Source organism: Pithys albifrons, chromosome 3, assembly GCF_047495875.1.
Source record: "Pithys albifrons albifrons isolate INPA30051 chromosome 3, PitAlb_v1, whole genome shotgun sequence".
Lineage (NCBI taxonomy): Eukaryota > Metazoa > Chordata > Aves > Passeriformes > Thamnophilidae > Pithys > Pithys albifrons.
The window spans coordinates 30,143,622-30,287,800 of record NC_092460.1 but is presented as its reverse complement, the minus strand read 5'-3'; the positions used below and the strand labels follow the sequence as shown (position 1 = coordinate 30,287,800).

General features: G+C 42.8%; 2 protein-coding genes across 7 annotated transcripts in view; both read right to left on the bottom strand.

The window, feature by feature from the left end:
• Positions 1–8,575, bottom strand: part of SINHCAF (SIN3-HDAC complex associated factor) — a 17,985-nt gene extending 9,410 nt beyond the window's left edge. Inside the window, exon 1 of one of the 3 annotated variants that reach the window (XM_071549763.1) lies at positions 8,517–8,575. Coding sequence is in view for 1 of the 3 variants with exons in the window: in XM_071549762.1 (XP_071405863.1) it covers positions 5,381–5,405 (25 nt within the window). In the remaining 2 variants the exon portion in view is untranslated. Of the gene's footprint in view, positions 1–2,297; positions 2,339–5,380; positions 5,932–8,516 lie in introns of those variants that run through there. The other 2 variants (XM_071549762.1, XM_071549764.1) reach the window with 2 other exon arrangements.
• Positions 8,576–26,746: 18,171 nt separating this feature from the next.
• DENND5B (DENN domain containing 5B) lies at positions 26,747–139,644 on the bottom strand. Of its 4 annotated transcripts, XM_071551202.1 has the most exons (23): positions 139,408–139,644; positions 94,248–94,313; positions 87,622–87,731; positions 81,850–82,516; positions 69,637–69,824; positions 65,568–66,104; positions 63,970–64,201; positions 61,758–61,908; positions 51,355–51,448; positions 47,922–48,053; positions 46,702–46,854; positions 46,366–46,395; positions 46,091–46,169; positions 44,817–44,898; positions 39,764–39,892; positions 38,303–38,424; positions 36,433–36,578; positions 34,634–34,752; positions 33,367–33,554; positions 32,609–32,691; positions 32,337–32,463; positions 31,381–31,555; positions 26,747–30,694 (listed from the first exon to the last, which is right to left on the bottom strand). In XM_071551202.1, exons 1-23 carry the CDS (start codon positions 139,517–139,519, stop codon positions 30,511–30,513), a joined length of 3,906 nt encoding a protein of 1,301 aa, XP_071407303.1. In that variant the 5' UTR covers positions 139,520–139,644; the 3' UTR covers positions 26,747–30,510. The 4 variants fall into 4 exon arrangements, with proteins under 4 accessions (XP_071407303.1, XP_071407304.1, XP_071407305.1 ...); XM_071551203.1 differs by lacking the exon at positions 46,366–46,395; XM_071551204.1 differs by lacking the exon at positions 94,248–94,313.
• Between the last annotated feature and the right edge of the window lie 4,535 nt (positions 139,645–144,179).

Here is a 144,179-nt window from a genome sequence, read left to right as displayed (position 1 = left end):
CAGCAACCAAGCTTGGGTTACTGGTTAATGTATGTGGCATAGGCATCTGTCCCCAAATCTCCCACCTGCAGGAAGGTAAGGGTTGTAATTCTAATATCCTGCAGTGGGACAGAGAAAGTTAATCTCAGATCTTCAGTCTACACTGCCAAGACTTGCCACATCATTATGGCAATAATTTGAAAAGCAGGTTCAGGTGAGGTCAAAAACATGCTTCCACAAAACAACTGTATGTAGCATTGTGCTTACCTTACTGACAGAGAGATTTTGTGCAAAGGAAAGAGATCCTGTGCATTTTTGTGGGACCACAGCAAAAGTTAGTGAACCACCCAGACCTACCACAGTCTTCCACACACAAAGGTGGAAATACAGCCCCCTACCCCAGAAGGGAAGATCAAGAGCACTCCAAAATAAATGCAGTTTCCCAGTCTGCTGAGAGCAAGAGAAAAGCAAAACTTGTATCCAGTACTGTTGGTTAGAACTCTTAGACAAAAACCATTCAGGAACTCAAGTCCAGCTGAGAATGTGTATGTTAACATTTCAGTATAGCACATACAAGATCACTTTCAGACCACTGAGACTGTGTCTCCTTGCAATTACTACTGCAAACACATTTGGAAAGATACCAGTCAACTCTCCATAAATCTTGACTTCGCAAAGCCTGTTGATGGTAAGGGACTCATGCAAACAGAACAGCAAAGTGGTTGTCCATGCTTAGGAGGGAGATGGAGGGGACAGATCTCTCCTTCCCCGTGTCCCAGCTCATGCTGTCTACCACAGACTTGAAGTGCTGTAATCCTTTCTTCACATTTGCAGCACACTCACCTAGAGCTACATTCTCACAAGGATAACTTGAGCAAATACCCAGCAGTGTCACCCCAAATGCTCCCTGGATTTTTAGGAGATACACCTCTCCCTGTACTAGCACAGCATTGGCCTGGAGGCCACGAGCAGATACGGTCTCCAGCACAGGCAGCAGAAGGTATGCAGTGCATGACCTGCTGAATGAGCTCACTGAGGGATGGTTAGACCTAGAACTACTCCCAGCTTCTGCTGAATGTGTTTTCAGGGACATGAGCAAACTAAAGCACAACCAAATCAGATCAGCATCTCTGTCCTGTCAAGACAAACAGACAATAGAGTATCTAGGCGAACACTTTGAGTATAGATTTTGTTTCTTAGCATCTGATCTGCTTCTCCAAGAGGTGCTCTACTGTTTACAAGCCCCTGGAGATCCAACAGCATGCTCATCTGGGAATTTTCAACTTCCAAACAGCAATTTTAGATGTTGTTTGACTACCTCAATATTAAATCCATGGTCTAGTACTTTTATTTAGAAAGTCAAAGGTTAAGTGCAGTCACAAGGTTCATCAATGCTGCTAAACTTCAGCAGGAAGTACATCTCGATTGCTACATGGCAAGAACAAAACTCGTATCACCAAAGTGATTTACTTTCTAACCCAGTTTCTTACAGAAATCCAGATGCTGATAAGAGGATCTCTGTCACCAGCTAGTATTTACACCACAGTAGAACAAGATGCATTAATATTCTGGTAAAGACTGGCATCAAACACACATATTCTGAAAATATTTTGTTTTGCACTGTTGCTGCCATTCTCACAGAAGCGGCCTTTCAACACCATCCTTCAATAGGAGGGAAACTAGTGCCATCTGTTTCCCACTTGATGAATGGTCAGCAACAGTATTACCATACATCATGCCTGAATGGGGAAGAGCTAGTAACAAAACCACAAGTTAAACAGATTTCTCTGACAACTGCATCGAAGTGCAGTTATAAATGGAAGGCATCAGTCCAGTTACACATTTAAACCTAAACAGTTGCCATTTGACCATTATACACTAAATATTCTGTCATCTGGAAAGCTTAATAGCTAATATGTACTTAGAAATACATAACTCTGCCCTTTAAAATGTTTAACTTGAAACCTTCACAATTTAGATCTCAAATTAGAAGCAGGGAGTTAAGACTGCCAGATACCCTAACACCTGGATCTTCACTTTAACCGTGTGAAATTTGGGACAGATAAAAAGATGGGCAAGGAGGAACTAAGTAAATTGAGTAGAAATTAAAAAGCAGGACATAACATAATTTTGCCAATTCTAAGCCCATTATTGATGTTATTTAAGCTTGTTAGTATTTGCCACATTTAAGCATGTCACTAAAATATATGACAACCTTTCAATCAGCAGTTGCACAGAAGGAAAGTAACAGCTCACCAGTAAAGAAGCAGAAATCCTAGCAGAGTGTATCTGTCATTCTGCAAAAAATGGAGATTTACCTGCATTAGTGGCGAATCAGTATTCCCCAAAGTCAGGGGGAAAGTGGTCCTCCTCCCTGGTCTCCTTCTCTACAGCTTCTCCTTGCAGAAGTTGCTAATCCCCCAAGTTCTGCTTTACACAACAACTGCTTTAGCAGCTTAAATGGGCTTGGAAAAGACTCCAGGTAAAACCTCCCTCCATTCTTCTGCTCTCTCACTTTTGGAAAAGCAGCATCAAAAATAGAAGCTTGTCTTGCAAAAAAATTTGGAGTCAGGAAGAGAACAATAAAGTAGGTGGGAAATAAAAAAATCCCCACACCCTGCTTATTACCTTTGTGAAAGGCTGGTACAAAGCAGCATGCATCATACATGTGTGAAAACAGTTTCATGCTTTTGTTACCTGTCAGGACTAGAATTTGGTGCTTTGTTTTCTTTGCAAAATTTAATTTGATGATCTAAATTAAAAGGAGGCATTGCTTCAGATGCTCATTAAGTTTTCACGTTAGGGAAGAACTTCTGAACTCTCACATTTTAAAGTAAGCTGAGCCACTTCCATTTGCTTTTCCAGATTCCTTCTGCATTCTTTCTGATCACCCAAGAAGAATGAAAACCTTTTATAACAGAAAGGATGGAATTCCTGGAAGTCAGGCATGTCTCCCCTTGTAACACAATTATCAGGCCAGTCGGAATGAATACGCTCACCTGCTTCTTGCAAAGATGAAAGAGAAAAATTCCCTGGAGTTATGTGAGAGCAGAGGGATGCCAGTCCAACTACTCTCTTCCTATCCCCTCATTCTGACCCCAGATCATTCACCTTTGTTGCAATCCAAAACTGCCAGTACCTCGTCAGAGGAGAACAACAATTTGATTTCCCCTTATGTGTAAAAAAAGCCTCAGCACAGCCTCCCTCAAGTTGATCTACAAAAAAATACGATCTACATATGTTGATGCAGCCGGTTCCTGTCAGTAAAAATCTCACAATTGTTGTCTTTATAGCATTTCAATGGAACTAAGAAACAGCCAAAATGATACAACTTTTTTTCTTTTAAAGGGAAAGAAACAGATGCCTTAATACAGAAAGAATATACATGCTGCTCTGGCTTTTGCATCTGCAAGTGCATACACCCAGGCACATGCACACACACGAAAAATGCTTCTAGAGCTGTCTAAGGCACCAGAAGCAGAGTTGTTTGTCTTGCAATAAATTCTTGGGCCTGTCCCTCTACTGAAATAAACTGCAATACCTCTCCTGAAAATCAACTGTAGGACAGAAAATTGTACATCAACAGAGGAGCTGATCTGTATCAGAGACTCAATGTAAACATACCTCCACCATGAGTTTACATGCTGCAAACTACCCCCCTTGGAACAGAAGTTAAAAGTGGACCCCCCCAAAAAACCATTTTAATGTGCACAACACCAGAAAGCTCCAAGGACATAGAAGACCAAACTAATTGAGGTAATTTGAAAATGCAACTTCAGTATCTGCAAAAATATTTATTTTACTCTGTCATCTGTCCTTATAGCTCAAAGCAGAGTGACTAGTTTCCAACAACCATAACCCTGGAACTGTGACTATTGCACACGCTTCCGATTCCCTGTATTCTCAAGATTTTCCTTCCACTTCCCTTCCTCTCCCCACTCAAAACAACTTTACTTGGAGGAAGGCTGTATTTGGCCATTACAGCCCAGAAACATCTGAATGTCACAGCATGCTGTGGAGTTTTCACTTGATGTGCTGAGCAAAACCAGTAAAACATCAAAACTTCAGGAATCTTTTCTCTATCAAAATAAGTAATTCGCTCTTTTGCTGCTACTTGTACACAGCTACTGTTGTGCACTCAGAGCTGCAGTAAAATCTTAGCACACCAGATGCAACTGGCAGCAAACACTAAGCACATATCAAAAATCAAACTGGACAACTCTTTCCCATGTTTGAGCATTCACAGCATCCTGGCTAAGTCACAAGCCGTTCCTATTAAAGTTTTCAGTAGTCAAGTCACAGAGGAGCCTACTCACCTACTGATGTTCACTGGAAAGTAAATTCCCAGCCCACTCAAACTACAGAATTGAAGGGCTAAGCCACTTGGGTGTTCCTCTAAACTGCCATGTGGTTAGTGCTGCAGAAGGGATGGGCCAAAGCATGAAAATAGTAATCAGTAAGATTTGCATAGGAAAGAAAAGGAAAAAAACCCTCTAACCTGTCCCACCTGCAAACATTCCATCTCTCAAGACGACACCCCCTGCCCGAAACTCCTATTGCATAACGAACAGCCTGAGCACGAGCCCAGCAAGGAAAACCTGGAATGTTCTCAAACAAGTGCTGGAGCTCACTCTGGGATGCTTATCGGAAAACAATCAGCACAGCTGTTATGATGTTGTTTGCAGTCACCTGCTACTGAAAAAGCATCACAGACACTTGAGATCATGAGACACCAAACAGTTTTGGTTTGTGTTTTTTGCTGGGTTTTTTTTGGTTTGTTTTTAAAGTGGTTAACATACCTAGGTAGGGACTTGAACAGACGGAGTAGTAATTATTTGGCAGAGTAGCTGAAGTGACTTCGTAAAAAAAGGATGCATTTCCATGACCTTAAGTAATATTAGTGGTAATTTCACTTGGACTTTGGACCAAACACATTCTACAATGGCAAAGGCTTGAGTTGTGAAATGGAGTCCTACCCATGCATTCTGCATAACCACTCCATTTTTAAGCTCCAACTCACTGGCTTCTTTGCGTTAAAATGCAAGTGCTACAAGGAGTGTGCAAGCGTGAAGCTGATTGTAAAGTAGGACCATGTGTATGTCGTTCATCTCATTAAGAAAGAGGTACCAAGCATCATGTGTTAAGAATCAAAATCAGGTGTTCAGAATGCAAAAGAGAGTTTGGTAACAAAGAAAGAACCACTCAGCTTGAGTAAGACAACAAATGGTCACAAGTTTAACTTTATTTTTAACCTCTGTATTTATCAGGTCTTTCAACATCATCTACTAAAAAAATCAGTGATATTCTTAAAGGAAGACTGAACACGTAGGCAATTAGCTCCTTGTAGAGAATGAAGGAGGAGGAATTTTTCCCAGAGGCGCTGGCACTCAATCCTACCTACTTTCAGTGGGAGCTGGATGCTGCATGCTTGTGGGTGTTTGAAAATTCCGACTTGTTACTTGCTGGTTCTCTAGCACGGACCACAGATCTCAAGAAACCTGGAATTATACCTGTGTGCCAAAGGAGGTCAGTGTCCACTGGTGTCAGCAGAAAGGTTTCTAGTTCACTATCCATCCATATGGAAGAGAGTTCCCGCGATCTTGCTCTCACTGTTTAAAAAAACTGCAAACTACACAGCGAATCTGGGTGTGGACTGGAGAAGGGGGTGCACAAACCTGCACACGGCTGACTGAAACTGTCCCACCACCCTTGTGAGCACACACACAGTAGCAAAGGAGTTGCTGAGTAACCATTACCCTCCTGGTCTGCTTTATCAAAGAGGTAAAGAGCTGTCTCCATGGCTGTCAAACTGCCACCTTCCTAAGTGCTGAATTAAAAAACTCGAAGTGAAAAGGAGAGCACCACTGCTGGTGCTCAGGCACGTTACTCGGTCTCCACCACAAATGCAAAGCTATTGCAGTTCTGGGCTCAATTCAGGACGCTGGGCCTTCTCCTCCCCACTGCCCAGCCACGAGGGGCCGGTGGCAGCGCTGCCCCAGCCCAGGGACAAACGCGTTGCAGGCGCACCGCGCCAGTCTGGGGGCAGCGCCCTCCCTGTGCCAGCTCCTACACAGCTACAGCACCGGGGCGCAGCTGCAAACTTCTTCGCAATTGTAATGATTATTAAATAATTTGTGCCCGAAGGACGGGCCGTCGGCAGCCTGACGCGGACCAGGCTCTTTGTAGGACTAACTGGGGCCGTTCCCGCCAGGAAAGAGCCACTGGGGAGCCCCGTGGCAGGCGGGATTCAGCCCCGCTTGCTGCGTTAAGGGCCAGCCCGAGTAAACAACAGGTTTGGCAGGTCCCTTTAAATCCCTTCAGCTACACCATCTGGAGATGGATGTATGAGAAGAGCCGGCAACTTTTATCTCATGAAAGGGAGAGCGCGACTGGGAGCACTTTCCTGGCGCAAAACTGCAAGTTTAAAACAAAAACAAAACAATAGCGGTCAGAGATGCCCGAAAGGCAGAGCCCGGTCGCGCCGCTCCCGCCGGTTTCCGCCGGGCACCGCGTGGCAGCGCCGGCGGCGGACACGGCCCCGCTCCCCCGTTCGGGCCGGGGCCGGAGCGCGAACAAAGACCCCCCCCCCCGGGGCGAACGACCTACTTTCGCAGGGGACTCGGCGGTCAGGTGGAGCCGCGGGAGCACACACGGGTGGCCGCGGTCAGCCTGCCCCTTCCCTCCCTCTGCGGGGCTGCCAAGGGTTCAACTCGCCGAAAGACGACTAAAAATTAAAAATAAATTAGAAGAGCTCAGGAAGGGGAAGGCGGCGCGCCAGCGAGGAAAGCCCCGAGCGCGGAGGTGGGCGCTCCGAGGCGGCCCCCGCGCTGCAAACACCGCCCCACCACGCGGTCCCGGTGCAGCCGCCCCATCCGGCACCGGAGGGAGCGGCGGGAAGCGCTGATGGAGCCAGACGGCACCGCCGAGCGCCGGGACCCCCATCCCTGCGGCGTGACTGACGGCCGCCCCCCCCTCCCGTCCCGTCCTCCCTCCCCGCCCGCTCCTCATGGCTCGGGCCTGACGTAATTCAAACATGGCAACAGTTTCACTTCAAAGGGCTGTCGCAGACCTCCCAGCAACGCCGTCACGCCGCAGCGGGGCCGACACGGACCCCTCCGAACCTTGGACCCCGCGGCAGCCCCGGCACGGCCGGCGTGGCTCGCCCGCCCTCCCGCCCCAGGGCCGTCCGCGCAGCGCGGCGGTGCCGCGGGCACCGCGTGTGCACCCAAAGTTTCACCAGCCCTCCAAACTCCTCCAAAAGCGGCAGTCGGCCCCTAAAAAACACCGTCCCGCGCAGAACAAGTGTCACCCGTCCGGCACCCCCCCCCGCTCCGGGGCCGAGGCCCCCCCCGCGACGCGGACGAGCGCTGTCCCCCGGCGCGCCGCCCGCAGCACATGCGAGCCCTTTGTTTTCCCTCAGCCGGGCGCTGCCTACGTGCCGCGCCGGGGGCACGCCGCCCGCCCCGCAAACGCCGCCGGAGCCGGCACTTAAAACTTGTTGGCGCCGGGCACGGGCACACACCGGCGGGGACCGGAGCGACTTGCACCGTCGCTGAGCTGCGGGAGCGCAGGACGCCATCGCCGCCCGCCACACCGTCTCCCCACGCCGGAACGCCGCGCACCGGGCCGGCGGCAGAACGGGGAAGGCCCCACGCCGCGACCTGTGCGACCGACAGCACGTGTCACGCCAACCCACAGCCACGCGGTTTGCCTCGGCTCGGGCACGCACAGACTCCGACCCCTCCGCATTGAGTAATGAGAACTGAAAAGAAAAGCAGCTGCCCGCTCTCCCCTCCATGAAACACGGGCAAGGAGGCATGGCGGGCACCGACGGGTCCCCCTCCCCTTCACCACGCCGCTGGCACGAACTCGTGCACGCCGGCGCTACAGGTGTGCGCTGCGGGACGCGCCGTGGGCCGCACCTGCGGCACCCGCTCCGCACCGGGAAGGCACGGCCGGCGCGGCCACGTTGGCCGCGTGGCGAGCCTGGGCAGCCACGGCCAGGGAAAAGGCGTCGTGCAGCCCGTCATCGCCAGGCAGCCCCGCTTTCCTAACCCGCTCTGCATCTTGGCACTGCTTTTGCAGTTAAATCGTTAGGAACCGGCTGCTCTTCCCTCCTAAAGGCTTGAGGCTTTAACCGTACTTTGGGGCGGGGAGGACAAGTCAGGGTTATGGGGATGGGTCTGCAACAATGCAGGGGGAGTTCCTCCCCGCCCGCACCTCATTTAAAACTCTGTTAATCGGAAAAAAAAAAGAAGGGAAACGCCGCTCGCGTAAGCCACGTGTGTCAAACTATTTCAAGGCGGCAAAGTCTTTTTGCCGCTACAGGACTAGAGACACGCTCCGGAGGAGTAATTTGAGCTGAACAGAAACCACCGGCTGGTGGAGAAAAAAAAATCCCCCTTCCAAAAAAGAAAAAAACCCACCAAACCTCCGAAGACTCAAATTCAGTTCAAACGCGCCGTTCCCTCTCGCCTGTACTTTTCCCCCCTCCTTCCCTGCCCCGCGGAGCCGAGCGACAGGACTCACTCACTCACCAACACCCGTGCGGTGCGCGGCGCTCCCGCCGCTGCGCGCGCTCCCGGACAACCCGCGCTCTGCCGCCGGCGCGGGAGGGCGCGCGAGCACGCACCTCCCCCAGCCCCGCCCCCTCGCCGCTCTGCGCAGGCGCCATTCCCACGGCCCCATTCTGCTCAATCGAGCCCCGGCGGCAGCGCGCGCCCCTTTGTCCTTATAAGGGAGGAAAGGGCCGCGCGGGAAGCGCGGGAGGGGGTGGGGCCGCCGCCACGGGCGGAGGTGACTTCATCCGCGCCCCGCCCGGGGACCCGCACCTGCCCCCGGAGCCCGCCCCGCTCCTGGACCCCACTCCTGCCCCCGCTGTTCCGCACCTCCCACCTGCTGCCGGACCCCGCACCTGCCCCCGAACCCCGGCACCTGTCCCCGCTGTCCCGGGCTGGCCCCGCCCTTGGCCCCCCGCACCAACTCCCGCTGTCCTGGCCCTGCTGTCCTGGCCCCCGCACCTGCCCCAGCTGTCCCGGCCCCGCCCGCGCCCCATCCCGCGAAACACCGCGGCAAAACAGCAACAGGGTAGCGCAACACGCCGCTCCTCGGAGCGCGGCGCGTCCCGTCCCCGCCGCCTCTCCGCAGTGGCGGTGAACGCAGCCCGCGAAGTGTTACAGCCTCCCGGAATAAGAGGGAAAGGTTTTTTTTTTTTTTGTTTGCTCATCTTTGGAGGTTTGGGGGGTTTGGTGTTTTTTTCGTTTGTTTCTTCTACCTTGGATTCGCTTTTAAAGGGTTTTAGAAGTTGTTCAGTGGCTTATGTAATTTTTCCTGCGGCGTCAGAATGAGCGAATTGAAAATTCGCGTCATCTTAACCCCTCGGGTTCACGCTCTTCGTGCAGTTTTGAAAGAGCTCCTGCATGAAGCGACCGGCGGGATGTGTTGAAATAGATTTCCTTTAAAAACTCTGTCAGACGGATTAGCATGTGATATGCAAGGTAACACCTGAGGAGTTATGACTTAACACCATTACAGCCGGTAACTGCAATAAAGTTACAAGCTACTCCCTCCTGGGCTGGCACTGCAACCAAGCCCGAAGATGGAATGCCTTCTCTCAAACTATTTAAAAATTTCAAAGTTTCCCACAGCTCAGGCACAGTGTGCAATTGCTGCTGAATACTATAAAATACTAAAATAATGCCAATGAGTATTTCTATTACAATATTTTCTTTTATCTTGATAGTGACCTTTTCAGTCTAATCCTGATTTAGGCACAGAATTTAGCAGGTTACAGAGAACTCTTGCCAAAATGATCCTTCTGCTTCCAGCAGCAGCTCTGACTAACCTGCAGCAATTTTCAGGAGTGCAGGAGGGGCTACTTTTCCTTACCTTAGCCTGAGCACATCCTGTCTTCTCTACTTTTGTGTAAATTCTTGGTAATTCTATACCATCTCCTTCCTCCGTGCTGAAAAACTAGATAGTTTGGGCATGAAGTGCAGGAGGATGTCCCCAAGGAAGTTTCCAGGTTACTATGTGAATTTTTGGGGTTTTCTTTTGAATGATCTTAGTGTGCTGCCTTTGTTACCAGTGCTTCCTTCCAGACACAGCAAAACCAAATCACATTCAACTTTTGAGACACAGGTGTAGCAAATACTGAAGATTTTCTCATAATACATCTCCAATTTTCCTGGTCCCAACTTGTCTAGGGAACTCTTCCAGTGTTTTTGTCAACTTTTGTTTGCACGTAACATGTCTGGTTTTATCTACTTCTTTCTTTTTGGTTTATGGGGGTGATTCTCCAAGATTTTCTTCCATTATTTCTCCTTTTTTTTTTAAATCCTCCATACTTCTCATCCTCTCTACTTTTATCCTTCCATACCCTCAGAGACATTCCTTTTAGTCCAGTGCCATCTAGTATGGCATGTAAATCCCCAAAAGAGAATGAAACAGCATTTTAAAGGAGAATTCTCACAGGTATCAAGCAATGCCTTTCAGCACCCAATGAAACAAAACAGATCTCTTGGTGCAAATCAGTTGCTGCCCTCGTCATCACCGTGCTGAATGTTCATGGAGTGGCTCAGGGTGGGCTCTGGTGGCAAACAAACCAGGACAACTGCTCCGGTGTTTATCTCACAGCTTTATGCCCTTGCACCCTTGAGTTTCATGAACACAGTTGCTGCTGTGACCTGGGCAGGATTTGTGTTTCTGAACACTGGGCTACTTCAGCCTGTGAACAGCCTGGTAATTCCTGGCGTCTTAGAGGAAAACAGCTTCTGTCCACAGAAGGCCAAATGGCAACACATAAATGAAAAACATGGTCAAAACCTTCATTCCTGAAACATCTCCAGTTTCCTCAAAGTGTTTGCTGGTGACATTTCAGGGCTACCCTGTAACTCGACAGTGGTTTGAGTTCTCATTTTTGGCTGATAGCCAGCTTACAAATAAATAAAAGGCACTTAAACAGCTAATGAGCTTTCATCAAGGTCCCTCTAGCTCCTTCCCCTTGAGGAAGCCACTTGTGGTCCCCACACCATCAGGGGGACACCTTGTCTGACCTCAGTGTGTGAAAAGAGGGTGATGAGAAATACCCTTAAACTTGAGACAAACCTAGGGAGTTTAATTTGGAAAATGCAGACATCTGAAACAACACATGCACCTTTACACTACAGGTAAACCTTTATTTGACAAGGTTCTGTTTTTAAAAATTAAGCATCCTCCTTTGCACTCAGAGCTTGGTATAAAGGAGGAACGTGGGATTTCACAGAGTTCCCAGATGACCTGGAATATGAGCTTTAGTCCAGAGGATTTATTCTCATCCAGGTCAGTTCTAAAAAACAACATTTACTTTAAGAATGTGTGTGGTCGCTGGAAAACTAATGGGACTATTGCTGTGTTTCAGTTAAACCGGTACCTTTCCTGCACGGGCTCTTAATTATTTTATCTGGGAAGCTCAATTATGTCAATGGTGTAATAATAAAGCAAACCCTGAGGGGTTTTAAAGTATAAAGCATACATGTATCTTGATGCTGAGGCAGAGGTGCTAACACAGAGGAAAAGTAGGGCATTTGCCAGCTGAGACATCTGATCCTATTGTGTTAATTTCAATATTAATGAATAAGTAAATACAAATAGGCTGCTTGTTGTTAGGTGAAGAGCAGCTGTCAAGACCAAACCTAGGCAGCTGTTCCTGCTTTGAGATTTCACTCTAAAATGTTTTTTATAGCTTTAGTAATTTGAAAATTTGCTTTATTGGCTATATGCCTGGCCAAAGGATATTGAAAAAAATTACCAGAAGTTCTTTCAGGAAAAAAAAGTTTTGATTGACTTAGGGTTGTAAACAAGATTTTGCCAAGAAGCACAATTTTAGAGGGAGATATTATCATCAGATCCATTATTTAGCTCCTACTTGCACCAGTTGCCCATATGAGTAACAGGATGTTCATTCTTTTGAAGGTGCGAATATTCCCATAACTGCTAGTTTGAACTGAACAAGCCAATAAAGAAATGTCATTTCCCCCTCTGTTTTATGTTTTAGGCCAAATAACAGATGGTTACAAATGATGACAGCAAAGTTTGATGATAATAAAAATTGATATTATGATATTCATTCTGCTGGAATGAAATACTCAAGTTATGTGGCTCAAAGAGACAGGACCCTGAACTGGTTTACTCATAGGAACAAAGCAGATCTTTTATAGCCTAGCCTAAGAAAACCATCAGGGCTTAACAGAGATAATAACCGTTCTGAAGCATTTTTAATTCACATTTCAAATTCCTTAAGAGGAAGACAATTGTCTTAAATTCTTAAGAATTGCTCAAATTCTACAGCAAAACGACAATTTTCAGCTTAAACACCTTTAATGCAATTTCTCAAGTGCTGTTCATTTCTTGGCTTTCATACCTATTAAAACTAGTAAGACTATTCTATGGGGATTTGTATTAGGGTGATTTGAAGACACCAGTAAGAAGATCAGTCCTCTCTGCCTGCCAGGCTGTTTCCTGTCAAAAAAGTTATCCACCCTCATCTTGTCATTTGGGGTAGTTCTGAAAATGCAAACCAAGTGTTTAGAAATTGAAAAGAGATTTCTCCTCTGAACAAATATCCATCCTTCCCAACAGCAGAGAGGGAAGTTCCAGATTTTACACTGATGATTTCAGCATAACATTCAAGGAAGAGAAATTTAGTAAATCCTTTGGAGAGTGTTGTGTAGGCCTGGTCTTGGGTGGGATCATTTAGGGACAGAATTTGCTCTTTGAAGTTTCTTACTGAACCTATGACTCCTGATCAAGTGCGTCCATCTCCTTAACCCCATTTACCACTGCATGGCCCTGCACACAGACTTAGCCAGCAGGGAGAAAACGAAAAACAAGGGTAGGTAGTTGGAGGAGCACCTGTGGTGACTAGAAAGCAATCCTTCAGTGTGGTGTGCTTTTTCTCTTGACCTCTTAAAAGGAATCAAGCAGGTAAATAAGGATGCCTGGGAACGGAAACAACCAGGGAAGAAAATCTGATGTTTCAGGAAAGAGTTCATGTCCTGATGTCTCATATCCTCTCCTGGGAGAAGCCAGCATGAGCAGCATGGGGGCAGCAGGACTCCCAGTGGGAGCTGTCAGAAAGGATTTTCTTACTGTTGTAGGTGCTCTAAGCTCATAGCCAGAACTCTGCTAAATAAAAGCAAGCAATCCGAGGCAATATCTTTCCAGGTTAAAGCATCATCCAGTCTTTCTTTGGAAAGGTCTTTCCTCAATGACACTACATCTTAATCTACAGTGCCAGCAGAAAAAAGAAAGTTCCCTTTTCACTAAGGAGAAAAGCCCCCTCCTCTCCTCCCCCCCCCCCCAAACAAACAAACAAACAAAAAAAGGGCAGAGGATGGTGATACCTCTCCGAGCTCAAGTACAAATGATGGGTTTCTTGAGGGAATATCCTATTGCTGACCTTATTGCCAAGCTGCCATAGACAGACACAGCACTTGCAAGTCTTCTGGGGAGGAAGAAGAGCTGTGGGCAGACCTAGCTAACCAGGGAAATGAGGCAGTAGGAGGAGATGGTCCTGGAAGGAAACATGCAGAACGTGAAGTCTCAATCACAAGCTTTGATCAAGCAGCCAAGAACCAAGTGGAAATCTACTGCCAAAATCTGGAGGAAGGAGCTGGAGGCAAAAATTTGTGCAAGGGTAGGAGGGAATGGAGCTGACTAACAAAGCCACCACATTACAGAGGTAACTTCAGATAGCTTAATTGGATTGAATCAGCTAATTGGACTGCAACAAATCAACCAAATCTGACACTTAACATCCTCTAAAAAACAAGCCAAGGGCAGGTAGAGGAAAATGCCAGTAAGGGAGAGTGCAGCACACCAAGGGAGGAGATAGCAGGATATATCCTCTTTCCTCAGGGCAGAGGCATCCCATTCTGAAAACAAAAAGAAGATAAGCCAAGGTGAAAGAGTTTTCAAGAGGAAGTATTCACTCACTTCCCATGTAGATAAGGGGAGGGCAGAAGCAGGAGGGGGAAGCCTCAGGCAAAATTTGAGCACATGTTGATCACGGGGATCCCCAAAAGGGGATCTCCAAAAGCAAATCGGGTCCCATGATGGATGTTCATAGTCAGGAATTAACTCTACAGGGTGATGAAAGAGACTTAAATAAACCTGAACTAGGACACACATCTGACCTTAGTGACTTCCCTCAGGTCTGACTGCTTGTTCATATTGCAAATTACAGCATGCAGGGAAGTCCAGGGACCCAGATGCTGCCTGCAGGGCAGATGTGGCAGAGCCTGAGCCACATCTAGTGTGCAGCATGAGCCCTGTGCTACACAGGCACTGAGTGGTCTGACAGACATCTCAGGGCCAGCGGAAAAGCTCCTCTGCCTTCACTGACTCCGTGATGCAGAGACCACCAAGGACACTCGAACCAGTGCCATGTGGGTATAGGAAGGAAGGGATGCAAGAGGACACTGCTCTGCAGGGCCAGAGAAGGTATTTTATAACTTGCTTCCATCTCCAGGAAAAATGTTGTGAAGCCTCTCAGAAGGGAGGGAGCAACTTTTGAACCAGGAAAGTTCAAGACTTCTATACTTCATGCCTTTTTAGGTTCTGAAGAAGTGTCTTTGATTAGAGCCACAGCTGGGGGTTTCTCTTTTTCAGTCACTGGGATGTAACTGTTTATCTGTGAGAGGTTATGGCTGATTAGGAGGTGTGGGAGGGGAGATACTCCAGCAGGGACTGAGCTCACCTGAGCAGGCTTGGGGGCTCAGCAGGGCCCTAAAGCACATGAGAAGTGCAGGGAGCCCAGTCTCCCTACAGCATGGCAGGGGAGCATGTGTAGGGTGGCTCCTTCAGCAACACCATCCCCAGGTTAGGCTCCTGGGGAAGATGAGTAAGAGCATCTGCAGGAATGATGAGGCTGTGAGGTGGTGTCCTAGGATGATACTGTCCTTCTGGCATGGGCACCTTTTGAAAAATAGCTACACAAGTGATTACTATTCGCAAAGTAACAAGCTGGTCAGAAACACTTCAAAAACTGGCCCTTCTAAAACCAGCTAGCAGTGTGGTTTCTGAGATGCTATTTTCAGCACGCTGTCAAAACAAATCTCTATCCATAGCTAAACTGACTGACTCTTCTTGTCAGGATGACTACCCTTAGCAGTGGCTGAACCAGTCCTAACACAAGGCTTCAAAAGCAAGAGCAGTATTAACTGGTTGATTTGCATTATCTGTAGGAGAGAAGTGGAAAATTGAATAGCTCTGGAAGTGACCTCTTGTGCTGATCCTTCTTTGGCCTGCAAATGCCAGGGCCCAGTACTTGCATTTAGAGTCGACTGGGGAATCATGAACATCTAATTCTCACCATGTGATAAAAAAATAGTTTCAACAAGGGCTAAATCCCTCCTGCTTGGGCCAACTGCTGGACGGTGAGCAAAACAGTTCAAGGTTTCAGGCACTTCCCTCTTTGGGACCATGGCAGGTACTAAATGGCAGACAGATCCAAACTGCAGGTCTGACTGTGCTGGTTTTCCCTCCACTTCTAGATTCTTGAGCTGTTTCAGAACAGAGAGACCCAACACACTGAGCCACACAAAGAAGGCAGGAGGAGTGGCTCAGCTGAAACCCTCAGGGGCAAGGATGTTGATGCCCATCAAGCAGACATGTGTGAGCTGTGAAGGCCCAGGTCTTTTCCAGTTGTGTGTGTGTGTAAGTGTTCAAATGCTTCTCACTTAAATAGTCAGGCCAAGTTTACCCTCTTATAAAACACGTTCTGCTGCAAATTAGAATAAGTAGCAATTCATAGGAGGCCTGCAAAGCAGGAGGGGTTTTGTTTGTGCCATTCTTTAAGGCAGCAGCAACCCTTTAAAATGTCTTTTATTGTGGTAAATCAGCTCCCAGCATGCTCCTTACACTGAGTCAGCATGTAGATGCTGAGTTGGGGCACAGGAAACAACATTTTGAGGGTGTGCTGGGAGGTTTGAGGGACAGATTCCAATGGCTAAACTCAAGAGGCCCCTTCAAATCCACTTTTTTTTCTGCCCATAGACAGACTAGAATGTCAGGTGTGAACCTTGTTCAGGCACAGCATGCCAGAGACTCAGCTTCTTGGGGATTTACTTTGAAACAGGCCAGTGCCATAGTACACTTTCCTTCAAGCCTTTTGCATGGTTCCCCTTATACCCAACAACAGACTCTTTAGCTCTGGTAAATACTGCATTAGTTTGTTATCTCTGTGCTGTTACACTCCCCTCCCATGTTCTTGGTCCCAGACTCTCAAAGCTCTTTGCCCTAAGGCTGTGATACTCCAGTGCTGGCTTTTACACCCATCTCAGCTTCTGGGGGACAGCAGGGCTCAGCCATGCCCTCCATGACTTTTTGTCTCCCAAATATTTTGGTGCATCTCCATGCTGGCCAGCTTCTGCCCTGCAACAGCACACCTCCCTGCTAGGTTTAGATAATTTGCTATCATCACTGCTTCCTGCTCCACATGTTTTTAGTGCTTTAAATGCACAGAGGAAGACTCAGACACCCCTCCAACAGGTACATGCAGTCAAGCTTCAGGCAAGTCATACTCTAAATGATACAGAACCCTTTCTAGGCAACTCTTATGGTGGCAGTTATTAATTTTCCAAATCTGTCACAGTAAGTAGACAAGAGCAAAAAATGTCATCTGCCTGTGTGAAATTCACATACAGTCTTTGCAAAAACACTGAGAGTAGCTGGCGGTAGCATCTTAACTACATTCCTCATAGAAATTTAGGCTGAGTTGCTGAAGTGCAATATGTTACCATCAATGTGTAAGCCTTACTAAGTGGTTGGTCTGATGGGGTGGGGTGGCAGCTACTTTCAACTTGAAAACATCCATAAACCTCTTGAAGAAACATGACATATTCCCTTCACTCTGTTGGCACTGAGGCTTCTAAAACTCACCTATATTCTCTGTATGGTCCTGGTATTTCCCTTTCCAAGAATAGGAAATGGGAGTACCCAACTTCTCTGAGGTCAGTCAATAACCTGTTAGAAAACTCCTGTTTCTCTCTCAAGTATCACCAATAATGCCCATAATATCATGAGTCACAGGAATTTAAAAGTAATACTCAGCTATGAACAGTTGCAAAGTTCATGTAACATAAAATGATCTTACAACAAAACATCTTACAAAGAAGTCATGAAGTAGGTGACAGCATCTGTTCCACACAGTTGTCAAAAGAGCCACACACAGTGTCTGGAGCAGAGTGGAGTGTCCTGTCATGGGAAAGTAAACTGCATCTTTGTGTTCAGCTTAAAAACAAACAAACAAAAAACTGGTCTTCTATCAGAAAGTTGTGGCTGGCACAGAGACCATCCCTTGTTCCCAGGCTGTGAGGGGTGTCTGACCAGCACGACCACATCTAGGGTGGCAAAAGTCAACAGAGATTAGATTTTTGAAGACAGAAGGAAGCAGTACCTGTATGTGCAGATTGGTTCCAGTGCAGAGCAAGCTAAGCATATTCCAGTTATTGTCTGTTAAGGAACTGGAGACTGCTCTGACTGGATGAAGATCACCTGGTCTAGACTGTATCAGATGTACCTTAATAAGAAGGTCATAAAACACTTGTCAGCTTTTATGTCTCATATTGTTCACCAATTCAGGATATCCAGCATGTGACAAAAAGTGAGAATAACTGAAAGAGTAAAACAAACTGATAACTACTACCTGATAATTTCTTCCTTACTGTGTAGCTTGTAGGCCCAGGGCAGCTTACTCAGGATGGACGCAGTTTTAGTACAAATTCTGAGGACAAGACTGGATTCTGACAAAAAGTAACATCTTGGACCAAAGTTTTTTGCTTGACACAGAGGTAAAATTTTCTCCCGAACCTAAAACAACCTTGAAACTGTGATTCTTGATTTCACAAAAGAGTACAATGTCTTTGACCCTAGTCTTCTTGCAAGATGGCAAACATATTGACTCAGCAGGATATTTGTGTCTGTGGATCTGATTCTTTGGGACAAGTAACTTAAACTGACATTGTCACATAAGATTAACTCCTAGACAACGCAAAGAAAATATGTTTTAAAACATTTGTTTTCATGTTGAGTTTTTCCAAACTGTTTATGAATTGTTTCTCAAACCTTGCCAACCATAGTAGTATATAGATTCACATTTACCTGCATGCACAAATCCTGCAAGACTGTTCAAAACACGGTGAGCAGAAATTGCTCTTAAATAAGCACTTAGGCTTAATATTTTTTACTGCCACAGAGGCTGATTCTAGCTGTCTGCCACCAGCTTGGAGACTTCAGTGCTTTGGGCGGATAAATGCTTCCTATTCAGAATAAACTGTATGAAGATCAATCAATCTATGAGGACAGTATCCGAAGTCCAACTCAAAAAATCCCACAACTAGAGGGCTGCCAGTCTCCTCTCACCTTCCAGCTGGTAGCAGGTGTCAGAGCATCAATGCCCTTACTAATATATCACCACCATCTAAGAGCAAGACCCTGCATGAGCTGTTTCTACTAACGGGTTTTGACATAGGCCTTTCAGCAAAGGACAGATCTGGACAGATCTCTTTCTACGATCAGGTGACCCACCTGGTGGATGAGGGGAAGGCTGTGGATGTGGACTTCAGCAAGGCCTTTGATACTGTCTCCCATAATATACTCCTGAAAAAGCTGGTAGCCCATGGCCTGGACAAGTGTACCCTCTCCTGGATTAGGAGCTGGCTGGAGGGTCGGGCCCAGAGAGTGCTGGTGAACGGAGCTGCATCCAGCTGGTGGCCAGTCACCAGTGGTGTTCCCCAGGGGTCTGTATTGGGTCCAGTCCTGTTTAACATGTTTATTGATGATTTAGATGTGGGGATTGAGTCCATCATCAGCAAATTTGCTGATGACACCAAGTTGGGAGGGAGTGTCGACCTGCTGGAAGGCAGGAGGGCTCTGCAGAGGGATCTGGATAGACTTGAGAGATGGGCTGATTCCAATGGGATGAAGTTCAACAAGGCCAAGTGCCGGGTCCTGCACTTTGGCCACAACAACCCCCTGCAGCGCTACAGGCTGGGCACAGAGTGGCTGGAGAGCAGCCAGACAGAAAGGGACCTTGGAGTACTAATTGACAGGAAGCTCAACATGAGTCAACAGTGTGCCCAGGTGGCCAAGAAGGCCAATGGGATCCTGTCCTGTATCAAAAATAGCGTGACCAGCAGGACCAGGGAAGTGATCCTTCCCCTGTACTCTGCATTGGTGAGGCCACACCTTGAGTGTTGTGTTCAGTTCTGGGCCCCTCAGTTCAGAAAGGATATTGAGATGCTGGAGCGGGTCCAGAGAAGAGCAACAAGGCTGGTGAAGGGACTGGAGCACAAGTCCTGTGGGGAGAGGCTGAGGGAGCTGGGGTTGTTTAGCCTGGAGAAGAGGAGGTTCAGAGGTGACCTCATCACTGTCTAGAACTACCTGAAGGGAAGTTATAGCCAGGTGGGGGCTGGTCTCTTCTCCCAGGCACTCAGCAATAGGACAAGGGGGCACGGGCTCAAGCTCTGCCAGGGGAAATTGAAGTTGGATATCAGAAAAAAATTCTTTCCAGAGAGAGTAATCAGGCATTGGAATGGGCTGCCCGGAGAGGTGGTGGATTCACCATCCCTAGAGATTTTTAAACACAGATTGGACGTGGCGCTGGGTGCCATGATCTAGTAAATGAACTAGAGTTGGACCAAGGGTTGGACTCGATGATCTTGGAGGTCTTTTCCAACCCAATCGATTCTATGATTCTATGATTCTATGTTATTAAGTCAAACCCCACCAGATTCCTGCTTAGTCACCTATTGTCTTGGTGGACTTTTAAGTCTGGTTTTATCTCTGCATTTCATTTACATGTCATTCCCCTGCTCATCTCTTGGGAAAAAACTTGTAAGGGTACATCATCCCTCCAGGTCTCTCCTCCTTTCTCCTCCTCAGAGGGGCCACCACCACCACTGCTGACTTGCTGGTGTGGTCTCTGCTGCTCTGCTGCCCCTGCCTTCACCCAGGTCTCTGACCTGTGCTCCAGCACAGCAGCAGGGAGTGAGCACAATTGTTTTGCTCACTCTTCTGGTATTCCTTGTCCCTTGCCTTTCTCACTTCAAAAACTTTATGGGAGAGCACTGGCTGCCTGTGAACCTCAGCTCTCCACCAGTCCTGGCCTCAGCCATGCTGCTACACAAGCTGCCTCAGGGCTGGCAACCCTGTTGATCTCAGTCATGGTTTTGTTTCTGCATAAAAGCAGAAGCACTTCTCTAAACATCTCCACAATTTCCTTTTAAGAAACAGGGGTTTAGGATTGCTGTTACTGTCCAGTTCAGCCAGGATAGAACATGCACTAGGCTTTACATTCTCTTGTACTCCCAGAGTTCTTCATTTACTTATCTTTAAATTCCCTTTTAAAGGTTTGATAGGCCCAGATTAGAGTGCTCAGAAGTTGGATCAAATCCTTTCAAGCTTGTCTGGCATTGCCACAACAGAAGAAGAATTACATCAGGCCTGTTCTAGAACATCTTTATCAGGTGCAAATGACAACAAAGGAGTTTCACCCACTTGCTTTTGCACCAAGGGCTCATTTTGTGCTTGTATGAAACATGCTTGGGTTTGGATATGAATGTGCATACACAGGAGCTGGAGTGTCCTTATACTGGACTCAGCTTTGTTCCTGGCTTCACATTCACATTTTGTACCTTTCTTTTACATAACAGCAGATCTGCTATTGAACATGCATTGTGCATTTAGCCAGACATTCAAGAACACTCTCCTGTCTCATCAAAACTTTTTTCTCCTGCTTTAACACATTTTATCTTCCTACTTCCTTGCTGCTTGTGCTAAGAACAGAATGCCCTTGGAAAAATCTTGTTTCGCAGCATACACCACAACCTGTATATCTGTGCTAACTCCAGAGATGGGCAAAGCACAATCCAAAGGTGGTCAGACAGCTTTGACCCCTGCCAGTTGTCTTCATGCTTTTCATACATATTTAATTGTACACACTTCTGCTTGTCCCCAGCTTAATGCTTTCATGAAGAAAGCCTGGAATACACTTGATTTGCAGCCATTTACTTCTTTGCAAGCAAAATCCTGTTTCATAACAGCCTGTCTGTAACTTGGGTGCTGGCTATACCACAGAACAATGTTTTAATAAATGTTATTTACATTTTTCAGGGTAGCTAGAGGGCTTTTGGTTTTAATTAGCTGAGTAAGAGAGTCATGAGTGGTTATAAAGACACAAACAGAGCTGCTACCATGATCTACCAGCTCCTTACCCATGGCTCCTGTGCCAACACAGGAAAAAATAGTACAGGCCCTTGCAGGCAAATATTTTTTGAAAGAGGGGGAAGGAGAAATCGATTAAGATATTACAGTGTGTATTCTGCCTGGAGTCCTCAAAAGTTTTTTGTTACCCAATTAATTGCTTAAGCCAGAGGTAGAAAGTCTCTTACATTTGAGAGAAGTGAGTACAAGTCATCCTGCCATCTTCCCCCAAGCAGTACTTTGGTGAGGCAGTTTTTGCATGGAAAAACTGCCTACTAAGACCCATTTCAATGAACTATGCACTCCTTCTTTCCCCATCTTGCTGCTGCTTCCTTCTCCTTCCCTTCCTAGCCCTTCCTCTCACCACAAAAGTCACTCAGAATCCCCCTGCTTATGAAACCTGGAAGAAATAAGGTCTAGGGGAGAGAGGGGCATACCAAGGAAGATTTTTGAGGAGTGACCTTGCTCAGTAGCTCAGCTTAAGGCATCACCAAGAACGTGGACAGCTTGGATGGCAAAAGAACCAGATAAGGCATTAGGCTTGCCGTGCTTGGAAAAACTTGTAAGTAGCCCTGCATCATTTTTTGCATGAAAACTTCCCAACACTTTGGACTCTTGCAGGAGCTGGTACTATTGCAAAGACATTTAACTTCCAATGCCAAAGGAAAACTTAATTTGGCTACAGGCAGAGTGTGAGAGGAAAATGGGTGTGTGCATCTAGCTGCAAAATGCTTCTGATAACTAGAGCCTGGAGAGACTGTGCAGAGAAGAAAAGGGACATGCCTGTGCTGTTGCCTTCTACTGCTACTTCCTGCTCTACCAAAGCAAGTGGGGTCTCAGATTTGGCCACAAACATAATCTGTGATACTGGGCTGGGAAGGAACTATCCAGAACATACTGCACTCTGTGATAAGACAAGCCATGCTTTTCACAACTCTATCCAGACTCAACGTTGGCAGTCTTCATGGTCAATTACTTGCTTGTCAGACGCTGTGTACTGCCACGTTTGTCTTCCAGGCTATCTAAACCAAGAGATGAACACAAGACTTTTGAATATCTTCATTAGCACAAGCCTGGCCCTTCAGAGAGATAAGTATTTCTAGTGAAAATGCTGAGATCACCTAGGAGCAAACTCTTAAATCTAAGAGTGGGACTGTCTTAATAAATGCTGTGTGTTGAAAGTAGTAACAGTAGTCACTTTATTATTCTCCCAGAAGCGAGTTGCTTTTCTTCTGTGCACAAATAGGTTTTGCAGACCACAGAGTTCATGAATGCCAGTCTAAACTCATCAGTTTTAGGAACTTTCACTAACCTCATCAAGCCATGGTGGATCAACTTGTATTTGCACTTCCCAGAACACACATTTGAAGATCAGCTAGTTCAATCCTCACTTTTTAGCATTGTGCCAGTTAAACACAAATGACTGCGCCCAGAGCAGCTATCCTATTTCTCACTGAACACAGCTACCCACACTACCCCTGTCTAGCACAAATTCCTGCTGACATCTGAAATTCTCTTCTGAGTCCATGCTGAGGATGAACTAAACAGCTTCTCTGGTCTGCAAGTTTTTCCTAGTTTTCCCGTGTTCGTGTTACCATGAATGGAAACCTTTTCCACAGCTTTTAGAACATGAAAGTCGGGCAGAGCCATGGGGTGATGTTTCCACTTATGCTCCCTGAATGCAGTTTTTCTGAGAGTCATTTTATGGGTTGGGGGAGGATGTCCTGTGCACTACACCCACTTTCAGCCAGCTTTATGCTATTTATACAGTCAGGAACCACAAACCATCTGAGAAAAGTTTAGATCTCAGACAAGCCAGTAGCCACACTAGTTCCAAGCTGGTAAGTTCATATTCATGGTCCAATTAAAAACACATCCTATTTATCTCATAAGGAGAAAGACAGTTCAAAAGCTGCATGGGTGCAAGCAGGTCAACTTAACTCAGGTGAGAGCACTGAGCAGAAGAAACAGGTTAAGGAGACTTCATGGAAGAGTTCACAGCTATCTCAAGTACAGAAGCACTCTTTGGGCTGACTTCCCAGTCTGTTTGAAATTAAATCCATGCCTTTAAAAAAACCCACCAAAACAAACAAACCCCAAACCAAACACCACCACCACCAAGATTATTCTCAGTTGTACTGACAATTTCTGACTCCTACTGGAAATCTCTTGTGAGCACTTTGCTTGTCTTCCACCATACCATTTTATGGTATGGGCAATTATATCTTTGGGCTTGCAATGAGCCAGGACAGTTTGTGGGGCAGAGCAGAGACAAGATGAACTTCATGTTAATGAATGTCTATGCCTCCTAGAGGAGCTACAGAACTCAAGATCAAAAGCCAGGGAAAGCTGCTTTTGCAAAGTATCTGTTTTCTCTTCCCCCCTTTTAGTAGGGAATCAGCTGCTATCCTCACACAAAAGCCAAGAAAGTATTCCTATGCATTTCTGCAGTGCTTAATCACATTGTAGATAGTAACTATAATTACGGTATTGTAGTTAAGTAGGAAGAAACCCTGTTCTTCTGTACTAATGATTACAAAACTCTCTAACAATATACTGCTTGACAGACTAGCACATGCCCACACCACCTCAAATCAACAGGTTTTACCAATGTCTTTAAACTGGATTTAACCACAGATGAGACCTCAGGGCACTTCTGTCACAGTAGCACTGAAAAGCGGCTCTCAGTCACACACCAGTGGCCAGGCAGAGACTGGCTGCAGGCAAGTCCCAACACTCCCTGCCTGCCAGATCGGATACACCATAAGCAAATTGCTTAAAGCTCTTGGTGGAAGTCAGGGAGACCTAAAAACTGAAGCCATGTTGTCCAATCTCTATCCTGTGCCTCTGTAAGACAAATATGGACTTTGTCTTCATATCTAAATTAGCAGTATATTGTAAAAAAACCCCAACTACCTGAGTCCATCACCTTTAGATTTCATGCTTGTAAACTCTTCATTTTTATAATGTTTAAAAAACATGCTGATGTATCACTTTGGATGCCTTTGAGGAATGAACTTGGTATGGGAGGACAGAGCTGAGGGGAATATTCATGAAGATTAATGCTAGCTTAGCCTTCAGGGACAAGCTGCCTGTCTTGGACTTCTCTAGGCATAATTAAAAGCAACCAAATGAGGTTTCTCCTCACAAGGCCTACTGAAGGAGCCCATCTCTTCCCACTGGCTGCAGAGGCAGGGCAAGGAAAACAGCTTCCTTAGCCTTTGTGAACACCTCTCCTTGAAAACAGGAAAATGCAAGAGCACCAAACCCACCATCTGGCTGCTACTGAGTTGAATTTTTTTTCAGTTTAGGCTTGTATCAGCTGGGCATGGGAGCAGGAGAAAATCTATGACTGAATGTACTGCGTGAAGGCTGCGACATGTCTTGCATCCTCCTTGCCTGCCTCTTGCCCAGAAAAAAGGTGCCCTGTGATAAACATCTGAGCTTCTTGGGGATTACATCTACTGCACAGGCCTGCCAAATGCACTTTGCAAATAACACTCAATTGTCCATTCACCATCTTCAGTCTACACAGGGCTTGAGCACCTGCAACAGGGGGAACAGACCACTCAACTCACCCATTTTAACTGGCTGCTTGGCAGGGTCTAAAAGTCAGTGGATTCAGGGAAAGGGTCATATAAAACTAAGAGGTCCATATCGGGCAAAGGACAGTTATATTTCACAGACAGATTATAAGCATTATCTTCTATGGTTACTCGTCATGCAAGACAAGTGATTTGCACAAGTCTTGGATAACCACGACAAACAGGAGGAACAATCTCTTACAGATTACTGTATTACTTAGAGTAACTGGTATAAACACTTGAGTCTCTCTGATATAAACTACAACTATTTTACATTTACGGATCCTGCTGAATTCATTATTGAATGATAACAAGGTTGTCACTAGATGACATAGCAATGAAGTCCTTTATAGCACTATCTTTTGAAAAATATGATGTGGGTAAGGATCAGGGTGGGTTTGGCTCCCCATGGCTTCTTCCCTGCTCTTCCCAAACCAATTCAAGGAGATAACAATTTGCCTGGGAACATTCTGAGTGAAGTTCTTTCAGAGGATCTGAGATGCCCAATGAGGTCTGCAGGGAATATGATGTGCCCACTGAAGTGACAAGGTCTCCTGCAGAACTACAGCTTCCCACTAACAAATCAGCTCTGCAGTGCTCCAGGAGAGTTTACCAGAACCAGCCACCAGATAGCAGACCCGTACAGAAATTCTTCCATTCCCTTCACATCCTGTGGTAAGCGCCAACCAGCTTACAGTGATACACATCTGAGGGAATAGCAGGAGAGAAAATAGGAACGCCAGCAATGGAATGCTCCCTGATTGCAATGACATGAGCCTCAGCCTCTGAGCATGTGGGGGGACAGCCAGGGAAGCAGCTTCAGTCCTAACTTGAGCACAACTTTTGTAATCAAACAAGATTACCTGAAATGCTGGAAAGGAACAAAGTAGATTGGTGAGCTCTTTCAACTCCTACCCATGCAAGTTTTCTCAGTTTTCTTTTACTAACCCTTTGCAGAAAACATCGCAGTGTTGCCAGCCTGCATCAATGACAGAGCAGTGGAGACAAAGTTATTTGCACTTCCTCATTCTGGACAAGCTTAGTCCTGCCATACTTCGTCCTGCCATACTTCAAGTACTTGCTGCCTTTAAGATATCAGATCTCACTATCTCTAATTTACATACATAAGCCCAACACATTTAGCAAGGAGGTGCAGTATTAAGTATGGCCCCTCCTCCCATTCACATTTAACAACAAGCAGCTGCCCTATGGATTTTATTCACATTTATGGGATCCTACAATTTTGCTGCAACACTGTTGATAAACATCAGTATCATCAGGCAATGTATTTCATGATTTCCACAAATACAGTCATAAGCTCTGAGACTTTCAGTCCTCTCCTGACGTTCTCTGTCTTTTCAAAACTGAGAGTTAACATGAGTGACCAGACATGCCCCATCTCACACAGACCACGCATGCACACATGCACACACGCAGGGATCCGCATTTCAACTATCAAGTCTTCAAAAATTCTATTTTTGCCAATTTCAGCAGATCTAAGGGAGCAGGGGAAACGCAGGAGAGATTTCTGAAAATCCAGTCCAACTTGGAAAAGCAGGGCATTTCACTACCTTTTTGTTGCAGGCATCCACCTCTCTCTTGGCTATCAACCCTCCTTCTTACACAAATCTGGTAAGAGCTCAGCTTCACTGTGATCCCATTCCTTCCCTTCGCTCAGCCACACTTTCCACCTAAGCCTCAAAACGAAGAGCTGCTCAGGCTCAGCACAGCCTCTGCCTCCCCTTTGTGTCAGGGGAGGCAGAAGGACAGGTTTTGTTTCCCTTGCTCCAGCAAGTTCCCACTATCAGCAGTCACTATGAGCTGAATCACTTTGTTGGACTCATTCCCTTTATGAAACATGCCCTCCAGGCTCAGATCAGCTCATCTGCTCGAGGCCTGAATCTCCAGGTTCCTCTGCAAGGAGAAAGTGACACCAACCATTATTCTCACAGTTTTATTTGTAAAGGACATAGCATGAAAAGCTGTATTTCAATGTACTTCAAAACCTGAAAAACCCATGTCAGTTTGTGGTATGTATGTTAAAGTGCTTGATATAACAATACTTTTACTAATGTTGTCTTGAAAATAATCCAGTTCTTATTCAGTTAGTAGTAATGTAAAGACAAAATATACTTAATGGAGACATTTAAGGATCATTTTAAGCTATACAGGGCACATTTGTACATTTCAAGTGTAACACACAATATTTCCCCTTACAATGTGCACCTTCATTTGATTGAAAGAAGGAATTTTCTCAAATATGCTGTCACGCAACTATCCTAAAACACGTTTTTGAACAATGATATCTAATTACACAAACCAACTTGGAATAAACATGAGCAGATTTTTCACTAAACAGTACAATTTTATTTATTTCAGAGAATTATAAATACACATTTTGTACATAGTGAGGCATTTGATTCTCTGACTCCCTCAAGTTACCATGCTGGGTGTTAGTATAACAGGACTATGAAAACTTAGACATCTGCAGACAGGCATTGGATAGGATTTTTTTTTTCTTAAAAACAGATACCAGAGAGCTTTGGTCTTTTCCAGGATTCCCTTTCTCAACCAAAGAAGGTGCTTTAACACTGAAGTAAAAACTGTGTTAGCTTAGAAGAATCCCAATGGGTTTTCTCACCGTGGGTAGAATGATTTCTGTAAACCTTACAGAAAAAACTCATAGTTTCCAATAAACAAAGGTAGTCCACTAAAAAAATAAATCATACATGGTAGAATAATAACTCACTATGAAGAACTGTACTCCCAAGGTTGTCAAAGACTAGTCTTCTAGGAATCTAAGGCACTCAGCTGTGCCCCTTTCAACATATCTTAGGGAGGTTTATTGCCCACAAGGAAATATGAGACATACATAATTTTTATTGTATTATTATTAATTTTATGTGAAACCTGACAAAACCAAACAAGCCAACACTTGCTGAAAAAGCTGACATGAAGTTGTGTTAAGTGCTAAAGGTTTCTTAATGTAGCCTGAAATGGGGAAAGGCCCTGATTTGAATGTTTTAAATTCTCAGGTTTTGACTTAAGAAAGACTTTATGTAGTTATTGCCTTTTTCTCTTTGTGTGATTTATTCATTTAAATGAATGACCTTTAGAGGTGCTCACATTTCTACTTTATCCTGCCTGTGCTTAACCCTTGACATGTTAGATAAATGTTATGACTGCTTAAGTCATATATAGCCTTTGGAGAAGTTTGCAGCAGTACACTTTGGGAAGCACCCAGCTAGTAAATGCAAATGATGCCGTGAAGAAATCCAAGGACTAAAGTGGTGGTTATTTCAGTAAAAATGAAAGTCTCTTAGGCTGGGTTGGGCATGAAAAAATCCTGTATAGCAGTCATTAGACATAAAAGGCCTGAGTTGTTATAGAAATCAAAATATCCTAAGCAGTCATTACCAAATAATGCTGCCACATGGTTTCTGGTGGTAAATGTATAATTCATTGATAGAGTTAAGTACTAGGGATGCATTTTCAATTGCTGCTGAAGGGCTGTCATGCATCATCAGCTGACTTTAAGCAGACTTGCCTGCCCACACAGAAAACCCTAACACCCCAAAATTCAACTTTCTGGAAATGAAAGAGGGGTGTCACACAGCCATGGGCTCTGGCTACTAACTCATGACAGTCTTTATGTTGGTTACTCACACACGCAGCAGTGACATGGCAGCACTGCCTACAGAATGTGGGATGAACTTAGTTTGAGGAAGCACAAGCCCAGGAGGAAAGAATGGTTATGAAATGCTGGAACCCTCATGAAAGTTGGACTCTGTGACAGTGTTATTTTACTTCTTTCTTAGAAACAAAAAAACCTTCTTTACAATAAAATCCTCCCTTCCAACAAAACAAAATCATATGAAGAGTTTTCTTCTGGCTGGGAATATGATGTGAAGTTTAGACACTAAAGTGAATACTGTTTTAAGAACTGGACAGCAGGAGGACCACAGGAAAGTAGAGAAGCTTGACAAAAGGTAGGTAAGAAAGCAAACCCTCATTTTCATCCTCTTGCCTTTTCCTTATCTCTCATCCCTCTTTCCACAACGTGCACACTATGCCAAGACCTGCTACTGTCCACCATTCCCAAGTCCTTCCTAATGCCACTTAAGGGCACAGTGCAAGGCAACACACTTACAGTAACAATCAGGGGTCTTTCCCAAGCCACAGCTGACAGTGAGACTGTCTTTCCAAAGAAATCCACTGTCAAAATGCCCAAGATCATAAGGAATAAACAAATGGAAACACCTATATTTAAACTAACCTCCAAAAGCTAAAACCAGGTGACGCTAACTATGTCCTCAGATCCTTCCAACGCCCACCCACAAGAACGGGAAATACACTCTGTATTTGCTGCATGGTATTCACAGGACAATTTTTACATAGTCTCTTGTTAAATTTGTGGTGTACTGGATTTCAGTTGCTTCCAGTTTCTCATCAAGAGCTGTTATCTACATATATACTCCATATTAGTACCACATTAATTGGAAAAAGTGTAGGAGAGAAGCCTCAAAATACCAAAGTGAGATTCTTTTATCCTCCTTTTGCTTAAATCCCTTTCTTTTTGTAGCTGGATATTTTAAATTAAAAAAAAAGTAATCATAGAACCTGTACTCCCCTAGGAACACTCATTCTACAGGATAAAGGAAGACTCAATCTGTCAGCGTTTCAAAGCCAGCTGATAGAGTTCAGTAGCACAGCAACACTGGTGTTTGTGGCTCTACAGCAATGATTCTTCTCAAGTACAGCAAGAATTTGGTTTGAACCAAATTCCTCCAATGTGGGAAAAAAATAAATCATCTACAACACAAACTGACCAAGGGTGAGGAGGAATCAGCAGAATGTCTAGACAGAGAAGGGACTCACTGAAGGAGTCAAGCAAGCCATCATTTCCCATCTCGGGCTGCAGCAGCACTGCTTAAACAGGTGTCTCATACTCTTGGGCTCTGAGACTGACAGCAGTCCTCCTCTCCAGTGTTTAAGCATTTCAACACGTGTTTCCCCTTTTAGAGATCAACAGAAGTGACACAAAAGGACTTAGAGAAAAAAACCAAAACCAAAAACAGACTGCTCACATCTTCCATGCATGGAAAGTTGAGTCTTCAAACAAACAAAAACTAAGAGAGACCATGTACAGTAGGGTAAACCAGCATATGCTTACAACAGTTCCAAGAGTGACACAATCACAATGGCTACATAAGGATATTTGCTGTACTAATTTGCAATACCTGAAAAAAGCCCTGCTGAGTTTGCACTTTATTTACACATTGATTGGCTTCTTCCTTGTAAGCAAGTAGTGGCATCCCTTCCCACCTTGGTCCTTCCCTCCCCCAAGTCCTTCCCCTGGGTTTAACCTACTCATAAGTCAGAACAAGAACATTCAGTCTAAGAAAAATTTCTTAGAGTAATATAATTTCTTAAAGAAGATAGCATATTTACACACATCTACCACATGAAAATACTCTATTTTTGTACTAAATTTCTGTTTCAAATAAACTACAATACTGCATCTTAGCTTTCTGCAGCTTTAGAGGACAGTCCCCATCGGGCACAAACCGGACTTCCCAATTCCGCTTCAGCCGGCAGCTCTGCCTTACAGTGGTGCACTACCATCGAGTTCAAGTCCTGACAGCTCTCCAATTGTGGTTTGCTTGCTTGGGAAAGGAATAATGAAGTTCTCAGCAAAGCCATGCTAAACGTCCACTCCTTTGATGAGTGATCCTTCTAGGATGATGTTGAAATCTTGCAATGTCTGTAGGACTCGGATAAGGGAGTTGACAGTCATGCGGTCCCGTAGGAGAGCATTCTCCTCGTACATCCTGGTAATGGGTGGGCACTCTGCCAGTAACGGGATCCACTGAGAGAGCAAGTGGTCCCTGAATAGGGGATGAAAGGAAATATTTTAGCACCAAGTGCAATGGATCTCAAACTGAAATTCTTCTCCTAGAACACAGCCCAAAACATGCAGTCCCTCTTTGTGAGTGGTGTGTGTTGTTTGTACATAAATGTTTCCTGAGTAATTACAACTCTTGATTTTGTTGGTCAAATATTACATACTGCAGAAGTGAAAATGGAAAGGTATCAGCTGAACTGGACATTGGTAAGAACTCAGCAACATTTCCAGATCAGAAACCAGTGAAGTAAAACTCAGAGAAAACCCAACAGACTGTTTTCCAGCTGGCTTTCCAAGTATCCAGATAGACAAGACAAAAATGGTACCCATTTCTAAACATATCAACTTCCACTCTCCAAAATACAACTAAACCCCCCTCCCAAGTGCAAGACAGAAAACATCTTACTAGGAAAGAAAGGTTAATCTAGAGTAGCTTTGACAAAATTATAACAGACATCCCAATTTCATAGACAATTCAATGAGGATTTAGAGATCCACCAGCTCCTGAAAAGAACTCTGCATTCCCAATGTCAGTACTTCATCAAAAACAGCATTTCATGGCAGTTTTCATTGAGATGTCTTAAAATGGAAAACTAAAGGTAATAACATCAATACAAAAATATTCTAGTTAATGTGAGAGGACACATATAATGAAGAGCAGTTAGGCACCTTGTCCCCAGGCAAACCAGGATTTGGAATTTGCCATCCTTTCCGATGTTCCTTGGAGCTGTATTGATGGCATTCACATAATGACAGAAGGTTTTGCATGAAGATCTCTGAAGCAAAAGGGCCTCCTCATTGTCTCCAATCTGATCGCTGGTTTCAAAATAAGCAACAGCTTTCTCTGTGGAAGGGGGAAAATGAGAACTCAGTGAGCAGAAGTACTTCATTATGACACAGATTTACAGAAGGGAATCCTTAAAGAAACAACCAGCTGAGAGCTACTGCACAGCTTATATGTGGATTCCTCACTCTGAAGACCATAGATAGGAGGTCGTCTCCACCTCTGTTATGACACAGCAGTGGTCAGACTGGTTGATGTCTAATACAGTCAGGTAACATCAAGGAGTCGCTCCAGAGCACCTGTCAAGGGTTTCACTGTAAGTGATAGTATCAGCTTTGATTTTTCACTTTTTCTGAGTAAGCACTCACTCTTGGGCTAAACATCTCAGCCTGTGAGCCTGATTTAAAGGAGTAAGTACACCTTAATTACTGCAACATAGACCTACAGGTCACCAGAAGAGTTCTCATGAGCAACTAGAAATCTAAACCTTTCATTCCCTGCCCTTTCCCAGCTCTTCCCCTAACATCAATAGCTACTCCACTCCCACCTCCAGCCTACCTTTTTTTCTGGTTAGAAAAGCAACCGTTTGAACATTGATCTATGAATAAATGGCAAGAAGTCTAAGTACTCTTGAATTTCTGCACAGGCTCACACTCTTCCCTTACACAGTTTAGTACTTCTCATCTTCCATCTGGTTTCTTATTGACTTCAAGCAACCTACAGCAGGTGCTTGGCAGGAGAAATGGCACTTTAGCTGCTAAGAATCCAAGTTGTGTGTATGAGTAGTCATTTTGCCCTAATCTTTCTTCTCCTTCTGCCTCCAAATCACATAGCAGCTTACCTATGAAATCCCAGATGAAGACATTCTTATGAAAAATGCGAGCAGACTTGAATCCATGGTGGAAGAGTTGCTCTAATGCTGCAACCAGACCGTTTTCTCCACACAACAGAATGGTAAGGCTCCCTCTCTGTGGGAAAGAGAGAGTTGGTAAATGCAACTTGCCGTGTTTGTATGCCAGAAACTTCAAATCTAAGGGCAGTACATCCACTGGTACTTCAGTTCCATTTCTGTTTATAAAAATAAGCAGGCAAGTAATGAAAAGTAGGAATTACCTCTTTCTCTGGCTTATGAAAGTGCTTCACAATATTGTTCACGGCTTCCCCAATTCCCTCTTGGATCTGTCCTGCATTAGGCTCTGTGAAATGAGAGAGAGCATACTAGCTGAAGTGGTGGGTTTTAAATGTTATGTTACTCTTGAAGGATAACTTTTCCTTGCTTGACATTTCAACAGTCACCTCCTTTAAATGTTATAGGAGCTGGACAGATGTGTGAACAGGATCTACACTGTGCTCATCTCTAAGCTTTAGCAGAGAACGCCTCGTGTGACCCTTTCAGTCCCATGTCCTGTTGTCATCAGGTGCAGTTACTCATAAAAGATGATTTTAGGGATGTGAAATTGATGCCCACTAAAGTGCCCCTGGAGATCTACTCCTCCAGAAGGCAGTTCACAGCATCCACATCGAGCCCTGAACTCCCCTTCAGAGAGAACTTCCTACCGACTGCAAGGTGAGCCGGGAAGCTGAGCAGCACCAGCTACTGCAAATTCTGCTCTCTCCTCCTCCCTCATCTCACATCTCCGTGCTCCAAAGAAAGAGATTATTATCCCTGAACTGTCAAACGGGGACATTCAAAGAGGCAACATGTGCATCAGAGAGCAAACACAAAACGGGGCAGGAAAAAGCCATCAGCTTGCAGCTATTCCTCCGCACCAAGCCTTGCTTCAGGACAACCTCTCCTGTTCACAGGAATTTTTTTCTCAGCAATTGCTGCCCCCTTCTCTAGGGCCCTGGGGAGCAAGGAAAGGACTTACTGGTGTTCTTCCCTGTGAGGGAAGTGATGCTCAATCGCCGAGTCACAGTGGGAGATTTCTGCTGGGGTGGGGTGCGGCACTGCTTTCCCAGCTCCTCATCAGACGTGGAGGACACCAGCTCTCCAATGAGTATCCGTTCCAAACTGCCATCGTCAACACCTTTTCCCAGCCATCGCCCACAGGGAAACCTGCCACACACCCAGGACAAGCACAGGTTAGACACACACATAGTAGCTTTATTCCAAAGCTAGAGGGGCAGCTAGCATCCAATAAACACTGATAACAGGCAGGGTGTGCTCTGCACCCAGGAGCTTCTCAGACCAGAACTCTATAGGCAGCATCCTCTGCATCATAACCAATCATCCTTAGGAACAGGGAAATATGCAAAGCTCGGGTTATACACATATTTTCATGGTCCACATTTTGCTTTCTGCCGAGTTATTTTTCACTCGCAACCACAACTGATATTCAGCCTTTAAAAACATTGTGATGATTAACAACTGAATCTCCACACAGAGTTCCCACCCAGATGAGGCTGTGACATCTTCTTATACTCAAAACTCACCTCACATTTTTTTGCTCTTTGATTCCTTACGCAGTTATAATGAAATCCATGCACATGTCCATACCCCCCAGTCCTTGTACCCCATTTTCTCCTACTTCCATCGATACGCTATGGCCAACTCTGAGCTGGGGAGCTCATCTCTCTGAATTCAAATTTTCCAAGTTCACATTGAAAAAATTAAGCTTGCTTAGCCAGATTTTTTGTAAAACCAATGATGAATTAGGAGATTGTTTTGACACAGGTATGTATACAATGGAAGATTAAGAAATCACCAAAACTTTTTATTTTCTTGTAATCAGAGTTTCTTAAAAGAAAAAGAAACCAAACTGTGACTCAAGCTCTTGGGGTTTAAAGAGTTAATTTGTGCAAAATTTTACCACACTATTTTAAATCAAGAGATTAAATTATTAGACACAAATATATGAATCACTTCAAAAGTATCTATACTGTTTGTCCTGTCTCAGAAAGATGCAAAGAAAATCCTACATTCGAATTTCATTTAATATTTATCAGATTTTCTGACTTCAACTAGGCCTTCTGAAATGAGAGAACCGGGGGTGGGGGAGACCAAACCAACCCTATCAGGGGCCCAAATCAGCCCACAGTGTTCCACCAACTAAGGAGAAGGTGAATGCCTTCTTGATATCTTTAAATTTAACAAGTAAGATTTTCAGACAAAGCAAATTAGAACTTGTTGCTTACTTGTACGTGTGTCCTGTTATTTCATTTCTGACCATGACACAATCAACCAGCCACTTGGCCAGTAGCCCTGAGTTGTCATGGCCAATCTGAACAGTCGTCAGCTTCCCTAAGTTCTGGCACTGAAACGAGTAACAGTTTTTACTTAATTTAAAAAAACAAGAGACAACACACACCCCCACCACATGCACACATATGGTCTCAAATGTATGCCTTTATTCAGTTTCCTTTGATTTATAGAGCAAGTATTATCAACCAAACATGCAGAGCATTTTGAAAAGCGGCATAAGTATTTTAACACAGGAGCAAAGAAATAAAACCATTAAAAGCTTGTGAAGAGATTACATTCTTTGTTGTGAGCACTCATGCTGAATATTTCTGAGAAGTATTAATTACAAATTTCTGAGCTAAGGTGATAAAAATGTGTGCTTTTGTAGAAGAAATACATCTTCAATGAAAACAGCTTTTCAAAAATGCATTTTGAGCAGACTGACCTTCAGCTGACTCACTCTACACTATGAACCAGTCCCTAGACCCTTTATTATTTTCAGAGATTGATTTGCTTATTGTTGGGCCAAACAAAATCACTAACATGACTTAGCATCATAAAGACACTGAAAAAGGAAAACAAGGGACAGTGAATTCCAGTGCTCTATGTAATTGTAGGTGGGGCTGGCAGCAACATCTGTTAACGTCACCTAAACACTTCCCTTGCAAGACCTTGGTCGTCTTTGCCTCTAATACTGCCAAACAAGCAGCTTGGGCTGACAGTTTTCCGCAGTGAGTGGCAACCCAAGTCAATATTTTAGAAAAATTTCAGCTGAAGGAATAATCCAGAACAGCATTAATATGGTCCTTAGAAATATCTAAATATGTCTTTTTGCTTGTTAGAAACCTGGAGATCTTTTCTGAAAAATAGTAATATCTGAATGAGAAGTGGGCATTTATCACAAAAATATCCTGTCTGTCAAAATCTACTTACATTTGGCAGTAGGCTTTCTTTGCTATTGTTGTTGAAGGTCAGTCTGCACACACTCAATGGATGCAACCTTAATTTTAGCAGCAAATTTCCATACAAAATCACTCCTTAATGGATATGGTACACCCAGGAGGGAGCTACGGGGGAGTTTGATGGGACTTTCCCTGCAATTCCCAGTAGCAGCTGGTTTGGTGTGGCACCAAGCCAACCTGTAATTGAGGGGTGGGAAGGCAGAGGGGAACGCTGGGTACTCAAATGCAAAGAGAAAACCTCAGCAAGCTCAGAGAACAGAGCCTGGGGGGGATGGCAGCTCTCTGGGGACAGCACCTGAGGCCAGGGTGGTGAAGAGCTCAGGGGTTACACTGGGTGGTTGGAAGGAAAGCAGTAATGCTGGACAAGGAGCTGGAGCAGGAGGAAAGAACACTGGAACTGGCCAGACGTAGAAAGGGACCTGGATGGTGGTATGTGGAAAGACAGACTGAAAGAAGACAAAAGAAACTTGGAAAGGAGATGAGAAGTTGGAAAAGAGGGCTGAAAAGGAAAAATAGGCAAAGAGGAAATAGACTGGCTAGGTGAGGAGTCCTGGGCTGGGACAAGGGCAGCAGTGAAGCCTGTGGTTAAAAGTGGTATGTGCTCACAAGAAACCATCTCACACAGGAGGGGCAGGCAGCACTACTTTCCTGTACATATTCGAATGAACAGTGACCTTAAAAGCTGGGACAGAATCTGAAATGCTCTGCTCTTAATAATCCCTGACCAAATGAATGTTTATTTGGAAGCGTGGTTCAAATTGAGAAGCAAAACATAAAGAGCATGTACTCACCTCAAATGTCATTTCTAGGTGATTTTTAGGAATCTGCATTACACCAGTATCTCCTAGTTCTCCTGACACACATATCCATGGGTTTGATGTGGTTATTGCATTGCTCAGTTTTTTGATGGGAATTATCACTGACCTGTAAGGTATCACTGAGAACACAGTGGGGATAGGAGGTGGGAGAAGTACATTAGTCTAGAATTTTCCCCCCCCCCTCTTGCAGTAAACTCAATTTCTGGAGCAAAGCACGCCTTTCCCTTGAAGGTAAGTTCTTGTTCCCTGTCTCAGCAGCGGAACAAGGAGAACCCCTCCCCTGCGCTCCGAGGGGCGGCGGTGCCGCACGGTGGAGCTGCAGCCCCGCGGCACAGCCGGGACGGCTCCGGAGCCTGTCGGGGGAAAGGGATGTGCCCGTCCGCGGCAGGATGCAGGGAGGCGCGGGAACACAGCAGGATACGAGCGAAGGAATGTCAGAACCCAGCACTGAACAGTCCGGAATGGACCTTTAGAGGCCATCCAGTCCAACGCCCCTGCAGTGGGTAGGGGCATCTTCCGACAGATGAGGTTGCTCAGAGCCCCACCCAACCTGATCTTGAACCTTTCCAGGAATGGGGTATCCACAACATCTCTGGGCAACCAGTGCCATGGTCTCACACACTCAATGTAAAAAACTTCTTTCTTATATCTAATGTAAATTGACCCTCTTTCACTTTCAAACCATTATCCCTCGTTCTGTTAAAACAGATAATGTGAAAATGTTAAAACAGATAATGTTAAAATGTTCGTGCTCATCTTTCAAGTACTCCCTTCAAGTACTAAAAGGCTGCAATAAGCAATGCTGGCATGGTCAAAAGTCTCAAGTATGATGTGCCTCTTGCCAGATCCCTTCTTATTCTTTTAAATTTGCAGCACCTATACATGATTAAGACAAGGACTGCCACCCACCCCAGTTTGGATTTGACTCGAGTACTGCACCTCTAGCACCGCAAGATTCTCTCTCTCCTTATGTTTCACAAGCTGCTTTTTTGACTGAGGAACCTAAGCCAACCTTTTTTATTTTTGTGTGCCATCCAATGATACTGCACTCAAAAAAACCCCTTCAAATTCCAAGCACTTGTCCTACAGGGGAAAGCTGTCAAGCCAGATGCCCCACAGAAACAAGGTAATCAAGGATGAATAAATCTTTTTGTGCTGTTCTAGTTCTGAGGGGATTTCTTGCTTTAGGAGGAGAAAAAAGTAGAATGAGTGCCTGCTTTGACAGCCATATAAAACTTGATTCACTTTCCTCTGAACAGGCAGGATAAGGACTGCCCAGGTGAATCCAAATAATTAGGTCATCTCATGGGATCCTGCCTTTTTCACACTGACTAGTGCTGGAGAGACAAAGATTCATTTTCAGATATCGCTCCAATCTCTGCTCTCTTCTTTACAAGAGAGGATGAGAGAGGGAACCTTTCTGGCATTTAAGAAGAGACAAAAAGAAATCTAAAGTATACAGTGGAGCACAAAGTGCCTTGCATTTCATCTTCCTTCTCAGTCTGAGGAGATCAGGCTGTTAGGGTGCACACTTAATGAAGGCCAGAAAGAAGCATTTGGATGTAGAGGACTTGTCTGGGACGGAAGATGAAAGAAGCTACACAGAGGCACTCTGCTTCTGCTGATTACTCTCCTTCATGCAATGCTCTTATCTGGAGCACTCCCATACCGTGCCCTCCAGCTGGTTTCCCAGAGCAACACCCAGCACCCTTGAGCCCTGCAGCACCCACCAAGGTTTCGAGATAAGGGCTCAGCTACTCAGTCACCAGAAACTTTGTCTCTTACAAAGCATGACAGCAACTAATTTTTATTCAGGGGGAAAAAAATTGATTCTCCAACTCACTGATTGTGGTGAAGACGCTTGTGAAGCAGAAGTAATCCACGGCATTGAGCGAGAGCAGGTGATACAGAAACTGCTCCCGTTCTTCCTCACAGCGCAGGAAAGCGTAACGCTTGTAAAGTTTCCTGGGAGAAACAAATGCATTGCACTTTTTTGACATTGTTGTTGAAAAGAAGCACCATGTATGTTAAAAGATGTTTGAATCTCAAAATACCAAATGAAGAGTAGATCTTAATGGGAGGTACGACTCTCCAATAGACACTGCTAGAAGCCCACTGGGGGCATGTAAATGCAATACACATCTGTTTTACAGACCACTCTTGACTCCACAGTCCCACAGCAAGGGTACAGAGTTCATCTCAGTTTTGGGTTTGCTGCAAAGCACAGATATAAACCAACAAGACTCACAGCAGTAGGCCTGGACCAACATACAGCAACCTAATTTCTTCCCCATTCCTTCTCACTGTGGAATGGTCTTGTCTAACAACCTCATCTTCCTTCTGCTCCATACTGTAACAGAGAAAACTAAGCAGAAGGCACCAAGCAGCAGCTGGGGTCCTCCCACCACCCTCTCAGTTCAGGGACCCAAGTGTACATCACCAATTGCCCAAAGCAGAGCAAAGGCACATCAGGAGTTAACTTGGCCGTGCCCTGGAGGCAGCACAGAGCTTGTGACACAGCCTGCAGTCTGAAGGCAACAGTCTCCCAAGGAGCTGCTGAGGTAGATGTAGATGCAACTTCAGGAAAAGACAAGCCTGCCACCATGGCTTTAGCTGACCTCCCAAGAAGTGACTGCCTCCAGTTACTCCCCTTTCTTCCTGTTAGCAGAGTATTTGGTAGCTTTTCGCATAAATCATGCATGTAACTCCTGACAGAGCCAGAACTACCTGCAATAGCTAGGATGTTTTCTTTTCCTAAGGTCTGGGGTTTTCTTCGGTCTGGGGTTTTCTTCTAAATGCATTGTTTTGAGAAAATGAAGTGAGGGGACACCTACACATGCAAATCCTTAAGTGCTTGTGCTTGCAAAAGGAGGCAAAGCTGGGGGAGCTGGCTCGGAGGGCTGACCTCTGACCCAGCTCATCAGCAGTCAGCATGGGGGCCTGTGTTTGGCTTGAGTCCACCTAAGGCAGGGCTGCTGTGAGACAAAGGGCATTCCTGCCCCTGCTGCTTCATCTGCACAAGACACAGTGGCTGCGATTGGCTTGGATCAGTGCAGCGATCTGACCACAACCTAAGTACCTTCTTCCTGCAAATTGTGATGCACTTTCCATGCAGATGAGCAGACTTTTCCCCTGCTGGGTGGGCAATACCTCTTCTCCCAGTTACCCTCTGCCACTCAAGTCACTTCTAGCTGGGAACCACAGTACCCAAACAGGGTGTGTGGCTTCAGCCCAAGCAGCAGCACCTTGAGACATCATTAAGGCAGACCTGAAAGTGAAGCACTGAGAAAAAGAGCCAACCTACTTTGCAAGTGCCTGGTTGGAAAGCAGCTGCTTCAGGTGCTGAGATAAAAGCTTCTTCTCCAGAGAAAGCCTTATCCAGGCTCGGGCTCGCCCCACATCAGTCTTTATCTCACTCATGTTCTGAACATGCCTGAAATGTGTGGGAAAGAAAATAAAGAGATGACTCATACAAATTGTACATACTTCAAACAGCAACATCCAGTGTGATGCTGCAGCTGAACCACAAAATGTCTTCTAACATCATTTCTAGAGAGACCCCCAGAGTCCCACACTGTGGCATTGAGACCCAGCTGACAGCCCCAGGCTGGCAGGAGGACATGGGGCAGCTTTTCCTGAGCATGGCAGGTTGCAACCTGGATGCACTACAGCCCAAATCAGCTGCTCTGTGCTTGCTTGGCCAAGGTAAGGAGGAGTAAATCTGCTTGTCTTCACGTTGCCAGAAGTAGATGCCCTCATGGACACTGCTAACACCTAAAAAAAAGCAGCCACCTTGTGAGACAGTTATGCCACAGCTGCCCCCTCAAGCTGCTGACTCAAAGGCTGTGTTTGGGAGTACAGAGGACAAACATGTATCCCAGGAGTTTCTCCAAACCACAGTCTACTTTGAACTCTAACAAACCCCTTGAGGGCAGCAGCAATGGGAAATCTAAGAAAAGGAGGATTGTTGGAGCAAAAACAGCAACAGGAAGCCGCAAGCAGAATCACATTTTCAGAGATACAAGAGGCCCTCGTGTGATAATTTGAACAGCCTTCCACATGCTACCTCTGTAGGCAAGCAGAACTGTTTCACGGGGCTTTCTTCTGTGGTTTTTCTTTTTTTTTCCAACTTCACACATTTCAGTTTGGAGAATGCCAGAAACTCCAGTTTTAAAGCACAGGGAGTTTTAGAAGAGGAAGAGAACTGCCACAGCAAGGCATTTGCTTCCAAAAACCCCCGACTTGGTTAACTAAACAACAAGAAAAATGAGTAACAGTTTCAAGCATGGGAAAGAAAAGGCTGCAATTTCATAATTTTCATGCAGTTTTTATGTTAAGTGCTCACGTGACTCAGCCCTCCAAATCTCTGTGGAAGGCACCAAGTACCATCAGCTGAGGTCTGAACTGATCTCTGTTGTGATTTACTGTCCAACTCCTGCATTTTCCTTGACAGCCCTTCACGCACTGCTGTGTTAAGCAATACTTGCTCCAAAGGAAAGCCAACAAAGTCATGCTGTGACTGATGCTTTTTACATTGACTACTATAGTCTCACTGTCTCGTGCTTTCCCCCATCTGTTACACCCAAGTGTGTGCTTTGTGTTATATTTAGACCCTGCATTATTTGACAAAAGTACTCTCTTGTTTATAGAGCCTCTAACATAACAGGCCCAGGATCTTTAGGATACATTTGCAAAGTACACCTTAGTGCTGCCCAGAAATGAGTTCTCTCTGCACAAATGCATGGGATGCCAGACGCTGCCCAGCAGCACTGCTCTCTGCCAGGTTGGCCTACCCCAATTCTCAAAACGCAGGTCTACCTTCCCAATCCAAGCTGAGGTGTCTGTCTCACGTGGCTCAGTGCTGTATGTATGTATCTGAAGCACCATCAATAGGAATGATGGTGGCTTGCCAGAGGCAAAACCTAGCTTACTTAAAACCTCTTAAAAAATAAAAGAAGAAAAAAAAGAGACATTTTTTTAAAGAAACTTTCCTCTCGTTTCCTAATACACACATGCATACTTTTCTGATGGACCAGGTGAGAAGTTCTAATTCTTGGTGAGCTGTAGAACAAATGCAGGAGGGTACATTACACTCACATACAGGTACTCGCCCTTTATAATCAAGCTCAGCAGTCTCCCTCTGACAGCACCGATGCCTACCAGCTGAATTGCTGCCCAGAGCCTTGCTCCTGGCACTGGAAATCCCTTCCTGGCTCAGGATGTGGCAGGCAGTGTTAGACCTTCTAGTCCAGACAGCTGGACACGTGCCCCAGAGTCCTTGAGAAACCAGATGCATGTTACACTCAACTACATCGTGTTGAGACACTCTCCTCAGGCATTTCAAGTCTTTTGAGATGGGAAGATCAAAGCACAGACTATCATCTCCCTCCCTTCCCTTCCCCCAGAGTGCTCAGTTTGAATTACATCTAATATGAAACACCGAGCAGAATATGTTATTTCACTGTGAGAAGATTCAAGTACAGATGGACTCAACTTTATTCCATGCATGCTCTGTGCCTCTTCATTACCTGTTTCTGCTTCAAACTAGATTAGCAGTAATTCTGCACTTGGGAAAAATAAGGATTTGCAACCATGCAGCTTTCCAGATATTAAAAAGGTTCAGTAATCAGTCTTGGTGTCAGCAAAAGCAGAGTGTAACAGAACAGAGCATTCATGAACCCAAATTTATTTCACTCTCAGCTGTTAGAGTCAGAACAGCTCTATTTTTATCAGTGACCTAAGTGTACTCAACACTGCACAGCAAACTCTTCCTGTCAGAGCACTGAACAGCCATTTCACTGCAACTCCCCTGGTTGGGACTTGCTTTTAATCCCATTAGTAATAATGAAAAATCTATTTACCCTGTCTATTGAAAGCCTGGGGTATGGCAGGACATACCCTCTGCAAACAGCTGTGTTGACAGAAGAGGTTACAACTGCTCAGTATTGCCGTGCCCCCGAGGATGGTGTGCACACTCCTCATCCCGGCACTGTCAGGAATGACAGCTCAGCCCAGGTAGGCAGCAGATCTTTGCTCAGCCTTCTTTTTGACCACAGCACATTAAACATCACTGCTGTGGGCCCAGTGCCCTGCTCACATCCTCCACTTGCAAGCTCCCCACAGGAGGGGAGGCACGACATGGGCATGAGAGCAAGCGTTGACAGCAAGGAAGAGCTTGCCTGAAGGGGAACAATCAGAAACCTCAATCCAGCTGGACCAAAGGTTTCAGGGAGTTGCCTTGGCCTTGACTGGTTGGGTTGGACGTGCAGCAATGTGCCCGAGGGCTGAGGCCATGCTGGAAGCAGACTGCAGCAGGAGTCTGATGGGGAGCTGGAAGAGGGGTGGGAGAGATGCTGCAATCCTCATCAGGGAAAAAGCTGATGGGCATACACCCAAACGCTCTTGTGCCAAGACCCCCCCCACAAAACCAAAATAAACACCTTGAGCATTTTCCTTATCACATCTACGGTGCCTGGCTTTGCAGGGGAAGCAGAGGACACACCACTTTACCTGTAGCACAGACTCATGGCACATTGAGAGCATGACTGTGACTCAGCCCTGCTTTTTAAGTTGTTTACATAACCTTGCATGAGGCATCAAAAACAGGCCATGCTTAAGGCAATGCTTAATCCTCTATCCATTAGTTCAGTTAGCACCACAACCACGGCAATTTAACAATTACCCATCCTTCTAACTTCAGCTGGAATCTGTATGTGAAAACAAACATTAAGTGGCATTCCTTCCAAGCAGGAGAAAGTATGCCACAAGATTACAGATGACAAATTCAACTCACCATCTGCGCAGTATTTTCTATGATCAGACATGTTTGTGGACAAATACCCAAGACATTACAAAAGGTAATGTTCTGCTTCTGTACTTAATCTCTGAAGAGCAGCAGAAAGAATGTTGTGATTCAATGAGAGCTCAGATCTGTGCTGGGCTTTCCTTACTGCAGTGGAAGCACGTGGAGGACAGAAGCCATGCACACAGCAGTGAGCACACACAGCCTCCTCTGTCAGCAATCCCCTCCCAGCACAAGCTTCCGCTCCAGATCCTCCTTCATCCTTTCCTTAGACTGACCCTCTACATGCCTGTCAGCCTGGCAGGACTGAATTAAGTAGATAGCTGCCACATCCCAGGAGAGGGATGCTAAAAATGACAGACACATGTTCAAAATGACCTCTTGGCACTACACTGTATGTATTCTCTCTCCCTCTTTTGCACATTGTTTTAGCCTTATGTGTCACGTCATATTCTTCAAAATCAGAGCACAAGACTCAAACTACATAGCATCAAACAAAAAGGTTGCATGCTGCAGGTGGGAAGTACAGTAATTTTCCTTTAGAAAAGTCTGACTAATCTGTGATCTCACATCAGAAAAAATAAATATCTCTACCAATACACGAAGCAAAAATCACATCACTGTAATCATGTTTTGTGAGCTTACTACAATTAATCTTACTTTTGCCATAAGATTTTTTGCCATATTTTACTGTGGAAGGAGGACATGGTATTACAATAACCAGTACTCATGTTGTCTCACACATTAAATTGCCAGCAACTGCTAGCAGCAATTTACAGATAAGCATTATTGCATTACTCCTCCTCTCTTTTCATGGCACATTTAGTCCACTGCAATCCTTAGCCCTGATAAAAACAAGTGTCAAAAAAGTAGCCTGACCTGGCAGTGGTTTGATCAAGGAAATGCCCTGAAACTTTTCTGCCTGGTGCTGTCACATCAGCCTCCACCTCTTACTTTTTAATCCTTCTGGTTGCAAACTATTGCTTGAATAGGTCTCCACAGCCAGGCTGTGGTCTCCTGCAGAGCACCTGCCCTAACTTCACATCCTTGCTTTAAACTCACACAAATTCTAAATTTGATTACATTTGTAAACTTGTTCATTTATTGCTATTTGCCATAAAATGCTAGTTGAAAAGAAATAATATTGCTCAGGCATTGCCAGTAGGCCTTTATGTCCCTTTTTTTTTGTCTATCAACTGCACTTGTTTGGTCAGTAATTTAAAACAAACAAAAGAAACAAACTCAAAGTACCAAGGAATTCAACATATCTGCTGCTATTTGTAGAATTTGGCTTTATTGCTGGAAGACTCTCCTCAGGGAAAACAAAAATCCCAGTAAAACATGGGTGGTTTTCATTGTCTTTTAGATAAAATAGATCAAGTGAACATGGAAAAAAAAGTTTTTCAAAATAGGAAGGCAACATGTAGATTTGAATACATGATGAAGAGAAGGTTTAGTTCTCCTTAGTCTTTCTAGACCCAAAGCCACTGCAGGTCTTTACCTTATGCTACACAATTAAAACCACAATCAATGCTTTAGGAACCAAATTGTGTACCTCATATCTTGTATCAGGGAAACCCTCAATGTAGGCAGAGTAATTCCTGTATCAGACTTCCGTCTTTCTGGTCCAACAGCAACTACAGAGGGGAAAAATACATGAAGTTATTGCAACACTACAATAATAATGCATTTGTTTCACATACAGCTGAAAACAATCTAGAGAGGCTGGTAACTGCAGTGTTTCTGTGCATTATCATTAACTCTATTCTGCAAACTTAGAAGCAGACAAAATAAAAAATGCTGAATACATTACCCATTTCTTCCTTAATCCAGCACTGAATTTGGAGCTTTAGCTCCCTTTTTTGTATGTGAAATACATTAACATAAATATGTACAGTGAGGAGTTTTATTAGTAAGATGTTTCTATGGAAAGCTCACAACTGAAAACTGGATAAAATTAAGCTACAGTAACATACTCAATGCTAAGAATGCCATGCATTTCTGTGCTCTGCTACTCTGATCAAACTGCTTTGTGGTGACACATTTTGCTCTCAGGAATCTGTGCCTGCCAGCCAGATTGTTTAGTGCATTACTCACTGAAGCTTATTAAAAAGTCTTTTCAAGAGAAGGACTAGTTTGTCCATAAATGCATCTTTGAGCACTGATCATACAAGTTCCCATCTGCAGGATTTGGATTGGAGGGTCCTTGGAAGTCACCCTGCTAAAGTTCAGAGACTTTTGCTACAATATCCCAGCCACTGGGCAGGGAGATCTCCAGGTCATCAGAAAACCAAATTCTCTTATAGAAGTAATTTAGTGATTGCAAAGGGTCAAGCCAAAGCTTAAACAGAACACCTGGACTGATGTATAGAAATTAATTACACAATTTCTGAACTGTATCATCCACCAGTATAGAGATTTAGTGAACACTGAGTTATTCACACTGAGATTTGAGAGACAGATTATGCTCACTGAAAGAAAAACATCAGCTGTCTTATCCCCAGCTCCATACCTCCTGCTTCTACAGTTGTGTAGCACTGCTTCTCACATTCACTCAGTGCTGATTAAAAGGAAAAAAAAGGTGATGAACATACAAGTGATTTTCCAGACAAGGATAGTAACTATGTTCCTTTGCCTCAAACAATTTCAATCTGTTTTGTCCAGACATCCTCACAACGATGATGAAAAATCTTGAAATGTAAATGTGGTATCAAGGAGAGAACTTCACCAAAAATCCTGCATGGGTTTCATGTGGTTGCATTGTTCCTCCCATGACCAAGTTCATTTGCTGTGATGGACCCTTCATGGAGCCAAATGCCAAGTACTCACCTGGTGACTCTGCTCCGTGCTCCTGCTTCTCTTCTCTCTCTTGGTATTGAAGCAAATGGGACCACAAAGCAGATTTTCCCTGAAAATTGAATATGCAGTACACAGCTTTAAATAGATCAGGCAAAAAAGAAGGGCCAATAAACATGACAAAATAATGGAATGGCATTTAAATGGGTAAAATGCTCAGAAATGGCATTCAATCCTTCTCTCTTGGATCATGAAACCTTAGGAAAAGGAGAGGACCATCCCAGTAACCTAGGAGTCACACCACCCACCTTGTTTCTTTGTCCTCCCTGTGGATTTCCCTTGTGATGGTTGAAAGAGAAGAAACCAAACCCATACTTGATGACATTACTGCAACTTCCAGGGGAATCTCTCAAACAGAAAAAGAGAGAAAAAAAAGCTAAACGACCCCTCCCTCCTCCCCCCCAAAACTCCAACACTCCATACTCCTTAAACCTTGGCAAGATATGAACCAGGGAATGTGCTCAAAGATACCTCCTGCTTTATGTTGGAATGTCACCACTAAGTAGCAGCTTAAAAGGCAGTGATGGCAATCAGCGTTTGCTACAATACTGTACGTAAAAAGTCACAAGTTTCCAGCTACCAACCTGCTTGACCTGCAGACCATGGCTCCAGATTCTTTCTAGCAGATCACAAAGACTAGCAATCAATGTATTTTCCTCCAAACCCGTTATGTTGGCTTCTCCATGTCCCAGCTCAACTGCTTCATGGCCCATCTTCTCTACCAACATGCGTTTAGTCTACAAACAAAAAAAAATCCCCAAAGGTTTCTAAGAATATTATCCAACAGGGGACAGAATTTATAGATAAGTTTACTTAAACATGCTTAATACAGAAACCATTGTTAATAGCCTGACCAGAGAAACTTCAAATATCTTTATAGGGCTTGTAAATTAACAAGAATAATTATATTTTAAAAAGTTTGCATGATTACTTCAAATCACAGAATATCCTGAGTTGGAAATGACTCCCACGGATCATCAAAGTCCAACTCCTCATTCTGCAAAGGACAGCTCCAAGAATCATACCATGTGTCTGAGAGTGTTGTACAAATACTTCTTGAACTTCTTTTGAACTCTTTCTGAACTGGTGCTGTGACCAGTTCCCTGGGGAGCCTATTCCAGCTGTACTATTTCTATACCCTTTATCTATTGTCCTATTCCTACACTGTTGATCTATTACCAAGCAGAGTACAGACCAAAACAGAGTACAGCATTAGACACATTTTCAGTCTTACTCCATTTCTGGTTTTCTTCTTGTTACAGCCATTCAAGTTTAACACGCAGGTAAAGCAGTATACCACCAACTGCAACAGACACAAAAAGTTCTACTTCTGTGGCTACAAAAGCTTCTTTAATACTAGAAACTGCTGTACCTCATTTGCTCTGCATAAACAATGTGCACAAGCCACATAAGCTGAATTCTTCTCTTCTGACTGAGAGTCTTGAGCCCATTCTGTTTAGGCTACATGTAAATATGAACAATTAAAGGAAATCCTTCCAGAGATATCTGATCATGCTGATTCTCCTTCCTGTCCTTTTTACTCTTTCCATCAACTTCAACTGCATAAATAGAAGAGCAAGGACACACTCCTTTCTTCACTAGATGTTGAAAAAGATAATGCTAAATTGACACACTAATGTGTATCCTTAATACTAACATAGATGTAACACTAAAGGGATATCCAGCCTTTAGTTGATAGCCTGGTATTCCAACAGATCAATGCCATTCCAGCTGTGAACCAGAAGACCATCTGCTATTTAGGCTCGGTGTAATTAAAGGGAGAACACACGGGGGGATCACCTACCTTCATGCGACATTCCTTCAGTAACCCCTCCACAAACTTCCAGTTGGTCTGTGCAATCACAGCTGGAGAGAGGTCTGAGAGTTTGGGCTGCCTTAAATTTTTTCCTAAACTCCTTGCCTCCTGCATATATTTCTAAAAATAAAGAGAATAACTTCAGATATTATAACTCAGAGGGTCTCTCCTCATCCTAATCCTAGGCAAGCAAATGGTGGTGGAAAGGAATGAGCTAGTGTTAATCTAGGAACAAAATCTTGATTTGTCTGATGTTTAGGTGTCAGGCTTGAGGAGCAGAATGATCCCTTTTGACAACAGAAAAAGCAAGATACTTTCCTGTGTGGTACAGAATCAGTCAGCATCAGCCAGTGAACTGTGCTGGTAGCCACTAGCATGAAGTTAGGCACAGCAAGTACATGAAGTGCAATATCTTCCTTCAGCAATAAAGTCAAAACACCCAGTAAAGTTTCTTTCCACTATTATTTCTCACTTGAAAAAGAAGATTAAAAAAATTGTCTACTTTGTGGCCAGACTATACATGAATAGAAAAAAAATCCTTTGAAAATAAATTACAAGAAGCAGAAATACACTTAGTGAAGAAGACTTTCTCCATTACTTTTCATCTGGATAGTTTATGTGAGAAAAATGAGACATGTCTTTATACTCTATTAACTTCTGGATTACAAGTGAAGCTCATTTTAAACAAAATTGATAGTAAGAATCATTCATGTTTTTACATGGGTGGTAATTGTGAAGTATGGACCAAAAAAATCAGTACAGTCTTTAAAGATGCTTTGTTTTCAAGGGTGGGGTATTTTTTGTTTTGGCTTTTTTATTTTCTGTTAAGCTAAAAACAGGGAGGGGGAAAAAGGAAAAATCAACAAGTGATCTCTGACCCCAGCATCAGTGATGGGGCTGAGCAAGGCTGAGAAGTTGGTCTCAACTATCAAAAAGTTGCTCAAATATTATTCTTAAAATTTTTGTTTGTAAAAAGATAATAGAATGCTGCCAAATAAAAGTCTTGAAACACAGTGCTCATAGCCTGGTGTGGGAATGCTCTGTTTCCATAGTGTGTTTTTATGCAGTTAATGATGACTCTGGTATGTGACAATGACCACTCTTTCCCAGAGAGAGGTGGATCACATCCCCAAGGGACTTAGTACTGCTGCTGGCTGGGTTTGCTGGGGAACTGAGAGGTCACTATGGCTGCTGCATCCTTGGAGTTTTCTGTCTGGGCAGAGAATTTATTTCATAGAATCATGGAATGGTTTGAGTCAGAAAGGACCTTAAAAATTATGCAGTTCCAACCTTCCTGCCATGGTCATGAACATCCTCCACTAGACCAGGAAAAGCTAAATCCAAACATATTGAAGTTAATTGAAATAGCTCACTTTTTCTTATTTTCTTCTTTTTTTTTTAAAGGGAGTACAGTTTTTCTGACACAATTGTATTCTTTCAACACAAAATTTGGACAAAAACCACTTAATGTCACCCCAACAGGTCAGATAAGAATGTAGGGTTCTGCCATGAAATGCTGTGTTCAGCAGAACTGTTCAGATAGGTAATTACAGTTTCACAGATACTGAAATGATTTTAAAATAGTTGAAAAAGTGCAGGTGGGAATAAAACAAAAAGAGTTACAGAGGATGAAAGAGTGTTGTTCATTAAACAATCTCACAAGTGACTTCAATCTAACTCAGTGCAAAAATTAACAGCAAAACGAGTGAAAAAGTAACACAGACAATAAATAACTAGGAAATCTAATATTTCTTTTTTTAAAATGTGAAAGGATAAATAAAATGCAAAGTGTGGTTATAGTCTGAAGAGTAGAAAACAAGGATAACCTTATTTTATGCAGTATCTTGTTATTACACTAAAATTTAAAAAATACAATATTAGCTCTTGTAAGCTCGAGAGAAGAATAAGGGTGAGCTGAGACAACCAACTGAATGCACCTTCCCTCTTCATCAACATCCACACCCCACCACCTTCATTCCTCACTGGGATGCAATCATCCAGCAGTCAGAAAGCAATGCTTTTTGGACTTGACACCAGCTGAGCAACAGGGGCGGGGGGAAAGAAAGCAAAACAAAATTGTTGTCTTTCAGCCTTAGAGCCATTATGTTTGCCAGGGAACTGGCATGGAAGCTCATTTCCAGCTACTTTTCTGATTATAACCACACTCCCAAGCGCTACAGGGATGTGCTCCTACTCTACAAGAAAGGTAGAGGTTTGACACGCAGCGAAGACAGGGGTTCCTCATGCTAGCAACATCTCAAAAGCAGCTTTCAACAAGAAAAACTAAAACATACCAGGCAGCATTCAGAGAAGGATTTTTTAGGAGGCCGTGCAGGAGGGGGTGGTCCCTGATCCCACTCCCAGAAGGCCATTGAGTTCTGACGAAGCAAAAGCTCCTCCGATGGCTAAGAGGAGGCAGATGCCCCAATGGCAGAACAGCCAGAAAGAAAGAGGAGACAAAGCAAAAGAAGCATGCATATGATCCACAGCCAAAAAAAGAAAAAAGTAAATACATGACAACGTATTGAAAAGGCTCTGCTGAGATACACAGGAGACACTGTTTAAAATACACTTGCAAAGCCACGTTAGCAAAAATAGCAACAAATCTGTAAAAGTGCTGTTTTGGTGTGTATTCTTTGAAACATCATCTGAAGCTATGGTAGAAGAGTCCACTTATCTGCTCAGGTTCTTTCACAGCAAACTCCAACACCAGCCAACATTATTCAGCAAGATTCACCACAAAACAGCAGGAATGTTTTATTTTTGCTAGTGACATACAAAAGAAGCACATGGACATCAATGGAAAAATGTGGCTGAAAATATTTAATGAAGGACAAGAAACTGAAAAGATGGGAAAGAAATGCATGTATGTGACTGACATTTACAAGATGCATGGGAGTTTCCAAGCTTTAGGCATAAAAAGGCCCCAAAGTCTTAACCTTTCAAATAGGCTTACTCATGTCAGGAATCTACACAAGAGAAAGAAAAAGAAATTCCTTTAAAAAAAGGGAAGAACCTGCCTCATTTGCTTCTACAGCACTGACATTTATTCAAGGACTTGACTTCTCCAGAGATCCACCCTGGCCAGAGCTTGGCAGCTGCACTCAGGCAGGCACCAGGGCTCTGCTGCCTGCCTGCAGCCACACAACCAGGGTCTAAATCAGCAAATAAGCTATTTTTCCGATGACAGTGGGGCTGCTTTGTTTCAAAATAATAAAAGCACTTTATTTACATTGTGTACTTTGAAGTTGTACAACATATACAAGCATCTGTGACAAGCGAAGCAGAGTCTTAAGGGCTACAGAGACACAAACAAATATTACAGTAGCCACAAAACTGCCCTGAGTAATAAGCACATTGTTTGTCCAAACCTCCAGCTCCTGGATCACAGCTTGTGCTGCCCGCAGATGATGCCACCTACCTCCCTCAAATCGTTGTCCAAGCCGATGTGCTCCGAGTGCTGCCGCAGGCGGTCCTTCCTCCGCTGTGTGTTGGTGCTGCGGCTGGCCCAGCGGCTGCGAGTCAGAGAGAGAGAACACACATGAGCAGAAAAAAAAACAGGAGGAAAAGCCTGGGTCAGGAGCCAAAGCACATCAGATGGGTCTGCAGCAGGAGAAAGGGAAGCCTGAAGTTGGATCTCGCAGTAAACCTGGGTGCTATCTTCTTCTGTGCTTTTGTATTAGGTTTCTAATTACTAAATAAAAGCCTATTTTTTTAGTACATGTTCATATTTGTCTAGTTGAATTTTTTCTCATCTGAAGCTGTTGCCTGAAAGCAGCTTCCTTTAACCAGGTTTGAAACTGAGCAACCTTGAAGCTCTCAAGCATCCAAACCCCTTCATATAAAATCATTGAAAACAAAAATCCTCAACTGGTGCAGAGAAAATGAAGTTAATGCGATAGTTATAAAAGAAAGCTGAAATAACACTGTATAAATGCACATAAAGGCTCTCTCTTCAGAATATTACTTGATTACTGTGGTTGTGTTCATTAAACTTCAAATTATCTTTCTAATACAGTTAAAAAAAGTCTTTAAAAGCATAGCCGTTCAGTCACTTCATGAAGTCATGTGCTCTGCCTCTCTCCTACACTCAGAACATAGAGTGAAACCTAGTTGAAACAGAACACAAGACCTGCTCAGAGCAGTGCTCCAGCTCTGGTGCCTGGTGGGATGTATGAATCTACCCACCTCTACCTACAGGAGGAAACTGCCTGGGAGAGTTTGAGGGTATAAGCTAAATCTGGCAGAAATGAAGTTCAAAAGAAAATAGCAATAAAGAGAAGATAACAACAACGCACACTTGCCAAACTTAGCACTTGAGTTAAAGGGACCCTTCAAAATCCATCTCCATCCTGGCCCCTCTACTTCAAACTGATATGTCCATGCTGGTCACCACAACTACTCTGAGATGGCTTTTTCTGTAAGAACTGTGATCAACAGGGAGAGCCCATGGGGATTTGGGTTCTCTGCCTTTGACAGATCTATAGAGGGAAACCTGGAGATGCCCACATCAAAGACAGAAGCATGTGATTGGTGAGCCTCTCCACACTGGTGGTATTGGTGAGAACAGCAGGCTCCAGATCCCAAACCCATCCATTTCTGGATGCACCCCAAACAAGAGCATATACAAATAAAAAATCTGGGATCTGAACTGTTCGATCAAGGACTTTCAGCTGGTGACACAGGAAGATACATGCCAGGGGAGAAATCTCTTGCACACAGCTGGACTTGGGTTCTAACATGTCTGGCAAACCACTGGGAATGAGTAGGCAGAGGAACCTGACCCCAGAGAAGTGTAGGGATGTGACCCCTGTATACAAACCCTCCTGTTTTCAGAGAGGACTTTGCATGTATGTACCTGACTAACTATCTCCATCAGTTCCTCTGAGGGGTCAACTAAAGACTGAATTTTGGCTAAATGCACAGATTAAATGGGGGGAAAAAGCCATAGGAATTGTAGTTTTTATAGTCAATATGAAGACCTGCTCTACCTCCCAAATAACATCAAGTAAACAAGTACAAAGGAAGAAATCTGGGTCTGCATGTAATTATGGTTCTTCACCTCACCATCCCATATGACAAGGAATTTATTTTTAAAGAAATGTAGCCTCTAGTCTCTGATAACTAAATGAAATAGCCCAATAGGTGTCTGCACAGCAAACACCAATACCTTCTCAGAGGAATACATTACTGACATAAGTGTCTTTGCACCTCTGCAGAAGTCTTGAAAATAAACAACCCCTGAGTTTAATAAGTCACCGTTTCAAATTTTTTTTTCAGAAGCAATATCCAAAACCTCATGAAATGATTGAGAGAGGGGAAATGAACCCCTACATTTTAATATCAACAAGTAGAAATGTAGCACAAAAAGAGCACAGCCTTGAACAGAAGATAGCAGACATAAAAGTGACTTCAGCTAAAGGGCTCTGGAGACCTTCTATTTATTGCAAGCCAGTATCACACTTATGTTTCACATGGTAGAATGCCAGTGACACATTGTAAAGTTAAGTTATAGATTGAACATTATCCATATCATATTTTCCTGCTCCAATTTATATGGTATTTTCTGAATTGCAGACAAAGCTGGGATCCCTCTCCCACCTGCATTTTGGCAGTTACTAGAAGATCAAAGAATAGCTAGAACTGTCCTTTGAGGGAATACCTCTCACCAAAGGTGAAATCAGAATGAAAGCTACAGAGTAATTACAACTAATGCACCATCATTAAAGCATTTTTAGTTAATTCCAGCAGTGTACTCTTCACCTGAGAGAAAGCACAGATGATTCTCCAGATTATTAATCAGAACTATTTGAATATTTTAAGCATACAAATGTAAAGATTATTGGGCATTTATGAAAAAAAACAACTGCTGTCCATTAGCTAAAGCAATTACACACACAGTGAGCTGCACGTCCCCTCTTTCCCAGCCTCTAAGATGAGGAAGAGGAGCTGTTGAGTCACTGGGTGAGGTCTGTGCATTTGGATGCTGCTCTGAATCTCTCTGGGAGACTTTGTGAACATCTAACAGCAGATAAGCAGGATTAAGCAGCTAAATCTTTTAAAGCCTTTTCTTTACTGGGCCACATAGAATTTTCCCAAAACAATGCCTCAATATTACAACCATTCCCACTCCTCTTAGAAGCAGTGATTCCATTTTAAATTACTCTTCCTCTCCTTTTGATCACTCAGAGTGATTTTAAGGAGGATAAAAGCCCATCCCAGTGGCCACACCATCTCCCTTGGGCTGAAATCCCCTGTGGGTACCTCCCCTGGCCCTGCCATCAGCTTCTGCTGTATTCACACCCTGGTGCTGCCAAAGCAGCGAGCAGAGCTGTATTCCCACCAGCAAACACCTGCTTGTCAGCCCCTAGTCTTGAGCTTTTCAGCTGAACCACTACCACCCATGCCCTTGCAGAGTAGATACCTGAGGAGACAAAGCCCTCCTGGCTGGTCCCTGCCTTGGAGGGATGAGCCCTGAGCTGTCTGGCACTTGGGACAGCACAGCACTGCAGCACTGTTGTTGAGCCTGGATGCTGTCCCAGTACTCCCTGACCCAAAAAATGCCCTCTCCCCTTTATTTTTTGCTAGGAGAGCCATGGGCATGGACTATTGTCATGTTTCATTTATTCCTCATAGCAGAGGCATTGCTACAAGCACCAGTCTCTGGGGGGAAGGAGACACAGCTCAGGCACAGTGCTGCAGTGAGCCCAGGGACAAGCTGCTTACTGGGAGAAGTAAGAAAAGGCTTGTTTCGCATTGTTTGCCTGTATCTAACTCCCAAGTCCACAGATGAATGCTCCTCACCTCCAGGGAGTGTGAAAAAGCAGTGATATTTCACAGGAGGGAGGAGGGAAGACTGTGCTCTGTTCAGTATAGAGTAATGTAATAAAGGCATCTCACAATAAGACCCTTGTAACATGAAAACAGTCAATTTCAGTCAGTATTGTTTAATATCAAATTAGACCCAACATGCATAGGAATAGATGTGCAGAGGTTGGAGGAAATGTAATAGTGACACTTGGAAAAGAAGATACTTAACCTGTGACGCTAAATTTCTACAACAAAAGTGGTAAGGTAGTCACCATCAAAGCTGTCAGAAACAACTTAGGAAAACAGCAGCCTCACAACAGGGAACCACCACATTGTATTGCAACCATGTGTACATCTCTCTCTAGTCGCCTTTCACCCATACCCCTTTGTAAAGTTCCACGAGGAAATGAAGAAATTATGTCTATCCAAGCCAGACAAGAATGTAACAGGTAGGATATACACTGCAATGCAGGAAGATGCTGCTAGAGAACTCCATTGACACACCACACATGGATCTAACCAATATTGCCATCACCATGAAAATCACTGTCATAATTTACAATCTATTTACATTGATAAAAGAGAGAAGGAAGGAGATAAACACAGAACCTAAATCTCCTCATATAAACCATCTCATGAGGCAGACTGCTATTTAGGTCTGCAAATCATGACAATACCCATTCTACTCATATAGGTCCATAAAGGAGTTATGTGACTGTGTTTCTGTATTCACAAGTTAGCACATACCACACCCTCCACCAAATCCCTCTAAAGCATGCATGCTGCCTGCACACATTAAATACACACAGTACACATACAAACTGCTTGGGTTCAGATGTAGTTTGTGTGGGACTACACAGAGATTCCAAGCCAAATAAATGTTGAAGCAAACAAGTTAAACAGAATGTCAAAACTGAGCTCCACCTGATGGAGCTCACAGGGTTGACAGGGGATGGGATCCACACTGTGATTCTGCTCCACAGTGAGCAGAGTGAAGGCTCGGATAGAGACTTATGCACCTTTACCACCTCTGTTGTAGGGTGGAGTAGAAAAGCTTTGAAACTGCTCATTGGGTGGACAAGAATGAGCAAAATGCCTTAGAGAGTGGTCTTGCACAGACAGGTCGTCTCATCGGTTTATATGAAGTGACTTAAAAAAAGGTGGTGCCCACAACTGCCATTCTCTGCAAGGAACAGCGGTAGCAAATTGGCAGCATCACCTCTGGAGCCTCAAGGAACCACTAAGTGGTATTTAATTTGTAAAGTCCCTTGAGACAGCATAGCACTGTTCAGGGAAGAGCAAATAGAATGGAGGATGTGAGGATTTGATTCTGCACAGCTATGTTAAAATGATACAGTAACTCAAAGAAGTCAATTGCACTTTTCCCACCTTGCACCAGTTGAGCAGAAGATCGGTAGTTCTGGAGACTCGCCCACCAGGTTCCAAGTCACCACAGCACATATTTCGTATCTCAGAAATAATTTTTAAGCACAGTTTGTCATTCACACTTTATTTTTGAAAATGCATGCATTTGAAACAACTAGTTCATATTTTCATTGCACCTGTTAGTGATTCACTGTATTAAGTTACCTAATGTGTAGGAACTGCGTGTTTTAGATTTTCATACGTAAAAGGTGAGCTTTCACTACACACAAAGTTTAAATAACATCAGCCCTGTGTGTGGATGGCTCATTGCTGACTCATTTCATGCTCATGTAGGTGCACTACAGATATGCTACTCTGTATTACTTGAAAATTAAATTGTCTGGCTTGAGTAAAAAAAAAGCTTAATTGTAGATAGACAGCCTTGAAATGGTACCAAACAGACAGAGAGGTAGTAAACCCACATATAATATGAAGCACTCAGTAAAAGAGAAAGACTATTTCCCATACAAAAAGTAATTTAGGTAAAACCAGAACAAATTGTCATCATATAGAGATTCATCAACTCCTTTGCATTATCTATATATATTGTATTTTCTCAAAAATACAAACTGAGGCTAACTGTTAGTAACAAGCAAACAGTAGTCCTATTTAATAATTAGGAGAACTAGAGCACTAGACAGACATGCCCTGGACAGTTCCCAACTTGAAGCAGGGGCTGATGATGGAGGCCACAGTAGTGTCCACAAAAGTCATGCCATAAACTGGAGCACAAAAATGAACCAGTTTCATACACTCCTAGTGCGTGATTTTTACAAATAAATCCTGACACAGTGGTGAGATCAGCAAAACACAGCCCAGGAACAAATGCCCGGAGAAAGCAAAGAATTTTGAAATCTGCTTCATGGGCAAGAGCAGCACAGCACTCAGCTAAAGCCTGAGGTTAGGAAGCCAAGTATAATGGGATCTGTGCTTGAAGACTTGGAATGTGCCCTGCTTTGGGGATTGCTGCAGGTCAGGCAGGACATAGAGGACAGACAAAAGAATGAATCTCACAGGAAGCTGGGATACAAGGGAGAAGACTCAGAAGAAAGAAGTGGCCAGGGCAGGAAGAGGAAACAGGCTGGTCAGGGAAGCAAGTCAGGAGAAAAGCAGGGCTCAAATAAAGAAGGGAAAAATGGGGCTAAGCAGAGAGAAAGGCAAAAAAGGGTAATTTATGCCATTTTGTAAATGTGCAACAAAGCAAAACCTAAATTTGAAAACCAAAAGATATAGGAAAAAATCAGTTCAGTTCTCTTTGCAGACATTCACTACAAATGGCCAGAATGTAAATATATTCCCATGCTTGGTGTGTAATCAATGTTTTCCTCTGCAATATTTAATCTCATTTATCAAGCTTCTTAGTACAAATTAAGTTACAAGGTAATCAATTAGATTGAAAACACAGCTTGTTTCATTGTCTTAATTTTGCACTGTAAGCATATTCCCCCTAATTTAACAATTAGCTAATCAAAACCCATGAAGTGTTTATGTAGCTTGGCTTTTTGTCATTCAAATTCCACTCCTGGATCATTGCAAATGCATCACTCAGTGGAGCCCCAGCTACAATTTTAAAATCCTGGCAGAAAACGCATGCAGAGAGGGAAGAAGGGAACATGTAGAAACCACAGTGTGGTGCTGAGGTTTGCGAAAGGAAATGAGGACTCCGGAAACCACGGCTCTTTTCCAGAATAACAGACAAACTGCCTAAGAGACTGCAGCCTGTTCTCTCCTGAGACACTTTCTAGGAAGACTTCTGCAGAAGCTACTGCTTTACAAGGTTAAAGCAGCACGATGGGGATGCTTTTGTACCCACAGGAAGCTGCAGCTGCCCTCTGTAGATTCAGAAGCTTTTCCCATGATGTATCAAAGGCAATGAGTGCAGAGGGAGTCCCTCAAGTAGGACACTGCTGCCTGATGGGAAGGAGGACAGAACTGGGTGAGGTGGTTTTGATTTGTGGGTTTTTTTGTTCAGTTGCCTTTAGCTGGGCTGAATTGTTCTTTTCTTTACAGAAAAATAATGTTTCTTTTAATTGATATAAATAATCTGGATACAACAGTTTTATCTTTTGTTTAAGTTTAGATCTGCATATTCTGCAGTTAATGTCATCCACATTCTGGTGGTCTTGATCAAAAAGATGATTAGGGAAACTAAACATATACTCGTGAGTCTGTTCTCCAATTTTATGGAGGCAGGGTGCTGGGGTGGAGTGTTTTGTTTGTTTGGTGGTTTTGATTATTGGTTTGTTGGTTTTGGTTTTGTTTTGGTTTTTAATTATTTGCTTACTTTTAAATTTTTCATTTCAGTAAACTGAAGTTTGGAATTTTTTTCAGTCAAGCTCTTGTTTAGCCGAGCAAGTCAACATCTTCACACAACAGCATAGGGGAAGAGGTCAATGCCAGCCCTAATGACACTGAACAGGTACTTGCACCCTAAAAGCTGGCAAGAATAGGAGCAAGTCTAAGAGGAGGTGCTCTCCTGACCCAGAAGTGACCAAGCAGGTGAGAGAAAGCAGCAAGCAGTCTGGGTTCATCCTCTTGTGCAGTCCTTTAAAGGACACCTCTAAAGGGGAAGCAGCTGAGTGACAGAAGTGGGGCAAAGCGTGTTTCTGAGCACAGCCATGGGCTGACAGCTGAAACATCACTGGACTTCATTTGAGTGACCAGATTTCAGTGTTTTAACTCTTACACATTCCAATGTGATCAACCCTCCAGTATGAAAACTGACCATTTACTCTGATGCTCTCTTTTTCATTTTTATCCAACTATTTATTCCATGCAGGAAGCTTCCATTATTAAGACCTCATTATTTAGATTGGTTCAGGATCCCCATACCTAATGTTGTCCCTGAGGAACCTCTTTAGAACTGCCTTCTACTCCTGTGAAGTTCAGTTCTTACTCTACAATCCCTGTCGGGTTTGTATTGAAACAAACACTAACCCCAGTCTGGCCAGGGCTCAGGTTCAAATGATGCTCTTGGCAGTGGCAGGTTTACAGTTAGACTCAATGATCTTAAGGGTCTTTTCCGGCCTAAATGATTCTATGATCCTAATGATCCAATGTCACTGTCAACCTGTGCCCAAGCCCTGCCCTCCAAGCCCAACAAACAAGCACCAGACACCTCTTCTCCCAAACACAATTTCTGCCTGCCTAGGCAATGTGGTTTTCTGCGATCACATATAGGACCTAAAAGTGAAACTACAAGTGTTTGTTGCTGCATTATATCTGTGATTTTCAAATAACATATTATACATATAACAGTCCAGTAACTGACTGAGGCATCTTTAGTGCTCTGTGTGGTTACAGGAAGAGAAGAGCTAAATAAAATTATAAGCTCTAGTTATGTATTTGTTAATTTAGCAGCCCAGACAGGGAAGCAATAAATACCATAAATAACTAATTGTTGGCCACTGAGGAGAGGTTTTCTGCAAAACAGCTTTGAACTGGTATATTTGCTACCGTTCAGCAACAATTGACTGAAACTTGAGAATGATCTTTTTTCCCCCCCTACAAATATACTTCCTTATAATATTCAGGACAAAATTTGCTACATAAAATGGAAATCTGCAAAAACAATTCTTATCTACATAGCAATATTTTTTGCATTAACTTGGTAATATAACCACACAACTGCTACATCTGAAGTGCCTGAGAATATAGCTGAAATTGAAATGTTCTCTTACCCCATACCAAGATGCAAAAGTCCAGTCCTATAAGCAAGTAAAACATATCTCCAAGAATCATACACTAGGAAATTCAAATTAATGGAAGACTATGCTTCAATTGATTTTGTGGTCAAAAGAGTCATGTTGTATTTGCAGAGGGCATAAAAAAGCTATCTGTTTTACATATGGGTGTAAATTCAGCAGAATTCACATCTTAAATGGGAGAGAAAGAGAGTCCTCTCAGCTGCTCACATGAAAACCAGGAAGCAGAAAGATATAAACAGATGGTCTTGAGATTTTCCAATTACAACCCTTTTTGGCAATATACAGCTGGCGGAATTCCAAACATTTGTCACTTTGACATCGCTTTGCAATAAGTAATGGGATTTTGGTACTTAAAAATTCTGAAACAGGCTGTAATCTAAATCAAAATTATCACTCAGGGAGTTAGAGCTACATTTTAGAATAGGTACCAACCTACCAGAAGCATCTCAAAAGACATAAGAAAAACTATTTTTAATTTGATGCTTATTCATAGATTCACTGTAGAGCCAGAAGATACAACTTCAAGCAGGCTGAGCCCACTCACACTACACAGTTGCTGACACTGTAAAATTGAAACCCACCATAAGGATAAGAGGCAGACTGCTAAATACAGCATCCCACAAGATGAAGAAATCCTCCATTCCTCAAGGGACCATTACCCATAAACTTTTGTCTCCATTTGCAGGAAGTCTGAAAACAAAGAAATTTTGAAATATGTGCTCCTATTTTCTTCCTTTTTTTTAAATTTCTTCTAAAACATTGCAATTCTCTAAACTTCCAGTGCTTAAGGGTATCACTTTCAAATCTTATTCCTAGCAGGTTATTAAAAAGGGATTAGATAGCACTGGGGTGCACAAAAAGGTGTATAAATAGAAATGAGTGGGCACCTCATACAGAGCTCAGAGCAGCTTGTGTGCATGCACATACCTAAAACAAGAGCTTGCTTTAACATTTGGACAATTCTAGCTTTTGAAGCTCTTGAATTTATCTGAGCTCCCACATTTTGAGTTTGCACAGAAACTGCAAGTGAGGGTTTGAGCTAATAATTAAATGAATTTATAATCACTGATGCACAAATATTTCACTTTGGAAGCAGGAGAAACCTCCCCTCACACATGAGTTATGAAGGAAGAAAGATTAAAAAAAGGTAACTCACAGCACTTACTTCACATTATAACTGTACAAATGCAAAGTGAATCAGTACTCCAGGTTGTCATTTTACATTAGGTAAGTTAACTATGTAATGGGATGCTCAATTACACAGCTATAGGTACCCCTACCTTCATATCAAAGTGCACCACAGAACCTTATCAGACTCAAAAGAGAAATCCAAGCACAAAACCACATACTTTCCACCCTCACCAAGTTATTCTTCCAGGATATTCCAATGCAGAAACTGAAAGAGAGCTACAGAAATCTCTGGGTCATGTAGTAACAGCCGAAGAAAAGAGAGGAACAGAGTGGGCATTAATTTCACTCTGCACAATGGTGTGGAGGTGTTAATGCCAACATTTTTTTGAATCTGAATTTTGGCTTGGGTTTCCAAATTACTCTGTTCAGTGCAAAACAGCAAAGAAATAAGTTTTAAATTCATAAGAGCAATGGTAAAGCTAAAAATATGTATGAGAAGACAGTGTACTTAGCACTCAACAGAAAACAGTTCTGAGGAATCTTCGCCAAACCAAAGCTAATACTTTCTAACATAACCCAAACTATGGTTATAACTTCAAAAATCATAGTCCATACAAACCAGAAACGGAAGGAGTTGCTGGGTTCATTACACTGGTTATACGCCATCCAAAATTACAATTTCTGTTCAATTACGTGAATCTTTCCTGTAAGAAACGTGCTTTTAAACCCAGAAAGTAAAACCTGTGCTTACTTGTTATTGGTCGGTCCTGTTGCCAAGACATCCGACTGTAACTTTGGGAAAAATCCTTGCTCATATTTCCCTTGGCCGATCTTCATGTCGAGTAAGTGCGGGTGGATCGCCGTGTGGTCGATCTTCATCAGCCGCTGCTCGATGGACTGGGCTGCAAGTCACAGGCACAGGTGAGCAACTGTTAGAGAACCACCCGGGGTGGTGACACACAGAAGGGGTCATGCTCAGGTCCCTGAAAACCCACTAAAACAATTCAATAGTGACTTTAGACACGGAAAACTGTCGCTTACAGAAGTGAGGAGACACTTGATTTTTGTCAGTTCTCTTTTAGTTTCTTTACCCAACACAACTAGCACTGGCACAAGCAAGGTAGCTGTTAAGCAAGCAGGTATTCACAGGAGCCTACAGGATGTGTTACAAATTGGCAAGCACAGTGCAAGCTTTCCCTGCAATTCCTTGTTTGCTTTCAAGGCTCTTTCAGCAGAACAGAGACCGACCTTTGAAGGTGCTGCAACTCCCCCTGTGGGACTGGGCACCTCGCTTTGCTCCAGACACATCTCTCTGGGCAGATGCACAGCAGAGGGATACCCAAGTTTTCCAAACATCTGGCACCTACAGTGAACCTCCTCCTGAAATTAGCTAAGTCATTACTGGGTGAGAGGCCTTCAAAAAGGCCTGAGCAGCACCCAGAAGATGAACAGATGCTTGAAAACAAAGGAGTAAGAGCAGAGAGGGCTCCTCAGGAATCTTGGCTCTGCTGAGACTAATGCGGTTCAGTCATTTGCTTCAAGGACATGAGGGTTTCAATCTCAAATCTTGAGCAGGATGAAAATAAAATCTCTCACCCTCTCAACGCTGAGTCAGATGAACTTGTGAAGGACTGGGGAAAGGAGGTGTATGAGGGAATTCAGCATTTAATTAGCAACTCTAATATTCAACTCTTTATAGAAAGGCAGGTCTGTTCTTTCAGCATATCACAACTCGTGAATAAATACGAAAAATGTGGAAGCTAAACCCATATTCCATTTGTCAAGAACAACACAGAACTAATTTCCTAGTTTATAAAACTGTGATGGGAAAGAAACTGTCATAAGATTTAGCTACATTATCATTAGAAACTTGGCAGAGCTTTTTTCCTCTTAAATAAATAAAATCACTTTGTGTGGTTCCATTTTGGAGAAAAGGAGTGGATAGAGTGGGGTCAGAGGGTTTGAAGGGTTCCAAAAATAGTAGGTTAAACAAACAGGTGCTGGGGTCACAAATATTGTGAATAGTAAATATGAAAGAAAGTTGGTATTACTATCAGTTTGCTGCTTTTCACAAGGCAGAACATGAGGTTCTGGTGCCACAATATCTGCCAAAACTAGACGCTGAATAGACAGTCGACCTGCAAATTAGAATTGTGTTTAGAAAGAAAAAGTTAAGCAGACATAGATTTCTATTCCTGCCATGTATATAACAGGTAAAACCCTAATGAAGTTAAATTAAAAAAAAAAGCCAACAAAAAAAAACATGAGAAATGCATTTGCTCTAGTTTACTAGTAACTGTCCCAACAAATTAAAGAATATAATTTCCCTGTATTACTTGGAAATTAAATAAATACTTGCACATGTATTGTGTAAGTAACTTAAGGATAACTTGAAAATGCACCCTGTGACTGTAATGGAAAATAATCCAAGACTTCAGTACAATGTGTTGTTCATTAACACGGAACATCTATTGCTGGAGGTACTAAATATGCCACACAGGATTACAGCCCCAGCATCCCCTGCTGCTCTAACAAAATGGCATAAGGCAAAACAAAGTCTTTTTATGCGAAACGGGAGACAGGCCCAGTGGAGCAGACACTGGGGCTCGACTCCTTGGTATGGCTTGCACTGGTCCCACCACCGTGGTGAAGGAAAGCTGTCCTGGCAATAGAACAGGAGCTGCCTGAAATGAGAAATTCTGAGCCTGGTTCCATGGTTTGGGTTGTGTTTATTAACAGCACCAGACAAGGAGAGCTCAAAGGGAAGGTAAAGGGCTCAGGCTGTTTCTGGTGTTTAAAAGCACGCTGAAGTTTTTGTTTAGGGGTGATAGGACACTGCCGAGCCCTCCTCAGGTAGCTCTAGAGCTTCTTCATTGACTGCAGTGCTCAGATGACTGAGGACCTCTATTTCTTTGTGGCTGACATTGTACTTCTGAATATTTTACTAGCCCGTCTGGACGTACCTGCTTCTTTCAAAGTGCTGCATTTCTGATAGTTGGATGTCCGCAGTGCAGGGGCCCTGACATTATATAGCCTTATTTTCTCAATTCGGGAGTCAAAAACTCGCAGAAAAGGGTCCTTCTCTTCCCACTGGGAGATTATCTTATTATCTATGAAGGTTGCAAACATCTGTGTTTCAATGAAGTGTGAAAGGAATGGGAGGTAAGGCTCAGGTTGGTCCGAAAGGAAGGAAGCCTGAAATACAGAACAGTTTATTAGTGCCCTCCCAGCGCTGACATGACAAGTCATCCTGCGGTAGAGAACCAAATCAGCAGCCGTCAGGACGGCTTAGGCAAGGCTTTCCCACCATAAACACACCTTTCAGAGAGGTTCTGAATCCATCTACAAAGGGGTTTGGTTCACCGGTCACCTCTTTGGTCACACTGTGAGAAACAAGCAGTCAGGGAAGGTTTGTGAGAGCTGGAGCAAAGGGAATATGGAGTTACTGAAGTAGTGCTCATGCTCCAGCTTTTCCAAAGCAACCTAGCAGCTACAATCCACAGGAGCAAGCTCCGTGCAGTGCATGGCAGACCACCACATGTGCCAACATGGAACCTCCAGTCTGGGTGATCCAGCTTGGAACCATATCATGTATTAAGGTGCCATACATAACAATGGATGCACAGTGCTTTTCAGCTAATGCTCTTTTGTGATGTTACACAGGGTAATTAATCATGAATTCCAATTACAACTGACAGTGTATCTAAGTCTTTAAATGAGCTTTGAAAACTCTAAAATTAACAGCCCATTTTATCGCAAAAGCACTAGAAGAGATTGCCTGAACAACCCCCTGCTTTTGGATGCTGCACTGCTTGATGCCTGAACAAAAATAAACCAATAAAAGGCAGGAAAGCACATTTTTTATCAAAACCTGACTCAGATTAGTATACAGTCTGTTCCTCATTGCTTATCTTTCTAACATTCTTTTAGAGAAGGACTTGTATCTCAAAAAGCTGATGGCTATCTGCTCTGCAGAGTCACTCAGAAACAGCAACTGTGTGAGCTTCCCAACATTTCTCATTCCTTTTGCTACCCTACTGCCTCTATTTCCCCATTTCTAATCTCACCTTCCTTTTTACTCCTGTGTACACTCTACAATAGATTCATAAAAGTACTCTTGTGCCACAAGAAAGTGATAACCTCCTTCAGAACAACACTGCCCATTACTAAAAAACTCTACTGTGAGATTAGGAAACATGAAAGGCTGGATTTGGTTTTTGTCTCATGTGCACACCTCTCCTCTCAGCAAACAAAAAGAAGACAGAACAAAAGGTCACTTTCCATTGCTACTCCTGCACCAAACCCACAGGAGCAACCCCATCAGCAAGCAGAAGCCTGCCAGCATGGTTTGTGCAAGCTGGGACAGCTCTGACCAGCTCAGTGGATGTGCACCGATTTACTTTGGCAGGCGACATGGGCCTGAGTAATGAGAACAGACAGAGGTCTTGGTGAGGCAGAGGAAGAACGGCAGATTAAAGAGAACCTAAGCTATGTATACATAACACTGCTATTCTCCCTCCCCCTCTTTTAGACAGAAAAATGAATACACATCTATCTTTACTTTGTCAAAGTTTTGCATTTGTTCCCTGTTTGTCAGCCACGACTCCAGATCGGGGGCAGCCTGAATGACGAAAGCCTCGTAGTCTGCAAACATCTGCGTGAAGCGGTTGGCAAAAACCTCGCGAAGCTGCACATTCAGTTTGTAGTCCCTCAGCTCCAGCTCCTCGCATGACAACTTCCCATCCTTCTCCTTCTCTGTGAGGGGAGTCGTGATGGCCATTTTTTCCATCGTCACACCCGTTCTCTTGGCGAGCGCCTGCAGGCGGGCAATCGTCTCGTTGCCTTTCAGCAGCTCGTACATGTTGAGGGTGTTGCTGGGGATGTTCCCGTTCTTCTTGTCATTCACTAGGTCACTAAGAACCAAGTTCTTGAGTTTGGTGGCACTGTCACTGCAGTGCAGATTGCCTTCTGGGGGGATTCCAAACTGCAGGAGAACCTCAGAGATTTCCTGGATAAACTCCAGCTTGTTGGGGAACTGGGGGAATTCCTCTGGCAGTTCGATGAAATGGTTATCAATGTCTACAAAGCACAAGTTTGCCTGAAATACAAATAAAAGTTTCAAAATGGACACATGAATTGGATCCTCTGCGATGTAGCCTTGTTTCCCCAGGGTGCGTCCAGACACAAGGATAAGTGCTCACACAAACAGGAGACTTTAGCTGTGACATATCAGACTTCAGTCAAGGTCAGGTCCAACTGGATGACAATAACTTACTGAATAAATAAAGTCTCCTGCGCCACCACAACTTGCAGATCCTAAACTTTGCACTACAAAGATTTGATATGCCCTCCCAGACCACCCAAGGACACAGCAGCAAGCAGGATAAAATGAACTACTTAGCCCACGTAAATAACCTTTGTGTGAATTACTGCATCTCATTTATTTTACCAGGATCCAACTTCAAGAAGCCTTTGTAGCTACCAAGGAGCAAGATGTTCAAAGATAACATTGCTCTGAGCAAACTACAAAAGAGGGTCCCACATAAGGCCTTTGGGATCATGTCTGAGTACAGCTTGTCCACCGGAAGTAGTGCCTTGTTCCCCACTCCCCTGATCCCCTGTTTCCATGGAGGCTTGGCAATTCCTTCTTGGCAATTCCTCTGCCTGAGATTTAAAGACAGTACTCTTAAGCTTTGCTATGAATGGAGATAGATCTCAGATTAAAGTTAAGTGAAGATATTAATCTAGTAGAGCAGATACTTTTACTAGAAAAATGTCAATGGATGGACGGACAGAAGAACTCCATATAAAAATTAATTACATTGCAAGTGCACTCTTAGGAATAACAGCAGAATGAAAAACAGTAATTGATCTTCTGAACTGTGGCTTACATCTGAAATTTGCTATCTGAGTGCACTGTGCTGAGTAAAATCTTAAACCAGGTCAGATTCCCAAGCTGCTGAGCTCTGATGGGTTTCACTCTGGGAGATGCAGGAACCCACAGGGCAGCAGCAGCAGGTCTTTGTTAGCCTGGCTTGACTGCTAGCACAGCTCCTCCACCTTCTCCAAGGCACTTTTACTGTTCTTTGCTTCTTACCAAACACTACAGACTAATCTTCAGATTATGTGAACAGAAAGGACTTATTTTCTTCCTTTTCTGAAAAGGTTAATTTTCAGCAGGACAACACATTCCCCAGCAAACATATTTATAATACATTGGATATTTCAGGGATATGTTTGACATCAATCACCCTTCACACAGACAACTCTAAAGGGTATTAGGATTCATTTGGTAAAGCAGAAGTGTCCCTTCAGCTCACTTTTTCACACTGAATATAGTATGTACAAAGAAAAGCATTTCTCCTTACAAAATGATTTTCTTTATTTAACTATGCAGCTATTAAAGAGTTGTGGTATGCATCAGTATGGCTCTTTAGCTCAGGGACTGCCTTCTTATCTATCAATATTTCATTTCAAAGGCTTTTTAATTTCAGCTCTGCATATCATTTACAAAATTTGAAAAATGAGATTTGGATTCAGAAAACCCTGGGGGAATTGGTCTCACGTCTCTCTTCAAAAACATCTGATGATTAAAGTTAATGCAGAGAGATTAGTAACCTTAAGACAGCATGATGGCCAGTTGTTAGAATTTTTATCTCTAACAAACAAATGGTTTATATTTAGAGCAAGAGCTTGAAAAGCTAGCCCCTGGCCTGAACAATAAAGGAATGCTACAGCGAGCAGCGCTTCATCACTGTTCACATGCTGAAGGATTTTTCATTTTTTATTGTCTAGAGGAATTTGAAATTCAAGACCTTCTCTGTTCAGTATGCCTTCTTTCTTTCTCTCAGAGTTACTGAACCTGTGGTGTTCATAATGCTGATATTTTTCACTCATTGGTTAAACATCAGTGGCGGGGGGCAGATTCTACCCCGCTATTACTCTTCTCTCCCTGGTGATATTTAATTTGTTATTCCACCGATACTTCAAGCCTGTCACATTAAAATTTTAATTTAAGGAAAATGACAGCTTAATCTGCTAACTAAAAGCATGTGACTAATAATTTTTAAAATCACAGTAATTATGTAATATTAGCATGGGTTTACTGAGGAGTGTAGCTACATACCAGCTCCGTTTCCACATCAATGCACATTTCATGTGCTTTGGTCATTGCATCCATGGGGTAAAACTTCATTTGCAGTTACATGCTACTGAGACTAAGACTCAGTCACCTTCAGGTAATACTTAAAATAGAGCCTTATTAAAAACCATGTTATCGTCACCTTGTGCGTGTCCCTCCACTTTCACATACAAACTCCCTTGCATATTCTCCTCGGCTGCTTCTCCCACCCACCTTCCCAGAAAGAGCATGTATTTGCAAGCCTTAGGGACTCTGCCCCCAGGAGAGGTCTCTGCACATTGCTGAGCTCAACACTGCCACTGTCATGAGATGTTACTGCCATATGAACAGTTATTTTTGGAGTTGCCACTGATTTTAAGAAGACGTATGGCCAGACTTTGCGAACGCAGATTTGGGCAGGGCTCTCCCCACATGGGTGAGCCCTTCCAGCCTGCCCAGTGGATTTTTTAGGTGAGGCACAGCATGCGCAGAACTGGCCCCACCGTTTAAGTCCTGAGGTCCATCTGCCACGGCCGAGCGAGCTTGGACAGTGTCAGTGAAGTCCTCGGGACTGTCACAGCACCCGGTACTGACCGGGGCTGACCCTGGTGAGCATCCGAGATCTGATGGGATCGGATGGCATGGAGACTTTAACTGCCAGGGGATGGTCCCCACTGAGACTTGAGCTCAGATCCTTGGGATTCGGAGTCCATAGTGCTCTCCTTTACACCACGGGACCGCCCTGATTTCAAGAAGTTAAAAAGCATAGCATGCTTTGGTTCCAGCCACTATCTGGAATGCAGACAGATTAGCAATATCCCTACTTTGCCAGGTTGAAATGTGAAGCAGTTTTAAGCATCTTGGTCAAATTTTGAGGAGAAAAATCTCCATTTCACTCTCTACTATCATCACCTAGGATTTTAACACCTAGATGAGGAGGGCAACTTCTCCTTCCTTTTTTTCTAAGTGGTTCACAGGCACAGTATTAATGCAAATCTGGTGTATCTGAGGCCAGGACTCGGGTCTAGTAATAGAACTCAACCCAGCCAGGAACACATGGGCTCACACAAGGATTGGGTGAGGCTGGCAGGAAAGGGCACACTTCTCAGCAGCAGCAGGGGGACAGGTTTAAACCATCTAGGAACTGAACTTGAGATCCAGATTCATAAAGATTATTCCAGAATGAAATGCTCTTCAGCCCTCTGTCAATAGGACTGTGGCACTGACAGAGTAACAGAACCTGGTGAAGGGAGTGATGCAGAGAAAGCAGAGAAACTTTCAGCATCACAACAAAAAGCAGAAGTCAATACAAGTAGTGGTACTCACTAAATTCAGAAATGGACCAGGAAGGGCTGTGGAGAGTCCCCCTACTATCTCACTCCTGCTGACAAAAAGTCTCCACAGTACCAGAGAGGTGTCCTAACACCAGGCATGGCATTTTCCAGCAGGAATTCACACACCAATATTAATAACACAGTTCAGGATAACAACCCCAAAGGTGGAGACTGACCTCCTGAGGCAGCTCCAGCTTGGAGCGGTCAGTTCCTTCCTTAGACTGCAGCCCCATTAAGTAGGGAACAGGAGCATCCAGGAAATGCAGGAGAGAGGCAGGAAGGATGGGAACATACACATGCTGCCACTGAAACGGGAACAGCAGCGTTGTGATTCCCTCTGCCACCGTCATCAGACGCTGATAATCTGGACAGGGGAAGAGAGAGAGACAGACACTGAATTAAATCCTCGTATTTTGCTTTTGAAATCTGTTTGGCAAGGACATCAGTGACAAAACAAGACAGAAACCATGTTTATACGGTAAGATGTTCTTTTGAAAATAAGAGAGTACTTTAAAAACCTTAAACATTATTTAATTCATTAAAACTCATTACTTCCAGAGAGAAATTGCTGAGCATAGATATTCATATCTTGTCTAGATCCATTCTGTCATTAATTTATTAAAAAGATAATGAAGGTCCTTTCTATAGTACAGGATAACAATACTCTAATTCTATAAAAAGAACGTATATTTACAAGGAAAAAGGAGGAGAAAGAAATGGACTTCAAAGAAACATTGTGGTTTCTTGCTTGCCCCTGCCTGCCTGCTTCTGCTCCACTTGCTACTATTTCTAAGGCTGAGTGTACTTTCCAGAAGACTTGCCTTGGCCACAAACCAGCAGAAGTTTACAGACTCTAAGTATTTAAAAGTACTGCTTTTAATGTAGTCCAAACAGAAGGCTAATATAAATTTAGTTATCAAAAACATTCTCTGTAGACAGTGTATTTATGTTGTATTACTTACCTAAATTTGTATTTAATCCACTAGTTTGTTGCCTTGCAATGTTTTGATTCAAGCAAAGACATTGTGCATTATTTTTTGAATAAAATTTAATTTGATCCAGCTAAGCTGCCAAAATATTTCAGAATTTGTGCAGGAACAAATTATTTCTCAAAACTCCAGCTGGCATGATGCAATACCACAACTAATTTATTAATATAAATGATGGGATAAATTAAGAACATTTTTCTTTCAAAATATAAATAAATAAATCATGTTGGTATTAAAGTGATGGTCATCCTTACAGCAAACATCAAACTGCAGACAATCCATCCAGAAACAGGTAAAGACTTGGGTCTTGTAAGTTGCTGGTCAATGTGAAACCAGATGACCAGATGTTTGTTTCTACCTCATCTTACAGCACCTTCTGTATTAATAAAAACTACCCCCAGATTTCTAAGGACATGAAAGTAGTTAAACCCAAATTCCTTAGGAATCTTAGCTGATGGTGAAGAAGCAGCACATCTCGTCTAAAGGTAGTGGTGAGACAGGAACACCAAAGTGCAAGCCTGTGACTCTGAACTTGCAGAATGTGCACGGCATAGACAAGAGGCAGAGTAAGTTCCAATTCCCACCCTGGGCCTCTGCCACTTGTGAAAGCTGCTCTTCACTATTTGCAAAAAGAGTTGATCCCCTCCAGCTTTAGTGCACAGGTACATCATCAGTAACCAGTACGTGTGTCAAAAGGGATGTATCCTCCATGACTGTATCCAAAACCAAGTCTCATCAGTGCCAGGTGAGTCTCACAAGCTTTGGCTTTAGCAATCAAAAGATTTTCTCTCTCACCAAGGCCAGACCCAGATCCTTGGTAACACTTGGATTGTTGCCCATCTCTTTAAACCCTCTGCCCCACTCCAGGAAATTAAAGATATATGTATGAACAGTCTGGTTTTGAGTCAGGCAAGAAGGTTTTTTTCCTATAGTCCCCCTGACTGCTTTTGCCTGGAGAGGAACCCAGCCTGGCCCTTCCTGCTTCAGAACAAGCCAGCCAGATACCCTGGCAGACACCAACAACAGCAAAAGCACTGTCATCTGACACTGCTCAGCTATTAGGAGGTCACTGGGAAGATACACTTGAATAAATATGCAAATTAGAACAACAAATTGCATAACCCATTCTCCTTGCTAGCACTTCTCTATGAAAAACCAGCCTTGATCTGCAGAAGGTCAGTCAGCAGGGCAAAAACATTTTTCATCTTGTCTTGCTAATAGCTATTCACTCAGTCTTCAAAATTAATTCATGTTTGCAAGTCAGTCTCAAGGTTACTCCTCAAAATCACTCCCAGCTACAGATCAGCCATTTATGAATCTCTCCCCATGCTGCAATGGTCTATAATTGTACATGTCCATTCTCTGTCTTGTTGAGGAACAAACTTAACTTACAATACCTACTGGTGAAGCTTAGGAGTATCATAACATTTCATAACTCTGAAAGCTTTAAAGGTTAAAAAAAAACAAATACAGAAAATAGCATGTCTTAGTATGCATTAGAATTTCAAAGTCTCTTCTGATCTATGTAGCCACATGAAGTAACAGGTCTTGACAGTAAAGCTGCAAGTATCTTTTTGGTTAAGGACATTCAACTCTGGAAATGCATGCTCACTTTTCTCTGGTGCTACTGATAATATTTAACACAGTCACTGGCACTAATTTTGTAACCAACTTATTATGAAGAAATCTGTTTAAAAAACCAAAACCAAAACAAAAAAAGAACAAGTAGTTAGGCTAACTGGTACCATCCATCAATGATTGTCAGTGATTAGCAGAGCTGATCAATTCAGTTTTGACTGAAAAGATGGAAGTTCCCAAGTTCCTCCAGAAAAATAATGTTAAAAAATATGGAAATGGTTCTTCTGATATGTGTTTAAAGAAGTCAGAAACTCCAGTTACTTTTTATGTTCTTTCAAGCCTGTACAAAGTTAGACACTTATCCAGTAAGGCCTGAAGTCTTTTTTGATGAAGAGATTCTTGTACCAATTATCATTTGTGGGAAGTTTATATGGTTACTGAGGAAAACCTGGAAACAAGGGATTACTCCATTTCCCCAAGGCAGAGACTGAAAAAGGAGAGGTAGAACAGAAAAAAAAAAACCAAATGGAGGGAAAGATTGGTAGTGGATGGCAAAAACAGGGTTTGTATAGACTCTGTGAACTTGTGAAAAGGGAGAAAGTGTTTCCAGATTCTCTCCCACACCACTACTACAGTTTGATAACAATCTTCAAGACAAGTTTTGCCAGTTATTTTATGAATGACAGGCCCAGGTAGGAGAACTATTCTCTGATCCTTCTCCAACACAACTCACCTGACATTAAGAAACACCCAGAAAAAGATAAAAAAAGTGAAAACACTGTCTGGGTGATATCCACAGAAGGTCACAAACTCAGTGATGAATGGCTGAAATCCAGGCAATTTCCTGAGATCTGTGAAGTGAATCCTTTTCTATTCTTGGGGCTCACCCACCTCATGTGGTGCACACCACACTGAATGCAGTGAAAGGCCCTGCCATGCCAACAAGGAGGCTACTACCTGACTGCTTCAAATGCATGAACAGAAAGTCACAGCCCACGGTGACAGCCCACAGCACGGCTGGATTTGATCCACGCAAAATCATTCCTGGGTACAGAGATTAGTAGCAGACAGTTGAGACCTAAACCCAGGGCAGTGCCCTGCCTTCTCTTTGCTGTGCAGCCCAGGAGGGTGGAGAAAGGACCCAAAAAATCTGGAGACATACCAAGTGCCCCAAACAGCAGATGTGTTTCTCTGCAGCATGGAGATGGCTTTGAGCTTTAAATTTCTCTTGCCCTGGATCTCCTTTCCATCTAATTGCCCCACCTCTCTTACATGCACTGCATACATTACATTGGCAGTGACTGCCCTCCTGTACTGGGCACTGGGGAGGTCACACCTCGAGTGCTGTGTTTGGTTTTGGGACTCTCACTACAGAAAAGACATTGAGGTGCTTAAGCATGTCCAGAGAAGGGCAACAAAGCTGGTGAAGGGTCTGGAACACAAGTCCTATGAGAAGCAGATGAAGAAACGGGGGTTTTATAGTCCTGAGAAAATGAGGCTTAAGGGGGACTTCATCACTCTCTACAACTACCTGAAATGAGGCTGTAGTGAGGTGAAGGTTGGTCTCTTCTCCCAAATAACAAGCGATAGGACAAGAAGAAATGGCTTCAAGTTTTGTCTGGGGAGGTTTAGATTGGATATTAGGAAAAATTTCTTCAGTGAAAGGGTTGCCAAGCAGGGAAGGGGTTGAGTCACCATCCCTGGAGGCATCTAAAAGACATGTAAATGTGGCAGTGAGAGATATGATTTAGTGGTGGACTTGGCAGTGTTAGGTTTATGTTTGTGCTTGATGATCTTAAGGGCCATTTCCAACCAAAATTATTCTATGATTCTTCATATTCAGAGTTAAATCTCTAATTTGTTCACAGAATGTTTGCGAAAAGAAACTGCTCAAGGAGGATAATCCCAGGACAAAGTGGTCCCTGGGGCTTCAGTTGCCATTGCTGCCTCTTAACAACCGCTAAGAGCTGGATTTGGCGCAGTGTTGTGTCTCACACTTAACCTTCTCCCTGAGGGAAGAGGGCAAAACAGTCAAGCTAAAAGACTGTGGATCAAAATGCTTTTTCTGGCATCATCTGCTGGAGCTCCTCAGCCAAGTCCCTGTATCTCGCTTCCCTGTGCAGGACATGTAATTGCACAGGGGACCTGCTCCACCACAGGCTGGCAGTTCTGCATGAGCACCACACTCCAGCTTCACAAGGGTCTGGTAACGTTCAAATTGCTCACAAAATACAACACAGTGCTTAAAATGCAAACCCTGAGACGTTCCTGTATAATTATGAATTGCTGCTTTCTGCTGGAGATGTAAATTGTTTCAGCATCTGAACATCAATTCTCTATAAATGTTTTTCTGAAAGAGGACAAAATTTGACAGTTATTTGTCTTGATGCTGATTGTCCATAACACAATCAGAGGACAATAACCAATCAGCACAGTATTACAACAGATACTGTGCATGCAGAAATATCTACCTCAAAGAGATTTAAGTTCAAACAGAGGCAGTGACTGAGAAAACAAAACAAAATAATCTTCCTTTCATTTTACAGGCTCTATGGAAGCTCTGAAATGTTAAGCAATTCACAAAGCTCAACATAAAAATTAGTTTTTCTGCTACAAAGGAATCTGATGTTTCAAACTCCTTTCCATGCTGCAGCAAAGCAGAACCAATACCTCTCTACAGGGAAAACAGAAATCAGTGTTATCCCTGTCTAAAAAGACTAAGATCTCATTTGGGTACCACTTCCAGAACAGGTTCAAAATTTTGGTCCTAATCAAATAGAAGAGAATTCCATCTGTGACCTTCCCAACAAATGCCCAACCACAAGAATTTCATGTACAGGGCATGTGTAAGAGCAAACGTGCTCATTCAGAGCAGAAGCAGCGTCCCTGCTGTGAACAGTACACATTCCAGTTTCAACATCCCCTGCCTTTCCAATGAAAGAATGACTTGGCTGCCTTTCAACTCTGTTCCTGTAACCTACCAAAGGTATGGCAGGAAGCCTACCACAGAGCTGCAGTCACAGCCAGGATCTTCTAAATCCAATCTGATGCTTCAAAAATAGACTCTGCTTCTTTCTTTTCCTTTTAAAGCCCCGCTTTACATACAATTTGAAAGCACTTGGAAATACTTGAGAAGATGAGTTACCCAGACACCAGTTCCTTTCCTCTACTGCTTTCTGAACATGCATAAAGTATAACTGCAGCTTTGTAAAAAGCCATGTATTTAAATACGTATTCTGGAAGATGGCAATCAGATGATGTTAGCTAAGAGCACCTTATCAAAATGCACAAAACAATTCTGAGCAATGGTTTTAAATAAAACAACAACACAAAAAACCCCATCAATGAATCTTAATGAATAAAAGCTAATTCATCAGAGTGAAACACCTGTACAGGCTTTAAAACATTCTTGTGATGAGTAGTTTTTCCACATGCTACCTCTTCAGTCAAAGTATTATAAGCAACTGCTGTTCAACTCTTTTTTTCGGTAACAAGGTAAGAATTAAGTGAGCCAGGTGTATTGGAAAAACTGTAAAATATCAATAAATATTTTGCTTGGAGCGCAAGTCAGGAATGGCACGTAACAGTTATGAGACCTGTCTTGGGGCTTGGTACCTTCGGATCTGTAATGTCTATATATAGGCTACTGCAGATGAAAAATGAAATCTGAAATTCACATCTGAGACAAAAATTGTTTATGAAAGCAAAGGTTTTCAAATCAGATCTCAGTAGCTTCACAGAAGCAGCATTTTCAAGTGCTGCAGACATCAAAGCACCCTGGAAGCTTCAACCTTTCATCTGGTTTGTATACAGGCAGCTGCAATGTCTGACAAGCCAGTCCAGGTGATTTTCAAGAGATGTTTAGATAAAAGGCACAAAAATGGTTCGGGAAATGTTTATTCACTACACAAATCACCTTGCACCAGTGCTGCATTCAGGGAGCTTCGGCAGGTGCAGTGACATGGGGTTGTAACCAGCAGGCTGTCCTGGGGAAATGACCTATGGAATCTCAATGCCCCTCATCCCCAATGGAAGAGTGGATTTACCAGCCCGAGTTAGTCAATAAAAGCAAAGTGGCAGTTTATGCAAACATGAAAATATGTATTTTCTTAAACAGAATGGTCATCATGAGCCTGCATCTAATTGCCTGAAGTAAGAATTAGCCTTTCAGACTGGGGTTCAGCTCTGCCCAAACGGAAGCATCTCCAGGCCAATTTTCACTGAAGTCCTTTCTTACCCTTTTCCCTCATTGGCAAAAGCATAATGTAAAAAAATTGCTTCTACTTCAAATTCCCATCTATATGATTTATCCGTGTCAAAGGCTGCCATCAGTGGTTCAGCATGAATTAGTCTGTGATTAAGACCCACCTTAAGAATTAGCTTCCATTACCAGCATGGTTAAGTCTCTAAGAGGAGGGCAAAAGTCTGTGACAAAGCTGACAGGATGCCAGCAGGACACATGAGGATGCTCCTGAAGACAAAGGGAACCCCTTGCTTGTCCCTGCAGCTGTTGAGGCAGAGCAGACTCCTCAGCAGGCAGCGAGTTGGTGGGGAGGACACTGACTCCAGCAGGGAACAACTTTGTTCAAGACCACTTTTTGACTCATGACTCTTTATCTGGCATTTGCCATAAATGGAATGTAAAGGCCTAACTGAACTTTATTCCCTTTATTCTTAAAAGGAAAAGATGTTTCTTCATGGAAAATAATGAAATCCAATTAAAAATAGTGGAGAGCTGGCAGAGTATGTGCGTGTGTGCATACTGCTAAAAGCAGCAGCCCAATATTCCTTTACGGCTCATTGTGAACACAGACAGGGGTGGGGGTGCAGTACAGAACTGTACTGGCTCCTTCTCCGTATTTCCAGATGCTTTCAAACCTTGACTTTTCAGGTCAGATTGACTCTGGTTAACAAAATTGAGCAACTTCTAATTAAAAAACAGTTCTGTCTTTTCACCTAAGTTAAAAAAGAAAAATATATTTCATTCTCTGATTATTCTATCCAATTACTCATCTCCTGTCCAGGGGAACATGCACTGCAGCCTCCTCTGAGTGTGCTGCTGTTGAGGTTCTAAACCCAGGTCTCTTTCACAGCATAGACAGATTTTCACAGAATTACACAGAATCACAGAATGTGCTGAGTTGGAAGAGATCCATGTAAATTTTCTCTGCAATAATTTCCCATTTATTTTCATTAATACTACTGTGTAGGGCAACTATTTAAATAATGAGCAGAAGAGCAAAGGTTTTCTACACAGCTACTTGGTGTAAAAATGCTTTAAAAGGCAAGCACATCATGTATATATTAGTTTCTATAAATCTGCCCCAAAACAGACTTCATAAGAAAGGTTTTTCAGACATTACCTTTTTGTAGGCAATCACTTTATAGATGCATAGTAATTTCTGTTATAATTTCTAAGACTAGAAAAAAAACCCAGAGAGTATTTCAACCTTAGAGGAGCAATTACTCAAGCCTTTGGAAAAATAACTTGGAAAATGCTCAAAATTATAATGAGCAGAAACAGTCTAAGCTGTAAGAAGTTTATCTTTGTCTCATCCACACGTTCCCTCTCGTGCTTAAATCCCTAGAAAGGGAGACATACAAAATGGATTGCTGAGGTTTCCACAGAGCTTACAGTTTAATTCATCTCTCTCCAGCAGAAATCTCGTGCCAGTGGTGTTTAGTTACTGATCCTGGGGAAATTGTAGCAGCTATTGCAGAGTGGACACAACAAGACCCTTGCATCTGCATGGTCACACGGGAGAGCTGTGCTCTGAATAAAACAAAGGGCCCTTGCAAGAGCATTGCAGAGACTGCAACCCAAAGAATTGCAGGGGGAAAAATATCTAATCTCTCTCCTTGGTTTTCAAAGCCCCAGTGTTAAAAACTGTCTCTATTTAATCTTAAAAGTATTCTCTACATGCAAAAAGATGTAACCTGCAGACACTGTAGTTCAACTTGAGCTGCTTTCAGGTACAGCCTCCTATTATCACATTTGCAGACCAAAGCTGGCACTTAGAGCAGTCTATTCCATCTACCCACCAACACTGCTTTTGATTAACTCCCTGGAAGTCCACACTGTCTCCATGAAGAGTAGGGGCTGATCTTTTCAGTCTTGCCATTGAGGTGCAAGCACAGGTCTCTGCCAGTTAGCTAGATATGTCACTGTGTCCTGTGTTTTGCCTTAATGCTGCCACAGCACCATTTGCAGCTCCAAGAAGCACAGACATTTCAAAGCTTCAGACTGAAATGCTTTGGTCAGAGTGGCTTTTGGCCCAGAAAGATACAGATGTGGTTTGTAAAATCACAGTGAGAACTCTGTAGCACCAGACTGCTTGAAAGTATAAACCATAAATTTGAGGATTAACTTAGTTGTCTGCAGTCCAAAATGTTTGCAAACAAAGCAGCTTAAAAAATCAGCTCATCCTTCTTTTATGTCAATCTCTCCACCCCTCTGCTTGACCACTGCAGCTGTAAAGTGAAGTTACATTTCACTAAAATCTCTGCATTTTCCCAAGTGATGGAATACCCCTCACCTGTAAAACACCACGAACAATGGAACTAGATACCCAAAGCTGCCTGTAGCAGCCATGGCACAAACAGCTCCCTGTTGGTCCTGTCCCCTCTATAGAGCTGTGCCAGACACTCTTGTATGATGCTGGGAAAACGTCCAGGGCAAGCTGGGTAGTGTCACCTAACACCCTCACCTCTTCATTTGTTCAGGCTGCTGGAAACAATATGCCTCAGCTACAAGGTTAAAAATAAACCTTTTCATCATTAAGTCCCAGTTCACTTTACAAAAACCACTCCAGAAAAGTCAGTACAGTCTCTGTGCAACCTTCCTGCCAGCCCTTCACTGCTGTTATCACCAGCTTGGCTCATTGTACGGTCAGGCGTTGTGCAACCATTTGTATTTTCACTCAATTTTCCAAAAAGAGCATTTATTCTTTAAAAGAAGAACAAAATTGTTGGCAAAATTGAATGAAAAGCTCCTTTCTAACAGGGCTACGAGAACCACCAAAAAGTCAGCTTACATTTTGCATACATGTCATTAGCAGCTCTCTCACTGAAAGTTTGGTGAGCTGAAGTGGGTTTTGGCCCAGTGCTCTGATTTCTTGAGTATTATAGCATTAACTCAGTGAATTCTGATTTTGGTAAATAATGCTGTCTTTCTTGAGACTGCTACCAGTGGATGCAAAACCACTTCCTACCAATTTCTTGCTGAGTTTGGGAAGGTCATAGGCAGGCCAAACCACTGGAAACACAGTCCAACAAATCCCTCCTCTTTAAAGTAGGAAGGGAAGGAAGGAAAAACTTGAAAAATCCATCTCTCATTCTTTTATCTTGGAACAAGAGATATTTAAGCCAAAAACTTTCCCTCTTTTGCCTTGAAAGACCTAGCAAGTTAAGAAAGTGTTTCTCCCCCATGGATCTCAAAGCTTAGAGAGATTTCAGTGATATCTAGACTGGTTATATCTCGAATAGGAAAGTAGCTGCTCTTTTCTTCTTTAGGAATTGCAAGACTGACATTTAAAAGAAGCCACATTCACAATTAGCCAAGTACTCAGCTGTCAGGGTATGCCAAAACTGAGGCTTTGCACTTGCCCTCCACTCCACATTCCCCACCTCTGGGAACCAGCATTACAATGCTATTTACATAATCACAGAATTTCCCTAATACAACTTTATACTTTTCCCCATGCGCTATCAAGTTGTGTCTATACCAGAGAGGGAAGTGAAAGTCATGTCAAGGACATCCCTAGATTCACAAATAATAGAGGGAAAGAGAAAAAAAATCTGAATTTTGAAGGATGGAAAAGAGTACTTCTCATAATCTCACTTTTGTTTAAAACAAACAAACAGACCCACAGTGAAAACAAACAAACCCTTGAATTATAGCCAGTAATTGGAAGAATAACATTTATCTAACTTCTGGTGGCACTGAAAATTGAGTCAAAATTATTTAGAGTATATTTTGTATCTGTCTGAAGGACTCACACAATGTATATACAGGTTGCTCTCCACATGCACAAAATATTACTAAAGTGTAACCTGACAAGCACATTTTACCTAATAGGGCTGCCTTAGAGGGGAAAAAAATCCGTTTTCACTGAATCCATAAGCAATAGCCAGAGTGGGATTGACAAGCAGGGATGGGTGGGGAAGCACTTTAGTGGTGCTGCTGTTTAATGTCAAATCCCAGTGTAAAGTGGCAAAGGCAGCAGGATTCAAACCAAGGAGGAAAGGGGGTAAGAGCCCACAAAGGCACACAGAGAAGCAGAAGGGAGGGGAAAAGGAGCCTAATCAAAACTAACAGCAGGATTTCTGCTCACACTTCAAACCAAGAGCAGATAAACCCCTTCATTTTCAGTTCTTGAAAGCAAACCCCTGGAGCCCATGTGGAGAAGAGCTCCACAAAGAACTAGGAATCCTTTGATTTCAGTCATTTGCAGAAGAGCTACCCTCTTTCCAACTCCCTCTTTTGCCCATTCTCAATCATTTAGTTATTAGCATTACCATTACATACTTACTGACCTTTTCTTTTCTATGACAAACCCAAGCATTCCCTTTTGGAGCCTGAAGGTTCACTACCTGTACTCATTTTAGATGATTTCCCATCCTTTCTCCCCTCTGCGTAGTTTGAACCACATCTCTTGAGAATTCCAGGTATTCAGCATCTTTTCCTCTTTTCTATAAGAGGTATGTATACCTCCTGGCTTCATGTTTTCCATTCTAGTCTGATGAAACCATCCCACTCAATACCCCCAAAATTTTTCCCTGAGGCAGATTTTCCTAATTTAGGGCCAGAATCACAGATGTTACTTGGAAACCCAAATAATATGGCCAGGCACTCAGTGAGACTTAAAGGAATCTCCAAAAAGTCTGAACATCCCCTTGAAAGTCAGCAGGAAATTTGAATTTGACCTTGGGCATTCTGGTGTGTTGGAACATTCACAGCACTTGCTGAGTATCACCAGGGACAGACTCACAGCAAAGAATATTGTACAGGAAACTAATAGGGGTGTAAAACCTCAGAGCATGCCCAGCACTAAGTCATGATTCCCCAAACCTGTAGCAGAGTATTGCACTATTGCAGAAATACACAACTATAAGAGAAAAGGTACAGAGCAGATTTTCAAAAGTCTGCTGGCACATTTCATCTGGACAGGCAAGCAACTTCTGCCAGTGTAACCAGCCTTGGCCAAGTGGAATCTTAAGTGTCTCAAAAAGAAGTACCAGCATCCTTGTCAGCAAAGCTCTCTAATATCTCAAGCAGGACTATGATGGGATAACCTATAACTTCACTCAGTTTCAACCCAGCATTACATCTTCAGCCTCCAAGTGTCAAAAAACTTCTCAGCATTTTAATCAGAACATATCCATCATTTACAAGAGGAAGGAAATTTCACCAAACTGCTGAAATTTTAAAAACAAAGTAGCAAGAGTGCCTTCTGCAACATGTATTACTTTCTGCTGGTATTTTTTCAAAAGATAGGATTAATTGCATGCTGTCTTGCAGCACAATCAAGGCCTGTGTATGGCATGATCAAATGAATTCTATTGCTATATTTCAGAAGTGATAAATACAATGCACAATTAAACAAGTGGCACCAAGACTGCCTGGAGGAAACAATTCAGTGCTTTCATTAGGACAAGCTCATTTCTCTCACGTTTTTGGTTATGTTCTCACTTTTCACAAATCTCCTAAAGATCAACATTAGCTTCATATAACATTAAATTATATCATCTCCTGTGGCTCCAGCTGCCCAGGAGCTGTCTGATGGAAACAGACCCAACATGCACTGCCGGCCAAGTGCCCACCTTGTGAATACAGAAGGATCTGCATCTCCAGAAGAACACAGGTGAAAACCTGGACTAGGTTCTCCAGGCCCAGCAGCTCAAACACCTCCCGCAGAGGGTAGTCAGAGAGTGGCAGCTCGTTGGGTCCAGGTCTCTGGCAAATGATGGGCTCATAAACCCCATAAAACTTCAGCGACCTTCCCGGGGGCGGCAGGGGCACCTCGTAGAGGATGTTGTGGATATAGCTCTCCAGGGGCAGAGGTGGCGGCTGCTGGGAGGTCACTGCCTTGTAGAGCTGGATCAGGAACTTCTTGCAGGCTTGCATGAAGGGCAGGGGGGTGATGAGGCAGATGCATTTGGAGACATATAGAGTGTCTCTGCTGATGTCGTAGGAGTTGTACCGCTGGAGCTTGGCAAGGGACGTGGCGTCGCCCTCATCGATGCTGCTGGCCAGGGAGTCCATGCTGCAGGAGGAGGAGGCGCAGACACTGCTGTACTGCTCGGCATTGTGCATCTGGTACAGCGTCTGCATGGCTGTGCAGATCTGCTTGCTCGTGACCTCCTCGTAGAACGTGAGCACAAAGCCGTATGTACGAGAGCCATCCTCTCTGGTGATGATAAACGAATGGAGCTGCGGATCCCTGTTGTCTGCCTGAGTCCTGAAAGACAGCCCTTTGGGCATGCACAGCTAAGGAAAGAGAAAAGAAATAGATATAGTTATCTAAGCTATAATTTTGTTTTGTTATTTTTGCTGTGCAGGCACATTCTTTTTATCCACTGCATCACAACAAGCTATTTATCATTGAACATAATCCCCCTGAAAAGCAGCCAAGAATAAACAGCCTAAAACTGATGCTACTTAAAAGAAGTAGATGTGACTGAAGAGAGGAAAACACACTCCTAAATGACCCATCTATTAAGTCATTACAACTCATTTTCATTCCTTTCTGAAATTATTTTCACTACTGAATAGTCTGTGTCGTTTACTTAAGCATCATATTAAAACATCCAGTTTTGTTCTCATTTCCATATATCATGCCCACCGTACTTTAAAATTAGAGAGCCAAGGAAGCGTCTTATACCACTGAATTCAAATTATACAGACTTCTTGACATTCTTTGATCTTCCCTAATTTTATGGAAGGGAAAAAAACCACCAACAAATCAAACCCCAAATGACTGGCAGTTTTTAAGGTTCTACATTTACTTTCTTCTTTTAAGTGCTACAAAACAGCTTAGATTGGAAAAAAAGAGGGGGCAGGGAGGGAAACACCCAAAATCAATGAAGTCTACTTTTTGATTAACCACTCAGCAAAATTCTTTGCAGTGATTCTACTATACTGGGTGTTTCTCTGAAACATGGCCCTGGTGATAACTAGAGGCATTTTTCCAGACATTCCTCAGGAATGCTATCAGCCATCTAATACAAAATAACAAACATCCAGCAAAACTTGTTTGAAAGTGCATCAGCAGAAAACTCCTCATGTTCTAGCTGAATCAGGGTGTTTATAAATGAAGAACTAAAGCTGCCTTTGTACCTTCCATCTGAAGAAATAAAACGAAAGAAGAGAGGGAGAGAATCAAAGTGTTCCTCCTTTTCCAAAAGGCAACAGTAGAATCCAGCCTTCCCAAGGAATGTGAACCTACACATAACTGAGTGTATCACTTACTGTCTCACCTTGAGCAGGAAAAAATTCTTCTGATGGTGCAAGAGATCAAGAGAAATAATCATGTATTTTCAGGCACATCCTACCCTGACCTTCTGCAGTACACGTTGCAGAGACCATTTGAAAGCCTGATAAAGCTGCTACCATCCCAGCTGGGATTTAGGCAAGTGGTCCAGACTCACTTCACAACAGGTTATCAGGCCCCAATTTGTCTAGGACAGCTCTTACACATCACTCAAAAAGGCAATGTAAAGGGAAATAAGTAGCCTGGAGTTGGCAAAAGAATTTAATTCAATTGGTGAGCTCTGCTGACACAAACCATGAAACTGCAGCCTAAACCATTTTTGAACAGCAGCCACATTTTCATTCAAAAGCTTTATAGTTTTTACTGAGGCATTAACTGTAGTGCCATGGTTAAGGCTTCTCCAATAAAGAAGTAGTAAAAACCCCTTGTTTCACACTTTATTTAAATTTATTCTGCTCAATAAATATCTCTTAACATAATTTTTTTGGCAGGCTTGCTTAATAAAAATTTATTTCTAGAATGTGGGCTTTCAGTGGTGGCTATAAGCCTTATCAAATCCAGCCAGCCTGAAATCATAGGCTTAAATCTTAATGGTATCAAAGATTATATTTTTTTTGCTTTACAGAAAAATACCTGCACAAGCAAATGATATGTACTGGTATGATCAAGAACAGATAAGCATAAGGGAAATTCAGACCAGCTGAGACAGTTTCAGAAGACTATTTAAATAAATTTCCTCCAAATCTTAATTATTATTCCCTTGTTCTTTATATACTGAGTATATTCACACAGAGGGTTACCCATCTATTACATTTCAGCCACAGCTTGACATATGCAGACTAACAACATTTTAAGACCCTATGCCTGCAAACCCTGGCACAGAGACTGCTGCAGTAGTTAGACCTACAAGAGCACACAGGAAAAAGCAGAGAAAGAAAGCAAGCAGATGGGAAGCACCAAGGCAGGAAGAACAACCAGGAGTCACTTAAAAAGCTAAGATCAAAAAGAAGAGCCTGTACTCATTCTCCAGCAATACAGAAAGCTTTGAATTTGTGGTTAATGCATGAAAACTTTCATCTTAGGGCTTTGGACATCAATCACTTCCCATCTCATCTGTGTCACACGTGCCTCAGGAGAGTGTTGGGGAAGAGCAGCTTGGGAGGTGCTATGGGGAGTGAAATGTTTGCCTGCTAGAGTGAAGCTGGCTGGCTAACAGTGAGGAGGCAGTCAGTCACCTGTGTTACATCTTTGTATAAACACTGAAAACTATGCAAGATTACTGATCAAAGGACAGGATTTTGGTTTTCAGAGCACTTTACTATTTATATTTAAATGTATCCATCAGCAGAAAAATGTGGAATTAAATTATATTTGCAATAGGCTTTATCACCAAGATGGTTTCTAAAAACAGAAGGAAGCTGCACCAGGACATAAAAAAAGATATCAATTAATCCATAACCAGTCTCTAGAAGTGATCAGTAGGAGATACCCTTTCCCTAAACACGGGGGCAGGACACACACCCAGCAATCCCTCCCTCTTTCTTCCACCAGCCATCAGCAGCAGCATCAATTTCTGAACCCATGGTTCCCTCTGGACCACTGCCCACTAGCAGTGGTTCCACCTCTTCTCCATTAGATCCTCCATTTCACTTTTTAAGCCTCTATAAATTTCTTGTGTTCACAACATGCCACAGCAGCAAGCTCCATACCCAAAATGCACTGAGGGTGAGGAGGTGAAGAGAAAGATCATTTTTGTTTGTGTTAAAGCCTTCCCCTTCAAATTACACCAGGGAACCTCTAATTCTTTGATTTCAGTACATGAGGGTTAAACAGATAATGCTACCTTGGATGTCAGAAAGATTTATATATCTGGATGAATCAGAGGGCTAAAACAGGAGGCTTGTTTCCTAAAAATTTCAGTTTCCTCTCTACTGATAACTTCAGTTTCAGTTTGCAGAAGGGCCACAGGAGACAGCATGTGATGTTAGGCAGGGATAATCACAAAAAGCAGTGGGGGGACAGAAACTCTTCCCTATTAAAGAGAACTCTGTACTTTGATACATACTTTGAAAGTGAAAGAAAACTTGACTCTTAGGCAGACTGATTGCTTGGGAGTTCAGGGGGTTATTTTTAAAGTGACAGGATGGTTCCAGAAGGCAATTGAAATTCCTTAAGCATCCAGCAAAGCCAGAGTTCTCACAAGTTAACCTTCAAGGATTTATGCATTTTCTTCTCTGAGGAAAATTGCTTCTGGAAGCTCACATAAAGCAAACACATAGGCAGAACTAATACAGCAAGGCAAGATCAGAAAGGCCAATAATTGCCCCAAGGGATTCTGTGGAGAGAGATATTACTTTAAATGATGCTTCATATCAAAACAATAAGAAACTTCCCAAAAGATGATTTAAAAGATCATTAAATACTCCAGCTGTTAGTAAATGTGTTTTTTTCCTCCAACACACATTGCAAATGAAAGATGTGTTCTTCAGCTGTTTGATTTTAGTTGAATGCAGCTCAGTTCAATTATTTTATTTTAATAGGTCTCTTGCTGGTTTTAGCATTCCATTTTTTATCCAATACTATGATCACCCTTCATTGAATATTAGACATTTTCAACTGTAATGTGAGAGACAAGTAATGCAGCAATTCCAGCTGCTATATTCCTGCTGCATACTCCCCACCACTTCTCCTCTAAACATCCCCAATTCAAAGGCAGAACTAAAAGGCATAAATAGCCTTGACAGTTGAATTATTACCATCTTAACTGCTGCTGAAGCATCACTCAGAGTCCTTCATGCCTTCTGTACAAGCAAAGCGATGTGGAGATCTGCCCAAATACCACCCCATGTCCATCAGTCCACATTTGGAAGCAGAGGACAGAAATCCCAGCTGTTCAGCAGGCAGAGGGAATGATCAGGCTCATCTCTGTCTTTCTATGCAAGTGCTGGGCCATGGTATCAACTCTATGCCACTACTACTTCCAGCTCCTGTATTTTCACATTAAATATTTGGCACAATGCTTAAAAATAGAATTCAGTGAAAATTGAGATGAACTTCAGCTTTCTACGTCTTCATGGTCACAAGGGAAGTTCGGAAAAGCCATTTTATTGTGGGCTTTATGTATTCCCCATTTCTCTGTCTCCTGGGTGAGGGTCAGGAGTTTCTCCTGACTTCATGCCTCCACCATGCAGAGAGATCAGTTCTGTTTTGAAGCAGCTGGAGTGCTGTCCTACTCTCTGCAAATGCAAAGCACAACTCAACTAGACCACGAGGGAAGGAGATCCCTGATTTTCCCATATTGCATTAGACCCAATACACATTTTTGAAAACAGATAGAAGCTGGTTGCTTTTAAGTTATAAAACGAAAAGCATTTTCTCTACTAGGAAGCTCAAATACCAGTAATCTGTTGTCAGGTTATGTTCTTAACAAGTGCTTTGGTCATTTTGGAAATATCCTATGAATATCAGCTCTTCAGAAAAATTCTCAGTGGATAATCAACCTTTCAGTAGTCACTGCCTCCACTCCAAAAACCGCTTTCCCCTCCCTTCCCAGTCCATAGGACTTCCCCACACAGACATCCCCATCAAATTTATCTGAAAGAAAAGGGATGTACCAAAGATGTATTAATGCAGTGGTGCCATCCAAAGCGATGACCCAGCAAAACCTGTGATTTAGGTAAGTTCAAGCTTCTGCATAAACATTTCTCTTTCCCTTGCTATCTACAGAATCACAAGGTGTTTTGTACTCAAAAATTTCACATGGATATTAATATCTTAAAAATTCCTTGGTTTGCCTCCTGTGGATATGTATCCTGGGTGACCAGACCCCTTCTCACCCAGTCACTGGGACAGTGGTTAGACTCATTTCATCACGCAGTAGACTTAGTACTAGAACTAATGAGGGAAATGCAGCATTTTAGTTTTGTTGTACCTGAAAGTATTCTGTATTTTCCTCCTCTACAGTTTTTCAACCAGCACACCTAGAGGGTGCTCTCAGTCCCCTCGTTCATCACATCACGTGACCTGGTTGCAAACAGCCCAAGAACTGCTCCAGAGATGAAGGTGTCAGTAACAGCTTGAGAAGAAGAGTTTCTCGACCTACCATGTTGACAGCATCCTGGTCAAAGGGGTTCCACTCAATGTTCTGAGGGTAATGGGCCAAAACTTTGGACTTGAAGGTTCTTCTTAAGGGACTCTGGTCGAAATTCTCTCCTGCAACAAATGAAGAAATAACGACTTGTCACAGCAGTGAGGCTTCAGAGACAGCTCACTTGGGCAGCTTTCTTTGGCTTTTCTTTCTTTTTTCTATTTTCCTTTTTTGTGAAATCTGAAAGGCATTTTCACTTCCAACAGAGGTACTACTTTTAAAAGGAGGAACAGAAAACATGCACATTCAGTCTGACCTTACCACAAAATCTTACCAACCCGCTTCCAGCTTAGTATTTGCGGCACGAAAATACACTGTCAAGAGAAAAATGACAGCTGGAATTTTATTGAAAAAGACCCCGAAATAACTGAATTCTTGAGCTTCCCCTATAGCTTGAATATCTAGAGATAGCTTTACTTAGTCACTGAACTGCACTTTCCCTCACGTTTGTTAGAAACTGTCTTAAGGTCAATAAAAAAATATGAGCACCTCCTGGCTATTATAAATTATTCAAGGATTCATTATAACTGATCTTTTTTATATCACAAGTCCTGTGTGCAAATTAAACATTTATTTTTTCTACATCAAATTTCAAGGACAGGCTTCTTCCACACAAAGTGCAAAGAGGAAGACTGAAATTAGACTTCAGGCAGAAATGCATCCAGTTATCAGCATACAAATATTGTATTTCACAGTGGTATTGTCAATAGAGTTTCCCCCACTGGATTGTCTCCAGTATGCGAAACAGTAATCAAAACAAATTGTTCTTAAAATCATTAAATTACCATCTACATTTTTTTCAGGTATCAGGTTACTAATTTTAGGCTTCTTGCTTTAAAGATTACAAATGGGTCTTTTCCATCCATTTGCTTTCTGAGAGAGATGAATGGGATGATGCCTTAAGTTTACAATGAGGAAAGTTTTTCACCAAACCTTGCTTTGCACTCAAAGGCTCCCTTTGGGACTTCTCAGTGTTACGTAAGTACTTCACAAAATATGTTACTGAAATAGAATTGGATTTCTTTTCTTTACAAAGGAATATTATTTCTCCTTATACTTCAAGACAGAACCAATATTTCATTAATGTTTTTAATGAGAGGTTATTTTGAATGAAAAAAACCACTCAATTGCTTGGCAAGTTCGAAAGGCAATCCACCGTTCCTGCAGAAAAGTTAATCTGCAAGTCACTCACCTCACTAACCCCTCTCTGAAGGCAACATCCTCCACAGGTGTATAACTTGTGTTTGATGAGTTACATACAACAATTCACTCTTTGTGCATTGAGCAACCTATGAGATCTTGCAAAATTCACAGTTCAGGAGTTATTCAAAGGTTTCTGAGGCCACAGCCACTTGGCATGTGCCCTTTGCTCCTTGCAAAGCACAGTCTACACAATCATTTGGCTCACAGCGAATTGATCCAAGGAACTTTCTGTGCAAAGTGACACTTGAAAGCAGAGCTTCTCCATTTTTACATGGCAGAGCTCAGGGTCTACAGGTAATTGTGGGGAACACAGGCGAATGCAGAAAAACACAGTGGCAGTTCACAAGGTAAAAATTAGCAGGACAAAGTTTTAGGAGCACTGAAAACGATTTGTTGTACAAAACACTTAGCACACCTTCAGTGCAGAGGGCAGAACCTGCGCTGTGTCCAGGGGGCTGCAGTGGCAATGCCATTGCAGCAGCACCTGCACAACAGAGGCAGGTGGAGGAAGAAGAGGCAGAGGTCAGGCATTGCTTACACCAACACCAGCTGCCTGCTTGAGCAGGAAGGGGAAGCAGAGGCTTATGTTGGAGTTCCCCTCCATGAGGATGCACGTAGGCAGATGGAAATTCCTCATACACATGTCAGTGGTGCTGGGATTGCAGCTCACCCCACTGTGAGAGACACTGCACCGAGGTCAGGAACCCGGTGGAGGGGAGCAAACCAACTCTTCCAATAGCACCCACATTCAAATGCATTCAGAGAAAGGGTTTAAAATCTTTCCCTTCCCAAGTCATCTCTAAGATTTCGAAGACTATTTTTGTACCATGGCTCATTCTGAACGCAGGATTTAAACTCGCTGCAGCACTATGGTGGTGGAATCACTATTCCTGGGAGTGTTCAGAAACACATGGATGTGGCACATGGTTTAGCAGCAACAAGGCAGTGCCAGGTTAATGATTGGACTCAATAAACTTAAAGCTTAATGGTCCTATGATTATTTATCCAAGCTTATCCAAGTTTAATGGTCCTATGATTATTTTTCTTCCAGTAGTATACCTGTCTCACTTGGTTTTGGTGGGTAACCACAGGGGGAGAAAAGCAAATACGCTTCAACAAGGCTGTTTTGTGCTGGGGAGGAGAAAAAGCCCAAGAGGATGCAACACTGCAGCTGTACTTCCTGGGGAAGGAAACGGTAAGATGAGGAGTGGCTGAGATGACTGGAGAGATCTTCTTGCTCTCTACAACCACCAGAAAGACGGTTGTAGTCAGGTGGGGGTTCGTCTCCTCTCACAGGTAACAGGATCAGAGGAAATGGCCTCAAGTTGCACCAAGGGAGGTTTATACTGAATATTAGGGAAAATTTCTTCACAGAAAAGGTTACCAAGCATTAGAATGGGTTTCCCAGGAAAGTGGTTGAGTCACCATCCCTGAAGGTGTGTAGATGTGGCACTTAGGGACATGGGTTAGTGGTGGACTTGGCAGTGCTGGGTTAATGGTTGGTCTCAGTGATCTTAGGTGTCTTTTCCAAATTGATTCTATGATTCTACTTGAGGAGCTCTGGCAGGGGAAGGCAGGCTGCTTCTGGAATTGCTCAAGGAAAACCAGAATTCCAGACACAGTGTGTGGATCACTGAAATAAATAAAACTGAAGGTATTCATTAAACTCCAACTCAAAGGCATGTCAGGGTTTAGCTGATGAGCTCATCACATCTGCCAGTCTGGACCAGACTTGCCATTAGCTACTATGGCAGTCTGGAGCACAGGCTCAGTTACAAAGCTCAGAGTGAAGTACCCAAAACCAGAGACCAATAACCTGCTGCAGAACACGGCAGTGCAATAACCTTTTATTTTAGTTCAAAAGTTCTTTGCAGAGGCATTACAGATAAAGATATAATGTCATCTACCAATTCATAAAGTTTCATGTAATAAAGATCCCAACAAGCAACATCAGCAAAAATTCTCTCTCCAGGTATGTACTTAAACATACTCAGCAGTATTTTTAATTCTTAGTATCAAACTGTAATTAATGTGCTTGTGTAATTAAGCAAATATGCAAAAAGTTATTTCCTAATTAGGTCTTAAAGGATTCTCATATCTGACAATTTACCTTACAACTGTGAATTGGTAGAAAGGCAAGTATTTGATGCTAAGTTTGTTTGGTTGCTTCTACTAAAAGTTAGAAGAACATCTAGATGACTTCTTTAGAAGTTCTCCACCACTAACAGCAAGTGACTGCCAGAGTCCAAATTTCTCTGAAGTATTCCTTTTTCATAATAAAAAACATTACTGTAACGTAATGGCTGGATTCTAATCCAGTAATTTGTGTGGATCAGGGGCACTCATCACTTTTGCAGTTCATCACTTAAGCCCTTCACAGGTTCTTTGGGGGCCAGCTTTCCACTCTGCATCATACAGGTGTTGTAAAAACACCTTTTGCTTGAAATATTTATTTCCAAGTTCGATCAAAAACTACATTACTGGGGATGTAAGAGCAGTGACGGCTTTGACATCTTGCTGTTCTTGTTATTTAATATCCCTCATCTCATTTTGCCAATAAACTAACCCCCAACTTGATGAGCAATACTCTGGCAGCATCTAGAACCAGTGAAGAAAAACAAAGCATATTTACCAATAAATCACTGTAATAATGATAAAATGAGGGTTTCCATCAGCTTTTGGAAGTGACTAATCATTTGCATGATGCTGAAAATATTTGTGCAGTTGTTTAGATAACAGATATGTCTAAGTTTTGGTTATGGAGCCCAAGCATTACTTTAAGAAATCAAGCTTCTCAAAAACAGCAGTTACAATGTGCTAGTAGGCTGACAACGTGGATTCATTTTTATCTAGAGAAGTAAATAGCACAAGCAACTTACCTTTGCAGAGTCTCTGCAGTGTTTGCATTTTATTACTTTGGTGGTTTAAAAAAAAATATAAATTAAAGGTAAAACACAAAGAGAAAATATGATTTCTCAATCAGTGATAACAGAAGAGAAAGGCTGAGAAACTACACCACAGTGAATCGATTGGTCATTAGCTCAAAAGGACACAACCTTGTACCATCCATACAAAGCTACCTCACAGAAAGTCAATCAGGGTAAGCTTCTAGAAGAGATACACAATTTGGGAAAGATGGAGTATGAGGATACGACAGGAAGCAGCCTGCATGTCAGGGTGAAAAGTTATCATTTGGCCAAAACAGCAGCAAACACCCCAACTCTCACTGAAATGATGAGATGAGACACATGGACCACGACAGCCAGGTCCACACTGACAAGCAGCTGGAAGAGAACCACAGGGAGCAAAACTTTCTTGGCAAACATGAGGGAAGGGATCTAGACCAAAGGGTACCTAATACTATCAGCTCTCAGCCTTGGTGGTTCTGAACTGCTGAGTTACACGTGGCAAATAGAATTTACTTAGCTATTATTTTAGATAAACAGTGGATTTTCATTAAATCTACCGTGTTTTTAAGTTCTTGCTTGCTAACTTCCCAAACAGGATTAGCAAGGCACATTAAAAATGAAGCAAGTATCAAATGTGAATTGAATGCATATACTAAAATATTAATGAGCAGAAACAGTACTATGAATAGAGACAGAAACATCTTACTTGATGTGTGGTAAGCTGCTTATGAGAGGCAAATTAAAAATTTGGGTTTGAATGGAAGCCTTTTACTCTCAGGATATTTAAAAAAAAATATTCCAGACATTTTCAAAATTGTGTAAAATGGATCAGACTCAAGTTCCATTTCAACTGGATACTACATCCTATGTAATGGTGCCCTTATATGATTTGTAGCTTCCCCTTAAGGTACTATTTTTAAAGGGACATTTAGTTTCAAATTAAAAGCAAATGGTGAGGTGACAGATGCTAGATCAAGAAAAACTGTGCTAATTTAATTTCAAAATGAAAAGATTACTCAAAATTAAAAAATACTTGTGTTCTGGATAAAGAATACAATTACTAGGGAAATGCAGCTACAGTTGTGAGGTTGTCAGTCATGAAGGCTTTCATAAGAGTGATCCTATGTATAAATTTAGTGATCTTAAGGTTTAAGCAGATCTGTTTTAGTAAATAATCAATGTTACAGAGGCACAGAAAGCCATCTACCAAATAGGCAAAGGCATCCTCTACCCACACCCTCTGGTCCAGGGAATGTGAGCTATCTGTTGCTCCTTCCAGGCTCTGGAATGTGGACAGGAATGCTTGTGACCACAGAAATAAAAATATCCTTTATTCCTTTAGAGGGAAGTACAGGGAGCCCAACTATGCACTGTGCTGTACCTCATGGTGATCATCTCTTTGATAGCTATTGCCCATTAAAAGTGTTCAGCACATCCAGCTACATTCTTTCCCTGTAGATGGAACTTTACGTTTATTCTGCACAAGAAGCCAATCATTTACAATATATGAGTGACAAAACAATGTGGGAACAGTGCTTGGCTGGGGAGCAACTAAGCTGTTAATTGTCAGGTTCAGAAACTGGTTAAAGTAGTGCAGAAACTGTATTCTGCTGGTTTTCTTCCAAGCCCTACCAAGATGCCCAGGTGGCAGTGAAAGGCTACTTGGGGTTCAAGGCCATTAACTCAAAGGCATTATTTCTGAGCACATACTCTCATAATCTCACAGCAGAGGAGGGAAACAATAGGAAAAGAACGACTGGGACAAGGCAGGCAAAACAGTTTTCATCCCAGAATTATAAAATCTGAGATGTTTGTAAGATGGTGGTGGCTTTTGGAGAGTGGCTGGAGAGGGAGGCAGTGCCTAACCTACTTTTTGCATGCCAATATATAAAGGAATAGATGGATCATATTTAAGAGGAATCCACAGGGGGTTGTGTACCCTTCAATACATCTAAATTATTTGGATTTTTTGAGGGTGGTGGCTGGAATGTGTCTCTGTGAAACTCAACAGTATTACTAAATCTAGACTGCAAAACATATTTCCTTGTGGTGCCAGGAAACTTCGGGTCTCTGTAGCAGAAATTGGTGGAACTGGACCTTCCAGTCCCCTTTGCTCACAAATCCACACAACTAAGCCTAGTTAAATTTGTGGGTAAGTATCCTCCAATGAAGATATTGTTCAATCTTTATCAAGCACAGAAAGATCTAGCACATCTCATCTCCACCGAGATACTAATACCACTACTGGGATTCTGCTGGGGAGGGGAAGCATATCTGCCAAGAGAGCTTCAAGAAATAGAACAAAATTTATCAGATACTGATTTAAATTAGGTAAGGAACAAAAAAGTCCAAGGGTTTTGGCTTTGATTTTGATCTCTGAGCTTTAATTTGATTCAAAGGGAGTTGGAAGACTGAAAATAAAGAAACAGAGAGGGCCTGACGATTGTTTTCTCCTTAACCCTTCTTTACCTGAGGTTTTGTCTGCAGTATCTGAGCTCTTGCCATGGAGATCTGCTTGTAGCCATTTGTACAATACTACACAACATAACAAACAGAAACAAAAAAAGCAAGTATGAACAAAATGAAAAGATACACAAATGTACTGGGGAAGGGAAAAAATGTGAACCAGACAATAAATACTCCCCCCTTGAAGTATCTCTTCCCCCCACTACTGGCAAAGGGTAATTAAATCCATGTGATAAATAAAATTCTCTATGACTGTATTACTATAGAGGCGTTGAATGCAATGACAGACATGGTAGAATACTCGACAAAATTAGTAACAAGATTAACTTCTCAGTACTTGAAACAGCATCCTGCCTTACAGCTTCCCTATTATGACAAACATCTTTGTTCACATATTGAGCCACTCCAGAGCCCATGAAACTCAGAGGGAAAAAACCATCAGTTCTTCAGCCAGTGTTGCACTAAAGCCAAGAAGTTTTATTTAGCATAATACTGTTGGCTATGTTGTTACACCTTCACTCCTGTCCTGCATGCCATTTTCAGGCCTTACTGAAGTTACCTAATAGCCTCTAGTCATCATTTCCATCTCATGACTGGGTGTTTTCAGACTAAAATTTAAATAAATAAGGTATGTTTAGAACTTGAATTAACAATTTTAATGTCTTTTAGTAACAGCTACCCCAGCAGACACTTCTAGTGGAACAGCTTCCCGCTAGCACATCTAACTGAGGTTTCTTCCAACTGGTTTCATGAAGAAAACCAAAAATGTTTTCACAGATGCCATGGAATTCTTCATCAAAAAAGTCACATTCGCATGCTATGCAAAGGCATTACACAATCCTCCTTAAGTTAAACCTATTTTTATAGACCTGGCACCTACATTACAGCTGCAATACCATTGACCTCTCTAGTGATTCAGTTCCTAGGTGTAAATTCAGAGTATTTCCACCACAACCTCCTACTTAAGCTGTTAATCCAGGCATCAGTTCAGAGGACCCAGACAGTTGTGCCAAGGCCATATTTTTTTTCAAGGCAGCACTCAGCAGAGGGCACAGTTCTTGCAACAGAGATTCTTTGATGTGAATTTGTATTTTAGGATAGTTTTCTCCTTTCTTTAGAAAGCACCTCAAGACAGCTTAGGTTTGTATTTGTAGGATGACATTTTTTCACCCTATGCATCTTAAATTATTTCATTCTACTTTTGAGCTGTTTGAACTAAGAAGTTTCATAAGTATTTAAATTAAAGGAAATAAACAGTTGTCAAAGTTAGAGATGCCTCTTGCTAATGGACTGTAGCCATACTACCTTTCCATTCCTCCCTGTCAGGCTGTCCCCTCAGCTCTCCCCTAAAGATTATCATTCAAAGGCAATTTGGCACCAAGGTCCCACAGACTTTTCCACCACCTCTGTGAAAGAGTGAAAAGGGAAGATGCAACAACTTGTGAAGTAATGTATAGCCCAATGTACTGGGACAGGTGTCTACTACCCACTTTGGTACTTTGACCACTTATTACCATCAATCATATGACTAAACAGTCACAGAAGTCATGAAAAAACTCCTGCACAAGAAGTTGACAAGAGTGATATAAATACAGAGCTACAGACACTGCAGTAGAGCCTAATTCTTTATACACACACAGTGTACTGGAATACTACTATTGCCACATAATTACACTTAGGAAAGGCTCAGTATTTCAGAGGTTTTAAAAAGGGGACTTGTTCACCTAAGTGCTACTGCACATAATAAGGAAAAATAAATATGGAAATAAGGAAAAATTAAAAGGAAATAAATAAGGAAAAAAGGCTCTAACATGAGAAGTTTAGTTTGCCAGCATCTCTTTCTTCTGACCTTGACCAAAATACTGAACTATCTGCCTACAGAGTAACATTATACAGCACCAACACTGTCAAGAGTCTTAAAATAGCCCCAGGACCCAGCTGCCAAGAGACCACAGACAGCTCACTGCACTCACAAACAAGAATGAATTTGTATCTCAAATGTGCATCGTAATCTTGTCAAATAAAAAAAAATCATGCCTTAAATTATGTCAGTTTGGGTGATTTTTCACATTGGGATTGGCATAGTTTAATAAACAGGTTCCCAAGGCACGGTGCTCCTACACAATTACCCAGGAAGCTGTCCCCAAAGGCTGAATGCATTAACAGGCAACAGTGGAGCAGGTATAAAATTGGACCTATCCTTATAAATAAATACAGGGAATTATTTATGCCTTGGGCCTATATTTTCTCTAGAATTCAAGGTGTGGAATTCACTCACACTGTTCATGCTGCCTTTACATGTGTGGGCTGCCAATCCACTGCTAGGCAGAATATGGAAAGCAGGCCCCAGAGATCCTTGGTCTATCCTACTAACAAGTGGCATATTTTCTATTGCATGACTATATTCAAATCTGCTGTACATTTCAAATATGGAATTTGTACAACAGAAATCTGATATGGAATGAATGAGCATTTTTACTAATAGAAAAATCAGCGTGAGTGATAATTAAAAGTTCATTTAAATTTAATACATCTTTATTCTTAAATTGCATGCTAACTTTTTGTTTAGTTACACAGTAAGTGAACAGTGTATATAACCATATGAAACTGAAGGGTTTAAAATCCAGCTCCCAGAAAAACATTAAGCAAGACACCAGCTCAGGTCCTTAAACACAGCAGGATGCTAAAGCCTGTCTGGTAAGGGGATCCCTGGCTTTGGAGCAACAGGCACCCAATCACAGTCTTGGGCTGAATTGCCAAGAAAGAGTCATTTTAGATGCCATAATATTCTCTCTGAAATTTTGACAGATTCCTACTCATTGCAATGCCTGTTTCCCACTCCTTGTTTCATGTGTTCACCTTCCTTCATGGAGAGAGCACAGAATGAGGTACCCAGTCAAGCCTTTTGTACAGGATGCCTTTCATGCTTGTTCTTTCTACTTATTTACAAGGGCAGGATTGAGTCCAAATGGATCTGATTTCTGTGATAAAATATGATGCTGCTTTCTCAGACTGGTTTTGGAAACAGGTACTCACTAATAAAACTTTCATTTCAAATGAATCTTAAAGCAGGTTTTGTTCTTGACTCCACTGTGACAAAGGTAGTACAAGGATCTTGTCCCAAGATCTGCTTTGCTACAGTTGGTATTTCTGAGGAAAAGGGTAAAAAAAGACCAAAACCAACAAACAATCAGAATTTGTCATCCTAAAAATCCCTGTATTATTGCTGTTTAGGTTTGAGAATGTAGGAAAGAAAGGGGAGTTTTTCAGGATATTTTGCTTCGGGGTTTTTTCATGGCAAGAACAAACAGCCTTATTTTAATAATTCCATCCATTCAGTGATATTTCAAACTGGACTGTATTAACATAGATTTTTTTTTTAAATCACTCTAATACACATAATAAAATGCACCAATATTAGTCTCCACTCATCAGGATGGCCAGTTTCAGGTGTTCTGTTACTAGAAGTCAGATGCAGTTTCACCAAGGCTGCATTTATACAGTAGCACAGTGTGAATGAATTCACAGATATAACACCTTCTGCCACCTTAATTAAGCGTGTCTTGCAAATTACAAGAAAAGAAAGAAGTTTAATTTGGGCTGGACCATTTTCAGCACTAAACTTTGACATAAACATAGCACAGAGATGGCCATACTGCAGCTCAAATAGCCAGCTATGCCTGATTGGGGTTTTGCTTTTATCCAGCTTTCCTTTTACCCACCTTACACAAGCCTGAGGTCTCAATTCCTTGGACTCAGCACTGTTACACTGCATTTTTCTGGTTCAAAGGAAGCCCCTACTTTCTGATGTCCCCAAGAGCTGTCCTTTGGTGTTGTGAGCTACAAAGAAGATCCAAAGGACCCATGGCTGGTTTTCCCACAGCACCCTCCACAGGTTGTGGTGACCAGAAGGAAGCTATCCCCAGTTTCCAAGGAAGATTTTTCTTCTTCAAACAGCACAATCCATAACCCAATACTGGCACTCCAGATGGCCACTTAGAACACTTTGAGCAGGGACAGCCTCTTTGCAGTCCTCTGAAGAGTTGGCCCACACCTGTGACATTTAGACAGCTGGTTTTCTCAGTGGAGCAAAAAGTGGATTTAGAGAGAGTGGGCCCAGAAGTTACCCCTCACTGTAGTGAGTTACTTTTTTGGTACACCCTTTACAAGCAAAGGGTTACAGGAAGGCAATTGTTGCCTGTCAAAGGCTGCAGCTGCTAAGCTTCATGAAATTTAGTTAATATGTGGTTTTGATGAGAAAAGGGTCTGGCAAAGAAGGGACTTTGTTCTTGTAGTCAAGAAAGCTCTTTCATGGGCATAAAGTAGAAACACTCCTCGTGTAGCACAAACTTTGTTTAGGGAGTTTTGGAAAACTTTAAGCTGCTGCCAATGAACAACTATCCTTATGACAGTCTTCCAGAGCCAGTCTTCCACCAGTTTTCAACAAATGAATCCTTTTAGAAGAAGAAAAGACAAGAAACCTTGTGCAGACTGAAAAGTCACAAGATCCCTCAGGCAAGGCTTGAAATTACCAGAGCTTCCGGATGGAGAAGGGTGGGGAGCAGGAATGAAGATGCAGAGAGACAGGTCCTTAAAGCTGGTACTTCCACTTAAGAGCTACCTGAGAAACCATTTGAGCTTGGAGATTGCTCTCAGGTGCTTCAACCCAGCTGTACCACAATAATTGGAGATCAGCTTATTGCGGCAAATGCTTCAAAGGTGGGCAAAGCTGTCACTGAGATCACAGCACTTACAAACAACGTGCTGGGTGATGCAGTTATTATTACCTTTGAAAAACCAACAATAGAGTTTTGTCAACTAAAAGTGTTAGAACATTGTTAAGAGGCAAAAACACCATAAGGAAAGAGAAAGATCAGTTGTAACTACTCAGTTAAAATACCTCTTCTGCTACGAGCATCTCTGCAAGAACTCCATGTCTTAGTCAACACCACCTTCATTTACAATGTGAAGAACAGGCTGCTGCCAGTGAGTTTACAGAAAGGATCACTAAACAGCCATCAGTGCACAGTAATTGTGCATGTAAGCCACATGAAAAATATTCTTTATGCTTGTGTAAACCTTAAATAAATCATTGCTAGTTAGATATAGCTTTGGCTTTTTTCATTGCAGCAGAGCTCTAAGTATTTCAGACAAAGCATAAACAACCACATTTATGCTTTACCAGTGCCGCCCACTTTGTGGCCAGTTTCCAAGTCTACTGAAAATATAGGTGTTGATCACCATGTTACCATAAGGTGTCAGGATTCAAATCCAAAGGCACGGACAAATATTGATTTCTGGGTCCAAACTGGACTCCACGTGGAAAACTCAGAGCGTAGCTGCATTTCTACCATACCTCGAGATTTAGTTCAGATCCCTACAAAGGCTCCCAGAAACTAAATCCTTCGGCTTCCCTTAAGTAACCTTGTTGAGTATTAGGCACCAAAGCATCTGTAGAAAGATGGATCTCATTTGAAAAGGCCAGAAGAGCAATTGCCTCCGAGTTCAGCTCACAAATGCCCCTGTGCCTCAGATCTTTCTTCCCTTGTCCCATCCTGAGACACATATGGAAATGGAAGCGATTGCGATTCTGCAAGTGCAGTCCTTATCTCTGTGCCTCCAAAGCACCACTTGAAGGCTTCTCTGAGATTTCCTCTTGTGTATTTTGGGGTTGCCTGCTCTCCCAACAACTCAGCACCAAACCCCAGGATACACCTGCCACTACCATCAACACGATCTCTTACAGGACACAGCTAAAGTCCCACAAAAAATCAAAAATTATCAGTGCAAAGGGCTCTGTATCTTAGAAGACTCTCCTTTGCCAAAGCCCAACAATTAAAATCATTCTCTTGTTCCCTCTCCTCTCCCATTTCCACTGCCAATCCAGTAAAAATCCCTCTGCAGAGCAGTGGATATCCATGTAAGAACAGTACATGTTTCAGCATTGTTTTTAGACCATTATGGTGAAAAGACAGTCAAGAGCAACCAATGGGAACTGTGAACATCTCCTGGCCTGAAACAGGGTTGAAAAGAGCCAGTGGAACTCTGAAAGTGGACTAGGAGAGATGCACAAAAAGGAGAGTAAGAAACTGAAGTCCACTTTCACCCAAAGTACATGTTTTGCCTATCATTTTAGTGCCTCACTAGTAGAGAGGAAGGCAGCAGCGAACAGAGACCTAAATAACCCTAAAAATTACTTGACATTTGAGCAAATGTTTCCTCTTTACCACTAATCCACTAATCTTTTAGTGCCTGGATCCCAGGTTGATCGGCATGCTAAAAATACATAGGTAGAAGGCACGTAATTGCTGCTCTAATTTTTACGTAACCATGAGCTGTCATCAGCTACAGAGAAAGCTACTTCTAAACCAAGGCTTTTAGAGCCACCCCAAACAGACACGGGAGCCCTTCTGGGCACTGCACACAATTCCTGCTCTTTCTCCATGACATATGTTATAGTATTTTTCACTTTTGCATAAAGCAGAATTTTATGGAGTTAAATAAAACGCTTCACCTAATGAGGCAAGACATGCTATGCTGTTTTGGAGACCTTGGTAGCTGTTACAACATTACACAATAGAAATGGAATGTTTTACACTGAGCACATCAAGGCTGGATTAGGCATGGGCTATAGCTGAATACACTTTAGTAACTAAGGTTTCTGTGAGTATGTGTAGGTCTGGAAGGTTTAATAAATGCAAGAAAGTGCTTGCAAAAGGAAAGAGAATTAACAAAATGTATGGGTATAGGAACTCAAGTCTGAAAACAATGGTGTCTTGGTGTGACAATGTAAGACAGCTACATCTGAGCATCCTCTTACAGAAAAACAAGAGCATTTTCATTTTGCCTGGACAAAGTTGCTATTCCTTCAAATCAATACAGCAGAGATTAATTTTTGATGCATAAGGATGGGTTTCAATAGTCCCCACTCAACATTCCCTATAAAACATAAGCCCACCAACAAAAGAGCATTATTCTGTGTAAGAGAGAGCATATGTGTAATATATTCACAATCACATATTTGTGCATGCTCCCTCTCTCCCAGAGAGAGGGGACTGGCAGGAATGCTCTGCTACAGGTTCAAAAGCTGTACCCTGCACCTGGGACTCTCCCACACAATGGCCTCAGAGACACCAGAGACAGCCCTCCAACCTGGACACCAGCTGGCTCATAATTCCTCACAAGACTGCAGTAGCATCAGGAGCTCCTGCATTGCTCCCACAGGATTAAAATTCCTATCTCAAATCAAACAGGATACACACATGTCAGATTAAAGAGACGCAGGCATTTGCATATCTCTTCAGGGTCTGACAGGTTTCTGGTGATTTATTCTGCAACATGCAAATACACCAAGAGCATCCCTGATGGATACCTCCTCAATGCAAAGGTTAACAGGTCTGTGTGCATTGGATTAAATATTTACACTTAGGAAGCAATTTTTTTTAATACTTAAATAAGAAGCACACACAAGAGGAAAGATCCAAACTACAAATATCTGTGACAACAAAAGATGCAGATCTCAGCAGTTATGCAGCTGTTAGGAATAATCTAAGCAGAGGATAGCTGAGCACAAGTATTACTGGATATTTGCTAAAATAAAATCTGTAGTTCTATTATCAGGCTGAAAAAAACATTTTCTTGTTAAGGACTGTAAAATGATTCACTAATATTAGATTACCACAGAGTATAATGAACATTTCAAGGGCTTCACAGGTATATAGCCAGTCAGTCCAATGGGGCTGGTCTCCAAGTAGTCATAAGAAGAGAGAGAATATGTGGGGAACAGAATTCCCCTTTGAAATCAAAAAGACTATGCATGTATATGAGATTAAAGGAATCTCAGCACTTACATACATCCTTACAGCTGCAAATTCAAGGGTCATGAAAAAATTACACAACACTTAAACTTCTAGCTAAGCTTATTTATAAGCCAAAATAACATCTTCCTAAACACACTCCTTTTGCCTCTGAAAAAAGCTGCTTGCTAAAGTAGGACTCCACCCCAGGCTTTTAATTCAGCAAGGTTTATTCTGTGTTTATACTGATATGACAGCCTGAATGTGGCTTATTTTAATACAGAAATATGAAACTTCAACCTGAATCTGTATTTAGTGGCATCAGACTATCAATTTATAAACAGCCTGAGGAACTGTCTGTTCTGGTGATGCTTCTGGTTAACCCCTTCCCAAACTAATGCCTCCCCAAAGCAATATCTGTCCCAGAGATCTAAACTCTTTGGTGTGTCTATCCAGGTATCCCTCTCACATTTCCTGCTTCCTTTTTTATACTGGTGCTTCCCAACATAACTGGTGTAGGCTGCAGGTCAGTGCTAAGCCACATTTCATCCAGGTCAGGAACACTTTGATCTTGCAATGAGAGCGGAGGATGTACTTGTAACAATCCTGCAACAGCACTATCCTGTTTCACCTTCCCACCTCTCCATTGCTTTCTCCATGCCTAAAGAGATGATGGATTTGGATGCAGCCTGCAGGGGTAGATCTTGAGCAGCTGACTTAATGGCAGCAAAACCTGAGCCCCACCTGGGTACAGCTCCTTCTCCAGGTCAGATCAAAGTGCAGTCGCCCTACCCAAATGATAACACACAGGCTCACATGATTCCACAACAGTCATTCACGTGGACTCTCTGACAGAGGTTTGCACTTTCTTAGGCAAATGACAGCATTGCTTCATCTCCCTGAACCATCAGGGCATGTCAAAGAAGCCATGCAATTAGCACTGCCTAAAATAACTGATGTTTCCTAAACTTTTAATCGCAACCTTGTGTTAATCTGGAGAAGCAAAAGCACTCACTTCTGTTCTGACACAAGGTCAGTTTTTCCCTTTCCCTAATCTTTCTTAATATTTAGATCTTTTGAAAAAGGCTGTGTCCTGTGTAATTGGAGTTCAGCAAGCAAGCTACAGTACAACGTGTTCTAAACACAAAGTAACACAAAGCTGCTCCAGCTCCAATTTACTGTGAGGGTGGTGAGGCCCTGGCACAGGTTGCCCAAAGAAGCTGTGGATGCCCCATCCCTGGAAGTGTTCAAGGCCAGGTTAGATGGGGCTTTGAACAACCTGGTCTAGAGGAACATGTCCCTGCCCATAGCAGAGAGGCTGAAACTCAATGATATTTAATGTGCCTTCCAACCCAAACTCTTCTATGATGCTGTGAATTTTCCTGAGGAGCCCTTCTACTTCAAAATGAGTAATTAACTCCCTAACAAGCAGAACAGCTCTGCACTTCTCACAGGATGCCCTGAGGCAGAAAGCAAGAAACTGAGATGTGGACACGAGGGGAGCCCTGGACATAATGATAAATTAGGAAAGTGTGGGTAACCAAGTAGGACCTCAGACCACCGGCCATCACAGGGAGCATCAAATCCCACATTTGTCAGGGACATAGGATTTGTTCAAATAGATTTGCAGAGTCTTTCTACTCTTTTCTGAAACCCAGTTTGTCATCACCACAGTAGAAGTGAAATCATTCCAGCATCCCTTTAGCTGCCATCTGCGCTCCCACAGGGAGGGGGCTCAAACTTGTCAAATGCCTTGAATTAAAAAAAACAACCTCTTACATCAGAAATAGCAAGAGGTGGCAATTTCAGGATATCAGCCTGAAGCCACTGGCATCACCAGGGCCTATTATTAAGCATGAAAAACAGAGCCCCAGAATCCAAGAGTAACAATCGCATTGAGGAAAGCAATTTTTGAAGATCCAGAGACTAACACAGAGACACTGAAATTCGAAGTGGTAATTTGTTTAGGAAACAATACCAGTCTTTAAGGATAGAAGACAAAAGGGAGTTTGGGTTACAGCAAATAGAGTTTCTGTTACTGCCACTCTTTTCAACAGCTATTTTTGATCCCTACTGCCAGGGAAAGAATGAGACATATCATTAACAAGAACATGGCAGGAAAGATATTGCTAGAAGATGACCAGGGAAAAGGAGAAACCTGAGATGAGGCACACTTGGCATAGCACGGTCTAGTTTGCCAGGCAGTGTGGGAGGTGAGTGATGAGGGACCAGATCCTGCCCAGCCATGCCTGTCTGCTCTGCCTGCTTCCAGCATGAGTACAGCTCACACACAAACACTCTCTCACCCAGAACTGGTTAGGAAAAAAGAAAAAAATATCAGAGTTACTGGAGTTGGAAAGGTTCATCTATGTTTTCCACAGATGCATGTGGGAATCAACCATTGGAAGCTCCTTTGAAAGCCCATCCAGTTCTGTTAGTACCCAGCTGGATAGCAGGTTTTCAAAAAATGAGGGGTCTTTTTGGTTTTCTGTTTGTTTTTTTTTTTAACCCTTCACTCCTGCTTAAGAGTCCACCCTAAATCATTCCACTCCCTCTCAGGAAAACTGTGTTTCAGAAGGTACTGCTAGTAGCTGATACACTCACTATATATTCCATTCTGTCAAAGACCACATGAGTAGACAATCTCATGTATCAGTAAACACAAGGCAAGGCTGGGCCTTTGGTTCCTTCTTCCCCAAGGCCTGAAGCATTAGTCTAGTGATGAAAGCTGCTCTGTTCCTGTGGCTCAGTTCTCTCAGACAGGTTTGCTGTTAACGATTTTTCCCTAAGAAGGAGGATTTCTTATGTTGTGTAGCTTATAATTAATTGAGGCACCTTAGACCAGAAGGTCTGCTTGCCCCCTGTAAATGAGCTTCCTAAACAGCAAAAACATGCTTAACATGTAGCAGGGATACAGTTCAAAAGTTCATTTGGGCTTAGCTTTGAACTAGAAAACAGTTTTGACATGTAAATTTAGGCAGACTCAGATTTACCAGGAGTTTAGGATGCCTAGAAGGCATTTAGAGCATGGCAGTGCCTGCTGTGGATAACACATGAGCTTGCCCAGTTCATGTTCTTACACAATGCACTGTCATAGCTGCAGTCAGAGAAGGAATGACTAATGCTGGGCAGATACACAAACAGACTCCCAACAGAGAAAAACTGGAGAATTTCAGGTGTAGAATCATTCAAAATGTGTACCTGTAAAAGCAGGGGGATCAGGATTGAGGGCATCAGACTAATCAGGTCAAAAAGGACCTCTGGAGGTCATCTGGTCCATGCCTGTGTTCAAAGCAGGACTGACTTCAAAGGCAAATTATGGTGCTCAGGAGCAGGAGAAAAATATTTTTGAGATGAAAAACTGCAAGGACAATTCTGTAGCTGTAGGCAGGAGAGCACAAAGTAAGACATCGACATTTCAGCATCTTTGGAGCAAACAGTGTAAGTCAGGATCTCTGATTTAATGCTTTCAGTGCAAACCAGGAGGCACTCTTGAGCCTACAGTGTAAACAGCAGGTGGGAAAACAGAGTTTGTGAGGCATTAGAGCTATGAATCATCCCTTGCCAAGCCTCTGGTCTTCTCTTGGAAGTATTTCCACCTTCTAGTCTTGATGTTGTTTAGTACTGTGACATCCATTACAGTATAACAGAACAACAGCAGCAGCATCAGTAATGTCATCTTTTGGCTGAAGACCACACAGTGAACTTATTTCATTGTCTGCCACCTTGCCTCTCCAGGAGAGGAAAGCCCAGCATGCTCAAAGGCACCATATGTTCTCCTGAACATTACCACTCCACAGACACTGCACCTTCTCCTGGCTTTTACATCCATGGCCACATACAGCCCATCGTGCCAATCTCTCACTGTGAAGCCACTTTTTTTGGCAGTTGTCTGCTTTCACAACAACAAGGCCCAAGAAGAATACTCTGCACAGTTTCAGTGCCTTTCCCAGCACAGCTGCATCCTGGGCAGGACTTAAGCTAATCCCTGCTGAACAGTCCTGTTGCTCTTGCCTTGCTGCAGAGCAGCCTGCTGGAGCCCTCTGACATTGGTTTAATGCTGATTAGTCCCGACACAATTCTGGTGCAGGCTTCCTGCCAGGCGAGGGAATGAACAAAATTGGTTTGCACACAGACCAGACAACAGCTGCAGTCACTCCAGCTCAAATCTGTTGAATAAGGACCCTTTTCTTGTTTACCAAGATGAGGCTAAATTAGCCCAGCATGAGACAGAAGGACAGAGGAAATCCTAAAAGCCAGCAATGCCAACCTGGCTCTGAAGGTGCAAGATGGGACTTGGTCAGGCCCTGTTACTTAGGCTCAAAGAAGCATAAGGGGAAGCATAAGCTTTGTGTTAAGGGAACCCCCAACTCAGGGGAGAGCTGGAGTTTTAAAAAGAAAGTATTTTTGAGGGGAAGATTATAAGCAGAATTCCCTCAGATTTTTTCAGAGCTAGAGAGGCAGTCAGTGTATACTTTACTTGGAGCATATTTTTCCCATATCTTTTTCTGCCAGCCCTAAGGGGAGAAAAGCCTCCAGCCTTCATAAGCCCCCTGTTCCCACAGTGCCATTAAGGCAGTGACAGGCTCTAACCTCTACCACATTTTCTTCTTGGCCTGTTTTTTCCTTATGCTGAAAGACTGGAATCATCCTGCATTTCTCCAGCTGACTTAAGATGCTTGTATTACAGTACTGGGCAGCACTGTAAGGCTTACCACGCACACACACATCACCAGACTGTTGCCAAAGAAAAACTCAATGTGCTTTCTGTCAAAAGTCATTCTGGTACATGCTTAAGGGCAAACAGTCTTTAAGTGCAAAACTATTAAACTGATAATATACTGCTCAGGACACGGATCATAACTAAAATTAGGAGCCATAAAAATTGAGAGAAGCAGTGTAAGTAAAGATATATTTAGATTATTACTGTGCTTGGTTTACAGATAGGGAAATAAGGAAAGAAGGAAGAATAAAGATAGATCCAATCTGAAAAGAAACAATGGCATCCCTATCTATGGCAGGGGGGTGAGTGGGGTGGTGGGTGTTGGAACCCTAAGGTCCCTTCCAATCCAAGTCCTACAATTCTATGAACCAAGTTATTTTTCAACAAGGTGTTTGTATCTTCCTCATTCACCTGTTCTCTGGCTAAAACTGCATTACACATAGCGGGGGAAGCTGCCTAAAGAACAAGAGGTTAAAGGTATGGTTTTTGTTTGTTGGTGTAGTTTGAGGGAAATTTCAATTCTCTCAAGCATATGCTTCCATGCTTCCCTCTTTGAAGAGCACCTTGGATCCCCCCTATGTGCTGGCCCTCCACATGCAAAAGATACTCACCAACCGCAGAGATGCTTTAAAGAGGGTCCACAAAGCTATAAAGGTTTCTAAAATCAGATACTGAGAGCCTGCTGATGAGGGTAAGTATCTGCATAACAGTATCAGCTATGATGCTTGTTTTTAAAATGCAGAGAGTATCGTCTTTGGAAAGTTTTCCACTCAGGAGTGATCCATTGATGTGATCTGCAGCATCAGCTCTGTTTGCAGAATGACACAGAGATCTCTTAACACGAATTACAGAATCCATCACCTTCTCAGTGGCAGCACATGCACAGAGGCAACAGTGGCACGTGAGCTGCTTTCACAAACTTACTGTCAGCAAAGCAAAGTAACACTGCTGCTCTCCACGGTATTTGCAAAATCTTAAACCCATATCCGAAAACAGACACAGCATTAGGATTTTCCTTCTATATATAAGAAGAGCCTGGCTTTTGGCACTTGCAGGGTTGGCTGCTCTCTGATTGGGGTTTATGGATTTGTTAAGTAATGACTCCTTAGGCCTGGGCACCTCAGCTCTGCAGGATGCTCCTGCCCATCACATTTCCTTCCTCGGTCACCAGAAACAAAGCTCCTGCCCACGTCAGCTGCAGTTCAGGCACCACTTTGCACAGTTTCCAGTCTCTGCATGGTCTGATCCAGCAAGGAAGCAAGCAAGCTCCAAGTGTTTTACAAGCACAGTATCCTCACAAAATACAGCTACAGCTTTGTGCTGGTTTTGAGTTAATTTTCTTCACAGTGATGAGCTATGGCTTGGATTTGTCTTCCCAAGTCACTGTTCTATGTGATAAAGCCCTGCTGTCCTGGGGATGGCTGAACACCTATGTGAATTAATTACTTTTTTTTTTTTTGCTTTGCTTGCACATGCAGTTTTTTGTTTACCCATTAAACTGCCTTTATCTCAACCCACATATTCTCTATTTTACTCTTTGGATTTTCTCCCCTGTCACACCAGGGGAAAGTGAGCAAGCAGCTGTGTAGGGCTAAGTTGCTGGCTGGGGTTAAACCATGACAAACATCTTTCTAAGGGAATAACAAAAGTCTGCACTAATATGTCCTAAGAGGCACTTGTCTTCAGGCATGAAAAATTTGTTCAATTTTGTGCTTCCTGAAGTGGGGAGAGACTGGGTCTAAATTTCTCTCTCCTACCTCCCAAAAGAGATGATATCCACCAAAAATGGCTTGCTGTACAATGAAAGAAGTGCACCATTAATAAGTTGAAAGGAGACAAGCAAAAAGGATCTCAACCACTTTCTGTCAGTGTATGAACACTCCTGGGATCTGCTCTCTTAAACAGGAGAAGGCTCTGGGTGGTATCTCTCAAGGGATCTGCCTAGCCATCAAAGGAGATGCCAGCAGCTAAAGGCACCTAAAAATATATTCTTTATTTTAGGCTTACTCCATATATCACCTACAATACTCCAAAAGAACAATATGGCATCTTTTATGAAGTTCATTAAAAAACCCAAAAAATTTTTTTCCTGTTACCAGGACTTGGGGCCCATACATTCTTGAACAGCAGAAAGAGCAAGGGAACTAAAAATTCATTTTGTTCAAGACCATGAGAAGGAGAGCTGAGGTACAGGAAATTATGTCTTTGAAAAAGTGAAAAAGAAATGCAACAATAAATCTTTCTTATAGGTTTATTAGTCACTACATAAACTTCTCTTCATATATACTAATCATAAGGGAGTGAAAATACAAAGCTTAATAAATCTCTTTTCTTACATCCTACTAATTTTAAAAAAATATGTCTTTCCCCTCCATTCAGGTATGGCCTCCACATTTTAGGACAACTCTATCATCTTGACTAAAAATGTAGGGTCTTTCTCCACTCTATAAAGACCAAATAAAGCAGAAACCTGAGAGACTTTGGCAGCTATCTTTGGCAATGAACAGTATCCTCCAATGACCTGAGCACTTGCAGAAGAAGAAGGCATTTAACTCTTTTGAGGGCAGCATAGGGCTCTCACAATGTTCCCAGAGCTCCTAATTGCTAACTTCATCATCCCTGCAAGCAACTCCCACCAAAATCCTGACTAAAGAAGGAATTTCACTAAACTCTTTGCTGGCCTTGGATTTAAATCTTGCCCAGTAGGAAAACAGAAGGATTTTATATTTTTCAGTAGATATCAGTGCCTAGATGTAGACCAAAGAAATTTTCTTCTAAAGCCATTCAGAGAACTCTGAAGAAGGACCTGCCCATGCAGAAACCAGCATCAGGTCATAATCTAAACACCTTTCCCTCATGGGCTGATCAATAGGCAGCTTTAACAAAGAAGGAAAAGAAAAAGCCGGTCTTGTTGATGGATGCTGAAAAGAAAAAAAAAAGAAACCTTCTTAAAAGCCAAAAATGGACACAGAAGAAAAGGGGGAAGTACAAACTGAACTTTTATATGTCTCTATATTGACAAGACAGAAGTGTTACTAATTTTAAATTCAGAATTTATTCATGCAGTTAACAGCTTTTCTGAAGTTCCCCATTTTATCCCCAAGACTTACTGTGTCTACGTAAAGATAACCTTTCAAAGGCTGAGGAAGATTTTAAGCATCTCAAGATGAACACCAATAAACCAACAGTTACTGGAACAGCAATTTCACTTCCCTGAAAGTTGCAGTTGGGGCAGAAAGGCCAGTCTCTCAGCAGTCAGCAACCGCCAATAAATGGTTCAGTAAATTCACCGTGGCAGAGTTATTTACTGCACCAGTGCTGGAAAGACACTTTTCCTAAAACATTATTACAGATGAAGCTCAGCAGAAGTCTCAGATCGAGCACAGGACAAGCAGTGCATTCACCATTGCATTATTCCCTTTGGGAACAGGCTCTCAAATGAGTTTCTGGTAATCCCTTTGCTACACTATTCCCTGTGAGTAAATTGCACAAGTTACCTTTGAACCGTCACCTCAAGTGACTGACTAATGTCACTGCTGGTCTTGGGTGAAACTTGGTAGCCTGCAAGGTGCATCGATCACTGTTAATCTCCTATAGATTTTTAAGATTTGACATGGAAAACTCTTAGTGATTTGCCATCAGCCCTTTAGGACATAAGGCTTAGCACACAGCTGGATGGCTCTTGGGGAGATGGGAGGGTTAGAGGGATATGAGGATCATCAAGGCAGGGAGGTACAGTCAGATGTTTGGCTAGCAGAAGGTAGTCCAAGAAAGCAGAGCTCTAGTTTTCCTTTTATCCCTGTTCATCTACAGCCCCTCTGAGGAGAGTTTTAGCATGACGACTTTCTCATTCCTCAATCCCACAGACACTATGCACCAATTCTGGTGAGAAGGCAGTGTTTTAGTGTCACCACTTCCCTTGAAGGACAGCTCAGGAACACTGCCCAGAAAGGAAAGTGGAGAAGAGAATAGCAGGGAAGAGCACACAGCCTGGGCACAAGACTCTGGAGGGGAGCCCTCCCAAATCTCTGTCAGCCTGTGCCACTGCTTTGGTGCTTGGAGGTGCAGCTGAACCCTCAGCCAACCACAACACAAAAATGCAAATTTTTCTCAACTTCTCAACTGTATTGTCTGTATTTCGATCTTGATTTATTTATTAAAATAAATTTAAAACAAAGTATCTTTTATGTTGACCTCAAATTGTTTCCCAATAGAAAAGTTTCCAGGGCAAATGATGGACATAATATATTGTCTTTCTTCAGGGCAGCTATCCCAGAAATTATGACACCAGAGCACCATCACTTCGTTAAACCCTCTATCCTCTGGATATTTTGGAGAAAACAGTGCAGCTCTGAGTTGGCCATCCCTGGGCTGTGCACGGCAGGACACAGCCAGGCTGGCATCCCCCAAGCCCGAGGGAGCCCCAACACTGTGCCAGGTAATACACACAGGCCAGAGCCAAGCTGCTAACTCAAAGGGCAGAGTCCACAACCAAGAGCAATTAATTTATCACAATGCATAATTGAGAAATAGGTGTGTATTGCTACAGTTTATTGCTTTGCTGCTTTCCCTCTCAATACCCCCATAGTTTATTGCTATTCCTAAGCCCACTGGCCCCAGGTATTCCTGACACTTTAAACAAGAATGGATTGCTCCAGTAGGCACCACATTATGTAACAGAGCTCGAAACTATTCAGAGCAGAACTCCAATTTCCAATTTGCCATCCTGCTGCTTTACCTTCAGTCCCTCCTAAAACATCTCCATTACAACTCAATATTTCTTTACTCACACACGACCTGAGTCACAAACAGCATTATAAAAAAGAAAGGAAGCTTGCATTTTATGATTATGATCATATTTCCTTTGCTCCTCTACTGCAAGGATCTTCTATCCACACTTTACAGTAACCTAAAAACCAAGAAAAACTCAGGCATCCAGAGAGAAGCTGAAATAATCATTGTTCTGTTTTCATGTGTCCTCAACTGTTATTTATATAGATGTCTAATTACCCTGGGCTTTTTGCAGCACAAAAGCTGACTTCAGCCTGTGCTCATGCCACAGGGCTTGTGGATATTTTCACAAGGCAAAGCTTTGGAACAGAACGCAGAACAAGCCCCAAGAGGTCAGTTCCCAAGCAGATAACATGCCTTCCCACTGCTACTATTCCCCCTGCTCCCCTGTAGAAACTCTGTGTTCACCGGCATTAGTGAGATAATAGAAGTGACATCTCAATCTGCTGCCCAGGGGAAGTCAGGCAGAGGAAGGGGCTCCCTGGGAGAGGCAGCTCGAGGCCAACCCAACATGGGCAAGAGTAGCCCAGTGACCCAACCTCCCCAGCTGCCTCTCCAGTGACCTCAAGGGACTAGCACTTGGAGACAGCAGTGGTGACCAGATATGCTCTAGTGCTAGCAAAAGTAGATGGCAAAACTGGAGAGATCCCTCTGCTCCAGCCCAAAGGTGGGTGTAGAGAGGGGATAAGAGAGAGAGGGGGATACCACGCTTCACAGCTCCCACCAGCAGTGCCATGTGCCCTTTCTCCCTGGAGATGTGACACAAGGGAAACACCACAAAATGCCCCAGCTGTGAGGAAATGCTTGTGCTCATTCTTAGATGGTAAAAATCAATCATGTACAAGGCAAATCCACAGGAGACCTGGGCTCCGTTTGTTCGAGCACTCAAGGAACTGCTGGTTGTTTGCTTTAAATATGTATTATTCCCACACAATAGCAGTTAACGTACCCCTTATTATTCCAACCATCTGATAGGAAGGTGTACACTGATTATGGTTCTAGTTCGAATGCAAGCCACATACTGATAACCCTGGAACTGTCTTCAGAATTGCACACAAAGAGCACTTTGCAATTTAAGTTAACTGGTAGAAGAGGAAAAAATAAATCCTCTTGCAAGAAGAACAAAAACCTATTTCCATGGGCTGTGTCTTCACTGCCCCACTGTCTTCCAGCAGTAACAGCCACTAATCCTCAGAAAAATACATTTCCACTTAAAGAGAAAATACTGTGCAAAAATTGGAAAGACTAAATTGGAAATTATAAACTTGCAATAATGACAGCAACTGCTACTAGAAGATTTTCTGTGCCCTTCTGGCTCCTATTTAGCAGGTTTCTGTTCCAATGTAACCATAGGAACAGCAGTGAAGAGTCTCATTTAAAAGCCTTCACTTCAGCTGGTAGGTTAAGTTAAGAGATTGCAGTGGGCTTGAATAGTAAAAACACTCAAACAGCTCTAAAAAAAGCTCAATTTGTATTGTAGGAGACAGACATCTCTGTTGTAAACAGACACGGTGCCCCACCAACAAATAGAACAAACCAACTGTACTGACGGAGGTTACTAAAAATCACACTCAATGAACAGGTTAAGAACACAAATTGTGAATTGTTTAACACACTAAAACTGAAACCATATGTTTCCTGGGGCTGTTGCTTTGTTTAACATATCACAGTGAGACAACTGGATTAACAGTGACAGTCCACAGCAATATGACAACTTCACTTGAACATTCACCCAAACCAGTAAGTTTAATATCCTAAATTTTACTTCATCCTTCAAAGTAAAAAAATGCCATAATTCTGGCTCATCATCTTTCTTTGAGGAAATATGAAAAAAACCCACAAGTCAGCTATCTCAAAAGAAAGCCACAGGAACCAAGCCAGACAAATACACAGCCCAAGCAGACTAGGGGTGTTAAAGGGAGCACGTGAAATAAATAAATTACAAATCAAAGAGGTCTACCTAGGCACCCTGTGCCTATGGACTTACACCTTTCTCCTACAGAACTTAAGATAGCCGCGTACCCTAAAGCATCTGCTACTTCTCACACATTAGCAGTAAGACTCATCTGAAAGCAGAGTTCAAGACACATTCAATTATTCAGCAACAGCTATTTAAAACACTGTATTACAATAAACAACAGAATAAAAAGACAGATGGGAACATGTTTATGTTGTGCTCACTACATGGGAGAGGCCTGTACATTATAGATAAGCATAATGTCCCTTTTTATAGATAGCGAATATGGTAACTTTTAATCAATTATTATGTCCGTGGTCTAAAGAAAAAGTAAACAATCTTTTGGTACTTATCTGTACAATCTGCTGCCTTAAGTCAGAAAGGGTATGGACGTTTTTCAAGCAGTTACAAAAATTACAGGATCTCTGCAAGACCACATCATAGATGAAGCAGAACATAAAATGCAGCTTCAGTAACCATCTACATATATTTAGGGAAAAGGATTTGCTGTCCTTAAAGTGGCTGCAATCTTCTGCTTAATTTCTCATCCATGTCCCTGATCCACAGGCTCTGTCTAGGGAGGAGGCAGGAAGAGATGAATACTTTGCTCTCCAGAGTGCCTTAGCTTCACTTGTCAAGCATTTAGTGAGGATCAGACACATCCATATTCTTTTTCTCATAACTTTAATCATTACACTTTGCTGGCCCATTTACAATTTTCTCTCTATTGCTCCTGTTCAAACACAATCTTTGGTCTGTCTTACACACATTCACTTTTAACTAACACTGAGGCTTTGTCCCCATGGGCCACTCTCTGCTTTGTCTGTAGCAATCAAATTTTCAAGAGTGTTTGGGATCCCACAGGTCCCTGAAAAAGTACAGCTGAAGTGATAAGTAACATAGAAAAGCCCCAGTACTCCTATTTTATGTTGTATAATGCTGGTCATCTCTAATAAGAGCTTCAAAATTATGATCTTTGTAGCATTAGAGAAACCAAATAAAATGTAGGCTCAAGTCTCTTGGAGCTCTTCACATCTAACCCAGAGCCAGCAGCCTTTACTGGCTGGACTGTTGTCAGGAGGAAACTACAGGTGTTCCATCAAGAAGGTTTTACTGGCTATAAACAGGCACAACAATCTGTGCTTGCAGTTAATTTTGGCTTTATCTTAAGGCAGAAATCAAAGTTTTCTATTTCCTGTGCCCTTGTTTTAAGCATCTATCCATCTGAGTTAGTTCACTTTGCTACGCCTGCCACAAAAAGATGTTAGAGATCTCTGGTTCAGGTTTTCACATTTCTTTCAAATAACACATCTCATTATTAATGCAAAGCCCTGTCCTTGTTTTATTTACAGATGGTAAGTGATGCTATGTCCAGATCCACATACAAAATTTTCATGTTAGACATCTGCAAGTTAATTATAAGATAAAAGTCTCCTCAAGCTCCAGCACGTTGCATGGTAGGCTAGTGATGCCTTGGAGGTGGTTTCAGCCTCCTCTGTTAAAAAGACACCTGGAGGATGGGGAGGATACAGAGAAAAGGAAGCAAGGAGCACCAGCTTTAAACAGTTCAGGGAAACTCTCTGATTTCAGTCAAAAGAAGCTTTAAATTTCTGCAAAGTGGAAATTTTTCTTTAAAGGAAGAAAACTTTTAATGTGCTCTGGTTCAAAAAATTATAATAAAAGAAATTCTCTCCAGAATTTGAGACCCCAAACTTGCAAAAGAAAACTGCTAGAACATAATAGAAAGGAAGGGAAGAATGAAATATGTGAAAACCAACCTGAAATGTGGGATGATGAAAAATATTGAATTACCTCTTTTTGAAAGAAGGTTCCTTACCAAAAAAAAAGGAGACTACAAAGTGATAATCGCAGGGTTTTCCAACTGTAGCCAGAGACTCCCTCTGAGGAGTATACTGCTCATTCCTGCTCTCCCTCCCACTCTGTCTCCCACACATGCTACTGCAAGGCAGTTCAATAATATGGTGCTGTTCAACATGACTGCATTTATAATTTACACCCAGGAAAGTGCTGCAGTGAGAGAAACCTGCACCTGAACAGCCTGAAGCTCTTCACTGCTTTGCAATAGTCACCCTTGCAATGAACTAGGGACATTTCATTATTTTTTTAAATGCATTCATTATTTTTAAATAAAACACCAAATTAAGAGTTTTATAGAACCACTGAACCATAACTACTGCAACCAAGAACAAAAGACCCTCTTAGAGACATATGCAGCAGTCCCCGAGCTCTCCATATCACAGACATGGACAACCTCCATGCAAATGGGATGCTCCAAAGCATTGCAAAGTCAATCACCACCCACACTCCTTCATCCAGGATTATGCAGTTCTTCAAACAGTGCCATGCCATTGACAACACTTTAGTAGAAAGAAAAAAAGTCATGCCTGGCTAAGCCAAAAACTGTAAAAGGCTCACAGACAAGACCCATAAGGTAACTGTAACTCCATAGTTTCCTGGTGACACCACTCATCTCACTGGGATGAGCTCAGCACCATCGGGTGAAATACCTGGCATGATCCTCAGAACAATAAAACACAGGGCCAAATCCTGGAGCACAGGCAGGGACTTCAATCTCATGTTGAACCTTGTAACTGCATTACAGAATCAAGATTCCTCTTGTGCTCTGCAGCCTTCCTTAGGTCAGAGAGATTTATGAGCCCTATTAAGGAGAAGGTGATGAACAACCACTTTTTACTTCCTGAGGCAAGCTGTTTTATAAATATCAACTTAGTGCCTTAAATCCATGCAGATTCCTGGAGCTGGCCCTGCTAACATCATACTTGACTTTCTGATGCTTCCTCTCTACTATTCTGAGGGAGAAGAAGGGCAGGGGAAATCCTGTTCACATGCATATTTCAGGATGATCTTCGCCTGCTTGAACTCACACGTTGAACATCAAGTTCTAACATTTTAATGTGAGGGCTCAGCCATGTTTGTTGTGATTAAAATTTAACCATTTTTTAAAGTAAGATTTTAAGTTCTACATTAATATTTCACAATGTGCTGCATTACCTTTCTGCCATGCCCTACCAAATACTTTACACAACGTGCAAAAGCTTTTCATTCAGCCAGATACTGCAGTACTCTAAGACACAGCAAAGCAGTGACCTGTCTCCTGCCCTAGGAGAATGCACAGCCCCTCAGAGCCACTTGTTGCCTTGCAATACAACTGAAAAGCCTGTCCTTGTAAACTGAAGGTAGAACCTTGGAAAATGAACTACAGGATGACATTGAAAAGATACATCAATTTATGTTTTAGACCATAAGGATATTTAGTCATCTCATCAATGACAACTGGGCCAGGAGCTGCTACTCAGAAATCATACACAGTGTCCAGTCCTAGCCACACCATGTGCTTAAGCAACTTCCATAGGGAATTCCCACCCACTCTCTTTTCTTTCATGAGAGATTTGCTGTAAGCAACCATCATACACAGTAAGACCTTAAACTTTCCTTAAATAGTCCAAGTACTTAATAACCCCTTTGTGAGGAGAGTTTTAGCATGAGGACTTTCTCATTCCTCAATCCCACAGACACTATGCACCAATTCTGGTGAGAAGGCAGTGTTTTAGTGTCACCACCTCTCCTGAGGGACAGCTCAGGAATACTGCTTAGAAAGGGAAGGGAAGAGGGGAACAGCAGGGAAGAGCACACAGTCTGGGCACAAGACTCTGGAGAGGAGCCCTCCCAAACCTCTGTCAGCTTGTGCCACTGCTTTGGTGCTTGGAGGTGCAGCTGAATCCTCAGTCAACTAAAACACAAAAACACAAATTAAAATGGATGGGACCTAGAATCAGTCTTTGGTCTTCCTAGAAGGATTTTGGTTAGTCTCCGAGGAATTTTCTATAGGCAAGCCCAAACTTGAGGCCAATAAACAGCTATGTGTCTACTGCACTGGCTTGCCTGCAGTGAGCAAACACACTGATAAACTAAGTTTTGCTATACAAAGTTGCTTCCTGTGAAGGACTAAGACTGTCTGGTGAGAAGTAATAGCTGCATAACAAATGAGCGGGATAAAATGAATGCATCAAACAGCAAAGTATCGATGGAATCATTTGAAAATGAATTAAATTCATATTGATGAGTCCATTACTTTGTTTCAACTGTTTTTGTGCTCAATAGGAGGGCAGTTTTGATTAATGCAATGATTGCATTGAACTTCAATCTGCTTGATATTTTATTTCTTCATATTCTTGCCTCTGGTTAAGGGACCATGGCTTGTTGGGCATGAGTAACCACACACTGAGAGGCTGCTGTACCATTTGAGACAGGTTGCCAGAAGGGCAGGGTGCACCAGCTCCCTTTCAGGGCAATGCATGTGCTGCTGCTACAGGTTCTTAAGACTGCTAGAGAGGTCCAATATCTTCCTGAGCTGGGACAGTTTCCTAATATTGTATAAAAGAGCAGTAAGCATATTCTGAAAAGATGCCAAATCTGCCTATGCTGGTACAGTCTTCAGAAAGACAATCTGGCAGCTTGAAGGAAGCAAACCAAATAGCTACTTTCTCCTCTCTCCCCCTCCCAAAAATATCATCATGTCTCAACAAGTTATGACATTTCCCTCCTTGCCAAAACTGACTAAACCACTGTCCAAAATAAGGTTAGAAGTTCCAACAGAAAAGTAATATAGTGATTGAGATAAATGCCATCCATCAAAGAAACCGAACAAAGTTATACAGGCATCACCTGAATTATTTCCCATGCTGGGGATGATCATGAAGAGAAGAACTCCAGGTGCAAAGAAGACAGCAAAACAAAAACTCAGTTTGGTATCAGTAGAGGATGAAGAGCTGACTGCTCACATCTGCCTGTCACAGCACACTGGGCTCAGCTGAAGGATTCATGTGCACACACACAACTCCCTGCTATTTCACTGTGTAAATCAACCTTCCCAAGGGCAGCCATGAAGATGTGCCCCCTGTGAAAGAGTTATTCCATAACATTGTCCATGAATCGTACTCCACAGCAACAGCATATACCAGCTATTACACAAGATGGACAGGACTCCTCATCAGGACAGGAATTTCAATATAAGAGTTACCCATCATGAGTGGGTCATAGAAAAGCACTCTGAATCCTCTTTGGCGTAAGGGTGACCCTCTGGCCATCCAGACAGACATTGATATGCAGCACAGAACAGCATTTGAAGATCAAGCTACTTAATCAACTTGTGGGATTGCCTGAAGGAGACAGCCCAATTTTAACTCAGCCTTCCAACAAAATTAAACTCAGTAATACAACATATGGCCACAACTACAAGTAGTATGGTATGTTTCAAAAAGGAAACTATTTTTCTTTGGAGATGCAGAAAGGTAAAACAGAGAGCAAACAGAGAGGCAAGATCTATTTCCTACTATACAGGTGAAGTATTGTGGAGAAAGATGAAGCTCACAGAGCAGAGAACTCTTCTGAGGGGTATCTACTGTCAGAGCAAGTCCTTGGAAGCCTCTTCCACCACACTCCTCCTTCCAAAAGAGGCTTACAGGCCCTGAGATAACCCCCTCCTTTTTGTTAATACTCCAACACAAGGGCCAAAGATTGGAGGACTAGAAAATTTCTTTTGAAAATTGTTTTGGAAGGAAAGAATTTCAGATACCAGTGAATGGACTTAAGACTTTGAAAACTGTCAAAGTCTGTTCCATGCTCCCCACAGGATTTTTAGCATGATAGTTCAGCTAAGTCTTTTTATGCAGTTAAGACAGGCCAGTCAATGAAGTCAAACATCCCCCTGAAACTTGCCATGAAGAGTTGTGACTCTCATCTTCCTCCAGTCAGTGCTGCAGTAAATCCCCACTTTTGCTAGTGCTGCAGAAACCATCCCCACTGCAATTAAATGGCTCACTCAGCCCTCACTTGCTGCTCTAACAGCAGGACAACTTTTGCAGCCTATTTCAGAAGCAACAATTATCTGGTACCCACAATGTAGGGACAAAGATGATAAAGCCCTGAAAGCCACCACCTTGGCTGATGACATGCCACCTACTTGGAAGCTTCAAAGAGAAAGAAAAAAAGACTGCTGTCAGCCATTAGTTGCCTCTAATACCACTGAACACTTTAGTGAACATCGATGTAACTGAGCTCGAGCTTCCACTGCATAAACCAAGCTTTCTGGATAAGCTGTGGAAATGACTCCACATCAGGGCCACATCACAAGAAAAATGTAAATGCTGTACCCATTTAAGAAATACTGTGATTTAGTCCATCAGAGGTTTAACATTAGAACATCTTGTAGTACAAATATATATATACATATATATATGTCTACATATATGAGTTAATCCCTACATGTTATCTATCTCAACAAATCCTCTTAGAAACCTCTCTCAAAAGCACTTCCATTTATGGCTTTTACTTCTTACCTCATACATTTTGAAATATGGATTTTATATTCAGAGTTCTAAGGAAGTTAAGAACATTATTTTGACTTATCAAGCACATAGACATACACACAAGAAAGAAGAAAAAAAAGACTGATTTCTTGTTTCATGTTTTCACAACTTTCTGTTAGTGAAATGAGGGACAGAATGAGGAATGAGATGTCAAAATTTCTACTGTTAACCTAAGTGAGAGGTTTGGAGAGATTTAAAGGCTTGATTCTGGTGGAATATTAGGACTTATGGACTGATGAGGCTCTTCAACAAGCATTAGAATCAGTTGTCATGTGCCACCAAAAAAAAGCCACTGCACATTCTTCATCTGCAAGGGCCGTGGCACCAAATGAGGCAAACTTTTTTCCTCAGATCACTGACTGGACACCCCATGCAAAGAATTACTGTAGTTTTCCAATTTGGTGCAGAAAAAAACCCCACACAAGAAGCCACTAAGTTTCCAGCATTCTTTCTGAGGTTGTACCTATTGGCCATTGAGGTCATGATCCCTCATTTAGGATTATCAAAAATCTCCACTGAAATCTCACTAGTGAGCAGAAAACAGTCTCAGAGAGTTGTGATTCTGCAGAAGCTCAATTTTATAATGAACAGGGTTACTTGGGGTCCTTTCAGCTGTGACAGAAAAGAGTAACTTGATCTGCACATGTATCTCTACAGACACACAGAGAATTCCCCACTGGTCTGGAGAAAGAACAGCCACCACCAACCTCAGCCTCCCAGGCATGGTGCATCTTTGCTTTAAGGATTTTTCACAGTGTTGTAAAACTATTTGACTTTCAGCATCACCAACTCATATCTTGGTTTGACAATCATTTTTTGCCTTATAATGTGGAAAAACCATCAGGTCTGTTACCTGTTTTGCCTGTTTCTTAGGGCACAGACTTCTCCTTCTCTACAGATTTCTGAAAGTTTGCTTTTCCAAATAGTAGTTGGTATTCCACTTTTATTGTGCATTTTAACCTCAGGCTTTGTATCTGAGCTATTTTAATGCATCTCATCAAATAAAAACAAAACTTAAAAAATTACCTTAAGTTAGAAAAAGACTTGTAGTCATTGCCTTCTGTTCTTCACATACACAACCCTCCTAACATTATTCAACGCACTTGAAAGTCATTTCCTCTGGATCCAATAGGAGCACACACCATTGCCCTTAATCCAGGGCAGCAATCTCACACACCCAAAGAGGCACACCCATGGCCACAGATAAACTACATCACTCTTCCTCTGACTGCATTAAATTCCTCCTTTTTGTCAGCATATCTTACTAAGCAGCATTTTGGATAGCACAAACAGAAAGCTCTCATTCCAGGACCGGGAACACAAATCCAGAAGAGATCCTGCCTGTTCTCACAAGGAAATTACAGTCTCTTGTCTTGCTCGGCTGGTTGAAACTTGGTTTGCTTCTCAGAGGAATCTCAAATATATTCAAATTTACCTGAACAACTTAAGGTCTCTGCCTTTTTTACCTTAAGAACTTTGAAGAACTGGCCTTTATCCCAAACTAAAGCAACATGCATTTGACAAGGTTATTAAAGCTACCTTCCTGCTCAGGCTTGAGCCTGTGCCCTCCAGTTTCCTTCTCCACCTCAATTTATCTTCCTCCAATTGAAATCACTGTTACAGCAGATGGGGTTTATCAAGTTTATCAAACAAAAACAGCAGCTCCTACATCCACAGCTCCAAATGAACTCAAATGAAAGGCATTCATTTGCACACCACTCCTCTCCTTCCTGACTGAAGTAACAACTAATTTGGTAGGATGTTAGTCCTCCACCATCCCACTAGACAGACTGAAACCACTCAGAGCTGAACTGGTTCAGAGGCATCCAGCTGTATATGTAAATGACTGCAGCTTTCATAGCCAATGCTTTCATTGCCCTGCACAAATAACACATTTTTTACAGCAGACTGCAGGAAAGATAGAACATAAAGCCCCTTGGGACTTGCAGTCAATGCCACATCAGGACTAAAATTTAGGCTTTAGATTCCTCTATTATAACCCTTATTCTTCCAGATGCAAATAATGCTTCTATATAATGGGATATGAAAACTCTTGACTTCCTCTTGCAGCTCCCAAGTAATCTAAGTTTTCCTCCTCCATAGCGAAGGAACCAAATGCAGAAGGTATCTGATAAGAGGCAACTCCCAAGCACAGCATGTGCAGGCACCTGCCTGGATGGCACTGGGTGCACACACAGACCTCCACAAGGAAGAAAATCCCTGTGGTGGTGACCTGTGCTGCCTGTGGTACACAATTCATTTTTGCGTGTTGGACACCTGCCAAATGTCCCAAATTGACTCAGAAGGAGGAAATGGCCCACCATCAGCACCAGGTCAAGAAGGCATTTCACTGCTGACTTTTTAGTTCACATGCCATTTGCTCAGCATTTTTCACCACTTCTCTGCAGCTTTGAATGCTGCTGAGTAGCAAAGGCAAGGGTTGAAACTGCTATGCCAGGGCTTGTTCCAGCTTGGCAAATTTCAATTAAGTACCGCAGAAAAAGTTCTCCTCTGACAGAGCCAAAGATTCTTTGGCAAAACCAACTAAATCAACTGCTGCTTCTACAAATGATGCTTCCACCATTTTTGTCCTTGCCCTTCAGTAGTTTATCCTCTGCTGCTCTCCAACTTCTATTTTCCATTTTTTCTTTTTTTTTTAAGTGTAGAAAATACAAAGACTACACAAAAAAGAAAAGATACTGAAGGTCATAGAGCTACCACTTCAATAAGCTTGAGCTGCTCAATAAGGAGCAGTATATACACATTGCCAAAAACCTGGAGTCCACAAATGGACCACAAAGTCCATGATGACCTCTCAAAGTCAATACTCAACTCTTAATGCAATTTTTTCTTAAACAAAACCCTTTCAATCTTTTTATCTGCTCCTCTGAAGCTAATGATTGCACTTCTGTGAAGTTTGTGTCACCCCATATTTTAGTGAAAAGCGAGTCAAGAAAGTCTCAGCTCTGGAAATTTAAAGTTAACTGCATGAAAATTACAGCCTTCCCCAAGCAGAATTGCAAAGGTCCCATATAGGTGTTAGGACTTGACAGCACAGCACTGCTGCACATTAAAGGAGACACAAAGCTTTACTGCTGCTTGAAAGGAGTTCAGAGGTAGCTGGATGGGCTCACTCCTGGCACATATATTTGATGGTTCAATGTCATCACATGTCTCCAAAGAAAATCACCAACACCAGCTGTCCCAAGCTGGCTAAATGACATGACAGGACCTGACAAGCCATTGGCAAACTATTGAAATTCCACAAAATGGTCAGCACTTAGGAGCCTGTATCAGTAGAAGCAGCTTGTGTTTAGACTGCCTACTACGTACCAGCTCTTCTCTTTATGTAAGAGCTGGGGACACTTTCATTTAACTTAATCCCATTGGCCAGGAATTCCACTTTTCTGGGCCTTGGGTATTTATCTGCAGTATATTCCAGCCTTCAGAGGAAAATTTGGCAGAGGGGCAGGCTATTAGCTCCTGCAGCAAAAACCTTGGTACAGAACCAGGCCACCACATCAAAGGCAGTCATTTTATTCCTTTAATTCCCTAAAAAAATTTCCTCTTTTCACAGCTGCCTGCACAGTAGAAAAGCCTTCCTTGCTTGAGCAGTGCTGGCTCAGACACAGAACTGTGAGGAAAACCAGGGCAGCAAACCAGAGCTGGTCATGCTTCTGGCCAGCTGATGGCTGTTTCCATCTGCCCAGCAGCAGGCAGGGCAGGGGAGCCAGCAAGCCCCCTCTCCCACGACAGCCCCCAGCACCAAGACCCTTGCCAAGCCTGGAGAAAAGGTTAATTCCAGAACAGCCAGAAACATGACACTTCAGCAATGAGAGCATGAGTCCCCATGCAGCTTTGCCAGCTTTCTGCTAGTGCTGGCAAATGCTGGTTTTCAGGAGAGGGCTGAGATGCCTGGGATGTCTGCAGAGGCAGCCCTGGGACTGCTGTGTTTGAGGCTGTGTGGAAGGTGCCAATTTCCTTTGGCAGCTACCACAGTCTTAACGTGACATTCAGCAAGAGCAAATTAACTCACTTGCCACAATAAGTGGAGCATTCCAGCCCCATTTTCATGATGTTAGTGTGTACCTGCACAGCTACAGCAGCCAAAGCAGTCACTCCCCTTAATTAAAAAAGAAAAATGCACCATAAGAGCATTAGGAAGCACAGCACACACACACCCAGCTCCCAATACTGCATCAGGAGAGGAACAGGCTACATAAACGGGCAGGACTGGATTGCAAGCCAGGACCTCTTTATCACTGCTGGAGGTACTGTTCATCTCCAGCTGGAAAGAAGAAAACTGCAGTGGCTTTACTCATTATGTTTGCTAAATCCTGCAGCAGGCTGTCTTCCTGCCCTCCAGACCTGGCCTGCACAGCTCTGTGCTTCCTCCAGCAGTTATACATAGAAACAATCCATTAACAGCCAGGTTAACGCACAGCACAAATAGATCATACTTGTCAGCATGTCTAAGACCCACAGGTCAGCCAGCCACTTCATTTAAGAGACTCTGCAGCAGGTTCCCGGCAGGAAACCAGGACTTTCCAGTCTGTATTGCAGGAGCAGAGTATGACCAACTGTTTCTTTCTGTTGTTTTTTAAGAGAGCACAAGACAAAACTTCACAGAATCAGCTAGGTTGGAAAAGGCCACTAAGATCATTGAGGCCAACCTAACACCACCTTCAACTTCAGCACAAGTAAAAAAAAAATCAAATCAAAGTTGAACATTATTTCTTCTCCTGTCTGTATCTTGTATGTTTATGTAGCAGAATAAAGGCAAACAACCTGAATGCAGCCAGATGTTGCATTTCAGAGAGTTTGGGTGGGGGCTGGAGAAAAGAATAGGACCCACTCTGGGGATCAGTACATCCATTCTAAATGCAGATATTTTAAAAGACATCAACACATCACTAATGTTATTTGTATGTTCATTTTGCCTGAGGGAGGTCCTGCTGTTAATAAAATGTGCTTAGTTTTGAAATTAAAAGCTCAAATACAAAGGCTCAACAGCTCTCAAGAAAAAAACTCCAACTTTTTCAGCATGCAAGCTGCACCCCTTCTCCACAAAAACTTGCTTTTAGAAACAGATGGCAGCCTGCAAGACCTACAAATCCTTTGTCTGGAGTGGCAAACTAGGCCCTATTGCCCATCAAAGTCAACCGTCACATTGTGAAGCACTGACCCTAACAAATCCATTATGTTTCTTTCTACCACAACGCTAAACCAGACAAAATGAGTCAGACTTAATACGAAAGGGTGAGGGATTTTAAATCCCTCTCCCCTCATCCCCACAAAAATAAGGACAAAGAGGAGAGTCTGCATTGACCCTTCACTGCCAAGCCCGGCCATCAGGGCTGCCTTTTAGGCCAGGCTGCCCAAAGGAGGATGGATTTGGGGTTGAAGCACTTCTGTGGCGCTGTGGAATGGCTTTGAAATCAGCACAGTATGTCAGTCAAAAGCGAATATCCCAAGCAGGAAAGAAAAGCCCTTATGCTGCCTGAATAATTAGGTCTGATGTGTTTTGTAGTTTCTCGGCCCTCCCCTCACAGCTCTGCTGAAATGCTGTGCAGATACACAGCACAGAGACGGGGAAAGCTCTGCACAGGTACCGCAGGGAAGAAAATAGAATGGGTTTTTTCCTCTTTCAGCTGAACACAGGCAATGTGAAGAAATAGGAGCTCATATCAAAGAACTGCTGCCTTCAGTCAAGGGAGAAAACAACAGAGAAGCCTGCTGAGGTGATGATGGACGAGGCAGTGGTGTGGAAAGGACAGAAAAGCCTTTTCCCAGCTATGGGTATTTGGTGCATCTTGGCACACAAAAGGAAACACCCATCACCAGTACTGTCAGCAGACACCTCCCAGCAAGGAATACTTTCATCAAAGAAAAAAATCTCTCTCAGAAACAGTGGGTCCAGTTTATGAACAATTCAACTGCTTTCATCTTGCATATCTAAAACTGAGATACAACAAAAGAGTCAATGCCTTCAGAGCAACAGTTTGGTTGGATTCTTCACACTCTCATAGAAATTGCTTCCCACCCCACTCCTTTACAGGTTTTCTTCAGCATAAAACAATCTCTCAAGGACATGGCAACGACGACGCGGAAATTCAAAGCATTGAGATCAAACACATGAAGCTGACGCTCATTACAGCTAAATTATGTCACCTATCCGAAGGCTCAAGCTTATTATTTAAGACAATACAACAGTCATTAATCACAGCCATTGTGTTCTGCTCGAAAGGCGTCTAGAAAGCTAAAGAATACAACCGAGATTTATTATACCATGGTGCCAGATTTAATTACATGGTTTTCTCCTCAGCATCTCGCCACTTGTAGTTCACCACCTGTTTGCACCAGAGGACCAGAAATAACGACGCGCTGGCCCTTGAGGCCAGGCACGCAAGAGTGCACTTGTGCTGTGCTGTTCTATGGCTGTTGTAGCCAAGACCAGTGGGCAAAGACAACAGACCATCTCAGGGAAGCTAGAAAGCAAATCACTTGTGCAGGGCTTTTGGTTTTCTTCTGAAGTTTTATATTTCCAGCTCTTTTACACATATATTTACATGCAGAAAAAGTACACCACTGAGCCCATGAGCAAGGAGGAAGAGCTTGCTGTCTTCTTCCTAAAGCTGCAATACAAAGATTCCTGCCCTCATCATCACAACAATGTATTTAAGCTGTATGTCTGTCTGCTGGCAGACTTCTGAGTTTGCATTTTCTTCTATAAATATTTAATGTAGAAGAACTGTTCATGTTACCCACTTTGCCCCAAGTGTTTTGACAGCCATGCTCACCACATGACAATGATGCTCTATTTAACACCGCAGCTGCAGATAGGAGGATTTGGTTTCAGTTTTACACAATATTGTGAAACTGATGACCTCCTACAAAATAAACCAGATAATATATTTTTAAGGAGAAGACTTTAAATGCATTAGCAAGACACTTATCAGTAAGCCATTGCAAGAAACAAAAGCAGAAATTTAATTCCCAAATGAAAAGTTAGCTTAGATTTAGCTGTCATTTCTTTTTTATTAAACATATTCAGATAGTGACAATAAAAGACAATCAAGGCTGAAAAAGCTAAGTAATCTCCTGAAATAGTTTGTCTTAAAACTAGGATAATTTCCAAAGTTTCTAGACCACAAATTATTATGAACCTTCAAAGACCTCTACACACTTTTACCAACCAGCTAATTGAATACACTTAAAAGACAATGGCTTAGTGAACTGCTTGGCTGGACCCACAGAAAGTTTGATCCCAACCTCTCTCTAACCTACAAAGACTCAGCATGGTCTAGCAGCAACCAACCAAGAGTCAGTCTTTCACACCCTAAGATCACAACATTTATCAGGTAGAGAAACTTCAGGGAAACAAAAAGGTGTAAATAACTCAGCTGGTCAAACCCACACAAATAGCTCTACTACTGTGATGTGGAAAAGCAGTCTAACACTCTCACTTAACCACTGCTTGGAAAAAAATATGTAGAAGTAATTTGAGAAAGAGAAACTGAGTCAGCAATGTTTACTCTTTCCAATGTCCCCCTTGGCTCCCAAGAGTCATCTCAGTTACCCAGGGGCTCACTAATGCATCATTCATCTATTACAAGCTTGCTGGAAGCATGGAGTGATGCCACATTGGTATGAGCAGATCAGTTAACCATGGATTGCCAACCTTCCACTGCAAGGCAATACCATTTCCTGCTAAGCCATTTCAGAGGGCAGATTCAGCTGAATATTGTCATTTACTTCCAAGGCAACTCATAAATGCAAAGTGATTAGCCATCCCTTGCAGCACCTTTTACTGGAGTCACTCAAAATTTAATGCACTTAATACAGTTTTATGACTCCTTATGCATCATTAGCACTTTAATACATCAGAATACAGACCTTGGTTCTTAACAGTATTATGAGAAAAGGCAGAATAGCTTTTAAAACAATGAAGCATGAGGATGAGCTCGTTTGTTTTTAAATGCAGGAAGATTAAAAGAGAAAAAGAAAGTAAAGAGCCCTCTTCCTCAGCATATTCTGCTGCTGTATCTCCCATTCAGTGCATTTTGAAACAATACAGAAGTCTTTTTCCATAGATACATCTCTGGATGCAATAGTACCAACACAGCCAGGCCCCTACATCCTTTCATTGAGCTTGAGGAAGGACTTGGACCCTGCAAACAACTATCTTAGAATTGCTATTTATTGCCAAATGTAACTTTGCTCCCACCACCAGTTATCCTATTGTAGGAGATGAGACTGAGCAAGAAAGGTTAAGAACTGTGGCATTAACACAGCTGGATGGTTTCACAGGTAGGAGTGAATAGCACTAGGAATTATGCAACAGGATGCCCGGACAGAAATCATGGTCCTCTCACCTGGAGCTCCTTTTGCTCACACAAGCCTGCTAACTCTGGCCTTCCTTCCTTCCCCCTCAGTACCATGAGTTACCTTCATTCCCCAACCCACCAGACGGGCAGAAGGCCCTGCAGGCTCTGCTCGGATCCCAGCTCGGCAGCTGCCAATTAGCCAGCCAGGATACCCACATGGAGGGGCCTCTCTTGCTTTAGAAAGTGCTGTTGCTTTTCCTGCAGCCTTTGTATTATTGGAAGGTTAATTAGGATCTCTGCTCTAGCTGCAGGGACTTCACCAAAAAACATACCCTATCTTTTCCATTTCATCTCTGACAAAATTAAACTGACCTGTGGTCTCAGATAAGGATACAGATTGGTTTGGGGGGGTTGGGGTTTTTCACTTTTTTTTTAAATAAAAAGTAAAAAGAAAACAAGCCTAGTGTGATCATGTTATCAATCACACAAGCTGAGTTTTGAGTGTGATAACACTACACTATTAACAACACAGATGGTCTCCTGCTCAGCGTCAGCTTCCCTTTTGAGTTATTCAGTGCACCACATGCAACACTGGGGCACAGTCAGAAGTCATTGTCACAAAGTGCTGACAAAATATTAACTAATAACTGAAACCTAATACAGATTTTGAATTGCAAATAGCTTTCAGATAGTTATCAGCACCAAATACAATACATATCTTGAACACTCCACTGCAATAGTTGCTCTGAGCAAATCCCTCTCAGCCCTGGGGCAGACCTAAATCTGTGCCTTTTCTCCTCAGCTCCTGGACAAACGCCTCTCCCAGCATCAGCACAGACCTGCAGAGAGGGGCATGAATACATGCAGGCCTCAAGACAAGATGTTTTCTCATTCTTATTCCCAGCGAAAGCACAAGAGCTGAACTAATCGGGGCCCCGAGCTCCTGGGTCACAGCCAGGGCACCCGCACCAGGGACCTCAGCTCTTTCTCACCTGCTGACAGGGACAAAGCAGGGCTGAGGGGTCTGAGTTCATTAAGGCAGAGTTTTCATGGGAAGTTCAATCCACATTAAGCCAGAGGGATTTTTTTTTGTGGTTATTTTTTTTAACAACATCTTGGACTGAGCAATTTGCAACAGGGCTCTTTCTTTCTCCACTCAACTCACCAACGTATGGGCAGCGCCAAGTAACAAAGACATGGGCATGGAAAAAACAGTTATTACTCAGAACTGCTGCTGTGCAAGTTAACATCTCCCATCACTATTCCCCCTTTGCTGACTGCAGCAGCAGACCACAGCTACAGACAGCTGCCTCACCCTATGCAGATGTTCATATTTATACAGCAAAAAGATTACTTAAAAGCATTCCTTGCACTGAGATTCTTCAACTCTTAGTCATTTTCCAATTTGAGATAGAAACACTAGACCACACATCCCTATTTGAATTAAGAGTCAAACAACATCTGCTCTCACATTCACTAATGCCAGAAAGAGTTAACATACTTGCAAATGCCACTAAGATAAACCTGTATTTAATAGCACCATCTTGGGAAAAGGCTACACACCTAATCCATCCATGCTGAATAGCTGCAATCCTGATTTCCAGAGATACTCTCCCTTAATAGATTCCTAATGATACTCATTTTAGACAAAGGCTGGCAAACCCAAAAGGGGTGCAGTAGAGACACTGTTGTACCATTCTTCCTGCCCTGATACTCTTGCAGTGTTTACAAGGCATAACGTACAACATAATACACCCATCACACATTGTGACAGGGCACACATCCACCATCGGTCATTTTACAAAGCACCTGGCAGTTTTTAAGCATTTAATCCTCGTATCTTCACTAAATTTTAGGGGATCAGGTGTTTTTGATGTTTTGTTTGGATTTTTTGTTTTGTTTATATTTTTTTAAATAAAAAGTGGAGACTCTTCCCCAAATACTTGGTGCTGTGTATTTTAAAATAGTTATACTGGAAGAATAAACAAAGTGAGAAAGCACAAAATCTACTTTACAAGATAGTCCTATTCTAGAAACAGTGCTTCAGCTCTCCCATACCAGCCATCATCACAGCCAAGAGAAAGTCTGTGTTAACAGAGCTGTTGTTTTGTTTTTAAGCATAAAATTGTTCTTAAATCCATGTCAGAGTATTGCACAGCATAAAACAAACAAGAATACCAAGTGGGAATACTGATGGAAAATAGTATTGTCCAAATAACTAATGCATCAGCAAATCGTCCCCTCCCTCAACAAAGAAAAAGCCAAATATTTACTCAATTGCATATTGCATTCTTTGCTCAAATACTTCATAATTTGAATTTAAAAAAACAAATCTTGATTCTCTATCCTGAGCATCTCATGGGAGACCAGAGGGTCCAACAGAAGGTATTTACATCACTTGACCAGATAATCCTCAGCAGCAACCTGGAAAAAAAGGCAGTAGAGGTGGGTCTAAATCAGTGCTTTGGACCTTCCAGAGAGTCTCCAGGTCGGTGAGAACACAGGCTGCAGAACCCAAGAGACACTTTAAATCAGTGTAAGCAATACCTATTTGGACTGTGACAGCAGCATCCTCTCCCAGCAAGCTTCAGCTGCATCCCAAACATTGGTCAGTCCAAAGCAGACTGCTTGGCCCATTTGATCAATATTTCATTGAGGAATTCCCAGTTAAGAGAGCACTTTGCTTCATTGTTTCATTACAAATAGCTCAGCTCTCTTGTCTTTCAGTTCACAAGAGACTGGAAGCACCTCTGACACTTGAGCAGCCTCGTGTAAGGAGCATCCGTGCTGATACTTGATTTTTCCTTGTAACTATAGTTACTGCTAACACAGGTAACGTGGCATCACATCGCGTGCCCCGCACGGCAATCCGTTTGTATGTGAAAATAGCTATGCATGGAAATGAGCACAGGTTTATAGACATGCTAAGGGGAAAATGCAAATTTATACAAATAATTTCAGTCATCCATGAAAAGCAGCAGCCACTACACACCCATGATAGTTGAGCTTTGCTTTTTTTTTTAATCCTGTCATTGTTTACACAGAATGGTGTTTCAGATTAAGTTCCCTTACCCTTCCACATGTTAGTCCTTAACATAACAAGAGAATACCAAGGAGGGGGTGGGCAGAGAATTCTTCCAGCTTTGATGTTGTGCAATCTACCACTCACACAGTTTCAAAGCATGATTTGACTCCATTTGGTATAAAACTTGGGGGTATTTGTTTTTTTTAATTGCTAGATTAAAAGATCCCAGAATTATTATTGCCATTAGATGAATAATATGACTGTAATACACAGTCATGCTTCAAGGAGGGGGGGCAGCCTTCACTCTTCAGGACTGACATATTTAAATGTTGCTTCTGAACACAAAACAAGAACTGCTGACATTTTTGTATGAAATAGTGAAGGTTGTTCTCCAGTGATAGAAAAAGCTTTCTTTACAGATCCACCAAAACCAGACCCCTCTTCCCAATATTATATTCTACTAAGTTAATTTTTATACTATCACTTGAGGTAGGTCACTAAGATCTAGCAAAGTCCTTCAAAACAGCTCTACTCAGAGTAATAGTAGAAAGGGAATACTCTTTCCATTTCACTCTTTAAGCATCTGTTTGGAGGGTTTGATGTTAATTTTCATGGATTGGGTAGGTAGATGGCAGTAGAAGCAAAACCTCACACCTCAAAGGAGCATAGCTTCATGCTTTCAGCCAGGCACCCTCACCAAGCCCAGGATACCCTAAGGAGAGAACTCTCAGCTAAGATATAACGATCTGACTGCTAAGTAAAACTATCTTTGACTCTGAGCAAGAAGCACAAATTAAGTTGCTTATATTTTCACATTAGTAATGTAACAGAAGCTTCTTCCAGCCATGCCAGTATCTGGCACCTCAGCAGTCTGCAACACATTAGTCAACTCTACAGTATGTTTTTTTTTACTATGATGACCCATCACCATTTTTTCCCTAATTACTTTTGGGATTATCAATATGGCTAACATGACTAAAACACCATGTGAAGATCTACTGTTTCCTGACCAAATTTGATTTTCCTCAATGCAACTTTTCCTACCACACATATTTTTGCTATTTTCTTGTCAAGAGGTAGATAATGGGAAAATAAAATTAAAAAAAAGAAGAAATAAAAAAATTTCTCCTTCCCACGTATCTTAATGGTCCTGTATGATCTCAAATAGCACCAGCCAAACACCACAAAGTCCACAGTTTGGTTTTTTTCCTCCTTCATTCACATTTCTCCTTGACTCCAACCCTCATTGCAACAGACCAGTGACTGCAGTGGTGAGCAGTGTGCCAGCCACGTATCCAGCATCAGCCCACGCAGAGGCTTTGCAGGCTGTACATTTGCCAACATGTTTCAGGGACGAGCTGGCATTAAGGACAACTTGATTAGTCCATGACAAGCGGGTAAAAGAAAGCAGGCAAGAGCCCTGACTCCCTTGTTCTGCTGGCTTATGTGCAGTTCAGCCTCTCCCAAAGCAGCTCATTTTGGAGTTGTTCCTATGTCGAGCTCTGCACTGGCACAGGAGAGCTGTGGGCAGGGTGTCAGGGCACTGGCACAGCTTCTGCAGCACTGGGAAATGGCTCTGGCGAGGACACAGGCAACCAGTTGAGCAGAGAAATCAATGCTACAGTCACATACTGCCCTGGGCAATTTGACATATTTATGGTTACTGCTCTTCCGATTCCAGAGGGGTGAGTATCACCTTGCCCCAGATGTCACCACCCTGCAGCACCCTGAGGACCAGGGCAGGGGTGGAATCAACACAGAAACCTCTCCAAGGGCAACAGGGAACTTCACCTTAGGCTGAAAACCACCATCTCTGTGCCCTCCCTACCAACACCCGGCTGTGATGAGGCCTGCCCTGGCACTGCCACGGTCCCCAGGGTGTGCGCACCTTTCCCCTCCAGCACTCGTGCCCCGAGGCAGGTGGCTGCAGTCCCAGGGACCCCGTCTCTCCCCAGCCACCGCCCCACTGAGCCACCAGGATGGGGCCAGCACTGACTCCAGGCTGACACGTAGGAACAAGATTAGGGCTGGATTTAGGTTGTTCTTATAAAGGATGGCAGCTCAGCCATTCTGCCCGCCAGCACTTTGATTACTACTGTAGTTTACACTATGGGAAGGAAAAAGGCTACCTGCTGCAGTATTAACAGAGCAGTTACTTGGATTTTCACTAAAAAAATCCCTCAGGTCCACTGTCACACCTTCATCTGTGCCACTGCAACAGCCACTGGCAGCGAAACAGCCGCTGAGCATGCAAGAGGCTTTAGTCTTTCTGAGTGGAAATTAAAACACCAGCTTATCTGGCAAACAAAGTACAAGAAATTCTCTTTGGTTTAGCATTAGTGAGTCAGTGCTATTGATAGGAAAAAAGATGGTTTTCCAACCCAATCAATACCTTACTTTCAAAGGAATACAGTATAAAAAAACTTAGATGAAGGCAAATGTATAACAAAATAGTCACACCATGGTTGGGGGAGCATTTAAATCCAGTGTTTCTCTGTCATATATAAAGCCAGAGAATGAAAGTGCTATTACTAAAACATAACAATACATCACAGTCATCAGCAATTCCACAAAGAGTCTGTAATCCAAGTGGGCAAGAAAGTTACTCCTTATTAAAGGTTATTGTAACTGGAGATCATACTTGTCAATAATATTGACAATTCTTTATAAAAAGCACTGTTTCCTTTGGCTGCCGAAATCCTCCTACAGGAGCTAAGTCTTTAATGTATAATTCAGACTGGGTTTTTTAATAAAATAAAAGTCTTCATGGTATTACAATGGAATTCTGTTTTTTCTCAGTAGAAAAGAAAATTAAGACTGAACCATTAGAGGAACTATCCATGCCATCACTTTTAAAGATGTAGAAGATAGCAGAAATATTATTTCTACTTCAGCATCAAGTCAAGGTTGCCCAGAAGCAGGGATCCTCTCCACACTCCTTTAACTAGAAAAGCACAGATTTTCTAAATATTACTATTATGGTAATTCACAAAAAAAGAGCATTATTTCAATATGTCAGCTCCTCCATCCAAACCCTGATTCATGAGACTTGTTTTTTCCAGATATAAAGTCAGAAGATTTAGTGCTGTATTTGAGCACCACTTCTTAAAGAGGGGCTGGAGAAATTCTTGAATTCCATTGCTCCCACAAGCAATGATCAGAAATCCTACACCATCAACTTCAGCTGCTTTTGAGGAGCAAGTTAAGTTTTGTTAAATTGTACAGCATAAGCCGTCTTTGCCTCTACTTGTACCATTCTCATGCACATCCAGGTTACTCTAGCCTGGACAATCCCTTTAAAAATGCTTTCTGCAAATCTGGACTGTACTTAATAATGAAAATCAAAACTCCTGCAGCCTGCTTTTCATCTCTGTTAGTTGAGTAAGTCATGAAACAGGAATTGCAACTGTTCGGATACTCCCTGGTAAAGTGAGATTTCTCAGTCTATTTCCAGTAAACTAGGAACAAACCCAATTGCCTATTTTCAGAAGAGCCATGCACACAAGTTGTATCACTGTAGTAATGCTACCAAGTTTTCTGGCAAAGCACTTTGTGCGCTGACTTGGCACGAAGGAAGTGCGAGGGCGAATGGTGCAGGCTGTGGGGAGGCTGCAAGGTGTGAGCACACAGGTGCCAAGCACACACAAGGGCAGAAAAGTCTTTTTGCTTTCTAAAAATAAGAGTCTACTAGATAAGAAACAGTCAGCCAGACTGCAACACACTCTGTCTGGATTTCAACATTTCACTGGGAGGAAATTAGTTACCAATATCTGGGTATTTGTGAGGAAACAGCATGAGGCAGATGCAGTGTTTATTTTCCCCAAGGCATTCAGTAGTTCCACTGAGCATGACCAGTAACCACTCTCAGCTGTGCTGATCATAAAAAAATAATTTGGCCTTAAAAGTAGAGTAATGAAGCTCTCTACAGTTTTAAAGTACACATTGAATGGGACAATAAGACAGTAAATCTTTATGCAATGGCCAAAACTAGACAGGCTAAAATACATTTGCTAAACAAGATACAATAACTATAATAACTCCTCACCTTAACCATAGTCTTGAGGTAATATTTTACTGTTCATGTGTGGGGAAAAAAGGTATAAAACTTTTCATATCCCACAGCAAGAAGGCTACCACAACTGCACCACCACTGAGGTTCTAGGACACAGAGAGCATCCAATATGGAACTTAAGGCCCCAGTTCCCATACTGGCTTCCTGCACCTTTTCTTTAAAACAGCCCCAGCACCCTCAGTGAAGGACAGATCAATCCTTCTAAATTACTTTCCCAATAAAAGATATTTCATTCTATTTTCAATTGAGTCATACATATTCTGGATTTTTCTAAATTGTAGAGATAAGGCTGCTATAGTCTCAAAATGGCTTTACCTGAAAGAAATAGGCATGTAGAGGAAAGTGAACTGAAATTTATTTTCCATCAGCCCTGAGCATGAGAGAAAAGATCCCTGCATCCTATTTTAGTGGAGTTCAACAGGGCACTGAAACCAATACTGAAATTTTCATGCTTTTCAAGATATTTCACATCAAATACTCTGCTTCCTTTCATGATCTCTCCAACTATTAAGTGCCAAAAAATCCTTAGATAGTCTCCTTTCCTCCCTCAAGTCCTCAGAAAAGTTGTGGGTTTTCCCTTTATCCTTGACTGAGAGCTTTGTGATAGTGACACAACTGTTTTGACAACATCATAATCTATATGCAACTTTGCTGAATGCCTGAATGCACTACCAAGTTGAGCAATAGGTAAACAGCTTTTAACTTCTCAAAATTAATCCACTTAAAACCCCCAAATCAGCCATATGAAAAGCCAGCTGTGGAGCAAGTTGCTAAAAAAAACCCCAAAACTAGGAAAATCTGTACAAGAAAACATTATACATGCAAAAGAAAAAAATTAAGCAAAACGAACCATCTGCTTGGTGGAAAATTCTCATCTACCAAATTGATTTTAAGCACTGAGCATCCAGTGGAACAAGAACTATAAAGCAAATTACTCGTCCTTTAAACCATGTCAAAACCTTATACAACTTTAAAATCTTGATTTGATTTTATTTTCTACACGGACCTATCAACCCTACAGGAACTAAAAAGGCAGTTCTTTGCCCTGCCTTCAGGACTATTATTGTAACATTTCATTTAATGTCTGATGTAGCAGACAACGTTTTTCTGGTTTACTGTTTGTTTGTTTTCTTATTTGCAGAGAGTTTTTATGGAAAGAGATTTGGGCTTAAGCCATCAGGCAAGGAAGGCCTCGATGCAGGGGTGAGTCCTAAGCTGTCCTCAGCAAAGGGAGGGCATAGGTCAGGGAGCTCCCAGATGACACCAGAACTGACTCACCGGCAGCTCCTTAGCACACCGTGTACCCCAGTGAGCTGCCTGTGTTTCAGATGATCACCATCAAGTCCATCTGAAAGCTGAAAATCCCTCAAGGATTTTTTAATTTCTGTTTCTCTGTTCACAGGAGAGGCCCTGGGGCCTCCAGGGTGGCAGAAGAGCTCCTCTTGTCTCTTCTTCTCATGTTCCTTCGCTCAGCCCCAGCACAGCTCCGCTCACTGGGCTGAGCGAAGCCCTTTGGGTACATAGGCTGCCAAGGGATTCACAGGTTTGGAGAAAAGCAGGTTCTTGACGACTTTTTTTTTGCTCAGCTGGGGATGACCTGTGCAGCAGCTTAAGTCACAGCAACTTCTCATTGATGCCATGATTGACCTACATGCTCTTTAAGCACAAGGCTAGCAAGACATATCTGTCACTACTATGTAACTCAATACTGAAAGAACAGCATCATTTCTTTCAACAAATGTTTTAAGAACATTTTTAGAAAGAATAGCCTTTATCTGTGGGTTTCCTGTGATACATGAGAGTTTCTGTTCCCTCAAGTATCTTTCTCCCCACCCATTCAGGCAATGAATGGCACCTGAATAGCTTGGTTTTTCAAACCTCTAACACAGATTTCTAGATGGGTTCCCACTACTGTCTGCCTACAGCGGCATTAGTACTCCCTAAGCTTTAACAGAAATGTTTTCTCAGCTATATATCAAACCAGAGCTAAATTTTTCACGGCTGCATTATATTTGTGGCTCACAACACTCCCTGTTCCTCCCCAGCATTTCCCAGTGCTGAGCTCCCAGTTGATAGCAGAAAGCTCTTGTCACGAGTCCCTAAAAATACAGCATTGCTCAGTGGCAATATTAAGTCCCATCTTACTTCTGTGACTCCACTTCTTCCTCTATCATATCCCAACTCTCCTAGGTATTAAGAATGCCTCCAAAACTGGCATTACCAAAAATGTTTGTATGCACAAACCATCCTGCTGGATCTCGCCTGGTTTAAAACACAAAGACACTGTTTTAAAAACAAGTACTTTTGGTAATTTCTCTTTGAAATTATTCACAGCTGCATTTTCTAAATGGGTATATCTTAGATGCTACAAAATGCCTTTCTTTTACTGAAAAATGAAGATGGAGACTCTTTTAGCTTTGAAATCTGCTCAGTGTCCTGGGGCAGTTCAGCTAAACCTACGGAATGACCATGAAAGATGAGCCCCAAGTCGAGGCACTGCTCTGCACGAACCAGATGGGCCCAGGCTGTCCTTGAGCAGCGCTCCCAAACAACACACCTGGGCATCTCACTGGGAAACAGGGCAAAAATCAGCAAAAGACAAGTTTGAAAGTCTGTGTGCTCATCAGGGAAGGCATCACCTGCCAGGCAACACAGCTTTAAAAATAGTTTCTTTTCAGATAAAAGAGTTAGAGATGACTCAAACTTTAGGTAGCTGAAACCCCAATAGGTCATATCATGCAAATCAAACCCTGCACACCATCAGCTGGGAGATGGCTCATGAGCCAGGAGTTTTCTACTAAAGCAGCAAAACTGAAAACATAGAACTGTGGTCACTAGTACATGTGAAAAAAAACACCAAAACAGAGATTAAAGCACATTTTGATAATGCTACAACTTGGAGATCCCAGGGCTACCTTCAGTGTGAGCTCACTATAAAGGGTAGAGATTTAGGTAACTGCATTAAAATAAACTTCAAAAGCCAGGTATGGGAATCCACCCCTTTTACTTGTGACAAAAATATGAACTTCAACCAGTGTACCTTGATCAGTGATGTAGATCATCAAATCTTTGTCTTACACAACCAGAAGGCAAGGTACTTCCTGAGGCAATAGCTGCAGAGACCTCACCAGGATCCCACTGCCAGGGATCCCACCAGTGCTCCCCGTGACAGCTACAGCTGCCTTCAACTTGAGCCATGCACAGCTCATTCCACTGCAGTGCAAACACACAGGAATGGTCAAATATAGGTACTTGAGCACTTCCAAACTCCTATAACTCCATGAGGAAGCGTTTAGCTTCCATGCAATTAAGCTCTGTCATTAAGCCTGAAGTCGATCGAATTTTATATGTAAAAACCTGACTTGAATAGTTTCTTTTACATAAACAAAAGTGACATTGAGAAAGAACTGCTGCCTTATGCCAACATAATCGGCTCACATACAATCATGAACCCATCAAAAATAAACATTTTAGAAAATGTGTTAGACGATTGCACTAATTTTGTTCTGCAATTCTGTAACATTTTTGGGGTGGAGGGAGATGGAAGTATGCAGGAGGACTATTTCTGAATAAACATAAGATGTGAATAAACCAGCGTAATAAAGATGCTATTCCATTAATTTATTCAGTTTTCCCAGATCCCTCCCCCTCCTTTCCAGTGCAGATAGAGAAGAAAATGCATCTCCTCCGGCAGAAAGCTCGGTCATTCCGGTCCCTCCAGCTCCATAACCCTCGATACCCTTCTCCCGCGGCTGGGCCAAGGGCGAGCGAGGGCAGCGTGTCCCCCCCCCGGCCACCGCTGGGGACCAGGGCTAGCGGCGGAGCCCGGCCTGCCGGGGCGGGCGTATCCCGGCGGGAGCTGCCCTCGGGGGGGATGCTCCACCAGCCCCTCCGGGAGGATGCTTTACCCTTCAAAGTCGCTCCCTCCCTGCGGCTCCCACCGGCGCGGAGACTTCTCCTCCCCTCGCCCCGCTCTTCGGGGGGCGCAGACATTTTGAAGCCGCGCATCCCATCCCCAAAGCCCGGCGAGCCGCAGCGGAGCGGGCGCGGGCGAGGCCTCACCTGCCAGCTCGTCAGGCTCCAGCCCGCTCTCCGCGTCGATGCCGCACAGCACGAAGTAGTGGGCGAAGCGGCAGGGCGCCGCGCCGGGCCCGGGGGCGCCGCTCCCGCTCATCCCGGCGGCGGATCCCGGCGCTCCCGTCGGCTCCGGCTCGGTCAGGGCGCGCCGCCGCGCCTCATCCCCGGCGGGGGCGCGCACACGGGCGGGCACCGAGAGGCAGCGGCAGCAGCGGCTCGGGCTCGGGCGGGCAGCGCTGTCAGCTGAGTGGGGCGGGGACGGACGGGAGGCGCCACGCTGCCGGACCGCCCCCGCGGGGCATTTAAACCCTGGGCAGCCTCCCCCGCCCCGCTGCTTTAGCCGGGCATTCCCAGCACGCCCGGTGCGGGAGAGCCCCCAGCGTCTTTGTCACGCTTTTTCGTCCACAGTCCTCGGGATACGAGAATAAAGCTTACAGATCCCGCCCCCGCCGCGCCGGGCGCGAGCAGGGCAGGGTGGCTTTATTTAAACAAAAAAGGAGACGGTGTCACTTCCTATCGGGAATGTCTCTGCCCCCACCAGGAGGGAGCTCCCGGACCCCGCTGCCGGAATGGGCCGAGCCCCGCCCGGCGCCCGCGCTGCACTCAGCGTTTCCTGCGGGAATCCTGCGGGGGGAAACGGCTTCTTCTCCTCCCCACCCGAATGCAGAAGCAACAACCACCGCCCGCAGCGGAATGGCTTTTGTGCGGGCTCCATCCCTCCTCCCTGATGGATGTCGCCCGTACCACGTTAACTTCTAGGACGGAGAGCTATTTCTTCGCTACCCGCTCTCCGTTTCACAGCAAAACCCTAAAATGCTGCTTCATTCCCAGTTTATTTAAGATTTACTAACCATTCTGCCGCGTCGAGCATTATTTTACCCCCTTTGCTAAACCCCTTCTCATTAGGATCACCCGGCGCCAAAGTACTGGCGGAGCCGTCCGGGAGTGGCACCTCTTTTTAAAGGGGAAGAGGTGATTCTTTTGAAGTTCTAAGACTGTCTTCTGCAAAGGGATGAGATCCCTGCATATGTCAGATAATTCTGATATCTGTGTATAGTAAGAAGGTTGTTGGCAGAATTCAAGATGCACTTTCGTCCTTTTCTGTTTCATTATCACAATCACTTGTCGTTGCAGTGCTCAATAACAACCTGAACCTTGCTAGATCCACAGAGAAATTTACCAGGAGGCCAGTCATTTTCTCGACTTTGCACCAAGAGCTAGGTTGTTTTGTTTATTTTGGTTTGTTTATTAACTTGTATGTATTTGCTTATTCAGCTTGAGGTCAGATGATAAGAGCTTGACAAGTCAGTCTCTTGACTCTCATTCAAAACCAAGTGCTCTGCTGTGGTGAAGGACCCTCTTGTTCTCTTATTGTAGGCTTTTTTTTTTTGAGGCCCAGAGGCATCGGTGTCTCCAGGCTGTCCAAGCCAGAGGATTCACCAACCTCTCTGAAGCACGTGTGAGTGAAGACTGCTTCTAAGATTAACCCAAATTTAATGCAATGCTACTGACCTTTTTCCCTTAAGTAGCAGGTGATTCTAGATTGTTTTGGTTTAGTTCTCTTCTGTACAGGAATATATTGTTTGAATAAAATTCAGTGTATAGCCAACTCAATCTCAATAAAATCAGTAGTACATGTAGCATTAAACACAAGGATAAAGCAACACACATGGGATTAGAGGTATAAAATCTAATAAACTCACTCTTCCTGAGTTAGCTGTGAGGTTGACCTCCCACTCCTGGAACGTACAGATCCCGCAGACACTCTTATGGGAATTTTGTGGGGTCAGTGATTTCTTCTCAGACAACTGATCTGGGCACAAATGACAGCCTAACAGAGCCACTCAGGTCCTTTGTCAAGCAGTGCAAGCAGGGCTACGCCTGGGCTCTGGCAAGTCATGTTATGTCCCTGGGCCTGTATTTTTCTCCACAAAACCCTTCATCTAAGTTGTTCAGTCTTTCCCTCCAAGCTGGTCTAGCTTTAGGTACTACATGCTGCCTCTGGGCAGCTCTTCTTTACTCTCATGGGGTTTTTTTCCCTCCATCCTGGCTCTCACCCCAAGGAATCAGTAACTTTTAGGAGATTTTAACAGTGAAAGGAGGTTTGAAAGTTAGCTAACTGGACAGCAACTGCAATTGCAATAAAACTTTTCACAGCTCAACTCCAGGATTTTAGTTACATCAAGACCCTTTTCTTCTCCGTGTCAATACTTTCCTCCATTGCAGGATGTGGACTGGATACCCATTTACAGTCAATTTTTCATTTGTCTTTCACTCTCCAGCTACATTTGTGTCAGGACAAAGTGTCCAGAAACACAACCAAGGCCATTATAAGCCACTTTCCCCTTCTATCTGGTTTTAAACAGCTGGTCCCAGGAAAAAGCAGTAGAGGTCTCTGCCTTTGGCTGGAGCAAGCCCACAAAGCAGAACTGGCTGAGCTGTGTTGGCATGCAGCACCCAGGAGCACTTTGTGCCCACCTAAGATCTGCTGTGCCATGAAGTTTTCCCACATCAGGTGTGCAAACCGAACACAGTGGCACCTCTCTTGTATCATCACGTGCCATCACCTGATGCACGTTACCTTATGATGTACAGCACGGGAAAGCACTGAGATGTTCTCTCCTTGTCCATAATCACCTTTTCTCCATACTGAGACCATTTGCACAGCTTTTTATTCAGATCTAGGCATTTTGGTTGTCTTTTCACCATCCAAACCCACCCTGCGCTGATCACCAGTACCTCTCTAAAAAGGCTGCCCTGCTTTAAAGGTCAAGCACTTCTACTCTACTTGCAACATTGATTGCTGAAATTTCACAGCAATCACAGCAGGTCCACGAAGGCACCGTGGAGCTTATCGCAAGTGCTAGAGGAAAACAAAGATGAAGCCTAAAAGCATCATAAACTGCTGCACGTTCTCACTAATCATCCAAATGCCAAGGAAAAAACATTTGTATGGCCTGGGAAGAGGCAATGCCTGATAGGAGTGTACCATGAGGCACATCTGGGAAGATCAGAGGTAACTGGGTGGGATTATGAGTATTCCTTCACCAACAAAGAGTGTTAAAGCTCAACAAGGGACTTGGATGGGATGGATGGATGTCCCCTATTCAAATCATACTAAAAATAACCCAGGGAGATAAGGTTAGTCCCTGGCACAGAAGAGCACAAAGCACTGTCAGAGGTCCAGGAACTTCTTACATGTTCCAAGGAAGAGGGATAAGGTAAGTTTGAGAATTTCAGACGGGAATAAGCACAAAAAACTTACTAGTATAGACCAGATCTGCCTGGGACATTTCACTTGCATCTGCTCGTGGCAGCAGCTTTGTCCCATCACCAGCTGGATTGCCACTGGTGCAAAAAAGCAAGGGAAGGTTTTTGGTTTGGCAGATTTGTTCTTCTTCCTTTATCTCTAGTTGCTATGAATATTTCTCTCAATGTCAATTTGGTTCAGGTTTCCCTCTCCTTAACCTCTCAGTGAGTCTTTGTTCCTCAGAACCTGTTAGTTTAAACTGGGTCAAATGCTAACAACCATGTAAGCCCACCTTGCCCTTAGGATCTGCCATAAAATATCAGACTACTGGCCTATCAAGCTCTTTGTCCTACTTTTTCAAGGAAACCAATGCCCGGTGCTTCAGAGAGGTGGAAAAAGCCTGCTATTTAAAAGTTACGTCCCTTCTCCTTGCTGTGACACTGTTGCTTCACTTTTTATTTTCTTCAGCATTCTTCAGTGAATTGGAAATCATGTTGTTAGTGAGAGATTGCTCACTCCTGCACACATCTCCACAGTTCCCTGTAGAAGATCTTTCACAAGCTGCCAAGACACATTGATTTTTCATTGAAAGCCTCTCCTGTTTTGCTCTAGTATCTACGGGGTCATGTGATCCTGTAGGGTAGAAGGAAGGAAAACCACTAAGATTAAGTATAAATGTTTGTAAGCTTTGAGCAGTTCACAGTGCTGTCAGCTACCTCACGAGGAGCTGATGTGATTAGTCACCTGAGATAAATGGGAATCAGGAGGGGTTAAGGATGGGCTAAGACCAAAATTTAAGTTGATCTGGCACAAAGTGCAGAGGAGCCTATAGCAGAAGTTGGGAAAAGACCAATAGCAGAAGATTTTATTGAGAGGTTCATGAAGAAAGTAATTTTCATTCTCTGAGCTTATGCAAGAAGACCACTTAAAACATGGGAAAGGTATTGGCTGCCTTAGGGTCTAAAACCAAATAAATCAGATCACTAACCATGAGGCATAAAGTAAAGAATGTTTCCTCCAGGCCAGTTCATTGTTGCTTAGAAAGCAGATACTGCAGGCACATATTCTAATATTTAATCAAATTATAATACCATTAAAGCAAGCAGCTCATCTTCTATACTGGCCTCGTATCTATAAAACTGAGCTTGAATAAAAGCACATGGCCTTCCTCTGTCACATTGTGTAATTATTATTCATGCAGCAGACTTACAGATAACAAAGTAAAAGATGGCTACTTTCTGGCATCTCAGCCATAAGACCTCTGAAGCTTTGGGGATTTATAATTTAAAATTTTTAAATCTCTAATTCCCTATTGTAGCCCATTGTGTTTTCTTAATTTTATGTACCTTCATTATACACATGCCCTTGCATTGCAAACACATATAGATAGACACATTCCACTCTTATCTGCTTTCTGAGAAAATCCTTGAGGGAGAGGCAACTGAAATTATTCAACAGGTTATTGCACTTTCTTCCCCCCTCCCTCCTGGTACTGACCTTATGTTCC

Bases quoted from the DNA above. Each gene is read 5' to 3' on its own strand.
- DENND5B (XM_071551202.1), bottom strand. From the start codon at position 139,519: ATGAGCGGGAGCGGCGCCCCCGGGCCCGGCGCGGCGCCCTGCCGCTTC. The intron at 36,579-38,302 runs GTGAGTTGGAGA...CTGTGTTCTCAG, and splicing joins AAGCGTCTTCACCACAATCA to TGATACCTTACAGGTCAGTG. The intron at 32,692-33,366 runs GTAAGTCCTTTC...CTCATTTCACAG, and splicing joins CCTCACAGGGAAGAACACCA to AGCCTAATGCAGGACAGATC.